The following is a 122,514-nucleotide window of genomic DNA, read 5'->3' as shown; positions in this document are numbered from 1 at the left end:
GGTGATCTATTTTTCCTGTCTACAGATTAAAACGTTTTTGTGATAAAAATCTTCCTACATTCCGATAGCACTTTCTTCATCTCCCTAGAAAGACCTCATACCCTCATTAAGAACCTGACGTTGTCATATCTTCTCTGTTTGAGAGAGGATTCTGGGAAAGATAGCAGTCTATGAGCTGCATCTGCTCTAAGTCTATTTTCAACAGGGATGTGATGGTGTATGATGTGATACACTGTGCTTAAAGACATTTCATAACTCTAGTAATCTGCTGGCTAACAGTACATCCGAGAACAGCGTGCTTTCCTCCAATCTGAACCAAATGCACCCCGTCAAATGTGCGACTGCCATGAACCTTTCATGACTTAAGGTCTTGTTTAAAAAACTGTATTTGTAAAAGATGTATCTTTTCAAAGGCATCGAAGTGCCTGAACGAAATCTAGTGAGCCTTGAAAGGAGGCAGCCCTCCTGCATACACACACATATCAACAGAAAGTTGGTAAAAGCTTTTCTCACAGTATACCATATTGTGATAATGACATGGATGGTAATATTACTCTTTGATAGAGGGGTCATTTATAACAAATGTTTGGATACTGTATTGCCAAGATTATTGGCAGTTATACATATAGTAATTTGACAGTACATTATGGACAATTTTCTCTTAACAAATGATATAAGTAGCACAGATTGATGTTAAACAGCAATACAAGTCCATTGAATAAGACTGATCTTTTCGGAGTGTGAGCATTTACACAGTGTGTGCTGTTAGTTGGAAATGCCCCAAAGTTGGGTCCTTGGATGCATCCAGACATCCTTAACCTCTCTAAGGAGTAGTTTATTATTATTAATTCTTGCAGCTGCTTTCTTTGGATACTAACATGGATGTAGAGAGACCCCTCGGGTGATTTGTCTGTGAGTCAAGGCTGAGGTTTTGCTGAGTATCTTTTTACAGTGAGTCAGCAGACGGACTTCCAGTAATGCGTGAGATCCTCTGGCTGCGAGCCACACTGTTTGGACCATTGAAGCAAAGTTTATGATGACGGCCACTCAGACAATGTTGCAGAGTAACAGTGCTGCCTCCAGGCGACTGGGAAAGTCCAGTCAGAGAGAGAGACATTAGTCGCACATAAGGTCTTGTCTCTCATCAAAAACTGCTCTGTCAACAATTACTGCCATCCCTAAACCTAAAAGGTTCAGCAAAGCCTCAGCTCTGACTTGTATCAAACAGTCTGTACAGAGCAATGAATCTAGAGGAGAAAAACACAGCATAGTTTTACTATAACCTTTAAATACAATGTAATACAAAGTGTAGTTTGTCTAAATGTTATTAATGTTGATTTTATGCTGCAAAAGGTTTCTACAGCACCTCCTTATATATCTGTACCTGATTCTATGAGTCCAACACTGTGGAGCGACAAATTGATCTCTGATTGAGTCAATGGCAATACTGTAGGTATACTGTAGGTACCTTTTCATCCACTCATAATAAACAACATGTAATAAACAACCTGTGTGGTATTGCCGAAAATCAAAAAAGAAAAGAATGAGAGCGTTAAGGTGTCTGCAATAGCCCCAGTTTGGAGGCTCTTGTTGTTGTCACATCCCACAAATTCATTTAAATTGGTCTTACAAATCTCTCGTGGGAAGCATCAATGAAGTGCCATGATGTGTTAGAGTTACAGTTTGATTAATTATGAAATCTTGTCACATTCACATACTGATTTTCTTTTTCTTTTGCAGAAATTTCTGAAGTTTTGTGAACCATTAAAAAAACATTAAAAGGTACCCTGTAGACTTTTTTTCCCACCAGTACGGCTATGGAGCAATGTTTTTATGAGGCGTTCCCAATTGTGTTACCATTGTGCACACGCACGAGGACGAACGTGAGGTGACACACATTCAAGTTTCACGCTAATCTGCTGATTGACAGTTGGTGGTAGTTATGCGCAAAGAAGTGAAGCGATGCACCTGCAAAGTCATGCTAGCTTGTTGGGTCTCAAGTATACACACAGGAAACACACAATGTTAACATAACTTACATAACATTTACAAGAAAACTCCACAGGGCACCTTTAAATGTCGGTCTCCTTTAGTGGGGGGCGGCCTTTGGCTGGTGTAAGCGGAGAGGGAAAGGACAGTAGGTATTTTTAACGGCAGACATTTTAACATGTAAGTAGGAAAAGCACAGGTGTAGTAAAAATAAATGAATGATGGTTGAGTTCCATTTAGGTGCTTCAGTTTCAGGGTCCTGGAATAGAATGGAGACATTGTTAATATGATTAGTAACACCTTTGCTTTTCCTTCTATGACAAGTTTAAATGTGTACTTTGAGAAAGGCCTGTTGTATTTGGTAAAAACGTCTTACCGACAGTACAGCAGCTTTAGCTTTAACCGCTGCCTGCATGCGATGCCGTGTGGATCTAAAGTGCTACATCTGTAACCATTCATCACAAAATAATGTATGCTTTATATGTGTCACACATACAGGTGTTTTGCTGCTTTGTTGAATCAGAATCAGAAGTTTTTGTTGGAAAAGTAAGTGTTTTTTTGGAAAGCATAAAGTCAGACAAATTTCTCTCCAGTGCAAAAGTAGATTTTTAACATAAGTGCGTCAATAACAAAAGTTCTGAACTGTCAAGTCTCCTAAATCAAATCAAATTATTTCCACTGGCAGATTGAAAAGACTGAATTGTGCATTTTTCAATGTTAATTCAATTGATGCTTAAGCCTGTTATGTTTTATGGTGGAAATATAACAGCACATATAGTCATTTTTTGCACTGGAACACTTTTAAGAACACAGTACAAAGTCTACGCTCAGTTATGAATGATGGAAAGAATTATGATGCAAAAACAGTTTACCTGAGAGTAAGTAAAGCCCAAACTAGGAAAAACCAACCGGGCTCATTTGTAATGAAGGGAAGAATTGTGAAGAGATACAACAAGGGTCATCTCTGTATGTACTCTCAGTACCCACAATCCATTTTGTTTGTCACTTTGCCAAATAACAACCCAGTGGGCCCCAGGAACAGCAAAGATGTTTTCTTTTATGACTTTATTTAATAGGATTCATTGTCAAAATACAATGTCTGCTTTCTGTTAAACGAGGTCGCCCTGCAAGTCTGCATTGGCGCTCCGCGGAGGTTTTACACCTTTAAGTTATTATTGATTTATTTAATCATGGCCTGAAAGTCTCCCATGCCTGCTGTGAAGTGTGTACAGAAAATGGGATCCTTGTCTGTGGAGTCGGGCACTGTCTGCTTCAATTAGAAATGTTCAAACCATAGCCGGAACGTTTTCCACTGTTTGCTCTTCATCCACTCACATTTTCCATTTGCTATGAAAGTTTAACTTCCAACTTTAGGGAGCAGGGAGTTCTTTCTTTTTGCTCTTTATTTAGGCAGAGGCCAATCTGTCAGTTGATATAATGATGCTGCATGCACTTTTGTACACACATATCAGTAACATATTAATTAAAAATTGCTACAAAGGACTGGTGCTTGATAAGTGTCTGAAACTACCTTAGATTGTGAGTTTTTGTTGGACTCAATCACAAAGTTAGGGACCTACAGTGTATTTCTGGCCCAAATGTGCATATATACTTATAAAGCAGAGCTCACATTTGTACATCCTCTGTCCCCTCTTTCCACATCTCCTAACAACTGGTCATTTATAGACGCTTAGTAATTACAATCTATCACATAAAGCTTCAGAAAGAAATCATGAATCATTGGAAACAGTTAAGACGCTCCTCTTGTGTCATTTTCCACAACCATTCCAGTAAAATCTACTTTTTTGGGAAACCAGAAATAGCAGAAGAATGAATGTTTCTTTGGCACCCAATCTTACATCATGATGTCCAACAGGGCTGTTTGCTTTGTATCATTATTTGGTTTCGGTAAAACTTGTACCAACTGAACGGTGGGGAGAATGGTTTTCATTCATCTAGCTCTTTTGGTGTCTTTAACTATCCCTCTCATATGGAAATCATACGAATAGCAGAGCGCTTTAAAACATTTTTACAGGCTTGGTTTAGTTCTGTTTTTTGGCAAACTGAAGTTTAGTTTGAATTACATGATTTCTGTCAGAGACACTTATGTTAAAGGATACAGGACTATGTGCTGCATAAATGGTTATATATACAGTTGTTAATGCTTTCAAGAAAACACAGCAATTAAAGAAGTATGTTGCAGGTAAATACAAAGCAAAAACAGAAGCCAAATTACATGTTTTGTCACATAATTTTAACAAAACATAAAGTGCAGTTTTGTCCAGCTTTCATGCTGTCATAAATTGTATTAGTAAGTGCTGTCATGTCCTGTTTGACCCGAACAGTATATGATTAATGCTGTAGTCAAATGTCTGGGAACATGGCACCGATGCAAGAGAAGACAGACTGTGAACTTTCCTTTGGGTAATTACATGGAAACTAATTCCTGTTTCATGCAATGGTTCTGGACATTTGGGGTTTTCTTTGATAGGATATTAAAAGGCTCACCCCAGCATTACACCATAAACTATGGGGGTACAAATACCCACACTCCCAGATTCGATGCCAGGAATCGAGATTATGTTTTAGTTTTTTATTCAAACCATAATGCTCTTGCTTTTCTCCTTCCCAAATTAGCTGAAGCAACATTGAACAGAGGGTGAAAGATCACATTCTTCCAAGCCAATACCATATAATGGCACAGAAGCAGGAGACAAGCGGAATTTTTTCCTAACTACTTAAAACCTCTTTTTGAAGGATGACGCAGGCGGGGGATTGAGGTTGCTCTCTGGGAAGATCTGCCGATCCTATAGGCTTTTAGGAGAGGAAGGAAGGACCTCCTTCAGACAAGATACCGTAGTAATCATTTTTCTTAAATCCAAGGCTGCTTTGGTTCCCTTGAAAAAACAGACAGCACCTGTATAAACTTCCTATCATATAATTAGAGTCTTATAAAACTATTATTCACTCAGCATGAAGAATGAGGTTATCAGAGTTTATGACAAGCAGAGTTTAGGAAGGAAGAATTGATTTAACTGTCTTTATGCTGGATAATCAGATAATGTAACGCACAAAACTTAATCAACACAAAACTGTAAATGTCTTTAAAGCTTCTCCAAACAATATTTGTGTACAAACAGTGGATTAAATGATCATTTGAAATGTGAAAGGGGTTGTTGATATGATATTTTATGTTTACAATTTTGTTTCCGCTACCTCCAAGTGGCCAAAACAAACTATATTCACAGTTTTAAAGTTCTAAGTTATTTGACGACCCCTATTGTTACTAAGAGGTTTCATCGCATCATGTTGTTTCCATCCAACTTAATAATTCATTACGCCATTACTGGCTTTTGTCTTCCATATCACATCATCTAAACCCCATGTGCATGGGTATTTAATTCAACCACAAGGGTAAGGCGGACTCTGCCAGTAACAATGAAAACTTCTTTATGGAGAAGCAATTACAGGATGCAAATACATTTACTGGCTTGTGATGAAATAAATAAAAAAATTGTATTTGAAATAGAGATCGATATAACAAAATCCTTATGGAAAATAATGTTAAGCTTGCGATCTGGATTACTTATTTTTTTAAGCTTAAAATTGATATCCACCAGCTGTCAAATCTATTCAGTTCACATAACGTGAGGATGAGAAGTGAATTAGATTGTTCATCAATTGAACAAAAATCAATTTATCCTCTCTTGAATCATAAATCCTCCACATGCAAGTATTGTATTATTATATAATGAATATTGAAATGCATGTTTGACTGCCAAGAATTAGAAAGATCTTGCCCTGGGTTGCAGGCATTATTTTGTGCCGAGTTTTTCCCAGACAGTCAGTTTGTTAGCTTCAACATTTAAACTGAGAAGAAAAGTCACGAAATGCAATTACAAGTCATTACAGCAGTAGTTAACAATGAGGGCCATTGCACCCAGGACAGAGGAATCCCTGGTGTTTTGGCTCCGACACAGAGAATGAGAGCCATGACCAATCCTCTCTTTCTTTCCTCTGAGTACCGTCTGCCCATTAACCACAACCACAAAAGTGCCACTCAGCAACATGCGTGCCTCAGGGCAGTTGTAGCTCATATTCAGGGTTTAATGGTTACGGTGGCTAAAAAGTTTGGCTGAACAAAGAACAGCACTTTCTGTGTTGGTGGTCTGAGCCTGATTTGTGTTTGACCTTTTGACTCTCTCTACTTGTTACATAGTGTGAGGTCATTGTTACTAAAACGGGTCTGTCTCCGTGTAAAGAATTACTAAAAGTCTGAAATTCTGAGACACTGCAATAACAGGAAAACTTGGATGAAACACAACGGACTAACTTGATCAACTGACATGTGATCTTTCTGTTTAAGTGACCAGCATGACAACCATGCAATTATAGGTTTCGCACAAATGTCAGCACCTCATTGCATTTGCGTTCTGTAACAAGGAACAAGAGTTTGACTCTTTCTCTAACGATTGCTGGTGTCGGAGAAAAATTGTACATGGCCTAAATGTCCCAGGCAGCAAAATCTCATCCCTCCTCGAGTTATTGCTATTATAGGGGATTACTGCGTATTGTAGTTGTGGTTTACATGCTTGAACGGCCTAAGTGACCAAATGTTTCATCTGCTCAGAGGCTCCAGGAGCAGTGTTGAAGAATCAGAGGCTCATGATTGCATCCGTCCGTACATGACATCATGTGTACATTCACAGTGCGGTTAGGAGTCTGCTGGCTTTCAGTCAGCTAGGGTGTCGGGGAATGCTTCTCATTACCCCCGTGTAAATAGCACATCCTGACTCCCTCTTTAATTTAGCATTAGGAAGGAGCTTGTAATGCTGAAAATAGCACCGAGTGGTCGAATGTGTGCTCAATTCAAGGGCAAACACTACAAGCTTTCTTGAGTTGTGTTACGATATGAGGAATGTCTAGTCTTGATTTCTTAATGAAGTTTTACACAGCCTGGTCTTTGAAGGTTATCTTAGCATCTGGTGTGCTGAAACCAGTGCTAAATGTCTTGTCGTGCACCCAATGGAAAATAGATATTAAAGGAAAGTACACCCTCAGAGTTCATTGGATAACAGTTCCTGTGTTTGATCAGTTTGCAGTGTTCAGTTCTTTTACAGCACGTACAAAAACACCTCAAAAACAACAAGCAACAGTTGATTGTGATTTCTGTGATGCTTTAGATCAGTGTTGGGATTCTGCAACCACAATTTAGCAGGGGATGTCCTTAGCCGGTTACAGATCGCCAGACTACCAGGAAGTGTCGTCTAGAAATATATTCTTAATATCTTTTTAGAGGAGATTGATTCTCAGAGACTGAAATCAAAACCTGACTACACCTGTAAGACTTTGAGGTGCAAGCTAACATGTTTACTTTGATCCCCATCTTAGTTTAGCGTGTTTGCAAGCTAGCATTTGCTGATATGTCAGTCAGGACCAAAGTGTTGGACTGACCGCCATTGCCTAGAGTCCTGCTACTAGCTTGGCCACCATGGGAAATGCAAAAATATTGCTTATTCAGAAAGTTAATCATCCATTAATTCATTTTTGTGAAGTGTGTTCTCATACATTAGAAACATAATGCTGGCACTGCAGTTTTCGGTATACAGCTCAGGGGCCACTGATGGCGTTTAGTGATTATTATTGATGTTAAATGGAGTGCAGACACTAATAATAATCCATTTATTTCTGAATGTACAACAGTAAACTAGCAGTAACAGGCAGACAACCCTGTGGAAATACAGAAACTTTCCTAAGTCCCTAGAGCTCCGGGACAAATTAGCAGGATATGGTTTCTAAACTTGATATTTGAAATGAAAAGACAATATAAATACAGCAGTTACATGAAGTAGATCATTTATGAGAGCTGCCATAGCTGGTCTTACTCCTAAAGGATCATTTCAATTAGTGCAGCTTTCTACAGAGACCTCAGGCTCATGGGAATATGAAGTTTAATTAGTTAGAAAGAAAAACTATTAATATACTGTAACAACAACAACAACCATCCTATGATATATTATATGACGTTTAAATACTATAACACATGGGTGTTAAAAGAAATATATTTCATTGGCCATCATAACATTAACATTTACTCCACTTTCCATGAGAGGCTGCATCGCCTCGTAAAGTCTCATATTCCTCTGATTCATTGACTCCAAACAATGCTTTTGTTTCCTGGAACTTGATTTTATAGCTGGAAATTGTTTTAGAGAGAGAGAGAGGGAGAGAGAGAGAGAGAGAGAGAGAGAGAGAGAGAGAGAGAGAGAGAGAGAGAGAGAGAGAGAGAGAGAATCAGTGAGATTGTGTGCAATGGCTCATTTCTGTGTATTCTGGTGGTAACTTTATGATGCAACCATGACCGCTTTCACTTCATAAAAACATTTTCCTTAATGTATTTTAATGGGAACACCACCAAACTTTAAACAGCAACTTAATTTAAACCAAAGTGCATACATTATATTACATTTGTTACTCTATAAGCTTAGCTTGGCACCGTTTTTTCAAGAGCACAGATCTGTTGTAGGTGACGATGCTTTATATAATGAATTTATGAAAAAATGTTTCAGACTTCTCCTAGTGTTCTGTAACCAAAGCTGCAGTAAAACTAAAGGTGCATTAGTTGCCCTTGCCCTGTTGTCCTTTCAGATGAACCACAAACCACACTTTCCATGGAGCTGCTCTCCCAGACAGCCAGTTCTGCCACTACCTGTAGAGGCAGGATCTGAGAGCCATCTGGGCTTTGTGACTCATAATGTCCACAGCTGAGATGCCTTCCACACACATTCATAGCTGGAGCAGTAAATCATTATGCACATGCTTTACAGTACCTACTGCACGCCTTTAAAGCTGCTGTGTAGTATTTGAAAACAGTTTGTACATGAAAACATCATTACATAGCATTATACTGCAGTACTACAGTCATCATGTTTTTAAACAGTCTATAAGAGGTGATTTACACCAATCTCCAGAAAATTCCAACAATATTTATATTGTTTTTGATAAACCACACAACACATCACATATTAACCATCACTTTATGGGACAGTTAATAATGTGTATCAGTATCATTTATATGCAATAAGTAATAAATAAGCTTTCTATGGATGATTCCTCACAGTTGTGTGTGTAAGAGATCAGAGATTCTTCCTTCTTCTCGTTTATACCATCACAATGCAAAACATTCTCTCATCTCTTCATCATTATCTCATTTGCAGGTGTCTGTTCAAATACATATATTGGAACAGGTCAAATGTTGCTTTGGTGAACAGTTTTACATCTCCAATGTTTTGACTCAATGTGTAAGGCAATGCTTCCCAAATAAATCACAAGTCTATAAATCTCACAGATTTACTAATAACGAAAAAATAAATATACGTATATCTCTGCTGAACAAGATTACGCCTTTCTGACATTTCTATCCATCTTTGCGGCATAGCTTCACCTCTTCAGGCCTTTAAAGACTTTTCTAATTTAATCTGAGAAGAGAAGAATATTCTTTGAGTTTGTTCAACTGGTCACAACTCAAACACACATATAACCTGTGATGAGCTGTCATAATGTATAGTCACAAATAGACACTGCTTTATCTTAACAGGTCACAAGCTAAACATAGAAATCTTGTGTAAGGTAAAGTATTTTAAATTTCAGAACAATACTTCAAACTACACTAATCACGAGGTTAACCTGACTACAAATTGACTTTAAGTGCTTTGAGCACAAACATGAAGATAAATAGCATCTTTATCCATCACAGAAATGTGAGGGGATCCTGCTGGGACACGATGGCCTGCTTGCCTCTAAAGCCATGCTGCAATCACAGCATCTTTGTAAACAACTCATATTCATAATACACAGGTTTACATTTCCATAATGTTTGGTGAAGCCTCGGGCCTTGAACTCCATGAAGTGGAAAGGAAAAAAAAAACCATGACAGATTCTCGCACCAGTGGAAAAAGATCTCTAAGTGTTGCCACATGTTCATGTACAGACATCAAGCAACCATCATGTAACGGGAGAAATGCAGACAAGCTCAGATAGTTCCTGCGTTGCGGTTCGCCATAAGATTCAGAAATTAAATTACCATACTGCTCCCAGTGATTGCAAGGATGGATAATATGAGTTACAGCCATCGAGAGAAGGAGACGTCTCGGGATGGTCACAAACTTCAGTTCACATTCGGACGTGATGTGCATCCTGTGTAATGTACCTTCTGCTGTCTGACCTGTCTCAGGTGTGTTTTCATGTAATGTTTGGTTCTCTCTTTTATCTGGGACAGACCAGAGACTCTTTATAAAGTCTATGTGACAGACTGAACCCTAACAGCTGTTGGCAACACATAAATGGTGATTATAATGCAGTTCACTAACAAAGACCACCCCATGTGTACCAAAGTGCTTTTATTATTCGGGAAAGGTCGGGTAGGGGTCGCATTCGTGGGATGATAGGGGTCGAGGGGAGGGATGAAAAAGGGGGATGAGGAGAGGGATGAAAAGGGTTGATCGGAGGGGGGGGTCGAGGTCGTGGAGAGGTACAATTTCAGGACTTTCTTGTTGTGGGGCAATGGAGCCATTGTGCCGCCGTGCTGGGGGAGGAGGAGGAGAAGAACAGGGTTTGGGAGGGGAGGGTCGTGAAAACTGAGACAAACAGGAGAGAAGAGGGTTAGACGCACCTATATAGGTCAGCACAGCTGATTGAATTAGTGAGGCAAGTGGTGGAATTAACGAGACACAGGTGATTGAATGAGGGGGGGAAGAGAAGCGTGGTCCTGTTCCTGAACTTTATTTATCATAATAACTCCATTTAGAGCAAGAAAAGGAAGCAGGACGCAACTTTTACCTTTAGCAATTTAGCCTAGTTTCACTGAGAGGAACTTTTTCAGTAATGCCAGACTCTCTCTCACATCTACACACGTTTATGCCTCGAGCCATGAAGAGGTCAATGGGTCAGACTGGAGTGGAACAAAGCAGCGGGGGGGTTGAGAGCGTTGCTCAAGGGCACCAGAACAGTGTTAATGAGGGAGCAACAATCAGCAAGAAAGGTGTTTCGTTTAGAATTATGTAATTGTGTTCCAATTATTGTGAACCAGACCATTGTCTTATTGAGAATATGGCTCTACCTTTTCATTTTTTCAAATGTATCTCACACTGCTTCATTGAAATTGGACAAAATATGAGGAAGCAAAGAATGCAGCCGCTGTGTCCGTACTTTCAGTAATGATTGGACCGAGGCGGCTACAAAGAGGGTCACATGAAGTCATTGAATGGCCCAAAGGAAAGTGTATTATTAGGAGAGGCAAAATATTTCCTCGTTTTAAGTCACACATTATCATACAGTAACTCTGTGAGTAAATGAGATGGATTCTGGCACGCTGCACTTTAAAAGCAGTGAATCAGCAGGTGTCAGGAGGGGCTATAATCTTCTGGTGGCTGCAAAGAGCATTTGAAAAAACTTTGGGTCCAAGTTTTTCTTGAACATTAGTCATCACTCGCCTACTCATTTACGCATCTCACAACAAGATCATAAAGCTGTCACTAAATTTTCAAAGACACCCCATCACGCACCTCAGTGGCTAGCACATTATTGGAATAAATGGAAACACATGCTACAAGGCGCTCTTAATAATGAGGTGCTTTCACATGCAGATCAGACAGAAGTTACAATTAAACTAACAAGGAAATGAAATAGCTGTCACTAGTGTTGATAACCGGCAACAGGTTATCCGAGTTAGTTTGTGTCCGATGAGGCAGTCTGTGTAAAGTGAAATATTTGTGTATCCAATAAAGAGTAGCTTGTTTCCCTTCGAGCGCTGCTGTATAGTTATAGCGGTAATAATCATGTCCTGATGTCAGGGTGGTATCACTGCTACTGACCTGTTTCTCTCTGATCACCTCTGGTCAGGTTTGGACTTTGAGTGTTTTTACAGCATAACTGGACACAGACTTTCCACTAAGATCTGTCAGCGGGGGATGAGTAAAAGTCTGCCTGGGCCACGTCCATCGGAGGAAGACTCAAGATTATGGCTGTTGCCAACCAGCTAATTCACAACACATGTGCTTGAGAGTTGAGAGGAGGAAGCCTGCAAGCCGGAGCGACAGAGACTACTGCTTTTAATCATGCTTTATTAAATCAAGATTTTGTCGTTTCTTTTTAAATAATACCACAATGAGGCATCCTGGTGGAATGACACGTGTGATAAGAAGCTGGCCACACTTTCATTGTCCCCTTTGTCTTCGTCATTCTGTCATTGTTCCTTCCCAGTATATTCTAATGAAGCAGAAATATATCAAATGACATATTATAAATATTTAATTCCTCACACTCACTTCACCTTAAAACCTGTTGAAATGTGCAACTCTTCTCCTTTTAAAAACCAGAACTCCTCTGTGGAAGTTAGCTTCATTTCAACAATGACATCATCCTGCAGACACCATACACCATGTTAACAACAGCTGTAGTTATTAGCGCTAGTCATCACTGCTGTACCAATTACAGATGAATTATGGAGCTGCAGTTGTGATTTCTTTTTCCCCCCTCTGTTCATCCATAAGTCACTGATAATCCTCCAGTATTAACAGAAAATGTGCCCTGGCCCCAGCTGACTGTCTGAATTACTGCCAGGCTGCTCCTGGCTCTAAGCATGCTAATGTGTCCGACAGGGTGGTCATGCCACCGGGCGACATGTAGCTTGTCCTCCCCAGATTTAGCCACACAGCTAACCCAAAGTGGAGTGAATGGGAGGATGAGGCATCTTGTTGTTAATTTAGTAGAAGAGAGTGGATCTATTGTTCTTCTTACTGCTTGTTACAAAAAACAAAACAAAAAACTCAAGTTATAATAAAGTAATCCTGTGAAAGCAAACTGTGTTTGATTCAATCATCGTTATTCATCATTAGTGCAGTTTTCTTGTTTGACAGCAACGACTGTAAATCACAACTCACTTGTGAACTTTAAGGTCTGACCATTTTCAAGTTTTTGAGTTCCAAGAGCAACTTAGCCTGAAATGTTTGCAACACGAAAAAGAAAGTTCATAAAAACAAATGCCGAACACATGAAAACAAGTAGATCCCTAATAACTATAACACAAAACAGAATATCTGCATATCACCACTACAGCCTCAAAATCAAAAAACGCATCACAAGCGTCACCAAACTGACATGAAGATATATAATGAGGGTTCCTCTTAATATAACTGAAAATAAACAGGATGAAATGGCAGCTCCAGGATATTATTATTATTATTATTATTATCATTATGTAAATGCTCTACATCTGTAAACAGTTTCTAGTTTAGTTTCACTACAATGTTCTCAGATTAATGGCTTGAATTAAGTAAAGCCATTAATACAGAATTGAGCTAAAATACTTAAACCCACTGTGTATAGTATACAATGTTAATGTTTAATGTAACCTTTCATAATATTCTGATGATTAACAACAAGTTTTGTTGAAGCAAGTCTGGTGAAAATCGGTTATTGCATTAGCTTTTGGCCAATTCATCCTCATGTCTTTGGGGGAAAGTGGAAGGGCTCAGATGCTGTCTTCTTTAATAGTGGAAATTATTCTGCAGTTTAAATCTAAACATTACAGGATCAGAACATAAACCTTCTTACAAAAAAAACAGACGACTCAAAGAAATATTTCATATTATTTTTTGGCGTTCACCTGCCTTTCTTGTACAGAGTGAGTTAAAATGAGACATGTTTGGACTTTTTATTTTTATTTTATTTATTCACCTCAGAGGATTGAACTTTGTTATTTAGGATAAAACTGACTGTGTGGGACAAAAACATTGTCTACCACAGTGTGGTAGATTTATTAATATTCTGTCCTTCCTGTACCACCGTTTTCTGTTTCCTTGTCTGACTCTCTCTGGCCGGTTGTTGTCAGCAAAGAAAAGAAACAAACAAATCTGTGATATTGGACCTGAAATCTCACTGACCATGAAATTCTGAGATAAACAGAGCAAACCACTAAACCCATTTGGACAAACATTTCCTTCGTCTTTAATCAACTTTGAGACAGTGAATGTAGAACATGGGATATCTTTGATGACATTTCTGTGTAACGCACCACGCTGATGTTATTTGAAGAGTGTCGGATCACGGAGCATATTGCTAAAATCAAAGTTTATTTGCTGCTTGTCTCTGGTTGACTTGTGCCAGTTATGAAGTCATGCACGATGAATAATGCAGATGATAAACAGAATGGAAACTAAATAAGTAAGGAACAAAATCAACGCAGCAACCAAATGAACTGCAGATTTCTGGAAATAGCTTTTGCAGGTATTTGATAAGATTGATCGGCTTTTTCACCACAAAGATTTAAAGTGTGGGAATGGAAACTGAATGGATAGAGGAGTGCCATGATGAACAGTTTCAATTCAATATTCAGAGCTTTAATATTGCAACAAATGACTTTTGGTATGTAAAGATTAAAGATAAGGTTCCCCCTCAGGTTAACACTGTCAGCACTGTTGCCTGACATAAGTTGACGCTAGTAAGTCCAAAAAGCTCCCAGAGTTTATTTAAATGTTTTATGTAATGTGTGTTTACCACATCCTGGCATTTTGTTCTTTGGATTGTACAATGTTTTATTCAATAAAGACTTAATGAAGAAAGCCTGCAGAACTAACAAGCTTTGTAACAGCAGCTAACGGACAACTGGCAAATGTATTTTAGTTCACTCCTCTCCTTTCCTCCACTCTGTCTCTGACTGTAGGTGTGTGTCGCCGTCCTTCGCGAAGTACAGCGGAGGAGGGAATGTGAATGCACAATTAAAATAATTATTTAAAAACGTAAACGTTTTGCTTTATCTACAAACAATTTTGCGACCACCCTGCAGTACTTCTGCGGACCCCCTGTTGAAGACCTGTGCTTTAGGGAGTGGCAAAGGGTGTCTGTTTTGTCATCTTAGAACTGATAACCCTGGTAACCCTTTTACAGTGTCTTCAGTTCATGAAAGCTGATATTAAAATGTTGATTGCATAAAAATGTCTGTTCATTGTCAATTCATTGAGATGAATTGTCAACAACGATTTTTCTTGATTTTGCCAATTCCCTTGTTTATAAGAAGCCATTGCTTTGGCTTCATACGTTGTGCCTGGACCAGAATAACAACTCACCACACGAAATGATGCAGTCTAACAGTCCAAAAGTAAAAGAGACACATCTGCAAGACTCCTCGTCATTCTTTCTTATCTTAGAGTGCAGTCATCTTTGTAATTCAATTGTGGCTTTTCTTTTTAAGACAATTACCATCCTCTGAGAAAAGGATGGTAATTGTCAGTTCTTTCTCCTTTCATTCCTTTCCCTGTTTCTTGTTGATGACATTTGCATTTCCACACATGCTCTTGGCTTGTCCTGTTCAGTTATTGTGGCTATTACTTATGCTACCTATGTAGTTCAACTGGTTATTGCAAAAACATTAACTATACAGTATAACTTATTGACAGATGATTCTTTTTCCCATGCGAGAGTCCAACAATAGATGTGTGGAACAAAAGATGTAAAAGCTTTGAACAACTGGATAAAAGTATTATTATCGAAACAATGACTTGGCGATAAAGAGAAGCAAAGACTGTGCAGATTACTCAAGATTCATTGGCCTCACTCTCTCAACTGAGATAAATGTAGCTCATAGACACTAAATGTAAATGTGTTTCATCTCAAATACCTGTCTATTCGACTTTATTTTTATAAGGCTCATCATCTGACAGCTGTTTAGTATGTCCTTCTCATGGCTTGGACATTGTGCCCACTGCCTAATAACCACTTTGACTAGAGCTGTTTTTCATAAACTGTTCCAGCGAAGTCTGCGGGTTGCTGAGAGGAGATCAAGGTTTGAGAAATTTTTCCAAATAAACACAAACAGAAATAGTTCTACTCCAACAGATTATCCCAGCAAACCAAGTGTGATCTCTCTGAACTGGCAGCAGGCACAGGACCAGGATCCCGGAGCTCTTACTCCTACTCAGTCCTGCATCTGGCCATATCCTTACACTCCATGCTCCAAATGGATATTAATGATGATAACAGAGGCAAGCTGGATTACCTTATTTGACTGGGATGTTGTAGCCATGATGATTTGATATTAAATTTAAGCTTTAGAAGACTGAATCTCATGGAAAATGTTTGTGTTGTTTCCCAGTGCTCTAGTGTAACGTCTCGGAAATGTATGTGCTGTTGTGACATGCTTCTTTTCTTTTATATTTTTACATTTTAAAAGGCTGCAAAGGGAAATTCAGGGCACTTGGATGTTTCTGTTGCAGACTGTTAGCAGTTTTTCAATTATGTTATAATAAGGTCTCAATTGTTAGTTTCAAGTATTCTTTAATGCAGCATGATGTTCCCATTTAGAGTAAAGTAGACAACAAAGCAGGGTATGCTCTAGAGTGGGGCAACCTTGTGATTGACAGGTTGCTCCCACTGTGGTGTTGTCCGTGTTTTTGTCTTAAAACTTTAACCCTTTCACAGTGTGTTTTTAGTTACAGTTTCAGCCTAATTATGTCCTTTTCAGGGTGTGGTTGCAATTTGCTCCACCCTCTGCGTTCACATTCCAATCTCAAAAGTGCCTTCACAATGATTTGAATTTTTTTTAAATAGTGAAAACAAAACCTCTCCAATTATAACTGAATGCTCTTCAATAAGCCCTAAAGAAAGGACATCTTCACACCGTGATTGGCCAAGAGGAGAAATGCACCAAGCTGCTCTCAATCTTCATGTGGAGCTAAGATACCTGTGTGTTTACTGAGGAACTAACATTTTGATAGTTTGTATATCGGTTTGGGTCCATGGTGGCAGAGACTCGTGTTTTTGTTCCTTCCTCTGCTTTGGCGAGAGGGAAGCATGAAGCGGCTCCGGCGAGATTTAGAATAAACTTTAAAAACATGAAAGGATCATGGATGTATTTTAAATATAGCTGTTACTGTCGAATACCTCTGTTCTTTGGACGACTTGCACGCGGCTCCTCAACCATGTTTCCCCTCAAGACACGGGGTCTTGAGCTCTCATTGGCTGTAGCTCCGACAGACTCCTGACAGGTCCAGATATTTAGCCTGCTTGATATCTGTAACGTGTCTATGGACCCCAGAAAGACACAATATGTTTAATTGCCACCACATTTTCACAAATTCTAAGATATTCTGCATTTTACAGTTCATTTTTGTTGTCAGCATTGTGGAAATGATAGGGCCCTACTATAAAGCCTGTCCCTTGTCTTCAACTATAATTCTGTAATTCACTATCTGCTCAACAATGCGTTATGGACACGGGCACTGTGGGGTAAATTTACCATATCATTTTTGGAAGCCTTGGATAGGGGATGGGCTTTAATCCAGACACTGTTTATATGTGACATGTTGTCTGTTTTGGTTGTAAGTACGGTATGCGCCTGTTTCTTTTTTGTCCATTACAGATGTGACTCTCCGAGAGCTTAGACATTTTTAAAAGCATGTAGGACCTAGGAAAAGGGCTCAAGGGCTCAGTCAAAAGTACCCTTCAAAGACCCTCTCAGCAGCAGCTCAACTGGTAAACTGTAACTGTAACTGTAAAGCTAAAGGCTTCATTGACCGCAGAGTTCAGGGCAAAATGCACCCCCGTCTCGTCTACCACACACATTAAGTGTTTCCAAGAGAACTACGGGGCCATAAGGTCCAGACCTTGCATGCCCCATGACTCCGTCATCTCTAGCACGTTTTTTAGATTCGGGTTTGTATTTCTGACACATTTAAAATATTTAACGACATCTCAAAGATAACTCAAAGGGTTCTTGTGGCAAGACGACAGAACAAAGTCACTGTGGTACACATACCTGGTATGGGTACAATCAGAATGTTTGGTTTTACTATGAAACTTATCCTCCAAAGGGATGAAACCAGAGTGTGCTTCACCGACAGGTTTGTCATCATTGAGCAGTACCTGATATACTTTCTGGATCACTCATCTAGGCTTAAAGGCTAAAACAAATACATGAAAGAATGATGAACGGCTCTCAGAAAGGAATGGAGCCATAACTTTCGTCTCCCTTCAAAGAAAACTAATTGTAATCACAAGGTCATATCTGAGCTGGGCTGAGCATTATGGGTTAGGTTAGCATTATTGTACCTTGGCCCATTCAAAGCAAACACATCAAACAGGTGCATGCTGGGTAGGGCTAATATGCTAAAATGCTCATGGTGGATTGTCCAACGTGACTTCTGCGTGACAACTTTTACCTTCAGTTCTGTGTGTGAGGCCTTTTTGCTGTTTGTGACTGATATTTCTTAATCAACCTTTATTTAAATGTGCATTCACTTAAAACTGTTCAGTCCCTCATTCTTCTGAAACTTCCCCATTTCATTCTGACTGAACGTCACAATCCTGCTGAGTTGATTGGAAGGTTATTCAGATCACCTGTTGAGCAGGGTGTGGGGTCTGGCTCCTAATTAACAATTGAGAGTAGCTTAGTGCATTTGCCTACTTGGCCAATCAAGGTGTGACGACACCCTTTCTTTGGGGCTTAAGAGAGGTAGAGAACTGCGCACTCTGGTCCTTCCTCGTCTTAAGCCATAATAGTCAGAATCTTTAGTCTTTAGGCCCTTTTGAGAGTTCTTTGCAGTCACAAAAAGGAAAATTAATGATATTAACTCCACCTCTATCAGCTGCATAAATAATGACAAGTACACATTAATGCAGGCCTATTCAATTACGGCCCTTCTGAACTTTTTTCTGGCCCGCAAGAGGTTGCCTGCAAATTGGGCTGGCATATATAGCATAAATAAAACTAAAGCCCGATTCACACCAAATGTGACGAAAACGCAGGTTCCATTCCACTCCGAGCTGCAGCGGCGTCCGAAGAAAAAACCGCACTCTGTCCGCACGTGCCACCCGCTGCACGCTGGGTTGGCGGGCCTCAGAGAAAGTCACTGCCTTACCTTAGCTCGGCAAGCTAACAACACGCTTCAAGATGTCTCTCTCCAAGCCAAAGAAACCTAGAGTTGATTCTGATAATCGTCACTTCCAGAGCGAATGGACTGACACATATTTATTTACTTTGCCAGCCGCAACAAGTAAAACTCTGGTGTGTTTATCGTGCAATTAATGTATTTCCGTGATGAAAGAATACAACGTGAAGAGGCACTACAAGTCAAGTCACGGCTCGTTTTCTGCCAGATTTCCAGTGGGCTCAGAGGAACGGAGAAGGAAAGTACAGGCACCGCTAGCATCATTTAACGGAGTCAAGTGGCTTTTGGTCGCTTTTGCACGGAACAAGAAAGCCACGAGTTCTCTTCTCTCCTTTTCTACACTGTGTCTGACTGACTGTAGGTGTGTGCGCACGTGTCGTGTGTGTGTGACGTGCGGGGTGTGAGGAGAGAATGTGAACGCGCAAAATAACGCAGTAAACATGGAAACATGCACATAAACAAGATGCATATCATTTAATAAGCAACTGTTCAATTTTAAAACTGAGTTATGAATATAAAAAAAACCCAAAAGTGTAATTTCTCTCACAACATGACAGAAGTCTGATATGTTTGTTAGTTCTATAGGAGTACATCACCTCACTTAATGTGATGCATTCTTAGTGTAATGCAAAGATACATCTGCTTTATGATTCAAATAAGCCTACTTACTGTTAAACTGTAAAAATGTGTAAGATATGTATGTTATTGTGAGTCTGATGCTACTGTTTTACTATGTTATATTTGCATTTAGTATTTCATTTTATGGATAAGGACTTGTTTTCAAAGCACCTTATGTATGCTTGGAAGTGTTGAGGATATTATAAACAGGGCTACTTACTGGTAATGTGATGAATGCTGTTTTATTATATTCATCTTTTCTTTCTACGTTAGTGGACATGGAGCTGTTGGGGAAACAACTCTTGTCTCCTTGGTTTTAAAGATGCAACATTTTGCACTTTTGTGTGAAGCCTTGTAGCCATAGCTTTCCTACTGTTTTGAATGGACTGGTTGCTTTCTGTAATGAATGAAGGTGATGCACGTGACTAGTTCATTTCATGTATTAGTAACTATTAACACTACTATAAGTAAGAGTTATTTGTAGTGATTCATTGACAAAGTATTGTGTGGCCCACAAACCCCGAGTGATTTTCATATTCGGCCCACTTGCTAATGAAGTTGAATAGCCCTGCGTTAATGCATCACTAATCATAATCCAGAAAGTCTACATTTCATGAGTTGAAACTGGCTCAATGCACCATCTACTGTTTTAAATAGCCTTGGAATCTTGCAAGGGCAATGCTGGAGTCAGCCAGTTGGGACTTATCTATGTCATGATATTTATTTAAAAAGTAATGTCAAGTGCCCTCTACTCAGAGACCAGGGGATGTCCTGCCTCACACATCCTAACGATAACAATGAATGGTAATATTTTACCATAAAAAAGTCACCCAATGCAGGTACATCAGTTGAAGAAAACCACAGTTTGTCAGAAATCCCAACTGTAACAAGAACACACTTGGTTTATTGTAAATCAGCTCATAGATAGATAATTTAACTGGTGAAGCTGTTTTACTGTTCTATCACAGACCTATTACATCAACCACAGGCATAATGAGACAAAAGTATTTTCAGTAGCTTTTTACATAATGTATATTTTTGTTGTTCAGTGGTTTCTGGTAGTGTCACCCAAGCAGAGTATATATTACTTTCTGAACCGCTCCCCTCCTCAAGCCAGTCATGTGCAGAAACATTTTCCTCCATTTTCTATCCTGCGGTTTATGTGAAAGCTTGTATTTCCAGGAGATTTGTTTGAGGCTTCGAACAAACACTGGAAACACCTCAACTGGATTTGAAATTAAGCTGGAGCCTAATCAGAGAGCGGTGGGCGAATGCACACAATCAGCAGAAAGTTCCACCAACTGGAGGCAAAAACGGCTGGGGAGGAAGGAGGCCAGATACGCTCACTATTTTACAGACTGAGCCATTAACATTTTTGGTGTGTGGATTTTATCCACACCAATAAAAGCAAAAGATCACAAATTCTTTCCCTTTTTTTATTTTTTTTACCTGTTTTGTTCTTACACCATCACACACAACCAGTAAGCCCCGCAACTGCATTTATTGGGTTTTATCTAAAGTTCAGATCTTCTGCCACCAGTCTCTGAGTCACATAATACCAACAGAAAGTTTCCTGCACAATTACAGCCTCTGGTGCTTTTTCTTGTTTATATTCCCCCAAAATTTATGGACCATCTCTTAATTTCAACACTGATGCCACTGTAAACAAATTGGATGAAGTATGATAATATTATTTAAAGGATTTGCTGCTATGGCAGTCCCTGTTTATGTCTCCTGCCAGAATGGTAGGAAAGAGTTCCTCTGAGTCTTTCCAAGGTAAACAAGACCATTTAATGATCTTCCCAGGTAATTCTTTTGGAGTGTGTTGTGAAAGCAGTCCAGCTTTAAAGCAAAGAAGAAGAGAATGCATCGCTGTCTTAAAGCCTCATCTGGGGACTCAAATTTCATTCCAGCTCATAGATCTTTTCATGCATTAGTCAGGTTTGAGCTGGTTGTAAATGTTGGAATATATGAGCAGCTTGTGTTTGTCATCTATGTATGGCAAATGGAGAAAAACAAAGAATACAAGACCATCTTTCACCTGTACAGACAACCTTCTGGCCAAGTTAGTAGATATCATTAATGATTAAGAAGGAAACTCTTGCTGTGTTTTAACAAAACATTTCCAGACTTGTTTTTGATGTTGAAACAGAAATGAAAGCTGTGTCATGAATTAGACTGGAGATCTACGGATAAGTATGAAGAATAAGATACATAAACAATGTAATTTAAAGCAACATCACTGGTCCTAACTTCTTAAGTGGAGCTCATGGACCGCCAGTAAAAACCAACCCCGTTTTTTTTGCCTCCAGAGGCCATCCCATGTCTGCACTTTTTGTTGCATTTGGTGCTTGCGGCGCCTGTTTTTCGGTTTGGCATTCTCCGTTTTTTTCCAGCTATTTTTGCCAGTACGGGAACATAAACTTAATACTAACTAATGGCTGCATCTTCCTTTTTGACAGGGTGTTGAGGAAAATATTCTGTGATTTAATGCTCAAACTTTCCACCGCACGTATACAGACAGCACCTTTGGTCAAGTGATTTGTTTTTATCTCAGGATGTAGCTGTAGAACAGATTGAAACGTAATATGCCTGCGTTGTATTTTTGTATCATAATTTTTAAGTAATCCTCATCAGTCGCGCTCCACAGAATGCATGTTGAGGCGATCACATTGGACATAATGTTCACAGCGTGGAGCGCACACGCAACTAGATGACTTAGTTTGGCCTTGCTTGGATACTCTCGGGATTTCCAAAATGCGTGGAGCGTGAGTCTCTTTAAGAGTTTCTACAGATGTGTGAGATATATAATCCGCTGTTGGCTTTGGGCATCATGTCACTTACCTATCAAAACACCCCGCGCACCTCAACACCGTTCAGCCAACAGTCAAACCTGATACTGACCAGAAAAGAGCACAAAAAACCTCCCTTGACCGTTTTCACACATTTCCATCCGGGCTGAGATCACACAGTCTGTGCAGAGTTGCAGACACAAAAGAGGCCGTGGGCAAGAATACGCCCTGGTGATTTGTAGCATTGCTGCCAGGCTTCTGCAGAATGGACGATGCAGGCAGCTTTATGTGCCAGAAGACATTTAAAATCTTTGCACTTCTACCACTTCTGCAAAAGACTAATGCAAATTCACGTAGCATGAATAAAAGCTTTGTCAACAACTCAACTCTTTCAGTAAATGTTCCATGTTTCAAAGAAATGACGAGTTATTGGTTACAAGAACAAATAAAAGGGAAGAATAATGTTTTTAACAGATTTTCATGTGGACAGTTAAGAGTTGCAGATGTTCTCAGTCCTTACAATCCCAATTATTTTGTGTGTGTGTGTGTGTGTGTGTGTGTGTGTGTGTGTGTGTGTGTGTGTGTGTGTGTGTGTGTGTGTGTGTGTGTGTGTGTGTGTGTGCTTTTTATTCACAGTTTAAACAGGTAATGTCTGACAGAACATCTATTGAACACGCTGCTGATGATTCAAACGCTAAGAAGTTACGTTGTTCACTTCATAACTTCAGACAGAAACAAAAAACGTAGTGAGGAGAGTTTTTGACAGATGTTGCTGATTTCCACTGAAGCCACAAGACAGCCTGGTATCTGCTGCTCAGTGGGTCTGTATTTTGAAAGTTGACATTCTTAGGGATGGAAGACATTTCCATTTCATACCAAAGACACCTTGAAGTATTTTCAAAATTCATAAAATCCAGACTCACTTTTTAGTTGGAATAAATCATCACCAAACACAACTTAAGTGTTTTTTTTTCTTTGGAATTCAAATCATTTTTGTGCCCCTAACATAACACCTGGATTAACACAACACCTGGATGGATTGCTATGAAATTCATGTTCCCTTCAGGATTAATTCTTATGAAATCTTTAAGGATCCCCAAAGTTACAATTCACAATTTCAGTTTATTTTGGTTTATGACCAAATAAAACAGACAGCATTCCCATCGGCCCCAGCTGTACTTTAGCTTAGCAAAAGTTAGCACGCTAAACTAAGGTGGTCGACATGGCACGCTACATATTATACCTGCTAAACAGCAGCATGTGAGCATTGTCGCTGTGAGCATGTTGCCTTGCTGGTGTTAGCATCTAGCTAAGTACATCCTCACAAAGCTGCTAGCTGGGCTGCTGACTCTTAGTCTGGTTAAGGGGAGGCTGTGGCTCAGGAGGTAGAGTGGTCATCCACCGGTCGGAAAGGTTGGTGGTTCAGTGTGTGAATGTGTGAGTGTGTGTGACTGGTTATCACTACTCATGAGCTGATGTGCACCTTGTATGGTCCTCTGACTCTGTATGACTCTGTGTGAATGGATGAATGACATATGTTGTAAAGCGCTTTGAGTGATCGTAAAGATTGGAAAAGCACTATATAAAAGCAGTCCATTTACCATTGAGTTCTGCTATTGTGGCTCATGTTACCAAACAAAGTTTTAAACATTAAAGTTACAATCTCAAAGATCTCTGTTTTGTATCTCTATAGAGCTAAGTGGTAATTGCAGGCATGTTTTTGTATCGCATTTCCCAGAGGTCAACGCTTGTCATTTGTTGCCACAGACACCCAGTTTGTTCACTGCAGATGCGAGGGCTCTTCATCAGGCTCAATCACCATTGTGTTACCTCATTCAGTAACTAAACAGACATTTAATTGAAAATCTTTGAGATGATTAGTTTAAATTACCTTTAATTATTTGCTACAGAGACAACTTAAGGCATCTGTCTGCCCGTCTGTCTGGTGCTCTGCGGTAGATGCCTGCTTTGCCCAGTTGGTAATTCAGAAGTCTTAGTCTAACAAAAGGGATTCTCATCATCAGTGCTTTACCAAAACTGCATGATTACGAGAAACTTAAAATAAGTATATTTAATTTTTTCACTTCTTGAAAATCAAGGAATTTAAAAATGTTTTTCATTTTGCAGCAGTAGCATAACAAACAAACAGCTATTATATAGTACATATGTAATTAAAACCATGAGGCAATAACATGTAGCACTTGTAAATATACCTGTAATGACACATTGACACAAAAGAGTGGAATTGTTTTCATCTCTGCTCTCCACAAATGTAGCTCGTATAAAAAAAAAACATGGAGTTATTTTCTTTGAAGCTCAAACATGCTCTTTAAAGGAAGCGGTGTACAGCCTCTACAGGAAATAAAAAGTAGTGTATCTGCATCCATACAGGACCAGAGAACCAGAGATAAGATGTTTCAGAGAAGGGATTCCCTCCGTCATAATGCTGGCATGTGTTACTGTTTCACTGGGAGTCCTGGCACAGGTCACGAACGGTCAAGCCCAAGATGGAGGAATCTGACAGCAACTGGTTTTATTGCTCATTTTGTTGGATGCCAACGCTATGCATGATGGGGATTGCTTTGCAGCCTCTAAAGGTTAAAATGAATGATTGGCAGGGCTCGAGAGTAGACATTTTGTGTTGAGAAGGCAGTTTACTGAAGAAAGGTGCAGATGGGGACACATGGAGTGATGTTATGTTTGAGTGTAACATGTCTGCTCTCTGGCAGGTGCACTTGGTGGATGCCCGTCAAACTAAACAGAACTTCAAATTAAAGCCTGAATGTAATTATTGGTTTCTTAGATGCTTATCATGCGGTTAGCTTTCCTTCAAAACTTTCCAATGTTTTTCCATCAGCTGCGCCTGACGCATTTATTTTTGGCATAGGTTACAGAAACGGGCCCCCCAGCATTCTCTGATTGCTGACTGTCAATCATCTTGTGAGTTTAATGTGGAGCCTCCACAACAAAGGCAGCTGAGACACATGAGTAAATGAGCTGGGAGTCAACCTGAAAAATGATTACTATAATGTTTGCTGATTACAGTGAACACAGCTCTCAACATGGCATTGAACACATTTGTTCATGTTTGATCACACTTCCTCTTCTTTATGTTATTTCCATTTTAAACTTTAAATGGTGGGTGTAAACTTAAAAACAATGATGCGAGTACATTGTAGGACGCAAATATTGTCAATATAGAAACATTTCTATTTACAAAATAAACTTTTAATTTCCTACTTTGTCATCGAAGGAGTTAGTCAATAATTCAAAAGTTTGTTTGCTCTTTTCCAGGAGAACAGAAGATTGACACCACACTTATGTCTGTAAAGTAAATATGAAGCTACAGCTAGCAGCTGGTTAGCTTTGCTTACTGGAAACAGGGAAACATAGCTAGCCTGACAAAATACATTCCACAATGTGAGCTGACTCCTTTGGAAGAAATCAATGCATGCTAATCTTTACAGGTTTTGGACACTGCAGTGGAGTTATCCTCTCTGGCATCAGTGTCACTCTTTTCTGCTGCCACTGGAGCAAAAACAGGAAAGAGATGGACCTTTGCCAAATAGGAAAATATAAAAAATATATTAATTCAACCCACATGCCATAGAGTACATTATTTGCAGGCCTACAATCCTTCAATAAATATGAGCAGCCCGATCCGCTCTTAAATTAAGCTGTTTAGAACTCTTCGGGTAAATAAATGAATGTTGACGCTTTTATGGTAGATAAAACAGAGAATGTAAGCCGTGCTACAAATGAAGCAATTGTGGATACTTTACTTGAAAAAATGTTTTATTTAGTTTTGCATAACCATGCTTCAGTTCATTTGAACTTGTGGCAATTGTCATGACTCTGGATTTGTGTTTTTTTATTTTGTAAAGTTCACCTCCCTTGTGTCATGTCTTGTGTTTACTTTCTGTCTTTGTGTGGTTTCCCACCATCGTCAGCGTCTGCCCCGCCCCTGATTGTTTCCACCTGTTCCTACTCACCTCTTGTATGAGTCTTCCTTCCTTGTGTCTGAGGCGTAACAGAACGAACTGGTCAGAATGGACTCAGCCAACTCCAAAAAGCTTCAGGACGCCCTGTCACTCCGGGGCGTGATGATCCAGCAGCATGGGAATCAGCTGGTATCAGTCAGTCGAGGAATCCAGGACTTAGCAGACCGTCAAACAGAGTTCCAAGCCTCTGTTTTCTCTGAAGTACACCTCCTGACAACACAGATGCAACAGCTCCTCACTCGCCTGCACACTGCTCCTCCAGTAACATCACCCGCTGCAGGTTCCTCTTCTCCTGCCTCGGTTCCTGCTGCTGTGCCGCGACAGCCCCCTGTTTCTGCTGCTGGGCCGCGACAGCCCCCTGTTTCCGCTGCCGGGTCGCGACAGCCCCCTATTTCCGCTGTTGGGCCGCGACAGCCTCTTGTTTCCGCTGTTAGGCCGCAACAGCCCCCTGTTTCCGCTGTTGGGCCGTGACAGCCTCCAGTTCCTGCTGCCGGGCCGCGGCAGCCCCCTGTTTCCGCTGCCGTGCTGCGACAGCCCCCCATTTCCGCTGCTGTACCGCGACAGACTCCAGTTCCTGCTGCCGGACTTCCGCAGACTCCCGTTTCAGCTGCCGGACCTCCGCAGACTCCCGCTGCTGGACCTCCACAGACTCCCGTCCCCGCTGCCGGATCTCTGCAGACATCCGCTCCAGCTGATGCCGGACCGCTACAGACCCCAGCTGTTCACCAGCTGCCCCTCGAGACCCCAGCCCCTGTGCTCCCTCCGTCCCTGCGTTCTTCTGGCCCCTCGAGACCCTAGTCCCTGCATTTCCCTCGACTCTCGAGACCCCTGTGTTCCCCTCAACTCCCGAAACCCCCGTGTTCCCCTTGATGCTCGAGACTCCCGTGCTCCCCCTCACACTCAAAACCCCCGTGTTCCCCTTGATGCTCAAGACCCCCGTGCTCCCCCTCACTCTCGAAACCCCTGTGTTCCCCTTGATGCTCGAGACCCCCATGCTCCCCCTCACTCTCAAGATCCCTGTGTTGTTCCCCCCGACTGTCGAGACCCCAGTGACTCCGGCCCGGCATCCCCGCCGGCCTCTCTGCCGTGGCTCCACCCGCCTCCAGCCCAGCCTTCTGAGCGGTTCTGCCTGCCTCCAGCCCGGTCTTTCCACCGGCCTACTGAGCCATGTTGGCCCCTGGATTTGGATGGTCTTGTCATATCCATGTAAGAGCCTATGCCTGTACCAGCGATCCAAGAAGTGTGTTTTTTCAGTGAAGTCTGTATATCCTCCTAGTGAGCGCTTTGATTTAATATTCTGTTTTACTGAAGTAAAGTATTGTTTGTTTTTTTACAATTGTGTCCGGAGTCGTGCGTATGAGTCTTCCTTCCCTGTGTCTGAGGCGTAACAGCAATGAACCAAGTTCAAACTGTCATTAAAAAGGTCTGCAGATTTCACATGTCAATGTCTTAACTGCAGGCATCACTGGACGACGACACTGCAGAAGTCAACTCTAAATTATTTTTCCAAAGAGGATCCTAGAAATGGTATAACGGCGCTGGACAGAAGCAGACAGGTCCCCTCACTAGATTTTGTAGAAGCTGTCAAGGAGAAAATTCTTCAGAGATATGTTGAAAGACTCAAACAGACAAAGTATGATAGCATCTGTTAATGAGGTCAGCTGTTGCCTTATCTATAAGATGTTGTTTCTAAGTATGCTAGTCTTGGAGTTTGGCTGCCTCTTGTGATTTATCTCCCAGGCTCATCTGAGGAGAGAAGTCTTATTTTAAATAGACGTGAGTGACCACATTCTTTCTAAGAAACGAAAATGATTTCCACCGTAATGACAGGTTCATTACTATCCAAACATAATATTTGTCCAACACAAACCATCATAAATAACTTTTGATGGCATTATAATCTCATCAAAAACTACATTTTCTCAGTCCGGTCTGGAATAACTCAACTTGTTATGTAAAGGAATTAGAGAGGCTACATATTTCTAACTGTAAAGCTTTCGGCAATTGGCAGTTTCTCATCTGAGGGCCACACTGTTTTACGATAGTATGTGTTCTTCTTTAGAGCCCAGCCAAGACTTTCTCATTTAATATACATCGAGCAATGGCAGATTGGAGGGAAAATAAAAACCTTCCTTTTTTTCTTAGCTGTCATGGAGAATGACAAAATACTAACCTATAATCTTTCTTTGAATTTTGTAAGTGGTAAATTGGCAAAGTTATACTAAATGGATATTAGATTGTATCCTTCAAAGAATAAAGCTGGTGTTATTCTAAAGACCAAAAACAATAGTGTGAGTGTTCGTCTCTCAGTACCTTACGACTTCCCTCGTCTGTCTGTGGCCCCATTTGTTCCTACTCGAGACTAAATGCTTTAAAAATGTGCCACGAATACATAGTATCAGTTACAAAACAGTAATTAACAAGAACTAATAATTTCTCTAAGCACCCGGGCACTTTATTCTTGACTAAACCTTGCTCAACAGGAATAAATACTGCATTTTTTTTGTAAGATTGAGGATCAGACTTTTTCCAGCTGTAGATTAACACACGAGCTTGGTGCTCAAGCAAATATTTAAAGAAACAGGACATGAATGTGTGTTTGACTCTAAATAAACTATAGTGTGTGTTGAATTCCACCAATGATATGTACACCCGTAATATATTTTAATAATTACTGGACAACAATTGAAGACTGTGGCACAGAAGACAAAAATATAAATATAACACTTATTAGTGTCAACTCATTGTTAGTTTTGGTTCACAATAAGAAAAATAATGAAAACTGTTTTCCTTTAAAAGACACCGACCGTGGATAACAATAATAATATTAATAATAAGGAAGTGCTTATGTCTCTGTTGAAGAGCATGCCTTCAAACTGTAGCTGAGCTGAGCTGCACACTTCCATTTGTATAAATTCTCCAGGCATTAATTACTCCATAAATCTCTATTGTACAGTCAGTGTGGCAGCTCAGCCCTGAAGATTTATGGCTGGACTTAACGTTTGTTTTTCTTCGATGAGTTATGGATTGATTAACGGCTTACCCACAGGCTTTAAAGGGAAGTACAGCTGAATCTCAACTTAAAAACAGGAAGTAGCAGGACAGAGCTGTTTTCCACAATATCAGAATAAATTAAAACTTAGAAAGTGTTTCTGATAGCTTTTAGGATGTTAACCATAGGTTTCATTCAGTCTCCCTTTAACCCCTTGCATTTCTTCATCTTAAATATATCGCTTTCTATCTCTATTTCTACCTTTTTTAGGAGATTTAGTCGAATCTGATTGGAAAAGTCTATTCCATTTTTAAGTGATTATCAAAAAAAAATATTTGCTCCTTATCCTTTCATTTGTAATGCCAGACAAATGTTTGTGTGAACAGACGACACATTTTTATTTGATCTTGTCTTGGAATGGAAAGCTAATGCCTCGTTAGCTTTTCTTAGTGTCACAACTTTGGTATTTGAGATTTCAAGAATAGTTATCTTGTTAAAAAGGACAAAAACAACTGAAAACAAGGGTCTACATCTGGATCAATGTAGAAAACTCGCAAATTATTAATTCAGTTATGGTGTGATTTTGTATATGGAGAGTATTTATAGCTTTTGAAGGTTATTAAAATATGAACTCTCAAGAGACAGAACTAAAATACTGACAAAATGTCTTTGTACTTTAGTATAGGGACTCTGTACTGTTCACTGTTATAATTATGTTATAAAATAATTAATATTCTGTAAAGTAATAACAAGTCCAATGTATAAAAAGCTTTCAGTTCACAATGGTGTGTTTTTAGTCAGACAAGCGGAACAACAATTTAGCCAACTTGTCCTCTTGGCATCCATCGACAGATCGTCCCAGCTGAGTACCGTATTGTAACTTGTGCCTTCATAGACAAATTCAGAGATTATTTATCGGCTCCATATCAAAGTACATGTAGTGCAACACGCCAAATGGTCAACTTTTCACCGTGTTGTGTTAAATGGATTGTTCTGCATCTGTTCCCGTGTTTTATGGACCTCTATGGGTATTATATCGGCACGACAATGGGCAGAACAATGTGAAAGGCTGTGTACCTGCCCCTCCCGAACGGTATTTACTGAATGGACAAGCTGAGCTGGACCTCAGTCCAGATGGCTTTTAAACTGTCACATCTGGATAGTTAAAAATACACCATACACTACATCCTTAAAGCTGTAGCAAACAGAGGAAGGGAGACATGCAACACCAATTATTGTAGCGTTTGTACAGAAGATGGATGGAACTGATTGCACATGTGCACAATTATAATATTAGGTTGCCAGTTTTTAAATTAAAGATGCATGTTGTTGTGAAAACTGCAGAATAATAGACCCATTTCTCGTGTACCTTTGTCTAAACAACACTATAAATTATTTATTGATGGTAAATGCAAAACTATCAGTTTTTATAAATCTGCTCATCATTTCCCCCGTGAAGCAGTTTTAAATTTCTCTCATTGATGTAATTAGATGCAGATGAAACTCTGTCTGTGCTTCAGTGTTTGTCAGCTCAAGGGATTTGTGACTCTCAGTCTTTGTATAATGACAATTGACAGCCACGATCTCATCTAACTGAAGCAAAACATTGAAGGATTGCAGAGTTTGTTTCCTCCTCCACGATCAACAACAACCTGCTTTACATTTAAAACTGAGTATAGGCTCACAGGCTGAGATCAGATACACTGGCAGAGGTGTAATGTGGAAAAGCTGAGTCCACTACAGCCATTTCAAATTGTGTGTCTGGTGCTGTGAAACATATAAATGATTGATTTATGATGAACATGTTATGCATTAATGCAAGATGCCCTTTGACTCTCTCTGTCTCACTGAGACACATGCAAACAGCCATGGATCACATCAGAAAGCAACTAAATAGCAAACAATATGAGGAGATGCAAGCAGTTTGAGACAACAAGATGCAGGTGTTTCCGCATGTCATATGACTGAATGTGCACTGTTGACATGTCTTCCATCCAGTTCTTATAGATGAGAACAGTCCTGATCAAAAGAGATTAAAGAATAATGTATGGGGAGATCTCAGAGCCCAACAATGAGGATGAACCATCTTTTCCTTATTACATTCTCATGTTATCCCTTCCAACTTCTGCTGACAGAGGGATTGTGGTATGCCAACATGCTATTATAGAAACACTGAGAGAAATCTTACGACGGGTTCGAGGTCTGGCATGTTTGTGGAGGTGCTGCTCACGGTGCCACTCTGATGTTTTCTTTCCTGTTATGTGGCAACCGCTCGCTGTGTAAATTGTTTCTGTGGGGAATGTGGTACAAAGAGCATTTAAAGTGAGTAATTTTAAGTTTAGATTATGTCTGTTCTCTTCTGCTGGTAACTTGTTTTGTTTTCAGGGTCTTCTTCCATTACTACTACTGTATCTATCTTAGCCATCGATGTAAGATACAAAAATAGCATAAACTGAGGCCTCTCAAAGAAGATGGTGGGATATTAGCTAATGTTATTGTAGCCACTTGAACCAGCTATTCGTAAGTTCAAATGTAGCCTGTTTGTTATAACCTATTACCTGCGACTCCACTGGCTGCAAAAAGATGTTCGGTTGTAAATAATTCTATGAGAAAATGAGCCTGCTTCTCACTTAATTTATTACCTCAGTAAACATGTCTTGTTCAGTGTTTGATTGTACTTAGCTCCACTCCCTCGTGTCACTTCTGGTTCCAGAAATCAAGACATTGACAGCCAAAATTCAAGGATTCAACACGGTAGTCCACACACCAATGGTTGACGTCACGATGACTGTGTCACTTATTTTATATAGTCTATGGTCCTCACAAAATCTTTACACTCAGTAACTTGCTAGCTAACTGAATGAGCGACACCGTGTATGTTAGACATATGTGACCTGACGTTTGATTAAAATGCTATTTAATAATAGACTGGTAAGATTTGAATTGACCATTCATAAAAATACCTCAAATTACAAAACATTATGCTGAATGACCAAATAATGTTAGCTAGGTTAGCATAATAGGAGATTTACCTCCCTCTAAACTGCATAAATAATAATTCTGACTAACAGAACAAAGTAATGCCTACATTTAAAAATGAATTAGCACTTTAATATATATTGTTGCCTCCCTAAAAGTGCAATATATGGACGCTACAGCTTGCGATGCTACTGTGACTGTTTATAGTTGATTCATTCAATACAATCAATTTACACATTACCAGCTAAGACATTTCATAAGTTTTAATAGTACAACCCGATTAGTAATTGGTTTGACACTCTGTAGTAATTACTTAGAACTTAGAAAGAACTTAACTTTGGATGATTACAGTAGCTGCTGGAAGCCAATCCAGCTTGTTCAGTTCTGGTTACCAAACAATGTTCACCGTAATATTTTTATTTTCCCGTACAATTAATTTGGCTTGGAATGTTTAATGCAATGTTTTTTAATGAACTGAAAAGAAAATATTATTCTCCTATAACAAACAGTAGTAACGAGTCAGGTTCCTTAAGGTTCTACTCTCTAGGTCTCTACATGTCAAGTAGAGAAAGAAATGATGTTGGTCAAAGCTGTTTAAGCCTTGAGGGTAACCTGGCAAAACAGGCTACAATCCCCTCTGTAGCCTGAAGTGTTATGACACGCTGTATTAAATGCATGTTAAACCAAGACCTGCAACTATGCTGGATTATTTTTATAAATGTCAAATATGTCTTTGAACAAATCCCTCATGTTAGCTGTTATTCAAATAACCTCAGAGCAGATATTTCCCCTCAGGTTCTGTTTTAAAACAAGAAACAAACACAGCGTGTTCCTTTAAGTGAGCACTCCCTCTCCGCTCTGCTGTCAGCAGTTGTGAATATCTGAAGGTAAGGTGAGGTAAAATAGCAGCAGAGATATTTGATCTGACAATTACTGTATCGTCTTCCTACAAAGACTCTCCTCGAGGGACTCCTTTCAATGCAGCGCATATGGCCTGGTCACACAATAAAAGCTTTGCAAATGCTTCACATCTGTTCTGTAAAAAGGTATAAGAATGGAATCAATTTATACTCTTCTAACTAGCATTCAAAACAAACTTAGATTCATAAGTCGCTTACTTTGGGGTTGGATGCTGTATTCAAAATTAACATTTAAACACTTTGAGCTTTAAGGATACACGTCACATGCAATGACATTTTAAGGATGTGAAAATGCTCACACATGCTAATCATATGATTTATTTGATGTGCTTTCAAAAATTCTTATGACATTTGCATGTTGCCACAGTTCAATGGATGAAGGATGAAGAGTTACTTTATACTCCCACTGTGATCACCATGTCTTTGAGTGGCAGCTTTGACGACACCGGCTCCAAACATTTGGTGCATTTCACCGTTGGACCTTAGAAATCAAATTTAACAATATGTCGGATTACGATATGACAGTTGTATCATCGACTGTGTGATTGCCCTTAATCCGCTCATTTTTATGTTATTCCCACAGCAGACTTTTACCCGTCTGTATGCCCAAATGTGACCAATTACAATAAATACTGTTTATTGTTCTTAAGATTGAGCAGTCATATTTGTTTGTCCCTAGAAAACCACCTTTCATACATTTTCTTGTTTACAATAAACAAGGTCTCCTCATGTCACTGTCCTCAGCTGCTAGGAATAAAAGCTCCCACGGGTTTAATGTGTGATAATATCCATTCAAACCACAACAATATGAGCAATAAAATGATGCTTTATTTATGAAAGGCCTGCTAGCTATATATCTCACCATTGTGAAACACTAAGTGATTGTAATTGAATAGCGCAAGACTTTACACGCACATGCAACTATTATTTACACAAAGAACCACCACCACAACATAACTTATTTTCTATACCAAGTTATAAATCCTCTCTTTGTCGTTCAAAAATATCTCTGGAGACCTTGAGAAACACTTGCCATAATTTGAGAACAATCTACATGGCAGTTAGTAAAATGGCTGTGGGTATCTGCCCCTACAATTACTACATGAGCTCCATTGTGTTTGTATATACAGTAACACCATGTCTAATGATTGAAAGAAGGCAAGGAAAGGGAAAGCTGCACTTGAATCTTAAATATTTACATCCAAGCCCCTGAATGATTAAGTGACACGAGGAGCACTTTGGATGATTGTTGCTTGATTAGCCTCACTTTGAGAACTAATGGTGTTGCTAGATTGTGTATAAGAGAGATCATTAACAGTGTAAGGCTTTCTGACTTCAAAGGACTTGTGTTGACACAAGAGAGTGCATCTTGTATGTGTTCCCATGGATCCTGTCCCATGAACATTCAGGGAACTGGATTCTAGCATGAGATAAATGTCTTTTTTTTTATTGTGTGTTTTTCTTGATTTCTTAGAGCAGAATAAAGAGTGATCATATTGTTGAACCTACTTCAACTGAACTTTTTGGCCTATTGGGGTCAGAGAAAACAAGCTGCAAACTAAGCAGCTACTCCTGGGTCTGAAAAGTGAAGCCAATGCAGAAGTGCCTTAAACTTGCATTCTCCAGCAGGGGGCGACTCCACTGGTTGCAAAAAGATGTCAGATTGCATCGAAGTCTATGAGAAAACGACCCTACTTCTCACTTGATTTATTACCTCAGTAAACATTTTCCTCACAAGTTTATGGTATCAATCACTTAATTTAAGTCTTCTTCAATTCAGTATGATGTTCATTTAGTCAAGTATGGTCTCATTTAGAATTCAATAAACGATAAAGCACATTATGCTTTAAGTCGTGGGTACCTTGTGATTGAAAGATTGCTACCACAAAGTGTTGTCCAGTTTGGGTATTGGCTGTGTTTTCGTCTCAAACGCACTACTCCAGAAAAAATGTAAAGTGTAAAAAAAACAATACTTTACTTCAATAAATCAGAATATCAACTCAAAACTCTCACTAGGAGGATATACAAACTTCTCTGAAAAATCACACTTCTTGATACACTGGTACTTGCACATGATATGACAAGACAAACTGGCACAAGACAAGGGGAGACAGGACTGTTTATACAAGAGGTGAGTGGGAACAGGTGGAAACAATCAGGGGCGGGGCAGATGCTGAAGATTGCGGGAAACCACACCAAGACAGGAAGTAAAGAGATCTGGATTGAGAAACAAGAGGTAGGTACAAAATAAAACAGGAATTGACAAAATAACATGAAAAACTCAACAAACTCGACGAGACATGACACACAGAGTGTGTTCAGTTCATGAAAGTTAACTATAACATTTTGTTTGCCAAAGATTGTGTTCGTTGTACTTTGCTCCACCCTCTCATGTCACATACTCAAGTATTCAAAACTATAGTCCACATACCAAGGGGTGACGTCGGTAACTACGCCGCAAACACAGCTCTATAAACATACAGTATATCAGCATTCATTTGGAGTGTGTTTCTGGCCACCTAGCTAATCTAAGTCCAATATAAATTCTCTTTTTAGCTCTTTCTCTCACTCACCAACTGAAATATCTTCCTCTTTAGCAGCTAAATGCTACACTACGTTCACCAGCCAGTTGTTAACTGAGGGTGACTGCAGTTCTGAGTGGAAATTCTCTGTGGATTCATCACTACGAGCGACGTCCCCTTTGTCACATCACATTAAAACATAAATGGTTTCAACTTTAAAGACATATGTTCATCTCAACAAAACAGTTTTTAGTCCATATATTTAAAAGTTAATTCTGAATGTAGAGCTTGAGTCACATTGTAATTATGTGAAAATGATCACTATCACAAACCTGAAATAACTGCATAAGCAGGTATTGTTCTATTAAAGATGTATCTTTAAATAAAGCTGCATGCTAAATATAGACCTTGAGGTTTGCCTTGGCATTATAAAATGACCCCAAATAAAACATTTGACTGTGACTGGTAAACTCTAGGGGTTGCACGATTCTGTGAAAATTAGCTTTTATGTGGGTAGGTGCTGCCTATATGAAGCAAGCGAAAGAGCAGCTGGACCTGCCGTGTCCAGAGGAATGGAAAATCTCTTTCGACAAGCCAAACCTCATGTATGGCCCGGATCCCCTGACTCCGGTGTGAAGCCGTCTTTCTTAGATACCCGGGATCAGCTAACCGTCTATCCAAATCGCAGTCTCAATGAATGAACATGCAAAAACTGATCCAAGACCGGTCTGAAGGAGCAACTTCTTTTTATTCAATAGATTAACAGAGCGTTAAGAATTTCACTTTGCATCCGAGTGACTGCAGGCCACATGGAATCTGGTGTGTCGCCTTCCAGCATCTGCAACAGTTAACAAAATTGCTATGCAGACAGAAACAGAGAGGCATACATGGTGCAAATTTCAGGGTTTGCCTTCGCTCCGTTGATGAGGGATCCACTAAAACCCCTTCCAGTGCCACAACTAAGAGCGGGATGCCACAGACTTCTTTTGGGTTGGTTGCTTGTATGGATTGATGTCCCCTATATAGAAGCCAGTAAAGAAGGAATATAGAGAGTCGGGGTTTCTCTTTGGCCATTATTATAGTGTTCGGTAAATAGTGGGCGTTTAACAGAATGCCGAAGCATGGGTCTTTGGTTACTGGTATCATAAGTCAACACTTATGGTATTTTGGCTATATTTGTTTCACATGACTAAACAGTGACACACTGCCTTGGGAAATTGGTACACATATGATACTGAAATTAGAGTTTTCTTTACTATAATTTTCTTATATTTCGAGAGGACCATCAAATAGCAATTTTTACCTTTCTTTCACTCACTGCGAGAAAAAAGGCAAGGACAAGAAATGTAACTTCTTTCTCAGAGAAGAGTTCTGGAAAATGTTATAACATCAAACATGTGATTGTTTAATTACATTCAAACAGACTAGTTCCCCCTTTTCTCAGCCTCAGGATTTGCTTACCAGGATTTAATGAAACTGTTTTCCTCTTGTTTGCCACCCAAGAGCAGTGAACAGATTTGAAACACACGTACAATGTCAAGTAGTATAATGGCAGACAGTATTAGAGCTCAAGCCAATGAATTGACCGTCATTACCTAACTCACCAGATTCCATTCATGTTCAGGCAAGCTATCTGGCAGGTTGATGACATGGCATACTTCCTGCTCAAAGAGCTGGTCAATTAAACACTATTACTGCTATTTAAACTTATCATTTTGATTTTGATCCAAGCTTTAGTCACGCTGAGCCTTATGTTAGGAATCTGGAGTCAAGGATTTGTCTCTCATCAGGCAGATTTAAAGAGGATTGCATACCGAGCTTTATGCTTTGAGTTTGAAAAGTATATATATTAGAAATAAGCACATGGGATTCCAGAAAATAATCCAGATTTCCTTTTAAGGCACAGAAAGATGACAACATGTCCTCAGAAATATGAATACAAATTATACACATTTCTGGAAGTAAACATTCAGCTGTGGTTGTCTGTGTGTACAAGCATCTGTAAGTGTGGCTCTGAAGCACTATTGGTGCATTTATGTGTGTGTGTTTGTGTATCCTACAGTATCCAGATGCCCCATATGTGTTTCAGGGACTAAGGAGCTTCATGTGGCCTGTGGTTTTGGTCCTGTAAGGATGAAGATGAGAGAGACATACATCTGTCCACCCCACTTTACACAGCACGGAGAGCAGTGCCCTACAGCGCTCCGGGACACCAGACTTGAGGATTAGGAAAATTGTTGATAAAAGCCCCCGGAATCACAGAGAACAAATAATAAAAGGCTAATTGTGCCAGAAGAGATTTGAGAGGTTCTGATAAAAAAAAACAATGAATGACTGTATGGCAGCAACATGAGATCAAAAGACTGTGTGTGTGATTTGAACCTTTTGCATATAAACATAGTTCAAGATGCCAGGGGGTCGGAGTAATGGTGAAAAGGAATCATCCGAATGCCAGGTGATCACATCTGGAAGCAAGTCCACTCCAGAACAACAGTCTTTCCGAATTAATACACAATCATCATTTAGAATCTAATGGTTTCATAATACATAAAGAATCCATGAGCACTTTGTGTCAGCAGTTAGCTATTAAAGAGGCGTCCCCTGGTGATTTATCTTTTTGATAACCATCCTGGCCCCGACAGCAGACCGGTCAACATTTTAATGAATAACATCACTGTTGTGAGCAGAAAAGTCCACAGTATTTCACTGTGTTGATAATGCTTTTTATAATTCCATTAAACTGTAATGAAATTAACACTGAAGTTTGTTAATTTTTATCTCAAATGTGTCACCTAGCAAGAATTTAGTTGCATTTCATTGTTTTTATGAGGCAGATTTAAAGTGATGGTGCAGCACAGCAGTTGGTAGAAGAACCCTAAATGCCCTTAATTATATTGTGTCTATTAAAATGCAGTCCATTTAAATTAAAATGAAACCAAATGACATAACTGCCTCAAAAATGTTGGGAAGACTAAATTCATTACTGCTGAAGAGTTTACAACCCAGTATTTCCAGTAATGTATTCACAGGAATAAATGTATAAAGACTTGAAGAATTAGAAATAGCTGTTCTCAGTTATCTCCATCTGTATGCTTCCTTTTAATCGTATAATACAGTAAGTCATAACTTGTGTCAGATTTTTAAATGGAACATAACTGTGGTTACTGATGTGTGATTGGAAATCATTATCAACCATGTGAGTAGAGGGGACAAGAGCAAAGTGTTGCTCAGTCTGAGGAATGGGTACTAAGTGACTTTCATCTATAGGTCAGTTAGATGTGCATCTGCTTTTGAGAGGAAGTCTTTGTAACATTCTTGCAACAAAGATGATGATGATAATAATAATAATAATAATTCATTATCCTGTTCCCATTGATGGGACTGCAGTGGAGAGAGTCAGCAGCTTCAGGTTCCTTGGGGAACGCATAACTTTTTCAATGTTTACAGCCTATCGTCCACACTAATTAAACTTTTTCAAACCAAAGACTTTTGAAAACGCTGCTGACCCCGGGATTGTGTTTTAGTCTGAACGGGCGGAAACGGAGACTTTGGCGCAGACACCCATGTTCGCTTCCTGATTGAGGCTTATGAATAACTATGTATCCTTCCCGGCTTCGTCACACCTCTATCATGTGACCCTTTTTTGAAGAAAACAATAACGATATCAACCTCGACTAGCAGTGGTCAATTCAACATGGATAACGAATAACAGGCGTTACTGACCTTCTGTGCTACTGCTGCCTACAGGTGCAGGAGGCAGGGAATTATTGGAGCGATTGGCACAGTGTACATGAATGGTTATGTGATATGCGTTTTCAGATGTGTTAGTATGGAAGGTGATTATTTCTGAAACGATACTAAAACACTCGAGCGACAGAGATTGTTATCAAACGCTTGTGACTCACAGGAACCAGAAACAAGCTGGATCCTACATTTCCCATAATTCAACTCCACTTTTTTCAAACCCTACAACTCCAGTTGTGTAATGCAGGCTTTCTCTTGGAATTTTTATCCAAGCCAGTACTTATTCTAGCACCTCATTTTGTTTTTGTTTTAGTCTTTTGATGATAATGTAGATTAGTTATAGTCACATTTTTCTCATTTGATAAAACAAAACAGAATGCCTCCCTCAGTCCCACATATTCAAAGCACATCACAAACAGCCCATGTGACGGTTCTCGCTCGGACACCTGCAGTGTTTGTGTTTAAAGAATGAAATGTTTCACAGATTTTCAGAATTGATGTGTTTATAAGGAGCTTTGATGCTATCTTGAGCACAGCCCTCAGCATCTTTTTTCCAGTCTCAGTCTGGGAGGAGATGCTGCAGATGAACAGTGACACCTGCTGGCTACATACTCGACCCCCCACCACACCCCCACCTTCACTGAAGGCCTAGCATGTGTTGTCCTTATCCAAATTTCACACTTCTGCTGACATAACAGAACTATACGTATCGTGAGCGTATTGAGAACTTTGGCCAGATTGGGCAGAAAGTGTGTTTAAAAACTAGAGAGAGCTTTTTAAGTGCAAGATGAGCTTATTAGGGGTAAAGCACATCAACATAAGAGAGAAGTTTACACACTCAAAAATACAAAATAAAATTCCATAAAATGACAACACAGGAAGTACTTTTTTGTTTACAAATCAGACCACATATTTGATTAAAAAGTCTAATTGCTATTCATGCTCACTAACAACTTGGGTCAAATAAAGAAACTGAATATTTATTTTGAATACATCAACAAGTACAATACTGTACAACTGCTTGTGTATGCCTTAAAGATGAACAGGTTGCATAAAAGATACAACTGACTTAAATGTTTTCAAAGTTAGTGTTACATCAGTGAACTGTCTGCAGCCTTGTCGTTCCATATATCCATCCACACACCGACTTGCCTGGCCGCCCGCCTGTCTTTCCTCATGACATCATCCTTCACCACTTTGGATCCTGTTACCAGACCCCCGTCCTCTCCTCCTCCCCTGAGGAGTCTGCCATGTGTCTCCGTCTCTCTCAGCTGATACTGCCACCATGTTGCGTACTTTATCAACTACATCTCCCCCAGGCAGTCACTTTGACACATGACCCTGTTAAAGATTTAAGAAGCAAAGAAAAACAAATAGAAGGCCCGTGAAGTAGTGCATTACTCACTCTTGTTTTGTTGTAATAATGTAACCCTACATGTGGGATGCAGTCAGATGGAGTCTGCGAGTCCACTTTACAGATTGTGGCCCCTTTTGGCCATATAAATGACTGACTAGAGCCTGAATGTGTTGCTGATAACTCTTCTTGAAATACTATATATTCTGAGGTTTTAAATGCGGAAATCATATTGAGAAACAGAACTTGCACTACTGCATTGACCATCAGTGTACTGTACATTACTATACTATACAGTTCATTTAGCTGACGCTTTTGTCCAAAGCGATTTCCAATAAGTGCAAACAATCATGAGGATACAAACTCAGAACAGCAAGAATCTTGCAAGTACATTAGCTTCAAAGAAGCCAAACCGATGTACGTAAGTGCAGCATACAGAAACAACAAACATTTTTGGCCGAGGTGCAGTCGATACATAGTTTTGCAGATTCCATCTTCGGCTCTTGCTCTCCTTCCACCCTCAGAATATACTCAACAGCTGTGTGTTGAACTTACGAGATCCTCCATAAAATGCCTCTGAGCTGTTCCTCTTTCCGGCTTGACCAAAAGCTTGACCAAGAGTTTATGGACATACTGCCTTAAGAGAGAATAAAGGGCTCATGAGCTGCAGTCTCTGCATGGAGGCAGAGACTGCAGTGCAGACTGTTCACAGTTTACAAGTAATCCTTCACAGCTCAAATGCTGGTGAACACACATTCTGACTGTTTGCTTTTCAACAAATTTGTTGAAGACAAGTAATGTGTGACAAAGGACAACAGTGCCTCCAGCAAGCTAGAGCTCCAGGTTCTGAATTTTGGATATACTGATACCTTGGACATTAATGGATGGACAAGAAATTACACACACGCAAAAACTAACTAACTAAGATGTTGGACCCACGTTTTTCTTTATAGCAAACTCTGTACATTATATAAGTTGGACGACCTTCTTTTGACGGCCTGTTATTTCTCCATCTGTTAAAAAACACCTCTGGTTCTTACTTTCTGCTGTGTTTACTAAATAATAAACAGATGTCACAAGACAATGAGTCCCTGAGTTTTTGTCCACATTAAATATGTGTACAACCACAAAACCGACAATAGAGCGGCAAGTCTTATAGGTAGAGACCCGATCAAAGTATTTGCCTAAAATACTGTCCTTGTGAAACCTTAATAAATAACATTCTGTATGTACCTCATCAGACAAAAATCCATTATAAAGGCCTGTCTTCACTTGTGCATCTCATGTTGTATCCACATGCCCAAAGTCAGTTATTCCAGAGGGTGAACTAGGGACAGTCATGGACAAGATCAGGGATACATTGGATTTTTTCACACTCTTCCTAATATCTGTTATTAGGAATCTGCTATTTGTAAGCAACAGTTCAAGATGTTGGTATCGGAAGCGTTCTGGTTTCTGTTTGTAGTCCGAGTTGTATTGACCAATCATATTTCAGTGGTCTTTGGTTGAATGCACAGTCCTTCTGGAGAGCTAAAGAGTCTGAACGCATTGGCTATCGTCTGACGATGATTTCATTTTTTACTATCTTATAATCAACTTGTGTACTGGCTACTTGTGAAAAGTAGACGTTGTCTCTCAACTTCAACTCCATTCTCGGGAAAAGGAAGTCTCGGTCTGGATATCCGATGGATATGTCATAAAGCCATCTTTTAAGACAGTGTGATGTATGGTTAACCCTTTACTATTGCATGTGATTTTAATGTTGTTGTGCGCTATCATGGCGATGAACTCTTGTTGTGTATAAATATTTGCATGCTTCCTTCAAACTTTACAACACCCTCTGTCCTTAGACCCTCGCATCGCACAAGGAAAAACCTCCTAAAAGAAACCCCATAATTAAAGGGGGAAAAATGGAAAAAACCTCAACAGTTGCTGCCTTGCCTCCCCGCAGATCGGATCGGATCCCTCTTGCGCCTCGCCGCGTACTGATCCTCCTCAGCTCCTCCTCGTCTGGTGAACCAGACCTTGGAGGATGTTTCTCTCGACAGTTGCTGCCTTGCCTCCCCGCAGATCGGACCGGATCGGATCTCTCTTGCTCCTCGCCGCACTCTATCGACAGTCCCGCTGAAGCACGCCCTTTCCCTGGCGCAAGGGAAAACGCGGAGCGGTTGTTCCATATTAACTGGACTGGACAAATGGTATTTTTAAACCATTTGCTTGAACTATTGCTTCACACATTTAACATTATTTTAACTATTTATTAACGAGGTGTTTTAAAGTAATGTTGTAATAAAAGTAAATCATTTTAAAACCTCCTACCGTGTGCAGGCCCGCCGGCGGACTCAGCAGTTTTATTGCGCCTGTACATTTTTTAATTCTGAAAAAAGAAATTATACTTTTGGAAAGCTTAGAATCTCGTCTATTTTAATATAGAGATGAAAATCACAACAGGGGTACAATCAGCTCCTCAAATTAGCAAGTACACTCAAAATCATAACTTTGAGCCCACTTACCTATAAAGCCTCATAAATATCCTCTTTTCAGCAATATTGTGAAAAAGAAGCTCCTAAGGCATTATTTGATCATAAACAGTCATAACTTAATATCTCGTGCGCTCATCACGGTTAAGACACGTCCTGGTTTTAGCGCGGGCTCTCAGCATTAGATTGACACTTCATTTGAACCAATCGGCGCTTTGATGGGTTTTTTTACAACCTTCATGAGCCATTGAGTGTCAACTTGACAAGAAAGTGCCCACCCTCTTCTTTTGTTACAGACTGATCCTGGACCAGCTCAGCGTCCTGGTGGCGCGCATGGTATAGAAAATGAACGCCTCTTTCGTTAGATGCGTCACTTCTCTTGGTTTGTTTTTTCAAAATAAAATTTATTTCCAAAATATTTATTTATTGTACAGAAATAAAATACAAAAAAACCATAAAAATATTAGAAAAAAAATGTCTTTATACTTCACTTACTTACTCTGTGTGATTACTACTAACAGGGAATATGGGTATATAATAGTTATTTATAAATAGATAAAAATAACATTAATAAATATTCTAATTACAGTACATGTACATATTGCACAGTTGGTGTATGCCTGGTGTTACTCTTAGACAAACCTGTCTAATAAATTAAGTTTTTATCCTTTTTTACCTGAAGTTTGGTGGTGATAACTTGATAACACTTGGTTCTATGTTTCTGTTGTGTATTTCAGCTCGGGACTACCAGCTATACCCATCTTCAGACATCTCTTTCAACAAAGAAATTCTGGCGGAGTGTATTTTCTTCAAATTCAGTATATTCAGACCACTATTACTCAGTGCCAGAAGCACTTGGAGTGATTCTTCACTGTTTTGCAAGAACAGTAAGTTATCTTTTGATTGAGACCAAAATCATGCAGCTGGTGCAAATGGTTGAAGAGCAGCTTTCAATTTACTTTGGTTATGTTGTTTGTAGGTATTTTCGGGTAAATTCACCCACCTTCTAAGATTAAACGTTTCTTGGAGTCATTCTCGCTGTGTTGGTGTGGCCGGGAATCCGAACTTTTTAGATACATTTTATGTTAGCGGGCTACTCTAGTCCGTTACAGATACACTGGGACCCCCAAAATGTTAGCCGTTGCCCCAGAGGCTAAATCATCCACAGTTTCACTCTTCCAAACTTACACCTAAAGTGTCACTGTACTGCCTGCAGACATGATGTTACACCTGTCATTGATCCAGTGAATGAGGCTTCCCATTATGGGTCCAGGGTACAGATCCTTACATAAGTCATTATAATGGTAGACTCTCTTTATTCCAATGAGGTGCTTACACATAGGCCGGCTGCAGCCTAATGTGGTCATGCCTTTAAGTAATGATCACACCCATTTCAGGCAACACCATTTCCTGCTGAATGGAGATTATTTCTAGACATGCGATCACTGATGCAAACCTTGATGAGAGCAACACCAGGTAACTCAACCTCGCAGACCGTTGTGATGTAATGGACATTCGTGTGTGTGTGTGTGTGTGTGTGTGTGTGTGTGTGTGTGTGTGTGTGCGTGTGCGTGTGCGTGTGCATGAATCACCACCTGTAGGGCCCACACTTCCAAACCTTCTCTCCAACAGCCAATAAAACGTCCCAGCCTGAGAAACCAGGCGTACAACCGCAACAAACGTGGGAAGAGGAGGAAGTGCTGACTTGTCACACTGATGTATTGTTTTAGTGGAGAAATGTGATGACCGGAGAGATTTGTCGTGCCGAACCAGAGTTTGAGGGCCTGTTTTTAATGAGCGGAAAATGAAGGCTTGGAGCTGAATTTGCATGTAAGGCTTGGAAACTAATCATGAAGCCCAGTGGGTGCTTGAAAATACAGATCGCTGTTCCCAAATTCCCAAGATTAGCTACTTTCAACACGTGTATAAAGAAATAAATGGTGACATGACTTCATTTGGTGGAGTTAGTTCATCACTTTGCTTTTATAAAACATCCTGAAGGCAATTTTATCGTCTACGCTATGGCTATCAGCAACTTCCATTTAGGTTTTTTCACCATGTGTTAAATTAAGTATGAGGTCACTCTGTAAGCATACGGATTGTGTCAGATTGTTAATGGGGTAGACTGTTGAGTTGAACTGATGTCATGACTTTTTTTCTGCTACTTTGGCAAGAAAGAGAAAATAAAAAAATGACAGGCTGTTAATCTCATTATCACATTAAGATCATTGAGCCACATTTGAAGATAAGCAGCAGCTATTACTCAATTACTCATGAAAACCAGAAACTATCTTATATCATAGATTGCCACTAACTTGTAGAGGCGATGCATCTACTGGTAGGATCAAATGGTGCTGCATCATCCATAAAGATTAACCAATACATTATTTTTAATGCATTTATTTAACTCATTAAACTAATTTATTTAACTGCATTCTAACTTAAATGATAAACTATGTTCTGTGATATTGGGCAAGTGGTAAACTACACACAGAATTGTTGGAATTCTGGTCTGGACAGTGAAATGTGGAAAATAAAAGGACCGTTTCCAGATCTTGAGGTTTGGAAATTGACCATGTCTGTAAAATGTATTAAAATCCTTCTGTTATTCTTTGCTGACATGCAGTACAGGCAACATGTTATGTTGTTTAATACCTGCTGTCATGTAATATAATACAATATTTCCTGTTGTGGAGTAGAATCTGTTTAGTCAACCATAACACTGCTCCACCGGTAACTATCAACATGCTGTTCTCTGGACTGAAAAAGGCTCAATACAGTAAATCCAGTCAAGAAATTGAGTGATTTTGAATGTAATAAAACTAGAGAATATGAAGGAACACTGGGAAAGTCAAGAATAATAAACCATCACAACACTGACATAGGGGACAGTCTTCTATAGTGGCTACAGAAGCAGTGGAATGAAAGGTTGGGCGTCCTGGTGGTTTAGTGCTTTCAGACGGGTTCCCTGTAACAGTAGTGTTCCTGCTTTGATTCCAGCTACTGTAGGAACTTTTGTCATATCATCGCCCCATTTCTTTGTGCTGTCATATCAAATCACGATACAAAGGGGGCGTACTAAAAGTGAAGTGAAACGTCACGTTTTAAATATCTGCAAGTCTGCATTTGAATCTTTAACACTGCCTGCGCATCGAAACAGTTCTTCACTGCAACAGTATTGAACTACATTAGTTGAGAGAAAATGACAGTGACTTTGTAGACACTACTCAAAAGATAAATATTTATTTAACCCAATCTCTATGTTCCAAAGAGGAGGAAACTCTTAACATCCTGAATTTGCACCTGTTGCAGCTCTCAGAAGTCAATTTCTACACCTAAAAGCATCAAAACAACCACAAGATCCATCGATGAACATGGAGCAGTTCTGCCAGCACAATCATCAGTTACTGTGCAGAGCAGCAGCCGTGTGGTAGCTACAGAGTTAGCATAGCTTACTGCAAACATAGATCCATTTAATAGCTGTTCTGGAGCTGCTTTAATGGGCAGTTCCTTTTCTGAAAGTGCTCAGTAAAAAACATAGAAAATTGAACATCTACAATTACAAGACAATCTGCGGATGAATATCGTGTGATATGATTAAAAGCTCCAGAACTGCTACTGACTGGACCTTGTGGGGAGATTGTTTCCGAAGTTAAGAATGGACTTTGATCAACTCAGAACCAAACTGAGGGTCAGAGACTTTAATTAGATTATAAATACATGTTTACAGTTTGCTATCTCAAGTAAAAACTGCAACTACGCACACAGCTGTACAATTGAGTCATTAAGGATAACAAACATGATCAGTCAGACATATTTTAAGTTCCCAGTTCAACCAACAAAAGCAAATGTTCCAATATTAAACTTTCTATTAACATCCATTAGATTTTGCAAAGCGAAAATGAAACCAATTTGTAGAACAGAATGAAAAAAAGTGAAACTATTCAGCATTATTTGTACTTAGTGTAAAGTTCCCTCCATCTATCTGTCCGCCCACACCATTAAAGTAAGTGACTTCGTGAGAACACTTGAGCTGTTTGTACCTCACATACACACACACACTATGTTCAAGCATCCTGTTAGTGTCAGAAGTTGCTGAGCTGTTTCTGTTTAGTCTGACCTCTATAAGATACAGTGTTTAGAAAAGTGTGGATACCAATCCGGTGACATGCTTTTTTTGCCGATGATTTCATGCAAAACTTTTATTCCAGACTTGGTCAAAGCTGATAGTTTTGTCACCTTGCTTCACAGATGAGATGTTAATTTGCCTGCGGTGAAAATAAATTACCACATCATTAAACTCTGGAAATGTTGGAAATGCACTGCGACACTTTTATACCAAGAATAATGTTGTCTCGGCTTTTCTGGAGGAAAAAATGTCTCAATTGTACAACATTCAACATGATAATATTACATGCGTCATTACCTATTTGAAATCCAAAGCCTTATTATCACTGTCTTGTTGAGCAGCTTTGAAAGTCATTGTGATTCCATGGTTAAAGTTACGACTTCACCGAGCCCATCCATGTTCATCCAGGCAGACAGAGCCCTGTGCTTTAAATGAAAAGGGTGAGTTAAATGTAATTTGCCAGTACATGTGGTGAACTAAGTTAAAACACCTACAAATCTTAACAAAAATATTGAGGTAATACTTAAGCTGCCTTCAAGCCAAGACCACAGTGAAGGAGAATCAAAATATTTTTCTATGAAATTAAGTCATACGTGCTCTGGAAAGGCCTGCTCTCTGTCTGCAGCAGGTATTCCAATCTGTTGTTTAAATCTTGAGACAATAATGACATCAGCTCGGACGTGTGTCATAACTCTTCTGCATACTGATGGGGATGGCAGAAATTTAGGACCAGAGGAAATCCTTTGACTTGCATCTGTTCAACAGCTCAGAAGAACCCGAGCTGAATGGATGAATGAGTGTGTTGCTGTGTTATCACACAGCCAAGGACTTGTCTCATGGGACTAAATGAGACTGAGTTAGAACAGTCACGACAGGATGATCATCATCCATACAAAGACATAAGAACTATATCGGAAGTGAAAACAGTTCTTATGTTTGCACTGCACTACTTTCTGTTTAAACAAAGAAATTCATCATCCTTTAGACATAAAGACATACAGGGAAGACTGATCTCAAAACCATTCCTCTTGGCAAGAATTACTCCTTGAAAACAAGTCATCTTATAGCATCTCACAGGACAGCAAACTTAAACATTTCCCCTTCTTGTTCTGGTTCTTTGCTGTTCTGCGGTATTAGGGTGGCCCTCACTTGGGCCCTCTGGGGGCTCGGGGTCTACTGACTTTCATAGCGCTTCAGCACTCAAGTGGCGTCTTGGCCAGGAAACCTGGGTGTTCCACCAGAAAAGCAGGCGCTGATGTAGAGATTACTGTAAATGCTGCGAAAGTGTGGCCCGTGAGAGCTGTGAATAACCCACGTTCTGTAGTGTAAAGTATATAGTGGGCCCATATTGGGCCAAGCGTCTCTCTGTGGGTTTGAAAAAGTATATGCAGGTTGTTTAAAAGTAATATGGTCCAATGCTATTCTGGCATGATAGTGAATGATAATTTGACTGGTTTACGTGACTTAAATAACTCATTGCACACTGATAAAATGCTAGTGAGGACAAAATTAACTTCACTGATCGGTTTCTTTCCTCAATAGAACCCATGTTTCACTCGGTGTCAATGGGCAGAGAAGCTGACAGTCTGACTCAGCAGAGACAAGACACTAAACACAAACCTCCCCTCTGCTGTACCCTCCACAACCAGCACACTGGCCTTGTGGCTTGAAGTAGAAAAAATGGCTCTGAATAAGAAACACAAATCATGGCTAGACTATAGCTCAGTTCAAACCATCACTAGTATGCACCCATACTTATGTTCACCTCTCAGACAGAGCTTTCTGGTTTATGTTGCGTGCGGCTAGATAGGGAAAGAAAGACTAGAGAAATAGTTGAGGGAGTGAGGCTATCCAATTAAGCAATTACAAGCTTTGGGGCCCAGACTTTCCATGACTTAATCTCAGCAGCTTCTGGAGTTCAACATGGAGGCTCCACAGCGTCTCCTGGAAAGAGGCCTGAAACAGGGAGATGGTGGTTACTGATACAGATGGATGTCCATCCCCCCTTGCCCCCAGCGTTCGGTGCTCCGGGCGTTCATCATACATCCGAGGAAGTCTAGACAGCATAAACGCTGAGGAGAAATGATGCTCAATCAATCTTCACTATCTTCTACCTTCTCTAGCCTCACGTTCCTATCTCATACATCCCCTCATTCTTTCTGCCACTGCAAGAGTAATTTACTGTGTCTCTCTAAGAATTGTTGTCTGGAGAGGTTACCTGGATGGAAGAGGGCTGGGCTTTAGGTTAGGGCAGGCCTGTCAGGGCAGGGTTATGTAAGAATTGGCATGACTGGCTCTCGCAGCTCCTACCCATTCTCCACGGTGTGCAGACTGCGGTCCGCGTGGCACTGATCTTAACCCAACTATATTTCATGCCAGACACTGCAAAGAGGACGATAATGTCTGCTGCTGCTCACCTCTCCTTGATGTTTTCTACATATGCTGGCTCCCCCAGCGCGGAAGGAGCGGCTGTAAAATCTATTTAGGTCAGAGCTATTACGTTTCAACCGTTGTTCCCTGTCTCAGCAGTTTCGGGGGTTCACTGTGCCCTGACTCCATTTCTCTCCATCCAGTCGATGTTTCTGCCTTATGTATAGTACATAGTTTACAGGAAACAAGGATGACGGTCTTTACAATGATACAACACAGAAAAGAAAAAGGAGAGGATTTTTTTTTTTACGTTTGAAATATCTGAGGATGTTAGCTCAGCAGTCGTGTTCTTTTTCAGTAACACTCTCCTGACACTCGTCTAGTTACACACATCCACAGTCTGATGTCACTACTGAGCAGCTTGACTTGAGAACTCAGGGGTGAAGTACATTTTATACGGGAACCTTTAACAAGGATTGATTGGCTAGAAAAAATTGAAGGAATAGTTCAACATTTTGGGAAATATGCTTATCTGCTTTCTGACTGCGAGTTAGATGAGAAGATTGATACCGCTATCATGTCATATGGTAAATGTGTTGCTACAGCCAGCAGCTGGTTAGCTTAGTTTAGCATACATACAGGAAACAGGTGGAAACAGCTTGGCTGGCTCAGTTCAAAGGTTACAAAAATCTGTTTACCAGCACCTATTAAGCTCTCTGAATAACACGCATCTCTTTTGCTAAATCCGAGACTATTTCTATATATATATATATGTATATATATTATTATTATTTTTTTGTCTTCACTTGTTAACAAACAGCTCCAAATACGTAACACAGGAAAAGTAACTCATGTTGGAAATTTAAATGTGACAACAAGGCTGTAATCAGGGGAAACTATCTTAGAATAATGCATAGACTCTGCTAAATTGAAATAACTGGAGGTTTTGTTCTTCTGGCCAGCATTGCGTGAATGCAGCAATAACCCAACTGTAAAAGCATACCAAGTGTGTTTTACTCTTCCAGTGTTTGTAAACAAAAGAAATGTAACATGTTTATTAAGAGATTTTAAAGGCGCTAGTAGGTAGATGTTGTGACCATAGGACGGAGACAGGTTAGTATTTCTCAGTTTTCAGTTCTACTCGTCTCACTGCAAGAAAGTAAATGATTTACTAAAGTGTCGAACTATTCCTCTAAATGTATCTCCTCGGGCCTTTAGTCATTCTTTTTTCAAAATTGATAATCAACCACAAATAAAGAAATCATGAACATACCTCTGCTTTTTCTCTGACAAATGATCTACATTTACAGCCAAGTAAATATCACATAAAAAAATCATCACTTACCGTAATTTGCCACGATACAAGAATACCATCATGGATACCTTGTGCCCAAGCACTGGACTGTAATGATTTCCATTCCACTCATTCCAAGTGAAATATCCTTTCAATGTGTTCTCATGTGTGTGTGTGTATTTATTTACAGTGTGCAGTGAATCATATGGGTGTGCTGGACTGGACGTGTTTCCTGGTACATAGGCAGCTACACCATGGATGTTATCGCTGGATAACATCCATAGCAGCAGATGACCGACCGGCCTCATGTGGACCTCAGATGTCTGAAGAGAGAAAATTCCACAGAGGAAAAAAACAATAATTCAACAGCAGCAGACGCTGTAGCTTCGACAGAATGGTATGGTGTGAGCGGATCAGAGGGAGTTGAACAAGCGCGACATGGCTGACAGTTGTGGAAGTGAAGACTTCAGCAGAGAGGTCACTTCAGATGTTGACCATGACGGCACAGAGAGGTTACACTTCTATTGTAAACTTGGGACCGCCTGTCCTGGGAACGGAAAGATAGATGGTCATTTTAGTGCCGGGTCTCCCAGACACCACAAAGGGCCTTAGGATTGAGAGTCTGAGCACAGCATGGAACTGGCTAACAAGCATTCATGCAATCCAAGTCATCTCTTTATGTTACTTTCATGCTTGGAAGGTGGAGACAGAAGACAGAGCTTCCTAAAAGATTTAAGATCAAGACAAGAAAGATGGTGCACTTAAAGATGGTGTCTGTCAGTTGAATTATATCAGCTTCACAGAAGACGCTAACATTAGTCCACACAAAGCTAGCAAAGAGTTTGAAGTCCGACATTGGGAAATGCTTATTTGTTTTATTGCCGAGCGTTAGACAAGGAGATCGATGTCGTTAAATATCTGTTCCTTAAATATAAAGCTGGAGCTCCCAGCCAGTCTGCTTAGCTTAGCATAAAGACTAGAAGCAGGGTGAAACAGCTAGCCTGGCTCTGTCCAAAGGGAAAAATAGCATCTACAATACCAGCACCTCTAAAGCTCACTAATGGGGTCAATTAACACGATATCTTAATGCGGAATCTCAGCTGGTTGCCTGGCATCCGCACGCGACAACAGGACTCCTGGCAGTCACTCCTCCAGGACAAGAAATGGTCCAGCAAATACCTGAAAGCTTATTTGCTCTCGAACAGAAAGCAAATAAGCGTACTCTAAAAAATGAACACAACTCATAAGTCTTTAAAGGACCATATTACTTTTGCATGTAGAAATCATGTGACCTTTACATCACAGCAATTTTTTTAAACTGACAGAAATGAATGCAGACTTGATATTCAATGCAATGTGTTACAAGCAAGTTTAAAGAATATACTATTTAATTTTCATATTGCGCAGACATGAATGGAAACCTATGGCTTCCTGGGGAGGTTGGAAAATCCATACAAAAATGTTTAGGAAGAAAGTTCAAACTACATAATGTATAATTAAAACTACTTGCTAACAGACTGACATAGACTCCAATAGCAACAGGACATCTGTCTTTGTACGTGCCATTAATGTGCAACAGTCAACTAAATGTGACTTCTATACAGCACATAGCACACAAATCATGCATGCTGTCTGCAGTAGGTCAGCGCTGTGCTGTGCATCAGTACTGACAAAACAAAGATTCATAGTGTCTTGTTTTGGCTGTGCAGCATGGTTTCCTTCCAGCCAGTCACATATGTCGTCCCGACAGTCATTCCTGTTCTGTCTGTCTGCCGCAGCCAAAGCTCAGCCTGTCTCCAAACACCAGCAGATTGACAGTGGAGGAATTTACAGTTCAGTTTAAAAAACTCAGGAGCAGATTTGGTATGTTTCCCTGAGGTGTTTCATGTGTCAGCAGCTTCCACAAGGGTGGAGTGCTTGTTCCTTGATACGGTGCATGTACATACACATGCTGTCTGGAGCTAAAGAAACAGCACACATTAAAAGAACAAAATCATTATTGACTCATATTTGGGCTTTTTTTTTAAGACTATATGAGTGTAAGACTTTATGTATTTGCACACCTGGGGAGGCATACAACATGCAGCTATTGCCAAAAAGACTTAACTCACATTGCCTTATCAGAAGAGAAATGGAAGACACATTATCCTCACAATAGCTACAGGGCACAGCATATTTGGCACCTAGGATCAGTCAGAATCTTCAACAAATCAAGTGTTTATGCTGCCAGCCCATAAAGTTTAATGGTACAAAGGCAGAGATGACCAAAAGTATTAGGGAAATCATTACAAGCTCCATTGAGGTTGTAAAGAGACAATGTAAAATCCAGTTCGACATGCCAAAGGTTGTCCCCTGTTTTCTGGAAATGTCCTCTTTTTTTTGCTGTTGTTGCCAGATGTCCACTTGACTGGGAGTGAACAAGTTAATGATCAGCTTGAGAGAGATTGTATGAATTTAATTAATCTAAAGCAATCTTACAGTGAATCATACAGGTTTCACATTCAAAGTACAGGGGACTTTTCGAGGCTGTATGACTTTTACAATCTAGATTTATGACCAAAATATCACATGTCTGAATGCCTCTGCAGAGTGTACACCTAATAACATATACTCATACAAACACTTCCACGCCCATTAATGGAAATGGAGTGGCAACATTTTACACCTGGAAGAGTTAGTTTGGATTATCTTGCCTGTTTCTACCCAGGGTGCTTCTCTATAACTGTCACTCACTGTTTTGTAGTGGGCTAAAGTGTATGGTAGCAAAATGGAAATATTATGCCTCTGAGTTTTATACCATCTGCCCTCCTACAAAACTCCTTAAACTGTGACAGGAAATATTTAGACAACAAGATCAGCTCTGTTGAAATCACAAGACAGATGGGACCAGACAGAGTGGACACAGTTGCACAGTCAGTAGTATGTGAACTGTCTCAAAATGAAACTCCTACGTATTGGCCAGCTTCGTACTTTACAATCATTTTATGCGTCTTATGTTTCCTGTTTCTCTTTCCTGGCACAAATAATATGCAGAGGCACCACCACTGGGGTTTGTGATCCTAAAAGAGGACTCCAGCGGCGATTTAATATTTAATATGATGCGACCAGTATCATCTTTTGGTTTGGCTGCTAAACGCAGCTTTCAAACCCCATATCCCAATTTGTAAAGCAAGCCTTATGTTATAAATGTTTCAAACTTTGGAGAGTTCCCCCAGAGCTTCAAAGGACATTATAAAAGAGTTTTACAGGCTGAGTAGTTCTCCCTAAGAGGAGTAAACTGATCTTGATTAAAAATTGGTGGAGTACCTCTTCATTATTTCTGCATTATGGCCCATTTTCCACTTTAAGAATTAGTTACACAGCTAGAAGGTTTTGGGGCATCTTCAAATATTTAAATGTAGCTTATTTCTACTTCTCCAGAGAGGTCAGGGGTCAGAAGTTGAACAGCATCCGAAGCTGGAAGATACTTGCTGTGTCCAAATTCTACACTACATAGTCATTCTAAGCAGCTTTTGTGTATGTAGTGTGTTCTCAAAAAACAGTATGGAAACTGAAAATGCAGATTTCAATGTATTGCACAAAGGAAATAAAGGAGTTGGTGGAGAGACTGCTGTGAAATAATCTTTAGAAAAAAGTAGGGTAAATTATAAAATAATATCAATACAATTTTTAGACAGTTTTGCTGCAGTTTGATTGACATCTGACGGCACACGAGTTGTTTCCTGTCAGTATGGAATGGTAAAGTATATTGATTACTGCAAAAACCATGCACTATAAAGATCTGTGGGCATGGTGTATTTCCGTGCTCCTTGGATGGTCCCATTTTCTGAGATGGGAAGTCGTACTTGCGACTTCGGTGTCTTTATGAGCTTCAAGTAAAATTTTGGAAACAATATGAAAGTGGATAATGGATTTATTTTGCTCAAAACGTTTACTACTTTACCTGACTTGTTATCAGGGTTAACACTAACAAATAACTGTTCTAACTTTAGGTCACTCTACATTTACAGCAAAACTGGTTACACCCTCCTAATACCATAATACCAAGTACATGCGAGCAAATAAAACGTTTCTTACCATCAACCAAAAATGTACTTTCATCTGCCATGTTTCTGCGTAATATGATGTTAACTTGGCAAGTCGTGTACCTAAATTTTGCGCCGACTTTCTGACATTTTGTTCCAACTCTAGGGGAACTCATTTTTCCGATTATTCTGACATCACATGAATGCAACAATAATTTGATTCAAGAGAAGAATCACTACCACTTAGTCCTCCTCACGAAATATGACTTCTCTGTAAAATCAGTGATGTATTGCACAATGTAAATATAGGGTTACATCGTTTGATAAACTGTAATTAATGAACTGCTGCCAGACGACGAGACTCGAACGCTCACCTCTTATTCACTACACATATCTCAAATGTGACTCAAGTATTTCCAGCAGTGCTCGAGTCCGCCACTTAAGTGTTCATTATGATACGCACCATACGTCAGTGGAATAACACAGCAAAAACGTTTATTTTCTCAGCTCCCCTCCATTCATCAATCCCTGCTACTGCATGAACCCTCACGTCACATGTGTTTAACTGTACGTCCTGTGTGTTTCCTCCGTGTGGAGTAATCAAAGCAGTTGATCCAGACGTTTAAGACAGTGTTTGGGTCCTAATCAGACTTCAGGAACTCCCACTCTTTCTGTGGTAGACACATAATAATCCCATGTCAGTCAGATATGTCTGTGCAAACACACATGTGCTGCTTTCATAAACCCCCCTCTGCTTTCCACACACATAAACAATCTTGCTTTGATTTCCTCTCTTCTTTTTTTGTCTGTCCAAATGTCGGCATATAGTGCAAACAGTCTCGCACATACATATACGGGAGCAGCGGCGAGAACCTATTTCCACCTGTTTCTGATTACTCTAATTGGCCAGTGAGGTTGAGGAAATGTGTGACAGATGAATCTGGGGTAACAAACCTGACCCTGGTGAAAAATGAGTGGAAAACTAGGAGAGCGCCTAAGTGCAGAGAAGTCATAGCAGTATTAGGAGTCAAGGTTTGCTCCCTTTGTGCGAGTGCAAGACCAGTTAAGTTTAGTCTGTCTTCTGGTGTGAATCATTCATTCTTTCACTCTCTTTAGCACTCAAACACACAGAGACTTAACAGAACCCCAGAGCCTGACTGACTCACCGAGTGATGCCAAGTGTGAGGCTGGATAAATGGAGCTCAGAGGTGGTGAGTCAAGAAACTAGAGCCAGACAGAATCAATCACACTTCAAGATTCGGTACTGTCGAATGCCCTTTCACCGCAATGAAGACATATTCATTCAGTCATACTGAACATCAATGGGCGTGGAAAGGAGTTGAAGTGGTCATTTACGCACACATAAGGAAACATAGAAGTTAGGCTGTGCAAGTAGCTGTGAAATCCGCGAGGGAGAAATAAATGGTTGTACCGAATTCATGGCAATCAGTTCCATCGTGGTTTAGGCATTTAACTCAAAATCACAAACGTCAACCTCATGGTCACTCAAGAGGAAAAGTCAGAGGATCAGCAGAGTGATTATTATTCGTTGTCTGTGCGCTGTGGATGTGATTTCAGGCCAATCAATCCAAGAGTTGTTAAGATCTTTCAGTTCCAAAGTGGTGGTGCCAACCGACTGACATTGCCTTCCCTAGAGCAGATCCCCCACTCCGGATGATATCAGCCCATTAGATGGGCTTTATCAGCTTTATAGATATGGGTTTGAAGGGGCCTACTAGAAGATTCAGAAGGCTGTTATCATCTATTCACATGGTTGATCTCCGATACGAATACAAGACGACGACCTCTCGTGGTCAGCTTCTGTAATATAAAGAGCAACCAAGTCTGCTTGCAACATGTTGACTTGTTTTGTTACATAACAAACGTACTTATTTAAACCAAAACCATGATCTTTTCCTAAACCTAACCAAGTAGTTGTGTTGCCTCAACTTAAAACAAGTTGTTTTGTTTTAATTCAAAATGTTAACCATATGATAAGTAACTACAGCCACTAAGTTTCACCTTCACACATGCGAGTAGGTGCAGTTTGCACATTTTGCCCCATCCGAACCATTCGGATGGTAGTGATAACAACGGCCAATGTGCTGTTAACTTTCGAAACGGGCGAGTAAATCTTTGATTTCAACATTTTTGAACAGATCTGTGACTGAAATGTCCAAGTTTTACGACACGTCCATGCAGGACCATGATAATTATATAATTCTTGATCTTGTTTGTGTGGTATCATGTATCATTGGGCTTGTAGCAGCTCATACTTCAAACAACAGTGATGCAGACACAAACACAGTTAATTTACTGCTGATAAACCAGTGACTCACAGAGGCAGACATTTTGGCACGCACACAGACACTAACAACCCAAACATAATCTTTGGTTGTGACCAGGAATGAACCACAAGTTTGGTGTCATCTCCACCTGAGATGATCAAACCACTGTGATATAAGATTAGGGATGTCCTCCCTCTAGCAGGATGACTGAGTGGATCTTCAGCCCTGCTTCGTTCCTCTGGAGTCCCCTCTCTGTCTGGGATGGATTTGTCTGTCTGGGCCGGCCTGTGCAGGGTCACCTGGGGGTTGTGTAAATGCACACTCACTCTGGGTGGGATGGAAGCTCAAAGGGGTTTTCCATGACTCGCTCCGGTGAATGGAGCGTGCCTTGCCAAAGAAATGCATCATCCTCCTTTCCAACAGCAACCGTTTAGGTAGCATCGCCAGGGAGTTAGGAGTTTTCCCTTCGATTTGTCTTTGTTGCTGCTGCGAACCCCCGATTTCACAGACAGCATTGGGTTTCCATATGATGTGGTTGTTTGTTGTGATGGTGATTCTTTCCTACTGATGTCATCTGGAGCAGGGCCAGGGCGAGCAATTTAGTAACTCTGTTTTTAGAATAAATGTTGAAATAAAGCATCAAACTTGCCAGAGATACTTCCTGACCACTTTATCTTACACAGGATAACTGTGGTTAGAAATGTAAACTATTGAGTCTTTATTATGCAATTCATAATTATAATATATCATATCATTGTCAAAAACAACAAGGGTACTACACTTAAATATAGGCAGCGCTGTCATCTGACTTTTACTTTTTGAGTAGTGTGTTCAATAAAATCTGTTTTCTGATTGCTCTGTTACATCCCCTTTTGAAGATTCATCTGCAAAACCTGCTGTCAATGTGAATTGCTTATTTTGACACACACATTTTAACACTCACCCTCCATCTTGATTTCTGTCAAAGTGAATCCAACAACAATATTGCATGTTTCTCTAATGGCTCCCACCAGGAGATGAAGCTCATAAATAACCACATCCCTCACTTTGTTTACCCCATTTGCATCTCCTCGGTGACAGGCATGTTGCCAAAATTGTTCCTCTCAAAGCCACATTGACGTGAGTGAGTATTATTTATGTAATTAATAACATCAGACTTAATGGACCTGATTTATGAGTATAGACCTCAATCCAACTCCAAGCTCCAGAAACGTCTGCATAAATAGAGACGTGGTTCATGCAAAAGCTTTACTTCTGTTTAATGTCATGTTGCTTTTCATGACTAGATGAGTGGTGAAAGATGGATGCTCTTTAAAGACTACACCTTTTCACTAAGAAATGCTTCCTTCAACTCATCTTCAACTGTTAATAGTTAAGCTCAGTTAAGGCCACCACATTAGGTGGTTGTCAACCTTCTAACTTAGTAAATACATGACATCATGACCAGTGTGTGCCCCTGAATGATATTTGTTTGTGTAGCCTGACCAACGCCCTGATTAGTGGGTCATGACCTTTTATGTGTGTAGTGTTATGCTACAAGAATACATATTTACACCAGACAGTTTAATTAAACAACACAATTATTGCAGGGCAATACAGTTCTCAGACAGCATACAGGACACAAGTGACCGTTCTTAATTACTTTGTTTGTCACACAAACTGCTAAAATGCACCAAATATTGCTGGACTCTTTGAGGAGGGAATAGTATCACCCACTTGTTGTATTCAGTAATTACAGCAAAGTTATCATGAAATCACAGACATGTTAAGATTGCAGGCCAAAAGTATTTCCTGTTTGTGATGGTATCAGTTTATGAAGGCTTGAGATCTCAAACTGTAGCTATTATGATAGCAAGCCTGCCATCTAGTGTTAGTGAGTCTGGTACTGCAACGTGTTATTAAAAAAACTGCACATTTCTATGGAAACTGTGTGGAACTGCGGAAGTGTATTTTCTATCTTTCCATAATGTTTTTGTAAGTGAATCTTTGTTTCCCCCTTATTCTATAGTTAAACTCCTGTGAGCTCCTGGTTTGTAGAGCAACATGCTTATATAATGTAAAGCCTTATCTAGCATGGAGATGAAGCACAAGACAGTGTGGTTCTAATCATGCCACAGTTCTGTGCTCAATTAACTGAAGCATTCACAAAGTTTTGAAGCAGGGATTAAGGCAAGGAAGCACATTTAGTTGTAACCAATTATTACATTCAAATGAAGCCAAAAGTTAAGGGTATAAACATGTTTAGGTTTGTCTTAAGTACTTGACTCATATTCTCAACTTCATTCCATTTGTTTGCTAATGAACAAAAAGCTTTATTGCCCCTTGAGGGAAATATCTTTGCACAAGGAGCCCTGTAAAACATCTTACTCATAAAAAGCAGACATGCATTTCCATTAAAACACAAAACATCAAAATGCCATATTTATTAACAAAAAGAAGAAGAAAAAAAGGTACAGTGAGGTCAAAGGTCAGGTCTAGCCACAGAACGAAGCTCCCATCACTGGAGGAGACTTAGATATTATTTTCTGGTTATTGCTACTTTGAGATGTTTATGGTGTACAAAATGAGACTGAACACAGTAGGCTGAAATCCTAGAAATAACATTCATATTTCATGATACGTCAGCAAAGTCAAACCTGATTACTGTCTTGAGATGACTTACATGTGTGAGTTCTCTGCGCAGGTCAGCCTGCATTCCTTTGGCTCAGAGTTTTGTGACGTGGCAGAGGGGTCGAGTACTTTATCTCACTACAAATGATCTCAAAAGGCATTTTTTTGTCCTTGGTGCCATATTTGCACCCGGACTTAAGCAGGACCGTTATATATCAACACGAATAAAACTTATTAAACCCTTAAAGTACGCTAAGGCTGTAGAATAAATCTTATTTTATCCTTTATACTTCTTCAGGCAGCTTAACATGTCTGCATTTACTGCCAAAGTGGCGACAACAGGACACACGGAGAATTAACTTGTTTTTATTTGTTCTGCTGCCAACTATACATGAGTTCTTTATCAAATGTCAACACATGGAATCATATGGAGAATAATCTAAGTAGATTAATTCTTCAATATTAATATATTGTTTTGTATTAAACCAAAAATACATAAATGAAATGTGACTGATCCGTTTCCAAATAGTCATTTCTCATTCACATTCTTTCAAAAAGTAATACACAACAAAACGCATCATAAACAGTAGAAGGCACGTGGACTCATCATAAGAGCAGCATGCAAACAGGCCTCTAAACATTACAATCACTTGTCAAGAAGAAATCATTTGTATTCAAACAACAACTTTGAAATTGCATCGAGTGCATATCAATGTGTGAACGTGCTAAAAGGACATCATTACCTCTAAGTATATCTTATCTACAATTCAGTCTAATTAGACTCAAATAAAAAAAGTAGCGACTCCAAGAAAGAGGCAAACTAAGCTGTAGGTGGCGGTGCTTATGGAGCGAGATACAATGCTGGAGGACGTCATGATGGTGACTCCTGGCCTACAGCGCTCACAGCTTTCCCCACAGAAGAAGCAGGAGTTCATGTTGTGCAGAGGAGCTGAGTTGTATGTTTGTGATGCTTTTCTCGCTGTGAGACAGGGAAAATAATCATATGATGTTATAATAATAAGTGCCTGACACCATGTGTATATCACTGTGTATTTCATGAACTGAAACTGTACTCACTAGGTTCGTAGTAGTCGTAAACCTGCACCATAGCATCCTGTACGTGGGCCACTTTGTAGTCTCTGATGACTCGAAGTGTGATGCAAACCTCTGACTTGTTCAGCTGAGAATAGGAACAGAAAAGTGAATGGTGACGAGATAAAACACGATATAACATTTACTTATCTTATTATTTCATATCTCGTGAGGATGAACAAGTATCTAATGTAGGAAATCATCTTTTAATTTATGAAGGTTGTGGAGGAGAGAAGTCAGCGAGAAGTGCAAAAACAAAAAACCTAAACTTTATCCACCTCACAGAAGCAAATACTGTACAGTTGGCTTAACTCGACGTAGCTACGATAGCCACCGTGATGGTGATATCACATACTGGTACTGATATCCTGGAGCCAGACTGACTTTTTTCCAGTTAGCAACAAGGGTACTACAGTAGCCCTCATGTTATCTTCCTTCTCTATTACACCTTTCATTCTTCAATTATTTGCAGACCCATGAAGAAGCCCAGTTACTACTGAGGACACAGAGGTCATGTTCTCAGTATGTTTCTGAGAGTGTGTGGGTTGAAATGACCCGAGAGGAGGAATTAGCATTTGAAAATGACCCACAAATGACATATAATGGGTTTTTGACAGCTAATTCTGATACTTATATATTCAATTTAAACGGCTTTCATGCAATGAATGAATAAAATTGAACGTAAAATAAAAGTATTTCATAATCTCCCACCAGAATTATGCTCTTGGCAGTGTGGTGAAGCCTTTGAAACATCATTTCAACCATCAAACAACAGTTATGAGAGAAAAAACTCAGCATAAATGATCAATTGAACGAATAATAAAAAGGATTTGGACTAGTTCCCTGGTTTCTGGTCTCCAACCACTAAGATTGTTTCAATTCTGGTTTGACAAAATAAAACTACAACGAGGCCCAACTCAACCTTTCGTGCCTGACCATGAAATGACATCATGAAACACTTACTGAATCTAGATAGAGGCTGACTTTCTCTGGCAGTATGTCCACCTTCCTGATGAGATCTGTTGGGAAAGCAGCTCCAGGCGACAGACTGAAACCACTGAGCATGCCCACATCCAATATCACCATGCCCGTGTGAGATATCACCTGGCTGTTCTTTAATCTAGAGGACCAAAGCAAAACATCACATGATTCTAGTCCCTTGTTTTTGCTGGATATTTGACATGGGTGATAATGTAACTTAAAACATATAGATGATGTCAGAAATACAGGCATATTTTACACAAAGGAAAAGGAAATTAACTCGACATATAGGTCTATCTTACCTTGTACATATAGATAATAGCATGTGATTGTAGTCTCTTTCCTCAGTGACATCAACATCTAATGCGAACGCCTCCTCATCATTGGCGTGCTGGAGGCTCTGTGATAAAGCTTTGCTCTCCAGGTTGTAAAATATATTCATCTGGATGGATTCATGGAGTTGTAAACAACAAAAGTGAAAAGGTAGATTTAGTGGCGCAGAGCTCAAGTTTACAGTACTGCCTGTAGTCAGTAATGTAGATGGTTAAGTTCAAATGCCTGAAGGTCACAAAAACAGTATCTGTTACAGCAACATCCCCATTCCATAAAGCAAAAATGAAATAAAGACTGAATCTCTATTTGTTTTTAAAATATTGAATTACGGAAAGGGTCAAAACAGGATATGTGGAAGATTGGAAAAGAAGACTACAGGTTGTAATATTAAACATATTGAAAAGATTAACCTTTCCCCAAAGTCCTCCTGTGAGTGATATTATCTGGAGACATGAAACGCAGACAGGACTTTCAGCTGGAGTATGTGTTCCAGATGTTAATTGCTGGGAGTCCATTATTATGTTACATTTGCATTTGGCTGTTTTGGTTTAGCATTTACAATGCAGTGTATTGTGCGGGGTGAAGTGATTGTGCACAGCCGCTGTGTTCAATTTATTCTGGTCATGCTCCAGTTGTTAAACCATTTCTTTTTTATGTTGACTTGAATATGTTAGTGGTATAAAAACATTCCTGCATTGCGGGGGGGTTGTTTGTAGATGTGGTCCAATATTTTCCTTAAACATGGATAAGTTTAGCAGAATTCATATTAAAGCTACAAACTATAACCATCCCATAGATCACAGTTCATCAGTGTAATGGAATGAACGTACAGACAGTAACAGTAAGATTGTATAACTGTACCTGAAATATTGCAAATCCTCTTCCTTCCATGTATATATTTAGGTTTAGATCTTTGTCAGCATTAATCTAAGAAATAAAGTAAAAGCAAAAAATCAAGGATGACGGATGGTAAAGTAAACACAGCATCAAATCATATGAAAATGAGACCCAGATCTATTACCTCTTGGCTCTGATACGTCAGATAGGTGGAGGAGTTGATGCTAAATAGTGACGCAAACTGAGACGCTGGAGCAGATATGTTGAGCCGGAGGTCGATGGCGTTGCCACCACTGAAGGCAGCGTAAAAAGCCAGAGCCTGGAGGGCAACTATTGTGTCCTGAGGAAGGAAAAGGGAAACAGGTTAAAAATACATGCATGTGGATTATATCACTTTATGTATCGTGCAGAATTGGGGAATATTTTGTGCTATATGGTACCACGGTGATACGTGGCTTTCCCCCCAATTAATTAACAAATATGTATATTTTATCTTTTTGTATAAAAACAATTGCTGTGAAATTGCCATTATGAACTTCTCAAGCTTTCAATACGTGCTGTCCAGAGACATAAACATTTTAAACACAGGAACATGACTTGAAAATCCCATAAAACTCAAAGTCATTAGGATGAGACGATGGCTCCAATCCCCATGACATCAGTCCACACACCGCAGCAAGCTAAACTTCACGTGTCGCAACTGGACCCGTGAGAAGCAGGTTTAACTTGTAATGTCAGATGATGATGCAACATTTTAACTCCTGATACATGAAGATGGTAAACGATTGTCACCTGTGTTGTCCCGTAGCCTCCTAGATGGTTTCTCTGCTTGCTTAACCATTTCAAGAGTTCAATGCCCTCCACCAAGCTGCCGCGCCTATAAAGAGCGAGCAGCACGTAAGAGGTCATCTCGATCTGTGCTGAGCGCGGCTGCCCGTCATGTGACTCCAGTCCTGCTGAGGATGTCCAGATCATGACTCCATCTTTGGAACAAAATGACAACAGACGGAGTCCGATTTAAAAAGTGCTGGATAATTGTTGTTTTTGTTGCTGCTGCTCTTGCTTATAAAATGATTGCTAAAGCAACACATTTTAGATTAAGGCCTGTATTTCGTTAACCATTGGTGGTAGAAAACAATCCAAAATCCTCTCTGATTTCTTGTCATCCCCAAATGTGCCAGGGAGCATCTCCTCACATAATCACAAGGAACACTTGTTTTAAGCCACAACGCATGGGCCAATGATTACTGAGATGTCACATATATTTGACAAAAGCAATTGTAAATTGCAAGATTTAATCGGAGGTTTGACATAATGGTGTCCTCACCACTTATCAGTGTAACACATTTCTGGTCAATTCACATTAAGGCAGTGTTTAAATAATTATCAAATAACTCCCAAATAGTTTTTAGTCCAACATCTGATCAAATGGAAATAAAACTGGGTGTTGATATAGTGGCAGTTTCAGTAGGATATAATGCAGCAGCCTCTCGTATCAACAACAATAATAACACAAAGAAGGCATTAAAGAGGATATGTGACTTTTCCTGAACATAAATCAACTTTTACTAAATTACCTCTGTAGTCGGCTCTCCTGCTGAGCTCATCCAGGGCCGTGCCGGCCACAGGGCTGTTGGCCAGAGCTAAAGCATAGGCCACCAGACACAGGCTGTAGTTACTGACCACTCCACTGGACCATTTGTTCTCCAGATACTTCTGGGCCAGCGACACATTCCCTGGGTACATGTCCTTCACACGGAGGAACCAGACAAAAGATCATTATTGCCAACTGACTTATGTTCCTAATATACAGCACCTTCATGTAATATACTCTAGAGCAGGGGTCTTCAACGTTTTTGAGGCCAAGGACCCCCAAACTGGTGTAGCGTGGAGCAGGGACCCCCTACTGTATATATTGTATAGAAGAGGCTTGAAGAGGTCCGTTCCTCCACTCTGTCTCTGACTGTAGGTGTGTGTCGCCGCCCTTCACAAAGTACAGCGGAGGAGAGAATGTGAATGCGCAAAGAAATATTTATTTATTTTAAATTACAAAAAAAAAGATTACAAAAACATTTGCTTTATCTACAAACAATTGTGCGACCCCCTGCAGTACATCCGCGGACCCCCTGTTGAAGACCTATGCTCTAGAGTTGAGAGTAAATAATTTTGTAAAATCTCATATAGTAACTTCCTCTACTGAAATACACAAATCCCCGTAACTCACCGTGTAGTTCTCGTCCTCAAGCAGTGCGATCAGTACATAGGCAGTGAGTGCCACTTGACCATTATCCAGTCCTCCCTGCATCTCCGTGTGGATCAACTTGCCCACCTCACTGAACTCTCCCTGGGGCCCCTGGTGTTTCAAGAGCCAGGTGAGGGCTCCGGTCAGGACACTCTGGTCTACCTGCATGTAGGGCTGCGCCTGGAGGACGCACCTCAGCACGAAGGCTGTTAACCTGGGACCACAGAAAGGAGAGGGATCATCAGAGACTGAGCGATAAAAGCATTTTCTTCCCGTCTCTTTGTGCCCTGTCAGTGCCCTCTTCTCGCGTCACCTACACTGTAACACAGCTATACCAGCTGCTATAACAATCCCTTTAAGGGCAAAAAGAACAGGCTCTAATTGGTGACCTACCATGTGCTACCGGAGGTGTCGCTGGCTCCGAAAGCACTGAATGAACCGTCATCTCGTTGGAAGGATAGTTGTCTCTGATATCCTTACAGCAGAAAACAAAAAGGTTGGCAACTTAATGCATCTTATTACATTTTAAGTACACATGAAATAACGTTACACATATGTTATAATGTGCACACTACATTTACTGTAACGCAGTGATGTAAAGGCTGCTTACCTTCCACCATGTAGTCCAGAGCCCTGCTCCGGATCTCTAGATTGTCCTGGATTAACTTGTCCAGGTACTGGAGGACATAAATACTTGGAGCAAAGTGGATCATGTTCTGCTCCCCACAACCAAGAGGCATCTGAAGCAGCAAGTCCAAGTTGTTGATGGACAAAGCCAAGATATCACCTGTGTAAAGCAATACAGGAAGGAAGGAGGAGGGATTTAACTGTTGCACAACATGTTCACTAATAGCTTTAAGACTGGACAGACCAAAAGGGTCAGAAACTGTGAGTAAAGTAGAAATCGGTTGAGAGAAAGAGAGAGGGGTATGACATGCAACAAAGGTCCCAAGGCCAGAATTGAACCTGGGACGATACTGTTTTATGGCATGCAGCATAACCATTCGCTCCACTGTTCTGTAAATCATTATAACGCTGCCAACCTTTACCATATTTACATATCCTCATACAACTGTTCAAATGATATCTTACTAAAGTTATTTTGTATTGTTTGTCCAGCCACACGAGCGATCAGGGCGCCTGTGCAAACCCCTGCAGTGCAGAACCTGTTTAGCAACAAAACTACTTGGTTAGGTTTAGGAAAAGATCATCATTTGGGTTAAAATACCTACAGAAATGGTGTCACTTACTAAATGTTAATTGCAAATCAGTGAATGTTGACTTCTGGTTTCACACATGACATGAACACGGTCTCCTGGGTGAAAGTCTGTTGTTTTTGGAGCCACACATCTAACCCGACATCCTCCCTACGCAGGCTTTGACGCTCTTTAAACTACGTTGCCTGTCCTGGCTCTCAATTACGTGAATTATACACAAAAGTATTATGTTGGTTAAAGCCAAATTATAGTGCATTACTTTTTTAGGTATAAGTTTGAACATTGTATGAGAACAGCCTGAACACATGAGTAAATAAATCTTAAAGTTACAAGGTATGGAAGAACGGAGAGGAAACACCATCACAGGCAGGAAGCTACACTAGAGACACAAACTTTACATTAGCTTGACGTTTAGTAAAGCTCACTGTCACAAGAAGTGCAGAAAACCAAACATTTGGCTCCAACTGAGGACAAAACTGCGGCTTGCCTTTTTACTATGACAAATGGCCAACATCCCTCAACCTGAGTGGAGCCAAGCCAAACATCCTGACAGCTGTTCAGAATATGCCCCTCCATAAACATTCCTGTTTGATGTGCAACATTCCCATTTTCCAACATTCAGTACCTAAATGTTTTCAGGACATAATACCCAAGCTCATCATCTAAACACAAAAGGAAAATGCGGGCACATATTACACATGCCTAATTGACTGAAAGCAAACATGAAGAGCACTCAGATGGAACTGCCACTGGCACAGCAGGAAGGACAAAATCGTAGACGTACCAACCAAGGCCACATGAGCCCTGTGGCTGCCCGGTACTACATCTGGTGGAAAGGAGAAGGAGATGGATCTGGAATTGTTGTATTTCAATGGTTCCATCTCCAGGAACAGAGTCTCTGAGAAGAACTGTTCAACTCCCTCAGGCTGCGGGAACACGGACGTGATTCATCGTTATCGTAGGATTAACCGTATGCCACGTAGCATTTCTAAATACTACTTTCTTACTGGGACATCACATGCATATGGATATTACCCAATGTTTCCATCATACCGCACCTTCACAAGCACTTTCCAAACAAGGCTGTCTGAGGCCTCCGCGGATACTGCGTCCACAGATATTTCCATCTCGCCCAGAGCCACAGGCCTTATAGGGAACAGCGCTGAAGCAGATACATGACTCCCTAAAGTGAGTTTCTGGGCATTTACCACCGAGACATCTCCTTTGTCTGCCAAAACAAACTCGAAGGCATCACTCTTTGCTAACAGCAGCAAGACCTGTGGAGAGAAACAAATGTGAACAAAGCAATCATTTAAAATGAAAAAGAATGTAACATTTTCTGTGTGCCATAAATAACGGTGACAGATTATTGGAAGACACTAATAAATCATCAGTTTGTTGGAACTGTATCTGAAGACCGAAGTAATACTTTCTCGTCTGATTTTAGCAAAATATTCCACAAAGTGTAGTCCTTCATACCTCTATGTCGTGCTCTAAATGGTTGATGATGTTCACCTCCAGCACAATTTCCTCTCCTCTTATGAGGTATGATGGCACATCCAGAGACAAGGAAAAATCTTTGGACACGGTCAACTGTGAACGGGAGAACAGCTTCAGCTAACACTGTTAGTGGAACAGGGTTTAGCTAGGCATGGGACGAGATTATCCAGATTATCCTGCCCAGAATAACTGCTATTCATAATATTATCCTGATAATCATCAAAATATGCTTAAGACTCTTAAAATGGCACTAAAGCACACTGGAATCCTTAAACCTTATATTTAAAAATAAAATGTTTGCATCACAGATGAGATTTTCAAACAATCATAAATAAGGCAATGATAAATCTTAAACTCCCAATGCATAAATGCATCAAAGAAAATGTTAATCTGTATTAAATCAGACCATGATAGACAGATCTTTCAAGTCACTCATGTGAGTATATTCACAAGTATCCTGATACATTTAAGAGCAGGCTAAAGACTTTCCTTTTTGATAAAGCTTATAGTTAGGGCTGGCTCAGGTTTGCCCTGGATCAGCCGCTAGTTATGCTGCTATAGGATTAGACTGCCGGGCGACACCTCCCTGCTCTCTTCCTTCTCTTCCTCTCTCCTCCCCTCCCTCTCTCCTTCTCCCTCTCTATCTGTATGCATTTATGTAAATGTATGTTACTAACTCATCATCCGGGGTATCATCCCCGGAGAGTCTGTCTCTCATGTGGCAGGTTGCCACTGATAAAGTTTACGTCAGGATCATGAATCGTGACAGCGCCTGCTGACCTGGTCCTGCTGGACACCGGGAAGCCTTATTGACATTTTCCTGGATTCATCCAAACTTTCTCTTTTTTCAACACAACATAATTTCTGTCAAATGTTGTATTTGTACTATGTTGTTTATCCTGTACACACGACATCTATTGCACGTCTGTCCGTCCTGGGAGAGGGATCCCTGCTCAGTTGCTCTCCCTGAGGTTTCTTCCATTTTTCCCCCTTTAATTATGGGGTTTCTTTTAGGAAGTTTTTCCTTGTGCGATGCGAGGGTCTAAGGACAGAGGGTGTCGTAACCTGTACAGTCTGTAAAGCACACTGAGACAAATGTATAATTTGTGATATTGGGCTATACAAATAAATTTGATTTGATTTGATAATGGAAGAGGAACTAACAAGATTTGTGGGAAAAATAATGCCCAGATGTGAGAAACATCAATGTAATATAGAGGCGCATTGTGAGCATTTAGTTACCCTGTGTGGCACAGGAGTGAAGCCCAAACCCATGTTGTCTGACATCACCAGTGCTACAGCTCTCAAAGACGTGACACCATCTGGCACGGTTATTTTCCCACTTGTCCATGTTTGATCACTGATAGAAATGACAGAAAATAATAATAACACTGAATTTATTTAGTAGGTTTTGTCCTAAGTATGTAGGGAAATGTGCTTGTACTGTATATTTGACAATAGTAATCACTCATTTGAATTATCTTCCCATTTCCAGAATAATGAACTTTTCTTTCTTACTTATTGACTCATTTCTTCTATACATGTACTTTTCTCTCCATGATACAAACTCATTTTGTCATATACTATAAATAACACAAGTCAAAGAACATGCCAGTATCATATATTAATCGAATACCTTTATTTATACATGAGGGAAAAAGCAAGGAGAAAAAACAAACAAATAGTAATAATACTAAGTAAATAATACATTGAAATAATCATAATAATGATAAAGGAAAATAATTTGTAATTCAATAAAGTAAGTAATAACAAATGAATGTTTTGATAATGCACCTTTGAGCACTCACCTGACAGGAGCGTCGAACCACAGCAAGGATTCACTGGCATTCAGCCAACGGCTCCAGAACCTCTTGACTATTAGGGCATCTTCTTCTGCAAAAGAAAAGAAGTGAAGAGATCAGAGGAACTGTACAAATATTTGAAGAATGAAGATTAAATCCAGCATTCTTCAAATTCTGGGACCAATCCAATATACTAAATGGCTACATGAGAATTTAAATATGATGCAGATGCTAAATTAAAAAGGATCACGTTTATTCACTGTGTTAATTATGATCATACCATGTTTAGGTCCATCAGGCTGCTTTTTCTTATATAGCCTGGCATTAGTCAGCGTTCTAATATTACATTCCTGCGTTATAAAAGACACAAAAAAAGATTTTTTTTAGCGAGCCAAAGAAGATTATACATTCAGCTGCACATCTTTGTTTCAAGGCTCATTTCCATTTACACACAACAACAACAACAAAACACACTCATGTGCGTTCACGGATATGAAACAAATGATATAAAAGATACAGGAATGTATTTTGAGATTGGAATAGTATCAAAATTAAGTCAACCAAAAAGAGATGGAAAAATCTTTCAAAGTAATTAAATAAATAATTTCATTAAATAGAAATTGACAAAAAATAAATAAATATGTAATTACTAAATAAAAGATACACAAAATAAACCTACATCTAAAAATAGGAACACAACTCAGATCTTCCTAAACCTCCTGTTCCCCTGTCAAAGACACGGAGAATGTGTTAACAATGGTGACTTTGTTATAGCAGCTGCTGAACATACAGCTGTAATGAGTTTTACAGCTTTAATGAAATTCTGTACTGAGAGTTCCTTCATCATCTTTGCTGTAACAGCCAGTGAAATATAGGTCAGGTCTCAGCAAGTGATGTAAGGCGTAAACCAGTCTCAACTCTAGCCCGAGGAGATCTGTCTTTTTTTTTTTTTTTAAATGCCCCATTCTAACTAGACATAATACACGGCGCCGGGGCTTTGGAGATGAGAGTAAAGGTCACGTTAAGACGGCCCTCTGTGGTGAAGCTTTGTTTCCTCCAATAACCCTCAGGTCCTGCAGCCAACACACTAGAGTTACCATCTCTTAGACAGATGGGTTACATCCAGACTAACCGGTTTAGTGGTCACACAGTATCTAACTGGGAGAAAGCAGGCCCTGGAAGTGACTGGGAAGACTAGTGCTTTGTAGTTAAACTGTGAAATGGACAAAAGAGAAGTGGGGCAAATCTGACAGTATCTAAACAAGAGACTTTCGGAAGGAGGCTCACATAAGTTTAAGTTTCAGAGATGATATTTTACCCTTTTGTCTGAAGATAGAAACTTTTATACCTTTAAGGCTTTGGCAAATCAAAACGGGTTGTCATACCGGCTCCACTTTTAAGTCGAGGTCAGCCTGCGGTGCGTCATCATGCGCCCCCATTACCACGATCCCTAACTGGGATGTCGGTTGGAGAGCAGTCACGGTGAGCGACACCTTCTCACCTGGCTGGGCTTTGTTCCTGCTCCAGCTAAGAGATACCTGAGGAAAGCAGACACACAAACAATCACAGGCATGTCCGTGTGAATCACGCAGCTATAAGAATAATATGATAGAATATGTTGAAAACATTAAAGTACATAGTTGTTGATGGGGATATGCGCTGTGTCGCTGGTGACCTCTCCGTCAGAGAGGACGCAGTAGACAGTGACGTAGGCGTCGGGGGACCAGGACAGTGTTGGGGTTAGAGAAAAAGAGGAGGAATTCTTTGTCCCAGCGGCCACCACTTGACCTCTTGAGCTCACCTGGAAGTACAACAATATTTCTTCTTTGCATAAATTCCTATAATGATTTCTACATATGCATTCTGTGTAGCATATTTTAGAGTGATGCCTAATGAATATATCCTCTCTCAACATTGGAAAATACTCAACAGCAGTGTGAGGTTGAAGATAAATGCTAATCAGTCCCACATCTTCTGGTCGAGTGAAGATATTAGCATATTTTGGGAGAACTTTTCTTGAATCTTTGTTCTACAGACAGCAGGATATTGTGATCTCTGATATCTTTGTATAAATCCTACTGGTTCCACTCAAATCAGAAATAAATACAAACTGGTATAAAAAGAATGGCGCTAGTAAGGGATATACAGTATACGATGGGAGAAATAGATCACCTTCACTTCAATGAATAAAGACACTAATATAAAGTTATACAAGTTATACAGCACTCATGTAGACATGTATGTATTTATTGCAGGAAGGAAAGTGCCAGATTATGTTGTTCGCAGATTAATTGGATGCATTATTTGACCAAACATACCACAAAGTGAAGAGTAGTTGGATTAAAAGTGCTCTTCACATCTATCTGAAGAGGCAATCCAACCTGAAAGTTAAACATGTTGTGTGGATTATGTCTTGGTGGCATAATTAACAACATCATTTAGGCATGTTTGCTGTATTTTTGTTAATGTACCGCAATGGTACAAAATATATGTGTTAGAGTTACCTGTGCAGGTGAGGAGTCGACCGGGGAGATCTGAATGTATGAGCCACTAGGAGAGGGGTAGTTGTTGGTGACAGCGATATGCTCCACACTGGATTGGAATATTCCCTGGATACAAACACAAGATACAAGAAAATATGAATGGAAATAATCATTTCAGCTACATGAAAGATATCTTTGTGTGTTGCTAATGTTTTTCCCCCCTCCAAAATGAAGGAAAGTTAATATGTTTTAGAATCTTCGGATGTTTGCTTACAGTCTACTTAAGTTCATAGGTGTGTAATCCTTCTGTGCTGAAACTACTCATCTTACATAACAACGAAACTGCCGAACACTGCTTCTCCCCGAGGACCAACATTCCAGGTACTGTAAGTCGAAATACTCACCCAAATAAGAAGCATCACTACTTGATCCTGTAATTCAAACTGGATGTGGATGTTCCCGTCCGCGGGCACCGGAAGTATCCGAGTTGTTTGTTCAGCATCTTTTTTGGGTGTTATCTGATTGACTTTGATCACAGCCGAGTGCGTTAGATCCTGTGAGCTGAGTGGCTTTCTGTCATATCTGGAGATCCTTAGCTGTGGAGTAGAAGCAGAGTAGTTAGCGACAGTTTAAAACAGATCTCAAATAAACAGAATAATAATAATTCACTCACTTTTGTAGAGAAGTGTAAAGATGGCTTCAGTGTAGCTGGAACATCATCAAACGTTAACTGGAACGTCTTCGTCATGACGTGGACTTCAACGGTTTTGTTCACTTTAATTCCTTGTGTGACAAGAGAGGATGTAACATCATTATTTTGAGATTGTTTAAAAATCAACAGTTTCGCAAAGTATCTCACCTGTAAGGTCGTCAGTAACGTAGGCGGCAACATGGACACGGCTGCCAATTACTTGAAGCAGATCTTTGCTGAAGACAAACTGTGATGAGCCATAGATCTGAAAAACAAGTTCAAACGTGACATGTTCAGTATGCAGATACATTTACTGAAAATGCCAACTAAAAGCACAGAGAGTCAATTATTTCATAAATGGACTACAGGGGCAATAAAACTTCACCTCTTTAGTTTGTGTTAGCATGAATGGAGAGGCTGCATTCTGCACATCAGAAGCCAGAGAGACAACCAGTGTTCCCTGTACAGGTCGCCCACTGGGGTAACTAGAGGGGGGAAGAGAGAAGTACTACTTGCTTAACATATGTGCACATGTGATTATTGATTTGCATGAGCTAATTGAACTCACAGTGCTCTCACTGATCCTGAGATGTCATCTCCTAAGAGGACCTGGGAAGGTGTCTTGAAGAGCACTTCAAAGTGAGGACGCTCTGCAAAAGCAGTCAGGAAGATTACAGGAGCGGCAGTCGTTAAATTATTCATGCTCACAATGACAATGGTAACATTTACTATGTTCATCATCTTAGTTTAGCTTGTTAGCTAGAGCTGCATAGATTAATCGATAAGTGGTCAACTATTCACTTAATCGCTAACTATTTTTGATAGATGATTAATTGTTTTGAATACATTTTTTAATAGAAAGAAAAGGCAACATTTTTTGTTTCCAGCTTCTTAAATGTGAATATTTTGTGTTTTCTTTAATCCTCTATGACAGTTAACTCAATATTTTTAACATTTAAAATGGAAATGGAGGATTTTGAATCCTCTTGTAATGGTCACACACATGTACACAGCACACACAGTGGAATCTAGACTCTGCATGTAACCCATCTTAGTATTAGGAGCAGCGAGGACATCATCTTGAGCTTTGGGAAACACACTGATCGACATTTTATAGACCCAACAACTAACAGATTGATCAACAACGATAATAATCGTAGTTGCAGCCCTAATTGTTAGCTTGCTAAAATGTTCTAAATAGCGCTGAACACAAAGTACAGCAGAGGATGATGGGAATGTCATTTATGCTGGAGGTATTTAATCATAAACCACAGTATCGGACAAATTAGGATTTTGACCAGATAGTGGCACCAGAGGAAAAGTCAGCTGAACAGAAGGTATTTTGAGTGTGTCCTCTAAGGACCTTGAATATCTACAATAAATTGTTATTGAAATCCAACCATTAGTTGATGAGATATTTTCAGCGGTGGACCAGCCAACCAACTTCCCGCTGCAATGGCTAAAACATAACATTGCAATAAACTGATAGATCTATTACCGTAATGCTCCACAGTGAATGTTTTCTCATCAGTCACACCCTGTAAGGAAGAGGATGGGAGATTAAATGGGAAGATTATTTTCCTAATAAATTCAAACAGAAGTCATCCAGCACAAAGGTGAAGACATTTCTACACTTCAAGCCTACGTTCACTGTGATTGTGATCGCCCACTGTCCAAGAGGAGGCGTCTGGGACAAACTGAATTCCCGCAACACAATCCCCAGATTCCCTGGGGACTCCCCCCTGTCGACAACGTCCCCACTGGGATCCTGCGCGGGACAAAAGAACGTCAGTCAAACTTCCCACCACAACACAATACCTGGCTAAAAATCCATTCAACTCCTCTGGCTTTTGTCCCACAGAAGACAGAGGCCTACCTGTATAGAGATATCCACTCTGCCTTTGTACGGATGGTTATCCACCTGCACAGACACAACTCTGACTTTGACGGTGTCGCCCGGTTGGTAGCGTGATCTGTCGGTTTGAATGAAGGTGTAGACATTTCTGGGGCTGAAGCTGAGGGTGGTGTTGTTGGTGAAAATGACATCGTCATCTCTGTAGCCCCTCACCGTCAAGTTTAAGAGGGAATTCTGGGTTGTAGATGCAAGAATCTGGAACGGTTGTATAAGCGTGTCAGACACATATACACGGGATATCAGGATAAAACGGTCATTCAATCATTTCCAAGTATAGTTTTCTCATCTGTGATAAATAAACAGAATTCCTACTCACAGGAGGGAGTGTGAGGACCCTGGTCAAACCTTAAAAACAGAAGGACACTTTAGCCTCCTTAAAAGTCAGGAAGTATGCAAATCAACCTTGAACTTCTTTGTCACTATAGTATCACCTCCTTGGAAGTCCTCTGTTCGGGAAACTATGGTGTTGCCATACGTCACTTCAGCCATCACCCTGCAAGGGAAGTCAGCAAGGATGGTGACAGCCAGCGGAGTGGGTGTCCCAGCATGCAACACCTCTGGAACTGAGATCAGAAACAATGTCCTAGTAGAAAGAGGTTATTGGTTGGTCAAACGAGTTGGGTCATTAGATTAAAAACTGCATTAATATATGAACTAAAAGGAAAAACAATTGTATTAGGATTGTATTAACAAATCGCATGTCTGACCTGGATGAATCCTGAGTCGAAACAGGCACAGCAGGAAACACAACTCCCACACACACCACCAGAGTCCAGATAACATCCATGCTTCTGGTGCCCGCTTCGCCACTCGTTCAACGTCGGTGACAGACACCGAACTGACAGCGACCTCTTCGTGAAGTAACCTGGACCGACGTGTTACCAAACCCCACCTCCCGTCTGTCCACCGACGCCCCATGGGGCCGCACTCACATACTCATACACACCGTCACACACACACACACAACAGGATGCATACACATATCATCACACATATGTATTCTTTGTCACACACACAAAGGAGGAAGTATAGCTCTCACACTCTTAACACCTTTGCCCAGGGGGATGAGTCTCATCTGTCTATTCAGGGTTTGACAATTCCCAGTCCAGTCCAAAGCAAAGAGAGAGACGCTCTGGTGTAACTGTGTCCATGCCGAGAAGAAAATACATCTTGAATGTCAGAAGGAACACAACCCTGCATGTAATATGTGACACAAAACCACCCGAGAGTGTAATAATTGGCATGTTAGCTGAAAATAAGAGGCTGCGGTTTGAATCAGGTTCAGCCATGTGGTCTGACGTGTTAATGACTCTGTGATGACAGGACAGTGGGGGGGGCTTTGTCTTGGTGATCAGTCACCAAAATGCACTTTTTACACAAAGAGTTTTAAACTTAAAAAAAGGGAAGTCTTATATTGTAACATTGTTTGTGCAAGACACAGACTTAGAGGTCACACAAAGAGTTTGTGTGAGTTCATTGAGATGCGCTGACATTGTGGGAACATGTTTTAACCTCTAAGCAGTAATTACAATGTTCAGAGGAACATGATGACACCGGCACAATGAAAGCCTGTATTTACTCTTCTTTACCAGCAGGAGGCAGTAAAGTCAAAGCTAACTCATCACTTTGGGAGCAGAGCCTCTTCCAACCCAAATAAGAACATCAAGTAATACTTTACTTGGCTAAGCCCATAAATGTCTCTTCAGTCGGTTCATTGTAGTGTTGAAAGTCAAAGTTTTATACAAGTCACTGGGTTACACAATACCATCATTTGCTTCATATTAACATTTTATTTCTTTGGTATAATTTTTCTCACTAGTTACATATGAACATGTTTTACACTGGTCCATTTCAAGAAAGAAAACTTCTTTCCAGTATTTATCACGTACGACTTTGGCAAAAAGCTCCGTTTCTCGGCACTGGTGTACAAGGGTGTGTTTGTGAATCTGTGAGGGTGCAACCGAATGAATAAGTCTGTGTAGGCTTGCATTTGCTTTATGTTACTCCTGTAATGCAGTTGTGTAACATCTGTACTGTACATTATTACATTCGTACACCAACAAGGTGCTGACAAAAGTGCATATTTACAGAGTGCTAAAAAGGTCCACGAAAAAGTCTTTGCAGAGCATCAGCAGAACACGTTGGCAGATAAAACAAAGTGCAGTTTAAGGACTGCTTACAGATTTGGTGAAGGTAGATGATGTGATACAGTACTTTCAGTCAGTGAAGTACCAGTGTGTAGACATTTACAGCAACTCTACCTGTACAGATACCTTCCTCATAATGCTATAAAAAAAGATCTAGATATTCGTCTATGGTGGTCAATGATATACTTTATTTTTGAAAGCTACAATAACATTGGGCCTCATGCAGGAAGCGATATAAGAACACATTTCCTTTTATCTTGGTTTGTATTTTGTTAGTGCCTATTGATTTCTGGGATTCAACCATTTGTCCTCATTGCTGCTCTTCTCTCTTTAGTGTGATTATAATGATTGGATTATTAAAGAAATACTGTTGTTCCATTGCTTTTTGGTTTTTCCTGTAACACCAGCACTGACGCTCTGGAAAATCCCATGTTTACTAAGTTTATTTAATAGTACCTCGAAGTAACTACTGCTGAAGCTCTTCTTCTTACAGCTGTTCTGTGGCATCTCTCCTATTATTTGGCATGTGCCAGATTATTTGCACACGGCACAACACCTGCCCTTATAGTGTTTAGGGGGGCGTTACCCATTTCAATTAAACAATCGGCCACAAGTGGGATTCTTCATTCAGCACACAGTAAGAGCTGATTTGGATGATTACAAAAATGTTCTCTTGACATAAAATCAAGAGAAAATATAAAGAGAAATTTAAGAGAATGTTTATCATGAGGCACATTTTGTTTAAAATAAGTGTTTTATTAATCCTTCCCCTCCTGCTCAGTTTGTCAGATTCAGATAAACTATCTGCTTTCACTGAGTCTAAATTCAGTCAGCTGATTAAGTATATGAAAGATATAAGAATGCATACAACGGTGGCACAAACCAATGAAAACGTAATACTTTGGGCCTCGCCACTTCCACAGCCTCTACCTGGTGAGACGACATGTTCTGAAGGATGTGACAGAAAACTAAGCAGAAGAAACTTCAAACCACAGCAGCAAATTAACATTTTCCAAATCATGTTTTCATCAGGTATCTTGATGTCAAAAAGTCTTTTTGCAAACAGAAGTTTGTCCAGTTTCCATAAACAAACACACACACACACACACACACACACACAACAAAAAGGTATATTATAGTATTCAGGGAGCCATCGTTATAAACAACTCATTGTTTCCTTTGAAGAGTCCTGATTGTCTGTCAGTACCTCCGACAGTCACATCTCAAAGTGACGGTAGATGCTCTCCACGTAGCTCAGGACCCTTTGCCAGTCAGGACCGCCTGCTCTCTGCATCTCCTCCACTGTCTGTGGAGCAAACATTTCAAATGCGTCTATAAGCTCAAAATCGAACTTTCATCTGTCAGAGTCAGAGAAGGCTTTACTGTAAATGTCTTTTATTTATAAAAAGCCCCGAGGCTCACCAGGGTTTGTGTGATTCCAACAGTCTCTCCTGTTTTGAATGCCAAACTGAGATTCTCCCTCTGCAAAGAAAAGAAGGAATCGATAAGTCGAATGCTATAAATCACTCGGGCGTATAAAACACACGGGCACAGGTCCTACCTTGTTCTCCGGAGTGAGAGCGGTGTAAGGGACGTGTGAGGGGAGGTAGGTGTGGTAGACGGCACAGAAGGCGAGACCGTCGGCCCAGCTGCTGCTGAAGTTGGTGATGTCAATATTCTGCAGGGAGAGACAGGAAGATTATAGCAAGAGAAGAAATGGGTAAAGCTGCAATAGTCTAACTGTATCTCCAGTGGTGAGCAACTATTCTCAGAAGACATGTTGCTGTCACTGTAGTGTAAATACTAAAATTAATGATGCTCCTGGTTTCAGGGTCCTGGTGTTGTGCGCGCTGGCTCAATGTCGTTATTAACTTATTAAAAACTGGAATTCTATCGCCCCAGATGTGCTTACTATACCACCAGGGACACCCAAACTAAATATGCAACTTTCACTTTATTGCAATTTGAAGGAAAATTGCAAGGAGCAATAATAACCAATTATAATGTGGTATATTATCATCAATACCACATTAGCTGTTGCTCGGAATAATACGACTCAATTACATCTATTACATTATGCTTTGGGGTTAGCCTTTAAAAGACTTATGTCACCAAGTGGCGCTTTGGGAAAGACTTGTAAAGTAAAGGTCACCGAGGATCACCTTGTAGCCTTGTGTTCGACTCTGACACCAGCGGAGCAGCGAGTTTCTCTTTGAGCCTCCATGGCGACGCAGCAGCAGGTTGAAACCATCCTGGGATCTGACAACAACAACAACATGATACAAGCTTTCAGATGTTTTTGTTTTGATCACTGGGCATATTAAAACAATCTCGTCACAGAGTTGACTCTGTTATTGAAAAGGAAAACCTGATTAACAAATTGATTCAAGTGCGAGAGGTGTTTTGGCCACAATATCAAGCTTTATGAGAGCCAAACCAGTAATTAGATTGTGAACGTGTGTGCGTGTGCGTGTGTGGACTCACTTGGTGGGAGGCAGCTCAGTGAGGGCAGAGTTGTATTTGTTTAGAGACTCCTCACGTTTTCCTGTAAAGACAAACAACCAGACTGCATTCATTTATGGAGTCATTAAGAAACACGCCAACATGAACTTCTACATGTTTAAAGCAGCATTCATTCATTCTTGGCCACTAGGGGCAGCAGAACAAGCTGTTACATTGACATTCACTCTGTAAAGTAGCAAACAAGTGAGACAACAATTGCCCATTGACACATCCTGAAGACACAGAGCATTGTTGGAATTCATTGGGAGCTGTTTTCTTCTCCAACTCCAGAGAAGAACAAGAGACTCTTTAGCAGAACATATCCCACTGTGTTCACCACAACTTTGTAGAGCTCAGGGAAACTGCAGAGTTGGGTAACAATTACTTGTGGGTTTGTTTACGAGCTCCCCCTTTAACATTAGGATTAGTCATTTGAGTCTTTGTTTATATGAAAATGTTGTTAAGTGCAGATTTAAAAAAGGTGCCCTGTGGAGTGTTCATGTTAACAAACAAAAGTTTACAGGTGACATTCATTCATATCCTTGTGGTCTAACACACATATTCAATTAATTTCCCTTCACTAAAATATCTATATAAGCTGATTTCTGCATTGTTTACATTCATGTCTACTTGCAGTAGTCTTCTTCTTCTTCTTCTTCTTCTTCTTCATTGCCTTTGTTGGCACATTGCTGCACGTCTTGTGTTATCATCCTTGTGCAGATGTACAATACAAACTAAATGGGGTCAAACTTAAAAAAAAACGTTGCTCCATAGCGCTGCTAGTGGTCAAAAACTCTACAGGGTACCTTTAACAACTTCAGAATACAATCAGTTAAGGCTAAGGTGGGTAATGTATTTGAGAATTGACAAAAATTGACAAAAAAAAGAAAGAAACAAATTCGGAATTTGAGGCTGTCGCAGGACTGTAATAAATCCATCCAATCATAATTTAGAAAATTTAGTTTGCTCCAATGTTACCTACCCAGGCTTTAAGTGAAATAACAGCTATGACACATTGTATACAAGCATTTTACCTGTGTCAGTGCTTGACCTGCTGTCTTGCCAATCCAGACTTCTTCTGCCTCTTAGTTGCCCCAAGTTCTTTAAAAGAGACACAATTGGAATTTTATTAAAATCATTACATCAACAGCAAACTCTGTTTTACATGTTTGCATTTCCTGGCTAACAACCAAACTCTGAAGAAGTATCTTCCACCTTGTTTGTGGGTCCAACTGTTGAGGCAGTATTGGGCTGGGAAGTTCCATTCTGCACGGTGGGGGAGCCTGAGGAAGCAGGTAATCTGGACAGGCTTCTGCAACATCACAATACAGAGTTAAGAGAACAGCGCAGATAAAACAAACTAACTGTTTTTGATGGAATTATTTTTAATAGGACAGCTGTTCCTCTTTGCTCCAAACTGTCCTGAAGCCCTGTGAAGTACAACACATTCAAAAGAACCACAATAATCTGCCCAAATCTGGAGATTGTTATCCATCTGTCACTATGTCAGAGACATAAAATGTGGAAGACAAAAAAAGGCTTTTGACTTTGTTTTGAAGTATCTGACTGTCGGAACACATTAAAAGTGCCACTTGCAAAAAATGATGCTTTAATAATGTGTTGCAAAAAAATGTGAAACAAAAAAGCAAACGGTCAAACAGTTTGTCACCTTGACCTCTCTGTGGTTGCCGTCCTTCGTGTGTCGCTGGATCGCACCTCCTCTCCACTCCTGTCCTCGTTGGTCACATTTCTCAGGTAACGCTTCGTCACACCTTTACAGTCTCTTCTGGCCTCCTCGCTTACAACATTCTTCGTCAATTCATTCTGACTCCTACTCTCCAACCCCAACCTGTACGCTCCCCGCTCCCTGCCCCGCTGGGTCACTTCCTTGCTTTCACAGCTGTTGGTTGGTTGTCCATTGGGCCTCTCAGGTTCCTGACATGGAGCCCGGGCGAGAGTAGCCAGTCTCTGCCTGCTCTCCTTTAACTCCCCTCTCAGGGTGACCAGTTGCATGTCAGCCTCCTTCTGTCTCTGCTGGGACGCAGCCAGTTCCCGCTCCACATCCTTGTGCGCCACTCGGAGCACGGTCAGCTCTTCTTCGGCTTCGGCTCTCAGGCGGTCTGCCACTGACACCGCCACCTGCAGGTCAGCCTGGAACTGCAGCCACTCCCCACGCTCCGTCTGGAAGGGAAACAGCAGAGGTGTTGAAGTGAAGAACGCAGTCATGCCAACTGATTGATGATGCTTTATGTGAACTAAGGATGAGACAATGTAGGGTCGCGATAAAACGCACTTGCAATAAGTTAATTGTGGTGAATTTTCATTATCGAGATAATCATGAAAATCCTTAAGAGTGACTTGAAAAAGCATCATGGTAGAGAAGTGAAACAAGAGCCGGATTTAAAAATATAGGAATCATCATGTATGAAAGAACAGACTCACAGTGTTGCTACTAAATGGTATCCTTTATTAATGCAGGGAAACCTTATGATTAGCTTGATTGTTGGCCAGAATAATTGTGACATGAAATGTTCCTAATATGAACACAGGGATATTTGTGTTTTTTTAAAAAGGTAGATAGAAACTCATGTGATCTTCATGAAAGATCGTCTTTCTGAATGCTGCCTTTCATTTAAAAGTGTGCTTGAAAAACAGTCACTTACAAATGCTCCGAGATCTTTTCTTATTTAAATGTCCTTCTGAGTCCAGATCGAAACAACATGCAGCTTGTGATTTCATCAGAGTACAAACAGGCAACTCTTACTGCTACACTTAGACAAGTGTTATTCTACTGCAGATCCTTTTCTACAATAACTTAATACAAAGCATACAAAGAATTAAACTGGCATTTTCAAACCCAAACTGGATAGGATTGCCAAAAACAAACCTAGCTGAACCCTCAGCAGACATTGACTATAATCAAATGACCAATCTTTATCCATTTGGCCCTCATTGGGAGACTACATAGAGCTGAACTGAGAGGCAACAGAGAAGAGTGGAGCTGGCAAGTCAACTCTAATGAGGCATTACTCAATTGTGAGCCAAAAGGTTTTTGCAGCATTTAAAGTGCTCAACTTTTGTAGAAAAGAAAAGAACCCATAACGATTTTTCACAGAAAAAGAAAAAACACAGATTCAAGCTGTATTCCCAGTGCGTGGCAGAGGTTGCATTGTGAAACTGCTTTCTGTGTCATCAACACTGTGGCTGAAGAAGTGTTTGTTTTATAACTATAACCAATGAAGGTAAGCAATGCCAGGGCATTAAATAATGTTAAGTTACCATCATCATAAGAGGAGAGAGGGAATGAGGAAGGCAGAAAACAAAGAGAGAGGAAGGACAACAATAGTGGTTGAAATCATGCACAGACGTAATACTGTTGGAGTAATGTAAGACAGAGAGAGATGTGAGAGAGTACTGAGGAGCGGAGGGGTTGGGAGGGTTGGTAATTAGATGAAGAATGGATGGAGATGTGGAGGAGGAGGAGATATCTGAGCCAAGTTGCTCCCTCATCTGACCAGTGACTCAAGACCACAGCTGGACCCGATTACACAGGATACACACACACACACACACACATATATATACACAGATCATATTCCCCTTTTCTCTCCCACACATACACTTCTCTTATTCTTCTACCTCACCACACACACACACACACACACACACACACACACACACACACACACACACACACTCTCCCTGGGAACATGAATAGTAATATAGAGGTCTGCGGTTGGAATGGTTCCATATTAATTAATACTGAAACAGCCACTTAGACTTGAAGGACCTCGTCTTTGTTATCAGGACGTGGACACTTCAACCAGAGCATGTATGTTGAAGGAAACAGGAAGGGACGCTCCTCGTGTTCACGCTGAGATAAGGGTGTGGATTGTCAGTCTTAAGACACAGACAGATAGACACACACACACACACACACATACACACACACCCCTAGGAGCTGATCTACTGACCCACTGCAAGACCAGATGTGGTATCCAGGACACACACAGATACACTGGTCTGTCTATACTCTTGATGCACATCTGAGAATTTCCTGGAATGGGTCCAGCACACTTGGAGATTGTATCAGTCTCTGTGTGTGTGTGTGTGTGTGTGTGTGTGTGTGTGTGTGTGTGTGTGTGTGTGTGTGTGTGTGTGTGTGTGTGTGTGTGTGTGTGTGAACCATCTGTCCCTAGTTCACCTCCACAGCAAGTTTCTTCTTTTTTTTTTTTAAACATACTTGGGGAAACATTCCAACTCCTGGCTCCTCTTTACAGCTTAGCCTGTGGTGTGTATTCTTAAGAAAATGGTTGAATACACCGTTACGCCTATGAAGGGACATTTCATCGCCTACAGCAATCCCACACACGGACAAAATGGCTTGGTAGATGTCCACATCTACATGTCCACAGATATCAAAGAAAAGGGTCCCAAGTCACTGCCATTTACTCTGCAATGCAACACAAGCCCCCTCCTCCAATCCTCTCAAACACACCTACTCTTCATTCTACATGGGAACAGCCTCCAGATACAGGGCCTTTTTGAGTCTGGGTTGCTGGAGCAGCTTAGCGAAGACAAAAGGGAGCAGAGGGAACCTTGAGATCATTCCTGGAAATCTCCGGCAGCGTTCACCTGGAACTGATTCCAAAGGAGGGCTTTGAGATCAACTAAATCTCCGGGAGGCAGGGAAGACAAATCTGACCAGCAACCCACGCACACACCCACTGCCCAGACATAAATGGAGTTTTTTTATTTTTGTTGGTTAAGACAATTGAAGACTGGTGGTGCACATAAGCACAGACAGATGGTACATCGGATTATATCCTTAGTAGTTCGCTGCACATTGGGTAATCATGCGTTTTCAGAATTCCGTTTAATTACAGGAAATGCATTATGACTGTGGACAGGAAGAGAAAGACAGGAGCATTTGGAAGCCAGGGATGAAGAGGCGCGGAGGAGAGGCTTAGCTCACAGAATGTGACTGGAAGAATAATGGCTACTTAAATTACACAGAAAAAAAGGGTCAAAACCTTGTAGTAAAAAGGCTTGAGCAACTTGGGGTCAGATGAAAAGATAGATGGAAGTAAAAGAGCAGACTAGGAGGCGAGGAAGCGAGATAGAGGAGGAGGGGTGGGGGAGAAGACAGAGAGCGGAAGGAAGGGCTGAGATAGGGAGCATTGCAGCAAAAAGTTGGAGGGTAATTGTTTGGAGTTCTTGTGCTCAGGGAGGAGCGGTCAGCTCTCTGATGGAGAAAGAATGACGGAATGAAGAAAAGGCAGAGCACGAGAAAGGGGAAGGAGGCTTCCATACAAAGCTACAAAACCAATTGCGTCAGCCAAGACTTTCAATGCATCGGTACGTGTTGGTAAGTCTTCCGTCTCACGTGGAGCACACACACACAAAACACATGGCCAGTCAGTCACTGCAGCCCTCGCCCCCACCCTGCCACACAGCACAAAACAAAACAAGTTTTGTCTCCTGAACAGCCGAATGTGAACCCCCTCCTCCGCACTCCCCTTCTCCTGCTCGCCACAAAAAGCCTCCCAGGACAGCAGAGCAGACAGAGGGTTCATAAAGTCCAGCTTTGCAGGCTTATATTGCCCTACCGAGGGCCCATGTAAACAAAGTGTTAGATTGCCCCGCTGTCTAATACACAGCTAACTCTCAGTGGTACACCACAGTCTCTCTGAGGTTTAGGTCCCTTACAGGGATGTGGGAAAGTAGATGAGAGAGGAGGGACAGACAGGAGGGAGCAGGGATTGAATATCAGGTAGAGAAAGAGGTGACAAGGAAGTGTGTAGTACATGATTGTCATGCGTGTCAGATTAGCACTCGGTTGCAACAGAATAACTAAAATAATTCTGAGCGGAGAGGAGAAAGGAGATGGGGTTGAGGGGAAACAAACTGTCATATTCCAGCTGTTGTAATCTGTGGCAGATTTAGAGGAAGCTGGGAGCCTCTTGCTACAATCCTCATAAGGGAGGGTCAGGAATTGGAACGAACGACAGACAGGAAATTACTGCAGCATATCACCATTCTCATATGAGCATGGAACGCCCAAGCAATAGTACTGAAAAATGCTTGCAGAATTTACATTCTTATTGTACATGGTTTACCTTAACTTTTGGAACCTAATAGTGGGTCAATCCAAAGTAGCTGGTGGATCCCTACTGGACAAGCTTCTTTAGCTCGGGCCCAAGGAAGAGAAATAAATGTGTGATGGAAGCATTACTTTTTACTTTAAATAAAAAAATCTTAGAATGAAGGTGTCATGTTAACATTCAAGATGTATGCATACATGCAATTATCTTCCATCAACTCTACAAGTATGAGCGATAAACAACTTTGACAGAAGATAATCTCAACGGTTTTCCTATTTTGAGCCTCTCAGGAGAAGCAGAGGACAGGAAGACCTCCATGAGCAAAGCTGCGGCTCCCAGCGGGGGCCCAGTCTATTATAATTAGCCTATTGTGGTAGTGAGGGGGATGGAGGTTGACAGGGTGTGTTTTGGTGTCATTTCCTGGATGAGCTCCTAATTCTGATTTATGTGTAATTGGAGTGAGTGACTTCCTGTTTACATTGCTATACTAATCCTGTCTTTCAAGTATGCTGGCAAAAAAAAAAAGAGGAGTTTTCTTCATGTTTGAAACATAAGACTAAAGATAGGAAAAGGCAAGAGTGCTCTGCAGTCCCTCATTTACTGTTCACAAAGCCCCGCTCCTCTTACTAACCATGACTATGTCAAAATAACCCTTTTGGAATTCATAGTACTTTTTGAAACACTGGATCCTTCGCTTCAGACAGAGTTTTGAAAGAAATCAGGCTTTTCCTTTCTAGACAGCAGCCTTTTGCTGGCTGAAATAGTAATTGTCGCTATTAGGTTTGATCGGTAGCTAGCTATTAAGCTAACGTTAGCTGCATGAGCTTGTTGAAAACTTTATCTCCGGCTAACTTTTAATATTTCCAGCTGACTTGAAAAAAATGAAAACACTGTAAACAGAAAAGGGGGTTTTAGATAGCCTAAGCAGTTGATAACCACATACATGATAATAGTGGTTAGCGGTGGTAGTAGTAGTAGTAGTAGTAGTAGTAGTAGTAGTAGTAAGCTAGTTAGCTAGACATGCTAATCGTTGCAGCTTGCGTTAGAGCAGATAAACACAGCGTTTAATCCAGGTCTCACACTTCTGCTCTTGTATGTTTGGTTTTGATTGCTAGAAAAGAAAACACCACTCACCAAACTGTTTATATATGAAGTATGTTTCTTAATACAGTTCCATGAACACCACTTCAACGTAGAGCATATCATCTGGCTAAACTAAGATTGGACAATCTTTGTTCCAGGGAGGAGGTTAGCAAATGGTCAATTACCATTAGTATCACACTGACCACACGGACAGATAATGTATAAGAAAAAACCTGCCAGAAAAAAACAAAACTTTATGGTGCATCTCACCTGTAAAGTACTCTTCAAACTCTTCACTTCTGTCAGTAGATGCTTCAGTATCTCTGAGGGAAGGATACAGAAATGTCAGACGACATCACATGCATATCAAATAAAATAAAAATGTCATGGAAATGGATTTGCCCTTCACAAAACAGGGAAATATTAGGCCAACAATGAAATGGCAAGATTTAGTGCTCAAACTAAAATTCTGCAAAAATAAATATTATTTATCAGCAATATATAACGTGTATTATATCTCACCTGCTGTGTTCGTGGACCCATCCTGACTGGCAGTGACACCCAGTGTTGTTTTACACTCCCCCAGCAGCTTCTCCAGCTCCTCGCCCTGGTTGTCTCCAGCTTCGGGAGCGGGCAGTAAAGACTGACTCAGACCACTGTCTCTTTCCCTCCAGTTGTGCCCAGAAGCGCTGCCCACCACAGGTGAGGCACTACACAGAGAAGAGGTGCTCTTTGTAGGGCTGATGGCCACAGTCTTCCCCTTGGAGACCAGAGGCCAAGGTGTGGAGGTAGGAGGACCCCCATTTCTCCCCAAAGCAGGTTGTCCTTTACCCACAGTGCTTCCTGGTTTGTTGTAAAGCGGGCTGACTCCAGGGCCAATGGTGGAGCTGTTTAAACTGACTGGTGGATGAGGCCTCCAATCAGGAGGGGGACTGGAAGAGGTAAGGGTGCTGCTGGACTGTGTTTTCTTCCCACTGGATGTGAGGACTGGGACTGGAGGTGGAGATGAAACTGGGGCTGCAGGGGAAGGTTGAGGTGATGTAAGGGGAAGGAGTCGGGGGACACCGGGCATGGAATCAGGCTCATCACTCTGTGGAGAAGCAGGAGGAGTGTGGAAACTGTCACCATGGGTCCCTAGAAAAGAAAAACAAATACATTTAGATTCAATAAGAAAAGGCAAATTGTTTAAATGTGTGATTAAATGACATCTACATCTAACCCAAAATGCTGGAATGAATGAAGCAAATATTTCTAATTTGAAAAGTTCAACTATTACACACAATATGTCTCGTGCTTTGATGATCTTCATTCTAAATGTATGTGGGCTGGAGGTTTTAAGTTTCCACAACAGACCTAACTGTAAGTTGCATACTGGACTGTGAACAAAGCAAAAAGAACGGACTGAGAAACTGAGTCCTGAACTGAATGAATTGGAAGAAAACAGTTCAGTGGTCACTAGTCTGGCATGTTGACGCTGAAAACACCATTCAGTGAGGGGAGCAGACCAGCAAACATCCAGGCCATGCCCCTGAAGATGAATGCTTTAATACAGACATTCCTCTTGGACTGCTCATCCGCAATGTTGTGAGACACTCATTCTCCAAATTCAGGAACACAGAGGACAAATGCTGCCCATACAGAGACCAATTTGCAGGAGTCAGCTACAGATACATGTCCAAACTTGACAAAATAGCAATAATAAAAGTGATTTTTCCTTTTTGGCTCAGCACTCTTTGCACATAACAGCATGCCACCAATAATAGCTTAAGACGCTATGGGAACCACTTTGTCTCTTTCTTTTCTTTTCTCCTTTTCCTTGTTTGGACAAAAGCCTCACTGCTAGCAAAATGCATGTTTATTTTGTTCAATGATGTAAGAGCAGCAGTCAACATAGCTAAGCATGCACCACCTTGTGTGAGGCCAAATCACAAGGAGAGAATGACAGGTTATCTAATAACTCTCTCATGCTACCCCGGCTTTTTATCTCTTTATTCCCAACCTTACTGTGCCCGTCAGAACCATGCGCACGAGTGGCATATTGACTGAATGAGAATGTGTGTGTGTGTGTGTGTGTGTGTGTGTGTGTGTGTGTGTGTGTGTGTGTGTGTGTGCATCCATTGAGGTGTGTGTGTGTCAGATAGCATTAGGCTTCCTATGATTAATCCGCTGCCCTTGTGCTGAGCCGGGGAATTCTGCCGATTCATCACAGCTGGCCCGGCGGGGCCAGAACGAATCACATAGGGACACGAGGAGAATGACCACTCACTGTGCAACACACAGGAGGGCTGCCAAGATTCCTGCTGCAGCTCAGCACACACACACGCACATACGTATACACATACGTATACACATACAGCCTTTCCGCTTGCTACTCCTTTTGTTGCCTTCAGTTTCCTGATTACCCCTTATCCACCCCTCTTTCATACGGTCTCTCTTCCTGTATTTCTCTTCTTTTTCCCTGCACCATCCTCCTTCTACTACACGTATCAGAGCCTCAAGGTGTGCTGGCGTCTGTCTGTGTGTACTGCCAAACATTTAAAGATATATTTCAGCATGCAGAGACAGACCAAAGGAGTAATTCACAGGAATTGATTTGACCAAAGATAGTTTAAAAATAACAACAACAAACGTAATTGCAAGCTTATGGCTGGTGTGTGTTTGTTGACCTACCTGTGGGTCCATGGCCGTCCTTGCTGGAAAAGTTACCCATATTGAAGTAATGGGGTTTGGGCAACTGATGGGGCCCTGCAGGTGCTTGTTGCTCTTTCACTCAGCCCAGACCAAAGTGGCACTGTGGAGGTGACCTACACACACACACACACACACACACACACGATGGATGATGAAGTCATGCACGTATGCACTGTTTTCCAGCTGAGAAATAATTCAGTTTTGAACAGAACCTAACTGTATGCCCTTTAAGTGTATGAGAGACTGGTGGAGGTCACATTAAAGTCCATATTTTACAAACAAAGCCGTTAAATACATCTGAATTCATATACACTGTACAAGAGAAATGCGCCAAAACCAATAGGCTACATTCAGCTCCATCAAAACAACATAAGTAGTCCAAATTGGCAATACTAATTTATGAAAAACGTAACATCATATTGTTCTAACGCCATTGATTTTAACGCGCTTTCAACGCTTTTTACACAGAAGCCCAATGTGCATCCAAACGTGTTGACAAAAGTAACTTAACTTTTCTCCCACTACGTTAAACCCAACACATTTCATTCGAGTAGCAAAATAAATTGGATACATACCCTTGAAAGCGGATAAATAACTCCCAAATAGCTTTTGTTCGGAGTTTGGTGAACTCTTCTTCTCCACGCTTTGCTTCTTTCAGCGCCGCTCAACCCAGCGCACTGCCCTGCTGCGTCCTCGCGGAGGAGGAACGGGAACAGCAGAAAGACAAATGTAACTGCATTGCCTTAGAACAAAGTTGAATCCGAGCAACATGTTGCTGCTGGAAACATCTTGATAAGAAAACAAGACGGGATTTAAATCCGCACATGGAACCAAAGAGCAGAAAACAAACTGTAGACATCAATGAGGGATGGCGCCGATAACCCCGGATGTGTCCACTAGAGGGCACCGTTAGGCCGCGTGAGGAAGAACCTGTTTCCTCTGGGCTGTGTGGCGGTGGCACTGCCTCACTTATCTCTTGACTTAATATGATTAAGTTGACTCTCACGGGCTGGTGACCCACTGACCTACTGTACCAGGCAGCTCCAGGCTGAAATTGTATTTATTTGTTCTTATTACTAGATTAAATGTATTCAAACTTCCCCATTATGTGTTTGGCTTCTACATCACCGATTGTGTGACATTTTAAGATGCTGACAGTTTCAGTGCCACATCTGCATGCTTAGAGTTGTGAGTGCTTTCAACTAACTGCTCCTAAATTAAATTACTTGTCTGATTACTCTTTATTAGTGCATTAATGTAGCTATTTAAGCATAACGCTGGATACAAAAGTAAAGTTTTATAGAAATGATTTCCAAAGTGGTACTGGCAGTGGTGGATGACAACTAAGTACATTTACTCAAGTGCTGTACTTAAGTACAATTTAGAGGTACTTTTACTTTTACTTGAGTATTTCCATTTCATGGACCTTTATACTTCTACTCCACTAAAAGGGGAAATTGCATTTTTTAACTTGAGTTACTTTGAAGATTCAGATTCAGATTAATAATAAAAAATGTTATCAACAAACTATTTATCATTTATTATTATAGGTTAATATAAAACTTTATTGTTTCCTTAGTGAAATTCACAAGCTACCAGGCAACATATATAGTAAAACATTTTTTATAAGCTTGTCCTTTACCAGCTGCAACATTAAAGTGATGAACACATTAATGTATCAATAATTATAACTCAATATAACATATATTATTCTGAAATGTGCCATTGTGCAGAATGAGTACTTTTTCTTTTTGTACTCCTTAAGTATATTTTGATGGTAATACTTTTATTTTAGTAACATTTGTAATGCGAATGCTACTTTTACTTCTGAGTACTTCGTCCAGCACTGGGTACTACTCTGCTGTCTGCGCCTCATTACGGATTTAACTGAAAGTCATTACTTGCCGATTTAATTAGATATTACCCATTATACAAATAGTACATTCTCTAAAACACTTAATACACTCACCGAACTCTCTTTTCTCCATTTCTTTTGATAAAAAGTGTTTTTATGTTTCTCTAACACTAAAAGATTCTGAGTATCCCAAATCGTTAAGATCCAAAGAACCATATCTATGAAGTTTGACTAACTTTTTATTATGTGTCATATTATAACTATGCTGGTGTTAAGTATACTAAAACATTTGTTAATCATCTTAATCGCTAAAATAGGCTCTTTTCTTCTCATCTAAATTGTAACGTATCGTCATATTTTGTACAATCTGTAAGTAGGCCTGTTTGATGCTTACTGAGGTGCAGTCTCATGAATCCATTTCAGGCGACATTAAGAAATCTGGTTCGAGCAAGATTCATTCAACCCTTCCCAAATCATTACCTTTACCACATCTTCCATATCAGTGATTCTCAAGTTTAGGATAATGTAGCTCACAGTTAGATCAATGTGATTACTGCAAGTATAAGTGAGAAATGTTTTTTCCCCATTATGTGAAACCCAGAAGTTGGGTAACTGAATTCTAAAATCTAAAATCAAAGTTGTAAAATCAGTGTCTATTCCCTTTAAGCCTAATTACAGCAAAACAGCATGAATTTCACTTTGACTAAAAACACATTTATTTCTTGGTACAAAAAGCACAACTTCATCGCACAACACTGTACAAAAACAATATGACCCACTCGGTGACTAAGTGCAACAGTAGAGCAGCATGTTTGCCAAGTGCTTTTATTTCATCAATCTCTTCCAACATCTTTTCATTAAATATTAATTATACTGCTAACAGAACAAACATCTCCTTTAATGGGCACAGCTGAAGTCGAGTTTGTAGACCTTTACAGATTGAAATGAATGAGTGCTGATGTGTGACACCACAAGCCAACAGATTCCCTGTATTTTATTGCAACAGCAAACATGTTTTCAGATATTAATTTTTTTCTGTCTTGGCAGTGCTCCCTCATAAGCTGCATAATGCTGAGTGAAACAGGAAGTTTGCTGCAGTGAGGAGACAAGCTCTCCCTCACCCTCTGATTGAGATCAATAGGTTTCCACAGGGCTCTGTGCTCACTGTGCACCACTGCAGTATATAGAGAGAATCAATCAAAAGCAGCCAGGTGCATTACACAACCTCCAATGCCTAAAAACGACTATAACATGCAGTTTGCTTTTGATATATCGAGTCCTACAGTATACGTCTTAAAAGTCCCAATTTAGCCTGTATTTTTCTTTCAGGCATATATAGTGACATAGTATCCTGTTGTTTTGAGACCATCACAATCCCATTATGGAATTGTTTATTGGCATCAGTTTCTCTCCAGAGCAAGGTGACCAATCGTTTGTTCGGTGTGTGATGCCAGTTGGAGCTATTAGGCCTCTCTGCTGAGTGGATTATCACCATTGTGTTGGTGACCTACTGCACTAGTGTTCTGGAGGGCCACTATCAGGTCTCTAAAAGCTCCCAACCTGCCACAACTAGCTGCTGGTCCAATTTGTTAGATGGACAAGGATAGATCTTAAACAATGAAAAAATGGATTACAAGGACTGGCTGAACTCAAAGTGATGAAACGTTCTCACCATCCTTCTTTTTCCACATTTTTCCAGAATACTAAGAACTTCCTCCTCTTGTTGTCTGCTTGTGGAGAAATAACCGCCCCCCCTTTTATGGCTTGGTACCGTCACACCACGTGATGTGAAACACAAAACTCCACAATCAGTAGATTTTCAAATATTCATAGTCAAGATAAAGACAGCATGACCCTGTGCTATCCATAAGGCACAGCACGCACTCTCAACCACACTCAGTGTCTCGCCCTCCCTTTTTTACTACCACATTTTTGGGGTAATCACAAAAGGAAACACCAATCCCATAATGAATAAATCCATGTATGGCAGAGGGACAAATGGTGGACACTGCAGGGGGAATGGTACAAACTTGCACAGGGACTGTCTGTCTCTCATGGGTCATTGTCTCTAATTCCGGATAACGTAAAGGAGTATGTGTGCCAGGAATGATTTGCCACCTGGGTTAATCCCCACAGAGGACACAGGTTTATCCAGGAGGAATCACCATTCTACGTTGCCCGCCTGCCACCTGCAGGTAAATTAGGTTTCATTATCCAACAAGGTGTATATGAGCTGTTGTGTAAGTGTTGTTTACATGGCTGGTTTTGATATCAAAATAAAAATGTTCAATCCATAAAACTGCCCTGCCACTCTGCTAATCTCCTACCACCCTGACCAAACGCTTGGGAGGATTGAACTTTTCTGACGGACCAGCCACTAAGCCAACCTGTTTCTTCCTCCGCCGTCTCTTGATTGACAGGCGATGGCCAGGCCACGTCAACAAATGCCAAGGCTTGTTGACGGACGGCACCTGCTCCTCCTCAGAGGAAATAAATTGAAGACATGGGCAGGGATGGGGTGGCCAAGCATTTAAATATGGCTGTCTGCCTGGGGAGTGAAGGGGAGGGGGGGCTGGACACAGAGAGAGAGCTGCCAATCCTCTGTGTACAACGGGGCACTGCCAAGCACCAGTCGCTTTTTACGCCAGGCCTCAAAAAGACACACAATGTCGTCAAATTAGCTCCTTCAAGCTACATTCTGTGACAGTATTTGGGAAGTTCCAGCATCATTACGTACTCATCCAATCATTGATATTGCTTCGTGCCCTCTCTGCAATAAAGACTCTAATATTAGTGCGTATTTGATACAATCTAAGAGCGTTGCAACTATTTTTCTACTGTATGTGTTGCACTAGTTACAGAACTCATCATTACTATAAAACATCCAACTTCCTGCGAACATACAGGTTGAGGTCAGCCAAATATCCACACTTGCACATCGTCAGAGAGCACATGGGCCACGCTGGGGGCCAGCATAGCTACAATCTTTAGTCGTGCAGAAGTGTAGTTACTGGAGCTCAACCTATGATGTTGGCCGATCTATATCCAACCTAGCATCAAAAGGTGATTATTTCACGGGAACTTTCTGCCCCACAAAGGAGGGGGGTGTGATCTCCTGGCAGGCACCGGCATGGCGGTTAACATCCAGGAAGGGGATCTTATGGGCCGGTGTGCCCACCATGCTGGCATCAGTGTGCGTGCCAACCCACTGCAGCACACGTGTGGACGGCCGGTGGTAGAGTGCCAACTGCCTGGAGCTGTAGCCGCACAACCCGATCCCCAAGGCCCCCAACAGCATAGCCATGCCCGGCATGGATTTCTCAGCTGGAGGCGTCACAGCGACATTATGGTAGGCTTGGGTCTGAAAGAGGAGAAAAATGGAGGGTGAAACATGATCACAGGGAATGTTGGATTTCATTGGTGATGTATGAATATAAAAGACGAGATCAAAGCAGTCCAGAAATACCACAACTTCCTGGCTAACAATGTCCAAAGAGTTATGATTTGCCGTGGATGCAGATTAATTTTAGGCCCATACATCACAGGAGGGCAACATGCCCCGCAGACCTTTTTTCCAAACATTTGTCTGCAATATTTTTTACATCAGCCCCCTGCCTCATCTAGCCCTCCCACCAAACCCAAAGAGATTAAAAACTCATCTTCTCTCATTTACCAAATAGCATTCTGTCTCTTTTGACGACCTAAAGACTCGTCTTTTTTTGCGACATGGGCAATTTCCTCGGTGGGCCCTTGACAATTATAAAGACCACATAATAGAAACCTCATATACTTTCAAAATGGAGCTGCGTCACAGACAATTAGGAAGCCGTTCCTGTGGCTCACTCACCCGGTTCCCATTTCCATTTACAATGCAATGGCCTGTCACCTGCTTGGATTTCTCCATTGTTTGTGATAAACACCGCCAAAAAGGTGATTGTGTTTTGTGAGCTAAGACAAACGGCATACTGGAACAGAAGCCTGGAACGAACTCATATTTATGGATGGTATGTACATGATATGATAGTAATGCATTTCATCATCTTGTCACAACAATCTGTTGAGACATTCGACTGAATAAATGGCTGCGTAATGGCAGCATAAGGCTTAGTGAAACCAACTTGCACTGTCTCTGTCTATAAACTCCTGTCCGTGCCCATAAAAGCAGCACCTTCAAACACTTAATTTCATCAATGGCTGCTCTCAGAACTGTCAAAGTTATCTTCCTTTTACTCCTTAAGGACCAGTGGAGATGGAGCACGTCAAGCACCGTGTACAATCAAAACAAGTTGCTTGGTGCAGAAAAATTGCAATGAAGTGCATCCACTTCGCTTTCTAAGATCATTGGCAAACAACTTCCAATGAGTCAGCACTTTATGTTCCTGCAGCTTTCGTGTCAATACAGTATGCATCTGAGATTAAACATCACAGTGCATCAAAATATTCTGTGGATGGTTACAGGATCTACTTGACTGTAAATCTGCTTTGTAACAAAACAGCATTGAAAGATCCAAACCAGTGTCACTTTATTTTATGAATAACACTGCTCACACTCACCTGCAGCAGCCGGATGTAGCCCGGGGTCAGTCTTGGGACTCTGAAAAACATTTTGGAGCTTTCTACAGTTGTCTTGCTGTTAAATCAGGAATGAGTTAAAGGCCAGATAACGCTCGGCTTTCTCTTATCTCAAGCTCCTCTTCGTGGACTCCCAGGACGGGAAACCCACTTACAGCGGGACTGTCCGGGTGTACGCTTGGACACTTCAACCTGTGCTCAGCTATGTGATGCATGACAGCCTGCTCAGCCCTTATAACGTCTCCTTTCTGTCTTTACATAACAGGCCGTCTCCACGTGGTGTGTCTAAGGGGATTACAGGAGCTTGCACACAGAGACAAAGAAGCCGGTTAACAGAAGGAAGGTTGAATGGAGTGCTGGCCTCGGTGATACAAAGTTCTGTTGGGGACATCTACGACTTAAAGTAAACTGTAGCTAAAAACTAAAACAAGTTCATTGTATTTTCTACATAATCTTGCAAAGATTTGCGGCATTGTGATGAATAAATACATCAAATGAGACAAAATGTTCTTATTAATAATGTGATTATTACCCCAGTCATAATAGAGTGTATACATCTGTGTGTGGGGGAGCAGATAACAGCGTGCATACTGCCATTTTCAATGTTTTAGATTCTGTTCAGAACATTTTCAGGATTCTGATGCATTTTCCATCTTTATTTCTGTCTGCTTGAAGGGAGTTTTATTCAAATTCAGATGACTTTATTGTCCATTAGATTACCATAAACAGAAAATGTGTCTTTGGCACTGGCCTATAAGGCAACACACACCATCCACAACAAACCATAACATACACAATAATAATGCATCTTAAAGCTTTAAGGTGACCAAGTGGCAGTAAAGAAAGTGCTGAGTGGATTGTTTTACCACTGGCATACATAAATTCATCAACATCGCAACAGTGCGTGCTACTCAGCCTGTGAGTGTGAGTGTGCGGGCGGAGGTGGCAGGCGAGTTCCAAGAGGCCTATTTAAATTATGAGAACGGTCACAGCTGATGGAATAACGGATTTCTTGTAATTGTTCTCCCTGGACATTGGGACTTTCAGTCTGCAGCCTGATGGCAGCAGACTGAATTGTAGAACTCAATGTTGACATTGAAACAAAGTGGAAAATTATGAATCCGGTGTTAACTTATCCAGGTACAGTACATTAGCATCAAGTGTAACTGATTTCTGACTTCAGCACTTTATACAGAAGGCCCAAGTCATTTGAAGTCAGAGCCACTAGAACAAGCTTGAATCTGCCAAGTGGGTTGATTTGGATGTTTTTCTGTCAGTGTTCAGAATGGTTTTTCCTGCCATGTCAGCACATTTTTTTAAAGCTTTAATATCCTCCCTGGCCTAGGGGTCCTCGACTCAGAGTGAGGTCTTATAATGAGGTAGCTGAGCTGATAACGTCTCTCTCGCTGGCCGAGAGGAATTCTCTCCAGTGAGAGCAGCCAACAATGACCTTCTTCTCATCTCTGGTAATAGGGCCCAATTCTGCCTCCCAGCTCATGCATCCATGAATTCTCTCAAACTCTGGCATTAATGCTGCAAAGTCATGATGTCACTCAAAACTTGTGATTCCTGCTGGACGCTTACAAGGAACCAGATAGCATTTAAAGTGCTATAGGAGAAAAACTTAAGCCAGAGTGACTTCAGTACTAGAAAATATAAAGCATGCAAGGTAAAGCAAAGATATTAACAATGAGTCTATATGCTAGCTGCGCTGTGAGGCTGTGCTTAAGCACTGCAATGCTTTCACCTAAAATGCATGGTCACAAAGACAAGGCTAACATGCTGATGTTTCGCAGGTATAATATTTACCATCTTGGTTTGGTGTGTTAGCATGCTAACATTTGCTAATTAGTTATGAGATCGGTGGGAGTGAACCAAAACAGAAAGGTTGCAGGTCAGACATCAAAACTAGGAGCTGAAACTCACTATAAAGTAGGGCTGAATGATTTGGAAAGAATATTTAATTGTGATTATTTTGACTGATAAGATTCAAGATATTGGAGGGAATGATCATTTGTTCATCATTATTCTCATTTTCATGGAAAAATATAGTGCGATTTTAAATGTCATTTCATACCTAGTTGACATTGATTAGAACTACTTTGAGGTATAAACAATGTTATTCATGCTGCGGGTGACATGAACCAAATTTTGTGCCAAACCATCCAGTAGAAGTTGAGATATTTTACTGGCTATGTGAAAACCTTCACTTGTTGGTGGTTGCTAGAGGAAATGAGAGTGGATGACAAAGGTCACCATGGATATCTGTACCAAATGTAATGGCAATCCATCCAATAGTGGTTGAGATATTTCAGTTTGGACCTAAGCGTTGGTCAGACCAGTTTTCCTAGAGCTTCAACACTTGCATGGATTAAAAAAAAGGGCATTAAAACCACTAATGATCAGCTGTATATTTATGTTACATAAGCATGTCAGGCAATGAGCTCTTTGCCCTTATTGTCTCCTGTGGCTAATGTCTGCAGCCTCTGAGCTTCCATCAGACAGCACCTGGTGCGTCCCGCCATGAATAGAGGCCACAGATGGCGGCCCTCATGCTAATTCACTACTAGCACTCTACTCACACACTCGGAACTGTGTGTGACAGTGTACAGTACAACCTGCTGGTGCATCAAAGTTCTGGAAAGATAGAAAAACGGTTTCCTCTAGAGCAGTTACGTGGCAGACAACTCTCACTCAGGTCATGACAATTCCACCGTCCAGCCGAGATAATTCTCTAGCCTTTTCCTGAACTCATCCTCTGGCTTTGATTCATTGGCAAATGTATCAGAATAGATTGCCTGAGCTGCAGACAGGTACGTTGATTTGGAAGGTTAAGCTACCGACTCCCTGGGTGGTCCTGGTTCCCAACGCTCGTCAACAACACAACAGACATACCAGACAAAACCTTAACTTAAAGTTGGGAGGATGGATGTACATAAGGATGTATGTTGTATTTATTGTTTCTTTATGTGGCTTAACTGCCTAGTTACCTCTGCTCTCTGGTTACATTTAAATACAGTAGTTACAACGTTAGGACATTAGCTGTACCTCTTGTTCACTCTGAACCTCGAATACTAATGAGCACACATGTGGAACAAGCTCTGAAAACATATTACATTCTCTTGTTTCACTTGAACATTTAAAAAAGTTGTACTTACTGTATGTATTAGCAAAAATACTTTTCTTAATTGAGAAAATCTATAATTGTATGTCTGTGAATTATCTGTCTATTCTTTAACTGTATATGTTTTTAGTTTTTTTGCACACTCTGCATCTCTTGAAAAAGAGATCCAGATCTCAAGGAGCTGTTTAAATAAAGGATTACATTCTGTATATAGTGTGTTGCTATATATAGCGTACCTGTTAGATAAGGGCAACAGGTAGGTGTGAGGAACAAGTAATGGTACTAATGATCCCTCAGTATCGTCAGTATTGCCTCCCTGAAGAATATTAATTAACAGTGCATCTAGGTGAAACAGCTCAATTTATATAAAAAAAAGACAAGTGAAATAGCAACTTGGTCAGAGATTGATTTGCGGGGAGTGTACTGCAGATAAATGAGAAGCTATTAGGTTAACTGGCTGGGTTTAAATGTCATAACATCTGCAAAAAAATACTGGCGCTCCGGCAGAGCTGACATTTACTTCTCCTCTGGCAATTAAAAGGTTAGACGAGGAGGACGGATGTTATGTTAATATCAGTTAAATGTTCGATTCGTTTGAACTACATAAGAAAACCACTTACCACATCTAACACACAGGGAGGTAAGTCACAGCTTGGTCGATAATGACAACTTCAAGCTTACTCATGGTGGGCAGAAGGATTTGCCAGCTCAGGATTAACTGGCTTTGTTTTGTTCTCATGAGGCATGCAGATGGATTAGACCAAGTCATACATCAAATGGGAAAAAATATTTAATAATACAAATATTTTCTGCAGCATAATTTAAAGTCCAACATTGTGAAATGCAATGAGCAGGACATTTCAAAATAACTTTCTAAAGTTATGGATCATAGTCAAAATAATCCTTCAGTAGAGTCTCTGTTTCAGTGTGATTCACTGTCTCGAGGGGGCTTCAGTAGAAAGCTCCGTCTTCTTGTCTCCCTGCACGGGAAGAATGTCTGTGATCCAGTATTGGAAGAGTGAAGCGACTGCAGTGGTTTCCTCTAAAACACAAAAGAGACAAAGAGCGACATTTCAGTTACAGCTGACAACACAATACCAGAGGAACGGTTAGTGTTCAGTTTTTTTTTAACAAAGAGACAGAGTTGCTATTGTATTCTCAGAATATTAAATGTGAATCCTCAGTGTTCAAATGTACTTCCTACCTCTCTGCATGTTGACATTCAATCCAACACAGAATATTTATTTTACCTATTCTTAAAAAGTAAGAATTATTTTATCTATTCAAAAACATAAAATGGAAAGCATTAAACTCCAGGGTGCAGAATAAAATGCTAACTAATATTTTTAGAATTAGATTCCAGTGATGGCTGTGTAGGATTGCTTCCGACTCGTGTGATGTAAATATTTACAATAACTTGAGCGTTGTAAAGTCCAAAAGTCTAAATTTGATGAAAATCATCATTTTCAAAATCCCAGCATGTTTTTAATCAAACGTAATATTCTGCTTCAGTACATATTTGTTGCCATTACGGCTTTCAAAAACACATTTCACAAAAAACTGCAGCAACATAAATTACATTTATACAATCATGACTTAAAATATGACGCCAGACATTCAAAGCTCTATCAGAATAGTAACAAATGTAAAATAAATACCAATATGGTACAGCCATACAAACATGAAATAATCCATGAATGTTAAGTCAACGACAGCAGGAATGCCGGTGTCTTCGACTAAAATGCTAACATAGCAAAGAGGAGTTAAGTGAAGTAAATCTATATAAACTGGAAAAATTAGTTCACAAGGAATTTTGCTGGGATACAATCTGCTGCTGGAGTTTCATTTAAAAACAGTGACTCGAAGCATGACTAATACAATATGAGGTGGGTAGAATAAAAGCTTTCACAGCTGCTTGGAGAGAATAGGCACAACTAAGGCTACATTGTGGGCTCTGCTCTCTATAAAGCAAACTGTTTTTTACACGGTGTTGCCTGGACGACAGGCAGAGACAATCTGCACTTTGTGGCCAGCGATACGGCCTGCATCACCTGGCTGGCCTCTCTCGCTCTACCTCTCCCTCTCTTTCTCACACTTGTATACCTGTGAGCGTGACCGCAGCAAAGTCCTCGCTGATCCTATTAAGCAGCCAAGCTAGCCAACCACGCAAACAAACATGCAGAGGTGAAAACGTGTCTTGGGACTCATGACTTGTTCTGGCTGTTGACAGAGTAAAAGGCAAGATGAACAGGTTGAGACATGTTAGTCAACTCATCGTGGAGGTCACCTGTGTGTGAGGTGCAATATGGACAAGACCTGCTCTAGTATTGCTAATTAAGGACAGGTGCGTACAGGTAAAGGCTGATGAAGGCAAGTAAGGGCAGGTATACTCAGGTGAACAATATCTATGTAAGGGAGCTTAGAGCAAGAGGGTTCAAGGAAGTGCTGGAGGGCAGATCCCCCCCAGGGATGAATACATGTAACAAGCATGGAGCAGCATTAACCCTCTGAACCCCAAGCAGTTTCACAGCGTTTTCTGTTCTGTTCAATTTCCACATTTAGAATGCCATAAATCATAAAAGAAAAGAAAAAATGCAAGTTGAATTTATTTGATCATTTATTCTACAAAAATTAGAATTTATTTACAACATTTTTTCAGGTGCCCACAAGTGTGAGCAACATTGGTAAACAACAGGGGCTCCATATGCTATACATATTGATTATGTATAATATTGATATTTGCTTACTTTCTTGTCCTCTCTGCTTTGTGTAAACAGCCTGCAGTTCAGCCAAAGTGTAATTGAACTTTTGTCACATGACTGCTGGTCTCAGCCGATTCATTCATAGCTTCCCAGTTGTGCAGAATTGACTTTTTTACAGTATCTCTGGCTATTGAAAACTATCTTGGCCAAATTATTAAAAGAGACAAAGTAAAAGGGATGTCAATGGAATATTACTATTTTAAAGTACAAGTTTCCCATCATTTTCATTTGAAGCCTTTCATGACTTTTCAGAACTAACCCCTCGTGCATTTTTAATTGTTGATGTTTGGACTGATCGATGCATCACTGACCTGCAGACAAAGGAGAAGTGTTGTAGAATTCCTCCAGTGCCTTTTCCAGTTTGTCTGTCTGTTGCTGCTGAACAAAAGCCTTGAGACTGTAGAGCTGCTTCAGTACAGAGGTGGTCTGGCCTCCGCTGGCCATGCTGCTCAGAAGGTCATCAACTGTCCCAGACAGGAGGGGAAGCTTGTCTCGACGCAAAGAGTCTGCAGGAAGAAATGGTGGTCTGTCAGTTAAAGGCATCAACATCATTATTTTGTATTTTAACTAAAGTGTAATCCAACTGAGCTGAGAAACACTGAAATATATATACATATTTAATTGACATTGTTGGTGAGAGCCTGAGACTTAATCATTGTAACCACTGCTTCCATGTTATTGTTGTGCATATGAAAAATAAAGAACTTACACTTGAACATCATTTTATGTCTTTACTTGTGTAACCGTTGCCTCAGCTACACTCAACTGTCTAGACCAGGAGTCGGGAACCTATGGCTCTTTCGATGACGCCAAAATTAAGGCATCGTTTCGGGGGTGAAGCTTGGAAACTGCAGCGCCCACAGAGTCATACTTTGCTGTGAGTGTGTCGTTACACTGCAGGTCAATGAGCTCCATTTGGATGTTCACATGTCCACATCAACTGCAAACGGATTGCTGAGCAGTTCATGCGCAGTCGGGAACACAGCGGTGGAGATGGTTTGTCATTGTTTGGAAACACGTAGTGACTAATGTGTCCTTGCTGCATCAGAGTCTCCCACAGGCAGCTCAGGAAAAGACTTAAATTGTCTTTTATAAAGTTTCCTGTCTGTGTTACGGTGCTTATTACATGTTCCATCTCCAGAGCATTACATCACAGCACATCCTGGTGTATGATGCGGTGATACACCGTCAGCTCACCTGCACAGTTCTCCCGCTGCATCTTCTCCCGCATCCTGCACTAATCCGCTCTTTTCATCACATCGCAGGCTCCGCCTGTCGTCAGTCCCGTCGGTTTATCCCGGGGCAGTTTCATTTCATTCACACATTTAGATACTTCCTCAAATATGTATTTTCCCGTGGTTGTGCCATGCATTGATTTAATTACCAAAACCGGCGGCCAGTTATGATAGAAATATGATATTTTCTCACGGGCCGGATATAATTGTGGCCTTGAGTTTTAAATCAGAGCGGGGCACAGACAATGGTAGAGGAAACACTGATAGCGCTTTTAGTACTCGGAGACGTGATATACTTAAAACTCAATTTTATTAAATATATGGCTCTCAAGGAAATACATTTAAAAATATTTGGCTTTTATGGCTCTTCCAGCCAAAAAGGTTCCCGACCCCTGATCTAGACTCTGTGTTATCACAATAGAAAACAAAAACACTAGTGTACTTTTTTTCTTTTACAAAGCCAGACTGGGTGAATCTCATGTCTGTGCACTCTCACCATTCATTATTAGTTTTGCTCTTTTAAAAAGGCTGTACCACGCACCGAGGTCTATCCAAGGACCTCGTGTTCACAATACCCGGTTGGCTGGATTTTGTATCGTCAGTGTGCCGCAAATAATTCCTATGTATCATATATGATTTAATTTGTAATTTTTATAATATCTGAAGCATTGTAACGTTTGTAATAGTGGGCTATCCTGGCTTGGTTTCATTTCAAATGACAAATGATTACAAGTTAGCACTCAGACATAGATACATCTGGCAACTAAGAGATGCTCCCACACTTCAGTTTCTCCATCTAGCTCTAATGGTACTGCCATTTGAGCTATTACACTTTCCTCTGAATACTGATGCTATTTTTTTTGACTACTTTTCTGTTTAGTTCATGCTGACACTGCCACATCATGTCTCAAAAAAGCACAGATGTGCTGTGGCAGGAGTGCATTGAATTCTTCAAATGTTTTCAGCATTTAGCAGAATTTAATTAGGCGTTTGTAAACCACTTCTTAGAAAGCCATCAGCGTTGTGCATCATAGCACCCAGAATTAATTAAAAAAAATCAAAGTATTCCTTGGAAGGGTGTTAATTCCCCAAATTACCATTAAATAAGCATAAGCTGTAGAAATGGCTTCGAGAGTTAACACAGAGAATGTACAAAACTAGCTGATCTAAAAAGGCAAGCACGTCCCGCCCGGCTCAATACTTACAATCAGACATATAGATTTCCATTGTTGTCCTGAGGAAGTCTGACACCTCAGCAGCTCTTCTCTCCTCCTCTTCCTCATCCTTCTCCTCCTCCCCATCTTTTCGGTATGTGAACTCCAGGGCAGCGGCTCGAGGCATCAGACCCATGGAGAGCAGCTTCTCTTTGTGCCGTTTCTTCTTCAGCTTCCTTTTCTTGTTCCTGCTAATGTGCTCCGCTCCCTCATCCACCGGTGTCTGACTCTGACATGTGCCGGCCTCACGCACTGGAGCGGTTCCATCTATCCCAGAGTCGTGATGGATGCTTGGTTTTCTTTTCCTTCTCCTCCTTTTCCTTCTCCGTTCTTCTTCCTCCTGATCTTGGTCTAGTTCTTCACTGTCATCCTGGACGCTCTCCTCTGCGGGCAACAAGATCACAAACTCTTAGAAAGTCTGAAAACACTGTTAAAACTAATCAAATACATTGCTGTCTCCATATGCACTTCTACTCTTAGGTAGCCTGCATCAGAATTATAAATGTTAAGATTCTTGAGTTCACACAGTGTCACAGATTTGACGTTGTTGGGCAGATTTGGGTGAGCTTCTAACAATGTGGCAGCGAGGGCTGAGAGATAGCAGGTTTCCTTACAGCAAATCCCTGCACCGGCTGATTCCACTAATTAGATACCCCGTCTTTTTAGCTGATTGCATTCTAATGAGCACAATCAGCTTGTGTGGTTACTGATTGAAAAGAAATCCTGCTGGATCTTGGCTTCATATGGACCTTGAGACCAAAGGTGGTTGATAAATGTGCAGTAGAACCAGTGTACTGTATGTGTGATGCTCTGTGACCGAACAGTGGATAAAATCCTCTATTCAGTCTTTATAATTATTTCTGTAATAATTATGTGCAATAGGATCTATATCTCCGATGCCTCTTGTAATAATTTCCCTTATTGTGAATCCAGCACTCAGGGACAACGCACGGGTTTGCTTTCATTGTACATATAAAAATACCACATCATTAGAGCTCCTGCAGTTCTACTTTAGCTTTGAAGTTTGATTTCTTTTGCCGGATTTTTTCAGTTTCTTTCCAGATAAAGTCAATGCTATCAGTGTTAAAAGTCTCCTCTGTTATGTCTTATTACTTAAACCATTACATTTAATGACTAGTGCTTAACTGTGAGCCCATACAGTAACGGCGCTCGCTCTTGCTGGCTGAGCAGCTCCCCCTCTCCACACCTCCCCTCTGCTTAACAACTCAAAGAGGCATTGAGAGGTCAAAGAAACCTGCTCCCATCCAATTCTTAGTGGCCCGTTCACACTAGTGAGCAGTGAAGAAGCTCGCAGCCAGAACACAATGCAGCCGAGACGGTGGCACTGCAACAACGACCAAAACTGAAGAGGAGTTCAAGAGAGAGCCACTGCTCAATTTAGTCTTTAATGGATCGTAGTTCTCATCTGATAGATATCTGGGCAGCACTGTACCGTTTGCTGCAGTCATGTCAGCGTACTGAGTCGCATCTTTCACAGTGCATTTACAAATATGAAATATTTATGGTGAATTTGATTTATTCTGTGCTTCAAATGTATCTCACATCAATGTGTTGCTCAGCATAGAGGAGAAGATCATTCCTTCAAGCCAAAATGTACTTCTTAAATCGAAATATCTGCCGCACATTAGATATCAAAGAATGGAGAAAAACATTCAATATCATGTCTTTCCACGATACCTTAGAGAAAGTAGTGCACACTTTGCACAAGGATAGCCCCCTGCAGCATACAGCAAATAGAGTGACACAGAATCAGCTCAAGAAGTAATTGACCGCTGACCAGAGCCGGTTCTTGATCCATCAAAACATCTTACTGTCAACACTATAAGTTCAGACTGCACTGGAACACAGTAAACAAAGTGTGGCGACATATCTGCTTATTCAAGACTACCACAGAGGTTGTCTTACTACACTCTTAATACATTAAACATTACTATAAAACACAAACTGTTTCCATAATATTATATTGATAGACTTATCTTTATAATGTACAACTCAAGCTGATCTTAAACAGGACATTGGTTTGAATTTCCTTTAATGCTCACAGCCCACTAAATCAAAAACGTGTTGAATTAAGACGCTGTTAGACAGACGAGTGCAATTACTCAAACTTAACCTCATCGTTTATTGTCGTGGGCACCTTTAACCGCCGCGATGTCCCGGCCGAAAACATGTTTTCTATTTCACTGAGGTAACGCAGAGAAGCCTGTCAGGTGGATAGAGGTCTGCATTAAGTAAGATGATGAGTGCAGAGACACGTGTAATGAGCCAGGACTACTGTTATTAAAGTTTGATCATTCCACTAGCTTCATGACAAGAGACAGTGCACACGGAGCGCAGACAAAATAAACAGTCTTTAAATGGTGCATATCAACTGCAGCGTGGATAAGTTATAAAAGTTTACTCTGACAAACAACACATTCAATAGACAGATCAAAGTGAAAATCACCCAAGCTTAAACACCATCTGCGCTGCATTCAAGTTCTCCTCAGTTCTGAAACACAATTGATTATCCTTGTCTGCTTCCCTTAACTTGAGTGGCAGAGACAATCAAGAAGAGTGACTTTAATACATGAGTCAACCTGGAGAAACCCCCATGCAGTAAATCTCTCCTAGCTTTATGGTGCACAGCACAAGTCCATAAATGTAAGATTATGGTCGTCTTACCAGCTGGGTCCTCTGCACTATTTATGCTTTCTAACTGAGGGAGTGTGACGGATTTCTCTGAATCCGTCTTGTAGTCTGCCGGAGGAGGAAGGGCTGTGTACATCCGCCTGCCCAGATTGGCTGCACTTTGTGTTGTCCCTGCATCTCCTGAGACAGACATGGCAAATAAAATAAATGTTTAAACCCCAATGGTAAGAGCAAGCAGCAATTATGCATGGATGGTGTTACTATGTTGATGTGTTTATTTATAATTTTAAAAAAGCACTAAGCAGCAAATTATCACTGGTGAACTAAATGTGATCTTACCAATGGCAGTGTCCTGTTGAGAGGCATTTCTTTCCACATGTTTGTTTTGGGACAGGGCATCTACAATGCGTGGTGGGCTGGGTTCCTTCTTCAGTTTGGGAGGTGCAGGGTAAAGCCTCTGGAGTACTTTTGAGTGAAATACTAAGCGGAAAAAAAACAACAAAACAGAGATACCACCACCTGTTAATCTGATACATTGTTATGTCAAATATTTGACTTTGTCTTTGTATGCAAGTGGCAATAATCCAAACTAAGACAACAAAAGGTTAAGTGCTGGCTAAAAGCAAACCAGATATGTACCCAATTTAACAGATTTACTGATACTTACCAAGGTGTATTGGTGTATGTGTATGCGTTTTGTGTGTGATGTATTGTATTTCTGTATTAGTGCATTGTGCTTTTATTTGACTGAAGTTGTATATTTTAACTAGGCTACACTGTTAACTACATGTTAAAGCCCAACTAAAGACGAGTAGCACATCAGTTTCATGCTTTGTATTGGAACTATGTTAAATTGGATTGTCCCTATCAAATAAAATACATTTCAAGCCAATATTATCATGCAAAATTTAACAATATAAATCAAATATAACATACTTGTCATCAATTGTATTTTTTAATATAAAACAGGATGAATTCAAAGGACGAACCACCTTGAAATTGGTGCTGCTTGAGCGGCTATTGGCATGTTGAATGCATAGTAGCCTACTACTTATTGCATGACTCCATGCACGAGCAAAATAATATGATCAATTCTACTACTACGTACTAATACTACTTCTTAAAAAGCGTTACTGATCTAATAAATAGTGGTTCAACTACAAATACGCCAAGAGAACCAAAAAGAAAAAGCAACATAAAGCTGTCAACTATTTTACAGGATCTGAATGGGCAAGTGAAAAGCTCTCATATAAACTCAGCGTATTCTGCTGTTGACACATTACAATGACTTTATACTGGACATCGGTGTCGGAGCCGAAAACTGACTGTAGCTATAATGTGACAGTGGAGCACGTGCATTTGTTTACAACATGGCTAGAACCCACTTAACGCGAGACTTAGCCTTAGTTAGTTAGCCCGTTGCATACAATACAACAGTTTTGAGTTATTTGAATAATGTTGCCGACGACACTGATGCTCACCTTCTTTCCTTCGTGCCATGTTGACATAGCGTTATATGTCTGAGTGGACGCGAAGAGAACGGAAACTTCAATGTAACATGTGGCTATAGCTATATGCTAGCAAGCTAGCTGAGTTAGCGACTTAGCCTGGTAGCTTTCAAAATTAGCTCGATTCATAAGAGCTTTACAGCATCATACACCTGGGAAATAATTGAGCTGTGTAACGTTCCGTGTTAAAATAGCGAAAGGAATGGCTAGAGTTAACTATACTTTAACAAAGCAAGTCAGCTACGCTTGCCGTAGTGCAATAATGCTCGGACTCCTCCAGCGGCACTCTGCCGACAAGGCACCACCAACTCACAGACTGGTAAGGAAGACCTCACTTGGTGCTCTCGCGCCGATTCACATTCAAACTAATGTCAATTTAATGTAACCATAGTTGCCAGAAAGGACATGTAACCTGTATATAATACATCGATATATTGTTTTAATCAGACAAATCCATTCTACCAATCGGCATAGAAAGCAGCCATGTTCAGTTAAAATGTAGGATGTTATATCATTCTTTGGAGCTGCTCGAGCACTGTGATGAAAAAAAGCATAGTATTATAAATCTTAATTTTACTGAGACAAATTGCTTACGCGATATTAAATGGAAGTCGAAATAAAATGTGACTTCTAGTACTTAGAACACGATCCTAAATTACTTTTGCATGTGTGTTTCCCGTCCAAAGTTATCAAGCCCAATTTATTTTTCAGGACAGTTTACTGTGTACTGCCAACTTTCTATCATTAGGCGTGATGAGTGCCATGTATCAGACTAGAGCTCCCCATGTGTTTAAATCCTGTAATAACAGCGGTTTTGGGGCGTGCGCACACCGAGCCAGCTGTAGGACGGGATGGAAGCGAGATGGGAATACTAAACAGGCGACTCATGGCTCAGCATCAGCACCGGGCTGAGTTAGGATTTGCGCACCCTCCAAACTTGGCTTGGGACCTCAGCATGTGAACGGGCTTTGCAGGCAGAGGATCCACCTAGGATGTCAGCTCTGAAGAAGGTAAAGCCCCCCTCTGTCTCTCTTATTAATCTTTGAGCACATATTTAACTCCTAAAATGTGACATGTGCAGCATTCGAACATTGTAATGTATCATCCAAGAGTAAATGAGAAGATGCATGCTGTAGTGAGAAATGGGTGTGTTTAAGCAGTTTGGTTGCAGGATTTTCTTAATTGGGTATGGTAATCAGTCTTTTGGACTATTGACTTTTTCCAAAATGATAAAACTGCAGAACCCTTCCAAAACTATTTAAACTGTATTGAATACAAAAATGCAAATTTATTTAAATATGGTCAGTCATCACAATAAATAAATTATGATATAATTTTTGCATCACTTTTGCATGCATGTGAATTTTGTTCACACACTCCTCTGATTTACCTCATGGTTTGCATTCTTGCACTTACATTCATCCCTGAGGAGGAGGCTTGGATGAGGAGCATTTCAGGCAGAAAAAAGCCCACTCAGTGCAAGGCTAACTTCCCAAATGGATGTTATGTCTCCCCCAGACTCCTCCTTTTGTGCACTGTCATGTAATACTGTATGTACCATGCTGACTGTTGTCTCTGTGGGTGTGTGAGCTTCACTGAATGTATATGACAGAGCCCAAGCCCAGCGCTGGCAGTCTTGAATGAGAAGCTCCATATGGCTGATTGAAAGAAAGCATAGGAAAGGAACTACCCAGACCTGTGTAAACATGCTACATAATACCTTGCAGAGAACAAGGCATTGAACAGCATATGCAGAATCACACAAGCCTTCTGATTGATCAATTATGACATGTACTCCTTTGAATGGGCGATAATTGGTGTAGGAATCAAGTCTCTTCTGCTGTTGGGGATAAGAAAAAAAGTTAACAGCCTGTTTGTGTAAAAAGCTGTACACTGACACATCGTGTCGTTTAAGATTCATGTGCAGTCGCAAGTATTGATGTCTCAGCTCCAATAGATTTCCATGATTGAGCAACACAAAAAGAAGGGAAGTTGTATGGAATACCTGTTTCAGCACTGCTGCCAACTCTACAGCAAATACACAGTATTCAGCACACACTGTGAGTGACAAAGTGCTGGCTGCCAGCACTCTCATAGTCAGACATCATAATCACAGAGGTGCTAAAAATAGGGGACCATATTCATTGCAATGCTTTAGAAGCTCGATAGAGTTATTGCTGCTCACCCTCGCAGCTAGAAGTTTTACTAAGATGCTCCTGGATGTTGTACTCCTACCCTGCTCAATAATACAAAACTTATTTATTTTTAGACAGTATTGGTCAGCCAGTCCTTCTACAATGACACGCAGCTGCTTGGATGGAACTTTGATGTGCAAGTGATGGACTTTTTCACTCACAAGTCTCTGAAACTAAGCGTGCACTGCACATCAGTTCATACACGGAAACTGCATTGTATGCCATAGCAACAAGCATGTTTTATTTCTGGTCCGAGAAAAGTGTCCCATGTTCATTCATTATGCAGGTGGCGAGAAGTGCCTTAGAACAGTGGTAGTGGCAGCAAGCAGTCAGCAGCAAACGTAATTACTTTGAATCAATAAGTTGGGTAATTGACAGTATCTTTGTGTGTATACGTTGCTTGGGTGTGCCCGGGCAATATGCAGATGTAACTGAAAGAGAGGGAACCTGTGGGTGGACAGATGCCAAGCGGCGACAGGAGAGAAAAACGTGTCTCCTCTGTAAGTCCTTATGTGACTGAAAAATAAATTACTTGTCATTTACCGGCTTCAGGGGGGCCCCACCTTTCACCTCATCCACATCACTCCCTCTGCTTTAAAGCAATTTTCTATCTTTCAATGAAATCCTGATGATTTATACGAGATAGAGAAATCTTTACTCCTCCTACCAGGCAATTTCTTTACTTAAAAGGAAGAGAGCCTTATTAAAAGCTACTACTTGCGTACAAAGAATAAAGGACAAAAAACCTAATTGGATACCGTAACCATTTCCCCTCAGAAGCATTTTGGAATAGGTAGTTCAGGATGTTTTTCAACGCTGCTGTCAAATTGCTTACATGCCCACACAAACAGACTCACAGAATTGATAATGGAAAGCTTGCGTGGACCTTGCCTACTTGGCAGGGACATGATAAGACTCTCATCTTCTGTTTGAAGATTTGTGTGTGTGTGTGTGTGTGGTAATGTGTTTGGGGGAGAGGAGCAGCAGTGAATGTAGACAAGTCTGACTTACAGTAAATGTTTAAATGTTTAGCCGGATCTTTTCTTATTCACCTACTCATTGTGACCAATGTGTTTCTGCTTTTTATTCCTCCATGTCCCATTCTTCTGCACGATATGTGGGAAATATGCGTTAATGTAGTGATAATGATATTACTTGTGATAAAGATTATGCCTTTCTACAGCTTTAAGTATTCGGCTAAAATACAACAAATTGCTTGTTGAATAAAGAAAAATGAAAGGAAATTATTTCCAACATTCTTTTTTTCAAACACAAAAGGCACCAATAACTTAAAGAACGATAGTTACATTTTAAGTAGTTTCCTTTCGATGCTCCTTCAACTAACTTAAAAAATACCTGAGTGCAGTATCCCCGTCTTTCGCGATATGTTCATCGTGCAAGTTGACATTGCGATGACAATAAAAAAAATATATATATTGTGCAACCCTACTTCTTATCCTTCTTCTCTCTCTCACAGTAATACTTTGTCCTCCCTGCACATGCATCTTATCCACCGTCTTTCTTTCACCCTGTCTCTCTTTTATGTCTCTATTCATTCCCTGATGAATGCCCACACTCCATCTGTAATAGTTTGGCTTCAGCAGAAGGATGCAGAGGGAATGCAGGGGATGGATGGGACTGAGCTTTATGAATCTAATAATGCATGAGAGCCAACTGTGTGTGTGTGTGTGTGTGTGTGTGTGTGTGTGTGTGTGTGTGTGTGTGTGTGTGTGTGTGTGTGTGTGTGTGTGTGTGTGTGTGTGTGTGTGTGTGTGTGTGTGTGTGTGTGTGTGTGTACCTGTGCACCAACACTACTCAGCTAATCACCTTTGTGCTGCGGTGGGTGTCATTGCACATTGTCCCAGTGTTACTGTTACTGCAATAGCTGCCTCATAGTCGCAAGTCAGATGTGACTCATTACAAGGTCCATTAGCATCTGGTATACAATCTGTAACATTTCCTCTCTATTGTAATTACACAGTCATAAATACACACTGTTTGATCCCAGTTGGTAATATCGTAATTTATGATGATTTTACCGGGCTGACTTTGTCAGCCGAACAAGTACATTTTCCTCATAAAGGCAGCTTTTTTTTAAAGTTAGCGCAGCAGAGAGGGGACTACCCATGTCTCTTGACAGCTGTATGCCTTTGAAACTCTTTGACTGGAAACAAAAGTAAATCATCTCATGATCTATAAATGTGTCCCTTACGGGCCAGTGTGTTAACACTGTCAAGATGTGAAATTTGATACTAATGCAAGTGAAAGACCCCGTATAACTCCAAGTGTACTTGAGGTCCGGCTTTTAGAGTATAAGTCCTAATACCATTACCGTTGGCGGAAAGCCCAGCTCTTTTACAACAGAGTCTTCACCAGATCCTTTTGAAGGAGCAATGAACTTGAATATATTGACTTAATAAAGTAGCCCACTCTAGCAAAGGAGATGGAGGCAGCAGATCTTTTGATTGGGACAGGTCTAAGAGATTTGATAAAGCTCCAGAGAATAACTTAGTGCTTTAATCGCCCCAATGTGGCCAAGCTGTTTAACATAAATGACAATTTTCCTTCCAGTATTACCTTGTGGATGTTGTTCAATGACTAAATACTCTGTGTCTTGTGTTTTTTCAGTAAAAGTCAGTGAAATCAGTGACCGTGGATGTTTACTCCTGTTGCCATTATCACAGTGCATCTACGTGGTTTACACCTTTGGAGAGCTAACCATGATCATCTCCATTATCCCCATCACACAGTTGCGCATATGTCATTATTATATGCCATTGATGTAGATGATCTCTTAATTCTCCACCATACGATTTTGAAGTAAAAACTCTGACCTCTGTCCAACTCTGCAAACAGCAGCATGCATCCATGGACACTTGCCTCCATGCATGAGCATCAGGAGGGGATCTCAGCTTCCCTCACTCTGCTGGTGCATGTTCTAAATGAGAGAAGTGAAGCAAAGGTCAACTGAAAACTATGAGTTAGGGTTCATGTGGTGCGTGTTTTAGTATAGATGTTTGTTAAAACGTACCAAATGCAATGCCAACACGTTCTCACTCCTAACTTGTCAAATACGGCATCTTGGTGAGCGGGCCCTACTCTTCAAACTATGACACTCTATGTGCCTCTTAAGCGTCCGTTTTATATCTGTTAGTTTCCACTTATTACATGCATACACTGTCATTTTAAAGTAAACTTCTGCGTTCACAAGAAACAACTTGGTTTGGGTTAGGAGAAGATTGTGGTTTGGGTTAAGATAAGTATGTTTGCCACATAGTTAACTACGTTATGTAACTCAACATACTTAAAAGAACTCACCGTTGACTTTTGGTTTCACAGGGGACACGAAGATGAATGTGAAGTGTTTTCTGAGACATCCATCCACCCTGACATCCTCCATCTCTCTTTATACCACCCACCTGACTTCCTTCTTTACTCTGGAATAACTTTGGTCATGTAAAGCGTCATAGTTTGAAGCGTAGTGCCAATGACCAGCTGCCGCTTTTGACGAGTTGGGAGAGAAAACATGCTGGCGATGCGTAGTGAAGTGCTGGATGTTAGGAACACTACACATTTAGAGAGATACATTAGCACACAAAGCTTTGTGAAACTTACAGATGTGACAGTGTTAGAGACGTGTCACTTTGTTGAGGCTCTTGTATGTGGTGTTGTATGCAATTGGACTGCATTATATTGAAATGTGCTTCCAATATTGTGTCCACTTATGTGTGTCGTAGTGGTTACAGTGCAAACCTTATCTTCTCATCCATGGGCGCACCACTATATCTGATCGTTGTCCTGTGTAAGAATGGAGCAGACAGCGCTGAAGGCGAACAGGAAGAGCTTTGAGACGTATTGGAGTGACTCCACTTCCCGTCCGTCCTCTCAGATCTCCATTAGCTCTCCAAGAGTTACACTCGAGCCCTCAGCAGCATGCGCCAAGATATCCTATGATACACTGCCACTTGTGATAACTGCCTGTACCCAGCAGTTATAGTGTGGCTAGTTATGTAATGAGCCTGTCTGTGTGTCTGTGTTGTTATATAGCCAGTACCAGACAGGTCTTTTCTTAGTGAGCATCCTGAAACACCACTTGGGACGAGAGCGGTTCCTGTTGACCGGTCAAACTGGGCTGTGTTGCTCCGAGCCTCAGATCATGTGCAGAGCCATTACAGAACCTGCTGCATCGGAGCCTGAACTGTTTTTACACCAACGTCTAGTACAACTAGGTTGACAGGGATCACACCCTTCTCACAACTGGGGGAGGAATAAGAAGTTGAACAACAAGAAAGACTCATGTTCCTGAGCTTCTTAATGTCTTAAACTTTTGCTTTTATGAGCATCAGTTTGTGCACCAGTTAAATCGGAGAGCCTATTTCTGATCCTCACTGATGAGGTAGGCTCCGTCAGGAGATAAAAACAATCTCCCAGACAAATGGACTTTCATGGAAGAAAGTAATCAGTACTTTTGTATCTTGGGTCATTTTCAGAGAGCTGATATCAGAGGGAAACGTTTCCTCGTGGACTCAAATGGTGTGTGATTCACCTGAGTCGGCCCATTTCGTTGTTCATCTCAGTTAATGAGCATGCATTTGGTTGTTTCTCTTTTCTTCCGCTTCCTCCTCAGCAGTCTCTGTGTTTGTCTCTCCCAAGTGCTTTTAGTTTGTCTCTCTGACAAGGGCCACGCAGCTCGATACCTGCTTCGTTCAAAACCTGTAACACAAACACAAAAAGTAAAAAAAAAACAACAACCCTGTTTTCTGTTTATTCTCAACACTATTCTTAACTGAACTTAAATAAACACAGTAGTGAATTTCAAAGTGCTACTCGCTTAGAGGCTCAGTTATCTCATTTTTATTTGATGAGTCATTTTAAAAGTGGCTGAAATTGATGCTGTAATGGATGACATGCCACACTTTAGTGTAGAATTATATACTCTCTCTATATATATATATATATATATATATATATATATATATATATATATATATATATATATATATATATATGTGTGTGTATGTGTGTGTGTATAAATTAATGATGTTGATGGCTTAAATCAAATCTTGGAAATCTGGGACTGTTCAGAGATTTTCAACAGATATGGTTGAAATACACAGATTATCTTGTGCATTTCCAACCCTGTATGTCTTAAGAAATGTTACAGGGTGATACTATGGAGTTAACAGAAACATCCACTTTAGGGGCGTTCAATCATTTCTCCACTGAGTCCTTTTTCAACCAGCCTCAGGCGACAAGAGAATAGCAGCCATGATGGTAAACTACAGCATTGCCAAATGGAGCCTTTTATTAACTCGCCTCCTCAATGGGGTTTGAAAACCCATTCACAAAATATGGCCTCTTGCTTCTTAGGGCACTGCTTTGGATTGTGTTTGAGGATCTATTTTTTCTTTTAATGACTTTCCATTAACTTCCAGTAAAAACTGCAAAACTGTCAAATCAAAAATCAGTTTTAATGAGTGATGGAAATGATATCATTCAAGGTTATTTATTTGATGGCTTGTTTTTGTATAAAATCGGGCTAGCTATAAACTGTGGTTTGAATGAAACCAATCAAATCGATGTATAATGTTAAAAAAAACTAATCTGTGCAAATACCCAAAATATCAAGACAGAGTCTCTACTGTTTTTGTATTTCCTGTTGTCCCAGTTATGCGTCCATGGGATCGTCCTGTGTCTTGTAAATCCGTCTTGTTAAAATGTGGTGACATAAATCCTCTTTTGTGCTCATCCCACGGCAATCTTAAAAAGGCATTTTTCTCATGTGAAATTAGACGCCTTGCTTCCAGACTCCTTTTAAAGTGTAAATGAGAGTGACAGCTCTGTGTGTCTGAACACTGAAGAGTGTCCCTGACAGTTCGTTCTCCACACTCCTCCAGTACAAGTCTCTGCCAGCCTGCCAGCTAGCCAGCATCAATTATAACTGTACATCATGCAGCTGTTTGACTCATTACAAACCAATCATTGCATCTCTCATCTCTGCATCTATTTCTATCCACAACACAACTTTCTTTTACACGTGTTTCCTGAATAGCATTTTGTTGCATATCCAGGAATAGAGGGCAGGACTGCGGACAATACTTTCATGTGAAACAGGTGGAATGATGAGACACACGGATGTGCTTTTGTTCAACAAATTGTTCTCATATGACGTCGCTGCAGGAGCATCATCATCAGACATCTTCAGCATAGTTCTCTCTTCTGTGAAGAGCATACTGTAGTCACATTAATAACGATCTATAAAATCACGTGAAAAATAATATTTATTCTGTGCAAAAACTGATTTGAATAAATTCTGTAAGACACAATATAATTATTAAATGCTGTCAGTCAGATTTATTCATCACAATAGCTTGTGATGACATAATAGCTTTAGTTTAGGCTTGTATTCTGTGTTAAGCTCACTACTTATACCTACTTTTAACAGCAGACCATAAGAAAAATGTCCATGTTTTTGGCTTTTTTCAGATAATTAAAGGGGATTTTCAATGGTTTATTCTGGTTAAGACAGGATAATTTTTTCAAATCGCAAAGGAACATCTAATACTTTGGTTTATCTGAAAAGTTTAAAATCCTAAATGAAAAAATAAATGTAACAATTGTACAGGCTCGGTCAGTCTGTGCCTTCCAGTTGAACGCAGAACGTCCATGAATGAACCGATGGGTCGACTTCTCAGGTATCCTTGGTAACAATGATATGAGTCATAGCGGTATTCAGTTGAAGATACGTTACACTCTAAGAGACCATAAGTGTTTATGATGGTCCATCAAGACATTGGGCTTACGTAAGAAGCCACTCGTTCAAACAGATTTGTCACTTACGTGTGATTTATTCATTTGTGGCTTTCATTTTTCAGCACGGCAACTTATGCATGTCGGTATAATAGTTTCTCTCTCTCCAGCAGCTGCTTCAGAGTATTCCTGCACTTCTATGTCAACTATCATCCTCTGTTGCACCGACAATGTAACATCACGTACATTACACTATAATGTTTCCAAATCTAATATCTTTGTGATTGACACTCCCCCTTGACCACCTCCTGTATTAATCTTAAACCGCTTTGTTTTAGGAAGAAGTCAAATTATTAACTCTTTATGTCCTGTGTCTGTCAGAGCTGCTGTGATGACACGGCGTTGACAGCTGACACATGTATGTGTTTTATATGTTTTTAATATGCCAATTATAGGGCCGTTTATTATGCTAATGAAGACATCTCATGAACGTGCCCCTCCTTATGAATTTGGCAGCTCTGAGTTGGAGCAGTCGAACCAGCAAAACTCGCAGAAAAAGTAAGATTTAGGATACAAAAACATTCATGCATGAGGTCCAATGACTCTAAGCCAGGGGTCTTCAACGTTTTTCAGGCCAAGGACCCTCAAACTGGTGTAGCGTGGTGCAGGGACCCCCTATTGCAGGGGTCGGGAACCTTTTTGGCTGGGAGAGCCATAAAAGCCAAATATTTTTAAATGTATTTCCTTGAGAGCCATATATTTAATACATTTCTTTTAATATTCACAACTCACTTTTCACATTGAACAGGTGCTCTTTTATTAAATAAACTAAACGCTTATGTTATTTATCTAATTTATGTGCATGTTTCTGTGTCTACTGCACAGGTGTCAAACTCAAGGCCACAATTATATCCGGTCATCATAACTGCCCCGCCGGTTTTGGTAATTAAATCAATATATGGCACAACCACGGGAAAATACATATTTGAGGAAGTATCTAAATGTGTGAATGAAATGAAACTGCCCCGGGACAAACTGACGGGAACTGATGACAGACGGAGCCTGCGATGTGATGAAAAGAGCGGATTAGTGCAGGATGCGGGAGAAGATGCAGCGAGAGAACTGTGCAGGTGAGCTGACGGTGTATCACCGCATCATACACCAGGAAGCGCTGTGTTGTAAAGCTCTGGAGATGGAACATGTAATAAGCACCGTAACACAGACATGAAACTTTCAATCAATGTAAGTCTCTTCCTGAGGCGATACATTCTGAACATGGTGGTCGAGTCGATTTCCTGAGTCGAGGGAAAGTGCTGAATAGATTTTTCGAGTTGCGTGAGGAAATCCGGCCGTTTTTGGAAGCAAAGGGAAACACACCACAGATTTCTGGGACGAAAAGTGGCGATGTGAGCTGGCCTGTTTGTGCGACATAACGAAGCATCTCACTGTTAAACCTCCAGCTTCAGGGCCGTGTGATCACGGACATGGATGATGCAGTGACAGCGTTCTAAGCCGAGCTGCCTGTGGGAGACTCGGATGCAGCAAGGAAACTTTGGGCACTACGAGTTTCCAAACACTGACAAACCATCTCCACCGCTGTGCGCATGAACTACTCAGCAATCCGTTTGCAGTTGACGTGGAAACGGCACATGTGAACATCCAAATTGAGCTGATTAACCTCCAGTGTAACGACACACTCAAGGCAAAGTGTGTCTCTGTGGGCGCTGCAGTTTCCAAGCTTCACCCCCGAAACGATGCCTTAGTATTGGCCCTCTCTGTGATCACACCCACACACACACACACACACGTGCGCACACAGTTACAGTCAGAGGTAGTGTGCAAACACGTGACAAAACTGTGTGACGTATGCGTGCGACTCCATTTTGGATACATCCAACATGGTTGTCTTACGGTTGGGAAATAAGCGTGACGTCACATGCACACGATCTATATGGCTCGTGAGCCATATGTTCCCGACCCCTCCCCTACTGTATATATTGTATAGAAGAGGCTTGAAGAGGTTAATACAGGTAGATCACTTGGACCTGGTCATTTTTAAAGTAGCTCGCAAGCCAAAAAAGTGTGGGCACCCCTGCTCTAATCAAACAGAATAGTCCAGCATGAGCTGAGTTGCCTTGATTCTAATGACGAATGCAATGTATGAGCACAAATTTAGCATGGACGTGTTTATATTATCTCAGGATTACCTCTCCTCTTGATATGCCGCTGATCAAGTAGAAAATAAGACAGGATGACAAGAGTCTATGTGCCTGAAGCCCTCCTCATGTATGAATTATGTATTGGGTTGACATCTCTTTGAATATCCCCCAGAGACAAGCCATTAGAGTTCATTTCTATTTTACTTTTCTGGTCTCTCTTTTCAAGATGCACCTTTTTCTATATGCCCTTCTCGTTAATTAAAAGCGACGTTTATCTGATCTCTCTCGTTGCGTCCCAGACTGAAGTAAAATAACTGAGAGACAGAGAAGCCTGATATAACCACCAAGTGCAAATGTTAACAATATCACAAGGAAAAGAGGAGCGCTGAGAAAGAAGAGGAGTGCTGCTTGTATTACGAAAGTCATTTTGTATAATAACGAGCCTGTCAGTCAGAGACAAGGACAAAGAGGCATTGATAGCACCTGCTGTGCCACCTCCACATCTCCTTCTCTGTTTTGGTTCCCCGGACTTCTTTCTAGTGGAAATTCTGCATATCTGTGTCTTGTGAACACAGATAATGGTATTCAGCGTCACAGCAGAGCTTAACAAAACTGTCATCATACAAAGAAATGAAAACAGGATGCTTGGTTTTGATTTTCAGGGCGGCAGAGAAATAATTCTGCGGTGTTTCCCCGAGAACAAAACATTAAACAGTTCACTCACGAGAGACAGGTGATGGCAGCAAAATACAAGCAGATACAACTTCGGAGCACTTACATTTCTATTGTAATCCTCACAGAATAGATTGTAAACATGTGTTATTGATCAATACGACCACCTTTGGCTTGTGAGGAGTGCAATAATTGGCTTTTATATTTGCTGCGACAACTTCCTGGCATAGCGAAGCTGCTGACGGAGCAGAGAAAGCTTCTAAAATTGGCCCTTTGACGTGACCGCACCAGATCCACCGATAACATTGCCAACCTTTCTCCCATCTCAATCCAGCAGTTTCTTTCTTTCATCACCTGTGATGTTCCATCCCAATGCATTGTTAGCGTATCATATTTTCCTTCACACACCATTTAACCCACCTTTGACTGTTTGTTGTTTGAATCAGAGATAGAGCAGTTGAAAATAAACCTTCAGCACACATACAGTATCCACACCGGGGCCATAATTTAGTGCTCCACTGCTCCGATCACGGTGCAGAAGAAAGGTCTTAGATAAATGAGTGTGGGAGCGGCTCCTTTTGACGCAAATGGTGTGAGAAATGTGTGTCTCTTGCCACTTTGTAATTGTGGGTCGCAGCATGGCTCAGTGCTTTTCCTCTGAGATCCACCTTGTTTATCTGCTTTGAGCTGCTGTGATATTAACATATTTCCCTCTCCCTCTCCCTCTCCTCATTTGTGTTTATTGGAAGGTGTTGCCAGGCATACTGAAGAAGCATTGCTGTATTTTACCAGACAGGAACACAGGTAAGCTCAGTGGGTAGGTCACATGTGTCTGTCTAGCTGCTTTTGTGTGCACTCTCTGCACATCTGTGGGCTCATACATCGTCTGCTGGCCATATGCATTCTTACTGACTGATTTTCACACAGTTCTATGTAGTGAAACTGCCCTTTCTAATAAAAAAATGTTTGAGTAGAAGAGCTTCAAGGACACAAATAGAGTTTATTTTGAGGTGCTCTGGGGATAAGGAAAAGAATAAAACAAGAAGCCTTCAAGGCACTCTTTATTTAAACAATTGAAATGCCTTTATAGTCATTGTATAGGCATGTTAGATCTAAAAACAACACTGCATCAAGCCTTCATCAGGGAGTCATAGTTTGGGACTATAACAAAACTATGCCATGATAATAATGAGAGTGCCTTGAAGTTTTCTTACTTGTGACTCATTTAGAAAACATGACTAAAGGATCTAACATCACATGGGGTTCTCTCTGTGGCCTTATTTTCTCCACTTACATGTCAGAGGGAGGGGGACATTTGTGGGCCGTTGTTGCAAACTTGTGATGATGACCGGCTTCTTCACATCATTACAGGTGTGAAGCGGTTGCTGATGAAATTGACGAACAGGGAGATATACTCAGGTACCTGGCCGCAGTCCTAACAAAATCACTTCTTCTACTACTCTCTGTACGCTTACTTTTGGCCGACACAACCGCTCTAACTTCTCGACTGCAATGAGACTGCATGCGCTCCGACGCCTTACATCCCACTAACAAAACCTCACTAATGCTTCTCCGACGTGTACGAGCTACACAGTGGTCATTTATCAGACTCATGGCCATTTTGTCATCTTAGTAATAACTGCCTCCTGCAGTGAACTTTGTCCTTTCTTCTACAAACAGTGCAAGACTGATGTCTACTTTTATATATTGTGTTTCTCAGAAAATTGATTAGAAAGCTCGCTGCCCGCCTTTCCCAGGTGTGAGACACATGCTGAAGAGAAGAGCAAGGACGCAGCAACCTTGGCGATAAAGAGAGACTTGGAAACTTGTTGTGAGCTTCAGGTGTTGCAGCTTAGCGTTATAACTGATAACTGTGGGGCGTCTCGCAGCGTGAAATTAATGTTTGACGGGGCATATAGGTGAGATCATCTGCACTTCAGCCGATAAGGAACTTCAGAAATCTGTACATCAGCAGTTTTACCGGTATTTTTAGCATAAAAGTTCTGTAAGCCAGACCTGGGCCACATTTGAACCCGCACAACACAATCCGAACAATCCTGTGTGGAGAGATTTACAAAGCCAGCTCCAGGACGAGCTTCTATGTGTTTAGTTGAGGTGGCTGGATATCACTGCATGAATATGGAGG

The 122,514-nt window shown here is 40.6% G+C and overlaps 3 protein-coding genes across 4 annotated transcripts; all 3 read right to left on the bottom strand.

Annotated features, from left to right (window-relative positions):
- Positions 1-59,848: 59,848 nt before the first annotated feature.
- LOC115027497 (CD109 antigen-like) lies at positions 59,849-75,930 on the bottom strand. Its single transcript, XM_029460859.1, has 32 exons — positions 75,851-75,930; positions 75,575-75,726; positions 75,460-75,488; positions 75,105-75,338; positions 74,874-74,996; positions 74,727-74,766; positions 73,797-73,878; positions 73,614-73,713; positions 73,397-73,493; positions 73,211-73,320; positions 72,942-73,133; positions 72,559-72,663; positions 72,373-72,435; positions 71,691-71,855; positions 71,440-71,592; positions 70,335-70,404; positions 70,061-70,145; positions 69,495-69,612; positions 68,232-68,345; positions 67,811-68,029; positions 67,537-67,678; positions 66,146-66,322; positions 65,929-66,010; positions 65,518-65,749; positions 64,871-65,042; positions 64,086-64,276; positions 63,478-63,633; positions 63,318-63,383; positions 62,426-62,565; positions 62,106-62,262; positions 61,128-61,230; positions 59,849-61,029 (listed from the first exon to the last, which is right to left on the bottom strand). The coding sequence occupies exons 1-32, from the start codon at positions 75,928-75,930 to the stop codon at positions 60,833-60,835; spliced, it is 4,146 nt and encodes a 1,381-aa protein (XP_029316719.1). The 3' UTR covers positions 59,849-60,832.
- A 988-nt stretch (positions 75,931-76,918) lies between these two features.
- Positions 76,919-90,608, bottom strand: LOC115027887 (cytospin-A). 2 transcript variants are annotated; one of them, XM_029461424.1, is made up of 12 exons: positions 90,246-90,608; positions 89,650-89,783; positions 87,502-88,113; positions 87,250-87,302; positions 81,462-81,973; positions 81,008-81,104; positions 80,827-80,893; positions 79,775-79,835; positions 79,453-79,549; positions 78,852-78,968; positions 78,713-78,772; positions 76,919-78,596 (listed from the first exon to the last, which is right to left on the bottom strand). In XM_029461424.1, exons 2-12 carry the CDS (start codon positions 89,687-89,689, stop codon positions 78,507-78,509), a joined length of 1,806 nt encoding a protein of 601 aa, XP_029317284.1. In that variant the 5' UTR covers positions 89,690-89,783; positions 90,246-90,608; the 3' UTR covers positions 76,919-78,506. The 2 variants fall into 2 exon arrangements, with proteins under 2 accessions (XP_029317284.1, XP_029317285.1); XM_029461425.1 differs by having other exon boundaries at positions 81,468-81,973.
- Positions 90,609-99,993: 9,385 nt separating this feature from the next.
- Positions 99,994-109,279, bottom strand: erich1 (glutamate rich 1). Its single transcript, XM_029460790.1, has 6 exons — positions 108,566-109,279; positions 107,424-107,564; positions 107,118-107,264; positions 104,424-104,816; positions 102,295-102,489; positions 99,994-100,263 (listed from the first exon to the last, which is right to left on the bottom strand). The coding sequence occupies exons 1-6, from the start codon at positions 108,582-108,584 to the stop codon at positions 100,154-100,156; spliced, it is 1,005 nt and encodes a 334-aa protein (XP_029316650.1). The 5' UTR covers positions 108,585-109,279; the 3' UTR covers positions 99,994-100,153.
- Between the last annotated feature and the right edge of the window lie 13,235 nt (positions 109,280-122,514).

The sequence above is a fragment of the Cottoperca gobio genome, chromosome 22, assembly GCF_900634415.1.
Source record: "Cottoperca gobio chromosome 22, fCotGob3.1, whole genome shotgun sequence".
Lineage (NCBI taxonomy): Eukaryota > Metazoa > Chordata > Actinopteri > Perciformes > Bovichtidae > Cottoperca > Cottoperca gobio.
Note: the sequence above shows the minus strand (reverse complement) of the source record. Positions and strands in the feature narration are given on the sequence as shown.

Bases quoted from the DNA above. Each gene is read 5' to 3' on its own strand.
- LOC115027497 (XM_029460859.1), bottom strand. From the start codon at position 75,930: ATGGATGTTATCTGGACTCTGGTGGTGTGTGTGGGAGTTGTGTTTCCT. The intron at 71,593-71,690 runs GTACTTTAATGT...TGCTTTCCTCAG, and splicing joins ATATCCCCATCAACAACTAT to GTATCTCTTAGCTGGAGCAG. The intron at 68,346-69,494 runs GTAACTAAATGC...TCCCGTTCACAG, and splicing joins TCACTCCTGTGCCACACAGG to TTGACCGTGTCCAAAGATTT.
- LOC115027887 (XM_029461424.1), bottom strand. From the start codon at position 89,689: ATGGGTAACTTTTCCAGCAAGGACGGCCATGGACCCACAG. The intron at 79,836-80,826 runs GTAAAATGCTTG...TTGTCTTTACAG, and splicing joins CAGGTCAAGCACTGACACAG to GAAAACGTGAGGAGTCTCTA. The intron at 78,597-78,712 runs GTGAGCCTCGGG...TTTGCTCCACAG, and splicing joins TTGGAATCACACAAACCCTG to ACAGTGGAGGAGATGCAGAG.
- erich1 (XM_029460790.1), bottom strand. The intron at 102,490-104,423 runs GTAAGTATTGAG...TTCTTCCTGCAG, and splicing joins GGAAATCTATATGTCTGATT to ACTCTTTGCGTCGAGACAAG. The intron at 100,264-102,294 runs GTCAGTGATGCA...TTTGTGTTTTAG, and splicing joins CACTTCTCCTTTGTCTGCAG to AGGAAACCACTGCAGTCGCT.